At 49.5% G+C, this 143,230-nt stretch overlaps 1 protein-coding gene and 1 long non-coding RNA gene across 2 annotated transcripts; one reads left to right on the forward strand and one right to left on the reverse strand.

Annotated features, from left to right (window-relative positions):
- Positions 1–41,189: 41,189 nt before the first annotated feature.
- Positions 41,190–54,606, reverse strand: LOC139083507 (uncharacterized). Its single transcript, XR_011540286.1, has 3 exons — positions 54,494–54,606; positions 42,649–42,819; positions 41,190–41,322 (listed from the first exon to the last, which is right to left on the reverse strand). It is a non-coding gene; the product is annotated as an uncharacterized lncRNA (long non-coding RNA).
- On the forward strand, positions 49,699–105,136 carry KLF13 (KLF transcription factor 13). Its single transcript, XM_070620560.1, has 2 exons — positions 49,699–54,370; positions 99,007–105,136. Exons 1-2 carry the CDS (start codon positions 53,785–53,787, stop codon positions 99,294–99,296), a joined length of 876 nt encoding a protein of 291 aa, XP_070476661.1. The 5' UTR covers positions 49,699–53,784; the 3' UTR covers positions 99,297–105,136.
- Positions 105,137–143,230: the final 38,094 nt, after the last annotated feature.

The raw sequence follows: 143,230 nt of genomic DNA on the forward strand, positions 1-143,230 counted from the left end.
CTGGCCTGAGAGCAAGTGGCATGACAGGCCACTCACCTGCTCCAGGCCACCAGGAAGGTCCTGGGTTGCCCAGGTTTCAATCGCAGCTCCAGACTTACCAGCTCTTTGGCTTTGGCTTCAGAAACCCCAGCTGCAGAATGGAGCTAATAATAATGCCAAGCCCAGTTTGGAGGACGAGATGGCGTTCAAGTCCTGGCGGGGACTCCACAAGTGCCGGGCTTGGCTTGATAGGCTTGAGCTGTATCAGCCTTTTCTCTTTGAAGGAGCCTCGTATTTACTGAAGTTCTGGAACCACTGGGCCTGGAGGTGTGGAAGCAAGTGCACTTCCCGGTGCAGAGACCAGCCAGCACGAAGGGAAGGTGAGGGGAGGCAGAGGAGCTACAGGGGCTCGGTTTCACAGAGCCAGGCAGGCCCAGGTGGTAAGGGACCTGGCTGCCAGGCCAAGGAGTTTGGACTTTGGCCTTGGAGATGTAAAGGTGGGCTTCAGGAAGCCTCTGCAGAAGGCTGCCCTGTTATTGGTGATTCAAAGAAAAAAATAAACCACACTGCTAGGGAAGGGCTGGCCTTTGGTAGAGGTCTGGGCAGCAGCCAGGCACGAGGGCCGCCTGCCTGGGTGTGGCTGGGCACCAGGAGTCCCGTGCTTCCTGCCCAGAGGCCTCCTCCCTCCTTAGCCCTTGACACCCAGCTCACTCTGGTAGTTTCCAGAGAAGCCCCAAGGCCTCTCCTACCCCCACGGGCGGAGACGCTGGGAGCTGCATGCATAGGAGGAGCCTTGCCTTGGTCTAGGAGTCTGCGTCATGCAGAGGGGCCGCCATGCTCCTCCTGTCCCAAGGGAGGGAGACTGTTTTGGGTTCAGAACCAGGCTGGATGGATTCCTTTTCCAGAGGAGCTTCTGTCGGCCGCCCTGCGGCTCCTCTGCTCCGGGGAGGCCACGCGGGCCCTAACCTGCCTCCTCACCACAAGCTACAAGCCTCATCAGATGGTCCCTTCAAGGCCAAGTGCTCTGTTGCTCTGCGCAGGCCTGCCTGGGCCTGCACACTCTGACCACCGCCTCCAGCTGGGCTTGGAGACCCTGCCTCTTACGGGCTGGCAGCTCCACTGAAGCCAGCCTCTGGTGCAGCAGCTGGCTTTACCTTCATTCTCCTCCTTCCTCCTCACAAAACCCTTGGGGAGGTATGTGCAATTTTAATCCCGTTTTCTAAATCCGGAAGCTTCGGTTTACAGAAGTTACCCAACCTTCTCACGTGATGAGGCCAGCAAGCCGAGGAACAGAGATTTAAATCCAGGCCATCCCTCCCCAGACCCCACTCAGTTGACTAGGCTGCCATCCTGAGTTTCCACAGGGCCAGAACTGCCTTCCAGGCCTGATTGGATCCAAAATACCTCAGAGAAGTGAGTGAGGTGGTCCCACAACCCTGAAAATATGCTCTCAGAGCGAGAAGAGGACCCTCCACTGACACCCCAATCACCGGGCTGAGGGGCCTGTGCAGGTCACCCCCCTCTACTGCGAGTCCTGCCCTACTCTCACAGCTATGGACCACAGTTCTGTCCTTTGTGCAGACTCTAGGGCCTTGCAACTCGCCCCAAAGACCCTGATTCTGTCCCCAGTGTCGCTGGGGCCAAGGGAGCTGCTCCCTTGAAAACCTTGGATGGGTGACTCTTCCTCCATCCCTCCAGCTGCTGGTTCCAGGGCTGCTCAGGCCTTGTGGTTCATCCACCCTGGGGATCTGGGATGTTCTCTCCAGGATACTGCCACTCTGAGCCTTAAGAGTCCAGGACACTGCTGAGAAAATACTCGGCATAGCTTCTTGAATCTTTTGGACAAATGAACTTTATACTAAGGTGTAAAAGCAAAAGCTGATATTAAGGAAACATGCCTCTATTCATTCTCTTAATCTTCACTCAAAGTTTCAAAAGACGTCCTTCTAAAACAATAACCAACAGAAAGGTGTGCTGGATGATGGCATGGTGAAGCCCTGGAGCCCTGCACTTACAGAGCAGCTAGCTGTTAAGGCTTTGCAGAACCGCCCTTGATCAGCCCCTGCCAGTCTCTCCAGACCCCTCCAGTGCCTCCAGGGCCAGCTGTGCGAGGGCTGGATGCTTTCCGCCCCTGATACTCACTGCTCTTTACAAGGTGGGCCTCCAGCCAGAGGCCTGGCAGGAAGCAGGTGGGCATACTCAGGAGGGGTGCCTCAAGAGCGGGTGAGATGCAGGGGACCAAAGGACATGTCGCTCCAGGGGCTGCCACAGCTAGCAAGTGATGTGAGCAGGCTGCACCCTCCTCTTCCCTAGGCGCCTCCTGTCAGTGAAAGGCCCTTTGGGGAGGTCCCAGAGCTGGTGCAGAAGGGGCAGGTAGAGGAGCTCCTCCATAGTTGGCCTCATCACTCCCACTTAGAATCATGGGGCCTGGAGGATGGGGACTGGCCTGTTGATGCAGAGAGGGCAGGCTCCACACACGGCCGGCCACCTCACAGCACCACACCTTACTCCCACCTCCTGATCAGTTCCCAGAGGAACAGGGGGAAGCATTTGTTATCCTAATATCTGGCTCTGGAATTCCCCTTTGGAAGGTGTGATGGCTGGATGAGCCCAGGGATGCAAGGAGGGTCCCAAGGGCCTGGGTGGGGACAGACTGCTCTCTTCCCTGAGCCAGCTGCACAGTGGGAATAAAGGAGGGGCTGTTCCCCACCCCTGAGGACCACACTGCCTGTCTTGTGGGTGCAGGGAGGCCTGGGGTGGGAATGGGACAGGAGTGCTCAGCATGGGTATCTGTGGGTGTGTGAACCTCAGCCCATTTGTAAGGTCCACTCCATTTGGGGACATCATGGGAAGGTTTGTGGAGGAGAGGAGCTGCGGTCAACCACTGGACCTTTATAGGCAGCAGAGACAAAGCTGGGCTGACAGCAGAGGGGCCCATAAGAACATGAGCCCCAGGGCCTCACAAATGTCTCAGGGTCAATTGCAGGCTCCAGGCCATGTGTTCTCGGGGAGCCTGGCATGGGCCCTAGGTGTCACTAGGCTGGTTGGGCTCTGGGGCCTACAGAGGCAGGGCCCCATGACTGACTGGCACAAAATTACCACATGGTCTAGTGGGGCTCTGTCCAGGTATCACGTTCAACACGTCCTAACACAAATTTGTCCCTAAGACACTCTAGGGTTTGCCCATCTGATCTGCAAAGTGATCCCATCTCCACTAGGCCTGGGACAGCCCCTGCCCTGCTCCCCTGCGAGGCCAAGGACCCTGCCCCCAACTGCTGGTGTCCCATCCTCAGACATGCATATGGCAACCCTCTCCAGCACCGCTTCCTCTCGCCCAGCCACAGAGCTGGTTTCCTGTAGCTGCTCCAGTGAGCAGAACCCCTGGACCCCTTTACCCCAGCTGCAGCCCCAGCACCTCTCTCCCCTCTGCCAGCTCCTACATCACCTTGGCATGAGTAATTTTTATCCCATTTTTTTAGACTAACCAAAAACTGCTGTCTCCGTTTGTGGCAAGTCTGGAAGACAAGCCATTTGTAGGAGGAACTCAGTGTACATGAATTGTCCGTTCATCAAATGACCAGATGGCCCAAGCCCCTTTGGATAAATGTGTACACTTGTCCGCTCACCACAAATGCAAACTGCTTCTGATCCTTCTTCTCCTGAGGATGGAAAAGACAACATTCCTGGATGGGTGGCCAATGCCACGCCCTGAACTGTGTTAATCTGCTCTTCCCAAGATACTGCATCTGACACAACCACTGCAATTGGGGCTCTACTTGATAAAGGCTTCGTAAAGTCACTGTATGAGTCTGCTCGGGCTGCCGTAACAGGATGGCACAGACCCCTCGACTTAAACAACAGCAATGTATTTTCTCACATTCTGAACACCGGAAGTCCAAGATCAAGGTGTAGTCAGGGTCGGTTCCTGGTGAGATCTCTTTGGGTTGCTGACAGCTGCCTTCTTGCTGTCCTCACATGGACTTTCCTCTGTGCATAAGCAGAGAGAGAGAAATCTCTGGAGTCTCTTCCTCTTCTAAGAAGGACACCAGTCCTATAGGACCAGAGCCTCCCCCTTATGACCTCATTTGACCTTAAATACCTCCTTAAAGATCCCATCTCCAAATTCAGTCACATTGAGGTTAGGGTTTCAATTTATGAAGTTGTGGGGGGTGCAATTCAGTCCATAACATCCATATAACCTACCATCATATATCTAGTTTTCATGGGATCCAGACTTGTGAATTAAATGGAGATATGATAGGGACCACCACCCTTGAATTACTGGATTTTTGAGGGTGGCACTAATCTTTGCCATCCCCATTGGGATGGGGTACTATTTTTGATCTACTATTCTGGCCAGGGGAGGGGAGATTTTCAGAGGCTTCCACTTGGCTCTCCTCACTCTGATAGATGTTACCCCACAGGTTAAAGAACTCATGTGGGGGTTCTGCTGACTGCCAAGAAGCTCCATCCCGATGATCCATTCAAGAAGTGGAAAATGACCAAGGGGGCCACAGTGAGCCAGACCTGGGACCTGAGCCCATCTTCTCCTTCCCAACAGCGGGCTGTGGTGACCCCCTGTTCTCCAGTATCAATTTAGACCCTGCGTCCAGTCCTAGAAAGTTATGAATGGTCACTCAAGTAAAAGGCTGAGATTTCCTTTGGGGAGGCCAAAAGGAGTCACTAGTGCATGCACCTGCCATGGGGTTGTGGGTCCTTCTACACAGAACTGACATTTCCCTCTGTCTGGGTTCTGGGTCTGATGACTGGCTCAGGGCCGGAAGCCAACCAAGGACTCATGATTTGGCTGCTCTCAGCCTCCTGATCATCCATCCTCAGTATTATTTATCACACAAATGAAGCAGTGCCCTTCTTGACTGCCCATCCAGCCCGCCTCTGTGGATGCTGTGTTCTAGGCAACCACCTCCTTGATGTCTGCATGCAGGGCCCCCAGCAGCAGCTCTGATCTTGTCACACACTGAGATAATTGCCTTCACCTTGCTTCTGATGATTGAACGTCACCATGTGTCCTTTATTCCATCAAGACCCTGTCGTCCCCCACTGTCAACCTCCACTGTCAGCCCAGAACCCAGAGGACAGCACCACTGAGCTTCTTAGCAATTCGCCACCCCAACCCAGCGCTTTCTTTGTCATGTTGGTCAATGGGGAGGTCCTTCAGCCCCTTCTGGGTTGTCTTGCCTCACTTTGAGCCTTTGGTCCCTTCCACACAGTTCTGGCATTTCTCTTCACACAGTGTGGGCCATCTTCCCTCCCAGCCTTCTGTGAGCCATCCTGCGGCACAGGAGCACCGTCTCCTGGGGTCCTTGCCAAGATGTGAAGCTCTGCATCACAGGGAGTGTGCCCACAGTGATGGACTCTCCCTTATCCCGTATTCTTCCCTCCTTGTTCAGCACCCTCAGGACCCAGTCCAGGCACACCCCACTGGCCTGCCGGGTCCAGCCTAGGCCTGCAGCTCCTTTGTAATAACACCCCTCCCCTCCCATTCTGACACACGCTACAACATGTATGAACCCTGAGGACATTATGCTGAAGGAAGTAAGCCAGACACAAAAAGACAAACACGGTATGACTCCACTTATATGAGATATCAGGAGTCATCAAATTCATAGAGACAGAAAGTAGAATGGTGGTTACTAGGGGCTGGGAGGAGGAGGGAATAGGGAGTTATTGTTTAATGGGTGCAGAGTTTCAGTTTTGTAAGGTGGAAAGGGTTCTGGAGATGACGGCAATGATGGTTGCACAACAAGGTGCATTTACTTAACGCTACTGAATGTAAAAACAGTTAAGATGGCAACTTTTATGTTGTGTGTATATCACCACAATAAAAAGCAAAAGCCCTCCCCTCCCTTAGCAGGTCCACATCTCCCTGTAGGCTGCACTGGGATCTGACCCTGTCAGTCAGGCTGCCAGAGGGCCGCCGAGGAAGGAGCGCGGAGGAGGGAGCGTGGAGGTAGGGCCTGAGGGAGCAAGCATTGTCTTGTTAGACACCTGCCATGCTTGAGGCCATTGTGTGACCTTCAAGAAGGACAGGGAGGGTGACCTTGCAGAGGACCTGACCCGGTGAGGCTGAGAGCTCCACCATTCCTAGGAGAAACTTCTGAGCCTTGTCCTCCTCTGCACTGTCGTTCCTCTCCTTTCTCTCTCAAATCCTGACAACTGCCAGAGATTAGGGTTCCCTGGAATGCTCCGGGGAGGCCCTCTGGCTTTCACATTTTGGGTTGAATTGGTCTGTCATCCTCTCTCCTCAACAACCAGTGGTGCTCCGAGCAGCCTGGCCCCCCTGTTCCCTTGTACCTCTCCCATGCCAGCTGGCAGGTCCTGCTCCCTGGAATGTCTCAGAGCTTGCCCTCCGTGAACGGGGTATGACCCCTCTGCGGCAGCATGCTCCACCTACTGGCTGTGCTGGGGCCTCGGTGCCAGCTGTTAGCAAGTGATCCCACTTAGAATCTTCCTCCTGGGAGACACACCAGGCAAGTGCAAGGAAGTGGGGAGGGCAGGACTGGGCAGATGGGGAGAAGGACCCAGGATGCCACTGTACCTGAGGCCTCAGCAGGTCCTGCAGGAGCGCTGGGGCCTCCAGAGCCATCTCAAGTGGAGAAAGGGGGCTGACCTCTGTATCGATGACATCAGCTGGTCATTGGCCCCTCGGTGGGCATCATCTTAGGTAAGGATGATCCCATGGAGGGACTCAGCTGTAAACCATCAGCGGTCCTGTTCCCAGCAGGTGGGGTAGTCTCTGAAGAAGGAGTGTGGTCTGGGCGGAGCACTGCAGCATCCACTCTTGTTTCCAGGTCAGCCTGCTTTCCCTCTGCCTCTGAATCTGATTCTTTGCGCTGCTGTGGCTGCCTCAGGGTGAAGGCTTGACACAGACCCTCCTGTTCTGCAACAGCCCCTCAGGCAGGGCACCCTTCACTCCGTTTGTCTTAGAAAGGCAGGAGAAAGCCTTGGCAGACAGAGCCAGTTGGATGGGTGTACCACCCGCAAAGTTGCCAAAGTTGCACAAGGCCCAGCGCTCAGAAGGAGGCTGGGCTCGGAGTTCAATGCTCTGCAGTCACCATCTTGAAATTCTTAGTACTTTATCCTTGAATTTGTGTTTTGTAAGTGAAGTCAGTGGGGCAGTGGAGGGTGTGTGAGGGTCCCATCTCCACTGCTTCCCCAGTAAGGGCTCTTGGCTGACCACTCCCCTGCCCAGTGCTCAGTGACTTCAGCCGTTGGGTGGGGGCAGGGGGGCCGGGGCGTGGGCAGGTGGGTGCTGGAGGGTCAAGCACACACTCCCCACACACTGGTTTGCAGGACAGAGCCCTGGGCGCTTGGGAGGGTCTGTACTCTCCCCACAAGTATCCCTGAGCCCAAAGGAGAGCAATATTAAATTAAAAAGTTAAAGAATCATGACAGGTTGAGAGAGAGGCGGTGAAAGAAAGGAAAACAATTTTTTTCACTGCTTTTTGAACAGAGGGCTCTGCACTTTCAGGTTGCCCTGGGCCCTCCAATCACGCAGCCTGCCCTGCTCTCAGATCTGCCCCATGGTCTGCATGCCCTTTCTCACCACCATAAACCCAAGGCCAGGGTCTGCAAATCTCACTCTGTTTCCAAAGTGAGAATTACCTTCATCAGAGAAAGATCCCACCCAAAAGAAAGGTCCTTTGTGTCCCAACCTACAAATGACTCCAGGGCCCAGTCCTATTCACTTGAGGGGGCTGGGAGTTAACTTGAGCTGATCAGGGATTTCTGTGATTTTCCAAGATACTACACGTGACTGATTTGGGAAGACTTGCAGGGAGCCCAGCCACATCCTGCCCCGCCACCCCTGTTCCTGCAGTTCCAACGGTGACCAGATTGGCACTGACATCCCATGCAGCTCCTGCCGTGGCCTAGACATGCTGTCATGGCCTTGAGCGCCAGCTCAGAAGAGGTCTAATTGTTACCTGTTATCCGCTCATGGAGCTGTGTGTTTAAAGTTCATTTACTGTGTTTTTTCCCCCTCAGGGTGTGATAAATGGTCCTGGCCCCTGAGCACCAGAAATCTAAACAGGGCTGGGCTCTCTCTCATGTGCCTGGAGCTCAGGGAGTCCCCAGGATGTCCCCCGACCCTTCCCCCTATAGTCCTCCCAACCAGCACATGGAGCTCGAAGGCCCCTGGGAACCCATCTGTCCTGTTTGTTTGGGTGAAGGCTCTGTATTTATAGCAGCCTCGCAGCAGCTTTCAGCAGAGAGAAGGCGATACCAAGAGGGTATCCAGCAACAGCTGGGCACACGCTCCAGATGACACACACCACAGTGGGGAGGGGCAGGAGGCAGCCCTCCCGCACCCTGGGGGAGCCGCCTCCCCAGTAATCCCTCCCTCGGCTCCTGGGGGAGGGGTGGGAGAACACAGGACAATTGTCACTGATCATGTGCTGGGGAGAGAGCCACACAGACCTGAGGCCAGGGGAAAGGGGGCGATGAAAACAGCCCTTTGTCCAGGGCCTCGTTTGCTGCACACTGGGCTTGTGTTTCTTGCTTTATGACAATTGGGTGAAACATTAGACTGGGGCATCAATTATTCAGATTTCACTTGGAGGTCAGAACACAGCAGCCCCATCCTGCCCCCACTCAGAGAGACAAGAATAGGAAAGCTGAAGCAGTCAGTTCCAGGAGGGAGGCGGTGGGAATTCAGACAGACTCGGACTGTGTGCCTGACCCCCCTGGACCCCCAGGTCTCAGCTGCCCAACTCCCATCAGATCTAACCTTCCTCTACCAGCACCAGCCAAACTGCTGTTCAGGCTTTTCTGGGCATTTGGGTGGCATTGAACAGAAAGCATTACTCCATTTTCAGGCAGAAAGTGCAGTCGAGAGAATTCTCTGGCACTCAAGGAGCTCAGACCCCCACCTCCCACCCTCCCACAAGGCACTGACTTATTTCTCTGGCTCTGTCTACTTGCTCAGGACCCCGTGCCGGACTCCTTGCTCTGGCACTCTGCCCCTCACAAGCTGTCCTCATGTCTCCCAAAGTGTGACTTGAACACCACTATCCCCCACCTTCCTCCTTTCTAATGTAAGTATTTGAAACCATAAGTTTCCCTCTAAACACTATTTAACTATATCCTGAAATTTTTGATAGGTTGTGTTTTCGCTATCATTCCATTCAAAAGACTTTCTAATTCTCCTTGTTATTTCTTCTTTGACCCATGGAATTTTTAGGAGTATTTTGTTTAACTTCCAAATATGTGGGGAATATCCAGACACCTTTGCATCGTTGGTTTCTAGTTGAATTCCACCTATGGTCAGAGAACATTCCTTGTAGTATTTCCAGCCCTTTTAAATGTATTGAGATTTGTTTCATGATCCAGCATATGGTCTGTTTTGGTGAATGCCCCACATGTGCATGAATGTAATGTGCCTTCTGCAGTTGTGGGATTAAAGGTCAATTAGGTCAAGTTGGTTGATAGTGTTGTTCAAGTCTTCTGCATCCAAAATGATTTTCTGTGTATTCTGTGTTGAAATCTCCACTATGATAATGGATTTGTCTATTTCTCTTTTCAGTTCTATCAGTTTTTGCCTCATGTATTCTGAAGCTCTGTTGTTATGTGCATATGCATGTAAGATGGTATCTTAGTCGGCTCGGGCTACCATAACAAATATTGGGTGGCTTAAACAACAGAAATTTATTCTGGAGGCTGGAAAGCCCAAGATCAAGGTCCAACTGGGTTTGGTTTCTGGTGAAGCCTCTCTCCTTGGCTTGCAGACGGCAGCCTTCTTACCGTGTTGTCTCAGTCTTACCTCTGTGCACACGATGACAGAGACAAAGAGAGTTCTGCTGTCTCTTCCTCTTCTTGTAAGGTCCAATAGGATTAAGGTCCCACCTTTATGACCTCATTTAAGCTTCATTGCCTCCTAAAGACCCTATCTCCAGATACAGCTACATTGGGGATTAGGGCTTCAACATATGTAGTTCAGGGGGAGACAATTCAGTCCATAGCAGATGATTATGTCTTTTTGATGAATGGATACTCTTAGTAATATGAAATGCTCCTCCTTATTTCTAGTAATATTCCTTTTCCTGAAGTATACTTTAGCAGATATTAATGAAGCAATTCGTATCATCTATGATTAATGTTTGCATGATACATATTTTTCCATCCTTTTACTGTTTACCTTTCTGGGATTTATATTAAAAGTGTATCTCTTGTAGGTAACATACTATTTGGATGTTTTTAAAAATTCAGTACAATGTTCTCTGCCTTTAATTTAGTTCGTTTATTTTGTAAAAATTATTGATATGGTTGGCTTAAAACTTGCCGTCTTGCTATTTATCTTCTTTTTGTCCATTTGTTCTTTTTTTCTTTTTTCCGATCTTTTTTTGCATTGCATTTTTTTTAAGATTGGCACCTGAGCTAACATCTACTGCCAATCTTCTTCTTTTTTTCTCTTTCTTCTTCTTCTCCCCAAAGCCCCCCAGTAGGTCCTTCTGGTTGTACCATATGGGATGCCGCCTCAGCATGGCCTCATGAGCGATGCCATGTCTACACCCAGGATCTGAACCAGCAAAATCCTGGGCCACCAAAGCAGAGTGAGCAAACCTAACCACTTGGCCTCGGGGCTGTCCCAGAATTGCATATTTTCAAATATTCCACTTTTATCCCCTCTGTTGGCTTACTAGCTCTATCTATTATCTTTATCCTTTTACTAGTTGCTTTAGATTTACAGTACTCATCATTAACTCATCAAATAATAGTATACTTGCTCACATAGATGTAAACCTTAACATCGTGTACTTTCATTTCCCACTCTGTCTATTGTTACCTTTCCATCCAATTATTATCTGTTATATTTCTTCTATATAAGTTACAAATCCCATAAGACGTCGATATCACTGTTATTGTAAACAGTCAACTTTCTTCTGAAGAAATTTTTTGAATGCCAAGTCATTAACAGCTCCCCCACACCTCCAGCACTTTAAAGACATCCTTTTGACCATCTTCTGCCCTGAACTGTTTCCGATGGTCATTGTTACCTTTGTTCTCCATATATAATATGTCTTTCATTGCTGACTGATTTTAAGATTTTTCTCAACACAGGTTTTTAGGCAGTTGAATAAAATAATCTTTGCTGTGATTTTCTTTGTGTGGATTCTACTTAGGTTTCCTTGCAATCTTTAGATTTGGTTGTTTATATTTTTCATCAAATTGGGAATGTCTTCAGTCACTATTTCTTCATATCTTTTATCTGCCATCGCCTCTTTAAGGACTCCTGTTAGAGATATTTCACCCCTTGATGTTGTCCCACAGGTCAGTGAGGCTGTGTTCATTTTCTTCAGTCATTTTCCTCTCTGTGTTCTTGCTTGGGTAGTTCTAGTACCTTATCTTCATGTTAACTGCCTTTTCTTCTGCTGTGACTCTTCTGTTAAGCACATCCAGTATTTGCTTTCCAAATTTATATATGTATTTTAAATTAACATACAGTAAAACGGGCTTCTCTCTCTCTCTCTCTCTTTTGGTGTACAGTCCTATGAGTTTTAATACATGTATAGATTCACATAAATGCCACCTCAATCAGGATACAGAACAGTTCCATCTCCCCCAAAACTGCCTTGTGCCGCCTTTTGTAGTGAAACTCTTCACGCCACAGGTAGCCCAGGGAAACCCCTGATCTGTTCTCTTTCCCCATAGTTTTGTCATTTCTAGGATGTCATATAAATAGAATCACACATTATGTAACTTTTTGACACTGGATTCTTTCACCCAGCATAATGCCTTTGAGCATTATATTCATCAGTGCTGTTGCATGTGTCAGTAATTCGACCTTTTCATTGCTGAGAAGTATTCCCTCGAATGGATGCTTATCCATTCATCCATTGAAGGACATTTGGTTGTTTATAATTTGGGGTGATTATGAAAAGAGCTGCTATAAGCATTCATGTGCAGATATAAACATAAGTTTTTACTTTTCTAGGGAAAATACCTAGGAGTGATATTGCTGTGTCATATAGTAAATGTAAATACTTAAATTTATATGAACCTGCTAGACTATTTTTCATAGAGTCTGAGCCACTTTACATTCCCACCAACAATAAATGAAAGTTCCCATTGCTCTGCATCCTCACCAACACTTGGTATTGCCCATTTTTATTCATTTATTTATTTATTTAGCTACTTACCTACTTATTTATTTATTTTTTTGAGGAATATTAGCCCTGAGCTAACGTCCACTGCCAATCTTCCTCTTTTTTGCTGGGGAAGTTTGGCCCTGAGCTAACATCTGTGCCCATCTTCCTCTACTTTGTATGTGTGATGCCTGTCACAGCATGGCTTGATAAGTGGTGCGTAGGTCCACGCCTAGGATCCAAACCGGTGAACCCCGGGCGGCTGAACAGAGCATGTGAACTTAACCACTACACAACCAAGCTGGCCCCAGTATTGCCCATTTAAAACAATCTAATTGTTGGTCTCTTAATGTTGAGTTTTGAGTGTTCTTTGTATATTCTGAGTATATGTCATACATGTCATTTGCAACATTTTCTCTCAATCTGTAGCTTGTCTTTTCATTCTCTTAATAGCGCCTTACATAGAGTAAAAGTTTTAAATTTTGGTGAACTCCAATTTACTTTTTTTAAATAGATTATGCTTTTGATGTCAAATCTAAGAACTTTCTACCTAAACTGTGGATCATGAATATTTTCTCCTATGTTTACATCTAAAAAGCTTATAGTTTTACATTTAGATCTATGATCAATTTTGAATAAATTTTTTATGACATGTAAGAGTTACATTGAGGTTTGTTTTTGTGCATATGAATGTCCAATTGTCACATCACCGTTTGTTGAAAAGGCTATTCTTTCTTCACTGAATTGCCTTTGCAAATTTGTCAAAAATCATTTAGAAAAAATTTGACAAATTCACAAATATATGGAAACAAAACAAAACACTCCTAAATAACCAAAGGGTCAAAAAAATCATATAGGATATCAGAAAATACTTTGAGATGAATCAAGTGAAAGTAAATTATACCAAAACTTATGGATGCAACAAAATCAGAGCTTAGAAGGAAATTTATAGCTATAAATACCTATATTTAAAAAGAAGATCTCAAGTAAAAAACCTAGACTCCCACATTAAGAAACTAGAAAAAGTAGAGAAAACTAAAGACAAATCAAGCAGAGGAAGGAAATAATAAAGATTAGAGCTAAAAATAAATGAAATAGAGAATAGAAAACCAATAGAGAAAACTGTAGGTTAAGTCTTTGAAAAGACCAACAAAATCAACACACTTTTAGATAGGCTGACCACAAAAAAAAAAAAAAAAAGGAAGAAAAAGAAAAAGAAAATAAAAGAAAAAAGAAAGAAAGAAAAGGAAAAGGACTCAAAGGACTAGATCAGGAATGAAAGAGGAGACATTACTACCAACCTTATGGGAATAGAAAAGAATATAAGGGAATACTGTGAACAATTGAGTGCCAACAAATTAAATAATCTAGATGAAATAGCTAAGCTTCTAGAAAGACACAAACTATTGAAACTGATGCAGGAAGAAATAGAAAATCTGTATAGACTTACCTATAACAAGTGAAGAAATTGAGTTACTAATCAAAATACTTCCCACAAAGAAAAGACCAGATGACTTTACTGGTGAATTCTATCAAACATTTAAAGAGAATTAATATGGACTGGCCTGGTGGCATAGTGGTTAAGTTTGCATGCTCCACTTTAGCGGCCCAGGCTTCACGGGTTCAGATCCCAGGAGTGGACCTACATATCACTTGTAAATCTATGCTATGGCGGCATCCTGCATATAAAATGGAGGAAAACTGACACAGATGTTAACTCAGGGACAATCATCCTCAAGCAAAAGAGGAAGATTGGTACGAAATGTTAGCTTAGGGATAATCTTCCTCACCAAAAAAATAAATAAACAAATAAAGAGAATTAATAGCAATCCTTCACAAAGTTGTCTGAAAAATAGAAAGGACAGGAGCACTTCCCAACTCATTCTGTGAGGCCAGGATTACTCTGATTCCAATACCAAAGACATCACAAGAAAAGAAAAGTATAGACCAATACCCCTTATGAATATAGATGCAAAAATTCTTAACAATATACTAATAAACCAACTGTAACAACAAGTAAAAAGAATTTTGTACCATCACAAAGTGGGGTTTATCCCAGGAATGCAAGGTTGGTTCAAGATATGAAAATCAATTAATGTAATATACTATATTAATAGAATAAAGGACAAAAACACCTTAATAGAATAAAAAGAATTTGATGAAATCCAACACCCTTTCGTGATTAAAAAAAAAAAGATCAACAAACTAAAAATGTAAGGAACTTCCTCAGCTGATAAAGAGCATCTAGGAAAAACTCATAGCTAACATCACACTTAATGGTAAAAGACTGCATTCTTTCCTTCTAAGATGAGGAACAAAACAACCACTTCTATTCAACATTATACTGGAGATTCTAGCCAGGGAAATTAAACAAGAAAAAGAAATAAAAGACCTCCAGATTGAACCGGAAGAAGTAAAAGTATCTCTATTTGTATATGGCATGACTTTGTATATAGAAAATTATAAGAAATTCATTTGAAAGACTATTACAACAAATAAATGAGCTCAGCAAGGTTGTAGGATACAAGATCGACATACAAGATCAATTGTATTAATATACATTATCAATGTGCAATCTGAAAAAGAAACTAATAAAACAATTCACTTTATGATTGCATCAAAAAGAATAAAATACTTAGGAATAAATTTAACAATGGAAGTCCAACACTTGTTCACTGAAAACTAGAAAACATCATTGAAAGAAATTAAAGAAGATCTAAATAAGTGAAAAGACATTGCATGTTCATCCATTAGAAAATTTAATATTATTGAAATAGCAATACTTCCCCAGTTGGCCTGCAGATTCATCACAATCCCTATCAAAATACCAGCTTGCTTTTCTGCAAAAATTGGCAAACTGGTCCTAAAATTCATAGGGAAATACAAGATACCTAAAATAGGCAAAATAATCTTGATGAAGAAGAACAAAGTCAGGGGAATTCACAATTTCAAAACTTACTATTAAGCTATAGTAACCAACACTATGTGGGGATGAAATAATGATAAATATATAAATCAATGTAATAGAACTGATAGTCCGGAAATAAACCCATACATTTATGGGCAATTCATTTTCAACAAAAATGCCAAGACAATTCAACAGAGAAATAATTTCTTTTTCAATAAATATGCTGAGACAATTGGATATTCACATGCATAAGAATGAATTTGCGCCCCTGTCTTATATCACTTAAAAAAATTAACTAAAAATGTATCAAAGATCAAAATGTCAGAGCTAAAACTATAAAACTCTTAGAAGAAGACATAGAAGTAAATCTCAATCACCTTGAATTAGACAATGTTTTCTTAGATGTGACACCTACAGCACAAGTGACAAAAATAAAAATAGATAAATTGGACTTCATCAAAATTAAAAACTTTTGTGTTTCATTATAACACTATACAAAGTGAAAAGACAGCCCACAGAATGTGAGAAAAATTTGCACATCATATATTTGGTGTGTCAAGTATCCAGAATATATATATATACACACACACATATGCACACTCTTACAATTCAACAATTAAAAAAATCTCATTTAATTAAGTTGTGATCAAAGGATTTGAACAGACATTTCTCCAAATATACAAATATACAAAACATACACAACTGATCATGGGCTGGCCTGGTGGTGCAGCAGTTAAGTGTGCACGTTTGCTTTGGTGGCCCAGGGCTCACCAGCTCGGGTCCCGGGTGCAGACATGGCACCACTTGGCAAGCCATGCTGTGGTAGGCATCCCATATATAAAGTAGAGGAAGATGGGCATGGATGTTAGCTCAGGGCCAGTCTTCCTCAGCAAAAAAGAGGAGGATTGGCAGCAGATGTTAGCTCAGGGCTAATCTTCCTCAAAAAAAAAAAAAACAATAAAGAAAACATACACAACTGATCGACAAGAAGAAGGAAGAGTGCTCAACATCATTAGCCATCAGGGAAATGCAAATCAAGACCACAATGAGATACCACTTCACATCCACTTGTGTGGCTGCAATAAAATATCTCAGACAAATAAGAACAAGTCATGGCAAGGATTTGGAGATATTAGAACATCCATACACCACTAGTGGGAGTGTTAAATGGCGCAAAAACCAGTTGGGCAGTTCCTGAAACAGTTAAATATGGGGTTACCGTATGACGCAGTAATTCCACTCCTAAGTATAGTCCCAAGCAAAATGAAAACATATGTCTACACAAAAACTTGTACACTAATGTTCATAGCAGCGTTATTCATATAGCCAAAAGTGGAAAAAATGACATTTGATGAATGGATAAACAAAATGTGGTATATCTATACAATAAATTGTTATTCAACCATAAAAGGGAAAGAAGTACTGATTCATGCAACAAGGTGGGTGAACCTCAAAAAAATTTAGCTAAGTGAAAAAAACAGACACAAAAGGCCTTGTATTATATGTTTACATTTACATAAATGTCCAGAAGAGGCAAATTTATAGAGACAGAAGTAAATTAGTGGTTTCCATGAGTGGTGGACAGGGAAATGAGGAGACACTTCTAATGGGTACAGGTTTTTGTAGGGATGATGAAAACGTGTGGGAACTAGATAGCAGTGTTTGTACAAACTTGTTAATACACTAAAAACAACTGAATTGTACACTTTAAAATGTAGATTTTATGATATTTTCTGGTAAAAGGTGGATTTTATGGTATGTGAATTATATCTCAATTTTTTAAATGTTTTAGAAAATTAATTGGCCGTATTTATATGGGTGTATCTCTAGACTCCCCGATCTATTCCACTGATTTACGTGTCTATCCCTTCAGCAATACTATGCCATCTTGACTGCTGTCACTACATAGTAAGTCTTAAAACTGAGTAGTGTGAATCCATTTCTTTATCAAAATTCTTTTTGGTAGTCTATCTTCTTTTCATTTCCATATAAATTGTATAATTAGCTTGTCTATGTATACAAAAATGAAGTCTTTCTGGGGTTTTTATTGGAATGATATTGAATCTGGGGGTCAATCTGGAGAAACTTAACATGTCAACTAGACTGAGTCTTCCAATCCATGAGCATGGTGGATCACTATATTTATTTAGGTCTTGTTTTATCTCTTTCTTCAATGTTTTGTAGTTTTCAGTATATAGATCTTGAACATGTTTTATTACATTTATAGTTAATATTTCATTTTTTGAAAGATATAAATGGTATTTTTTTAATTTTGGTTTGTAATTTTTCATTCATAGCGTATAGATACAATTGATTTTCACATGTTAATCTTTTATCCTGAAACCCTGAAAAGCTACTTTATTAATTCTAAGATCTCTATTGTAACTTCATGAGAATTTTCCACATAGACAAAAATGCTGCCTGTAAATAGGGACAGTTTTATTCCTTCTTATAAAATCTGTATGCTTTTATTTCCTTTTCTTGCCTAATTGCACTGGCCACTACTTCCAATAGAATGTTGAATAGGAGTGGGTGAGAGCAGACATCTTTGCCTTGTTGCTGATCTTAGGGGTGTGCATTCAGTCTTTTACCATTAAGTATGATGTTAGTGTAGGTTTTTTATAGATGCCTTTAGGCAAATTAAGGAAGTTCTCTTCTATTCCTAGTTTGTGGGAGCTTTTTTTCCCTGAGGAAGATTAGCCCTGAGCTAACATCTTTGCCAATCTTCCTCTATTTTGAATGTGTGTTGCCACAACAGCATAGCTGACAAGTGGTGTAGGTCTGCGCTTGGGATCCAAACCCATGAACCCTGGCTGCCGAAGTGGAGCATGCTGAACTCAACCACTACACCATGGGGCTGGTCCCCAGAAGTTTTTCCTTTTAATCATAAAGGGATGTTTGAAATTTTTAAATATTTTTTGCAACAACTGATGTGATCATATAGTTTTTCTTCTTTAGTATGTTAACATGATAAATTATATTGATTGATTTTCAAATATTGAATCAGTTTTGCACTCCTGGGATAAGCCCCTCTTAGGCATGATGTAATTTAAAAAATATATTACTGGATTCTATTTGTTAATATTTAGTTGAGATTATTTGTGTCTATATTTATGAGGAATATTGGTATATAGTTTTCTTTTCCTGTACTGTTGTCTGGTTTTAGTATCAGGGTAATACTGGCCTCATAAATTAAGTTGAGAAAATTTCCTCCTATTTTATTAATTTTTAAATAGGAGAGTGTGCAGAATTGGTGTTATTTCTTCAGTAAATGTTTAATAGAATTCACCAACACAAGCTTCTGGATCTGAAGATTTATTTTCCAAAAATTTTTTTAATGCAAATTCAATTTCTTCAAGTAACATAGAACTATTCAGGTTGTCTGTTTCCTCTTGGGTAGTTTTTGATAGTTTGTAGCTTTCAAAGAGTTGGTTCAATTCATTTTAAGTTATCAAATGTATGTGCATAGAGTTGTTCATAGAGTTCCATCATTATCCACTTAATGTCTGTGGGATATTAGTGATATCCCCTCTTAAATACTGATATAGGTATAGGTTATTTGTACTTTCTGTCTTTTTTTTTTGTCAGTCTGGCTAGAGGCTTATTAATTTTATCAACCTTTTCAAAGAACCATCTTCCCATTCATTGATTTTCTCTATAATTTTTCTGTTTTATTGATTTATCCTCTTATCTTTATTATTTCTTTTATTCTGCTCACTTTAGGTGTATTTTTCTCTCCTTCGTCTACTTTATTGAGCTTAGATTTTTGATGTGAATCTTTCTTCTTTTCTAATAAAAGCATTAAGTGCTAAAAGATTTCCTCTAATCAGTGCTTTAGCTGCATCCCCCAAATTTGGATATACTATATTTTCAATTTCACTTACAGTCATCATCACATAATGACATTTTAGTCAACAATGGACTACACATACAATAGTGGTCCTATAAGATTATAATGGAGCTGAAGAATTCCCATCCCCTAGTGATGCTGTAGCCAATTGTAACACCATAGTACAATTCATTACTTATGTGTTTGTGATGGTCTGTGTAAACAAACCTACTGTACTATCATTCATATAAAAGTATAGTACATACAATTATGTACAGTACATAATACTTGGTAACGATAATTAACAAGTATGTTACTTGTTTATGTATTTACTATACTATACTTTCTTTTTGGTGAGTAAGATTGTCCCTGAGCTAACATCTGTTGCCAATCTTCCTCTGTTTTGTATGTGGGACGCCACCCCAGCATGGCTTGATGAGTGGTATATAAGTCTGCATCTGGGATCTGAACCCATGAACCCCAGGCTGCCAAAGCTTTCATGTGCACTTAACCACTATGCCATTGGATTGGCCTCACTATGCTATACTTTTTATCATTCTTTCAACTATACCTTTTTACTTATTAAGAAAAGTTCACTGTAAAACAGTATGCCGTGTTACACTGTCAGTGGCCTCACACATCTCATATTTACTGCAGCCATTGATTGCATCACTTTCTCATGCTCTTGATTCAATCTTGTGTTATTTTTTTTCATCATGGCTGTTAAGTGTACAAAATCCACTGCTAATGTTGCCAGTCAGAGACCACATTCAGTGATTGACCTGGAAATGAAATTAAAAGTGACTAAAGACTACAAAGATGGAAAATCAGTGATGCTTACTGCTCGCCAGTCAGGTATGCCCCATTCCACCATAGCTATGAGCCTGAAGAACAACAAAGTGATGGAAGCTGTTAAAGGGTCTGCTTCATCGAAGGCAAGAAGACTAACAAAAATTTCAGAAGGGCCCATGTCAGACACAGAGAAGCTTCTAATGACCTGGATTAAAGACCAGATATAGAAGTGTATCTCTCTCAATACCATGACCATTCATGGCCAAAGCAGAAAGTTTGTTCGCAGTGTTGAAAGAAAAGGCTGGACCCAACTACAATGTTGAATTTGTTTCTAGCTCTGGTGGTTTAAAGATTCAGGAATCATTATTCACTACATAATGTAAAAGTGAGTGGCGAGTCTACAATGCTGATGTGAAGTCAGTTGAAGAATTTTTGGAAACTCTAGATAAGCTGACTGTGGAGGAAAATTACTTGCCAGAATAAATATTCATTATGAATGAAATCTCCCTATCCTGGAAACACATGCCTGAAAGGACTTTTATGCATAAGGAGGTCAGGTTTCAAGGCTTTTAAGGATAAGATAACAGTCTTGCTTGGGGACAATGTTGCAGGCTACAAATTGAAACTCTTTGTGATCTGGCGCAGTGGGAACCCCAGGGCCTTCAAGTATATCAGTAAGTACACACTGCCAATGTACTACGCAAGCAATAAAAAGTCATGGATGATCCAACTCCTCTTCCAAGATGCCCTCCTGAATTGCTATGCCAGCCAAATGGAGAAGCAGTGTTTGTAGAATAACATACATTTCAAGATTTTGCTTATTGTTGATAATGCTCCCAGACATCCCCCTTTTATTGGTGGTCTTTATTCCATTACCAAAGCAATGTTTCTCCCTCTAAATACCACCTCTTTGATCCGACCAGTGGATAAGGATTTATAGCAGCTTTTAAGGCATACTATATGGGGAGGACTTTTGTCCAAGCTATTGCTGCAACTGAGGAACACACTGATGCAATTCTGGAAGGATTACAACATCTGTAACTGCATCAAGAACCTTTCTCAGGCTTGGGGTGATTTCACCAAGGAGTGTATGAACAGCATCTGAAAGAAGACACTTAAGTTCCTCCGTGACTTCAAAGGATTTGCCAAGGATGAGAAATTGGCAAAAATCAACAGGGCTGTGGTTGAGGTGGCAAACAATTTTAACCTGAGTGTGGATGAAGCTGATGTTGAGAAGCTCCTAGAGGTTATTCCTGAGGAATTGACTAATGAAGAATTGTTGGATCTGGAGCAGGAACACATATTTGAAGAATAGGCAAGAGAAAAGGAAATTGCAGGAGAAGAAAAAAAAGAAGAACCCCCCCAAAAAATTCACAGTGAAGAGTCTAGCAGAAGCTTTTGCAGACCCCAGCAAGCTCCTTAAAAAGTCTGAAAACATGGATCCCAACACTGAAATGTTTTCATTAATAGAGAAGAATGTTCATGGTGCATTATCTGCTTGCAAGCAAATCTGTGATGAAGAAAAGAAACAAACCAAGCAAATCACCACTGAAAAGAGTGACATCTCTCCAGGAAAAGCCTCAGGCAGTCCTTCAGGAGTTATTTCAGAAGAAGGCATTGTTATCATAGGAGATGACAGCTCCACGCATGTTGTTGCCTGAAGACCTTCCAGTTGGACAAGATGTAAAGGTAGAAGAGAGCAGGGGCTGGCCCAGTGGCACAGGGGTTAAGTTCACATGTTCCACTTCTCAGCGGCCCAGGGTTCGCCAGTTCGAATCCCGGGTGCAGACATGGTACCACTTGGCACGCCATGCTGTGGTAGGTGTCCCACATATAAAGTAGAGGAAGATGGGCATGGATGTTAGCTCAGGGCCAGGCTTCCTCAGCAAAAAGAGGAGGACTGGCAGTAGTTAGCTCAGGGCTAGTCTTCCTCAAAAAAAAGAAAACAAAAAGACCAGTAATATTGATGATCCTGATCTTGTGTGGGCCTAGACTAATGTGTGTGTTTGTGTCTTAGTTTTAAAAAAAAAGTTTAAAAAGTCAAAAAAAAGATTTTAATAGAAAAATAGCTTATAGAGTAAGGATATAAAGAAAATAGTTTTGAACAGCTGTACAATATGTTTGTGTTTTAAGCTAAGTATTATACAAAAGTTAAAGAAAAGTTTGTTTATAAGGTAAAAAACTTACAGCAAGCTAAGGTTAATTTATTACTGAAGAAAGAAAAATATCTTTTTGTAAACTAATGTAGCCTAAATGTACAGTATTCGTAAAGCCTACAGTAGTTCAGTAACGTCCTAGGCTTCACATTCACTCACCACTCACTCACTGAGTCACCCAGAGCAACCACCAGTCCTGCAAGCTCCATTCATGGTAAGTGTCCTATACAAGTGCACCATTTTTTAAATCTTTTATGCCGTATTTTTATTGCGCCTTCTCTGTGTCTAGGTATATTTAGATACACAAATATTTACTATTGTGTTACAATTGCCTACAGTATTCAGTACAATAACATGCTGTACAGGTTTGTAGCCTAGGAGCAATAGGCTGTCCCATATAACCTAGGTGTGTGGTAGACTGTTCTATCTAGATTTGTGTAAGTACACTCTATGATGCGCACACAATGACGAAATTGCCTAACAACGCATTTCTCAGAATACATCCTCATCGTTAAGAGATGCATGACTGAAGTTAAAAGTATTTTCTAATTTCCCTTGAGGCTTCTTCTTGTCCATGGATTATTTAGAACTGTTACAAGTGTTTGTTGATTTTCCAGATACTTTTAAGTTAATGATTTTTAGTTTAACTTCATTATACTCAGAGCACATGCTTTGAATTATTTAAATTATTTTAAATTTGCTAAGGTTGTCTTGTGACACAGAAGACGGTCTATCTTAGTGAATGTTCCACATGCACTCGAAAAAAAAGAATTTGTGTTCTGATATCGTTGGATGGAGTATTCTATAAATGTCATTTATATCCCTTTGGTAGATGATGGTGTTCATTTCTTGTAAATACCAATTTTCTGTCTACTTGTTCTATTGATTACTGAGAGAAGAGTGTTGAATTCTCAAGTTACAATTGTGCGTGTCCATTTCTTCTTTCAGTTTTAATCAACTTTTGCTTTGTTTATTTAAAGCTCTCTTGTTAGATGCATACACAGTCAGGACTCATGTCTTCTTGGTGAATTGACCTTTCATTGTTGCTGTGAAGTCTACTTTTTCTGATATCTATATGTCCACTCCAATTAATTTTATTAGTGTTTGCTTGGTATATCACTTTGCACCCTTGTGCTCTTATCCCATCTATATCATCATATTTAAAGTGGGTTTCATACCTACAGCATATAGTTGGTTGTTTTTTTAATTCCATTATGATAGTCCCCCTCTTTTCATTTGTGTGTTTAGATCACTTACATTTAATGGAACTTTTGAAAAGTTTGGATTGAGGTCTACTATTTCATTATTTATTTTCTGTTTGCTCCCTTTGTTTTTGTTCTGGTATTTCTCCTTTTCTCTTTCATTTGGAGTATTTGAATATATTTTAGTATTTCATTTTAACTTAACTCGAATTTTTTACTCTATCTTTTTGGACTTTTTTTAAAGTGGTTGTACTATGTATTACAATACATACTCAACTTTTCAAAATCTACATAGAATTAATATTTTACCACTTTGAATGGAATTTAAAAATCTTACCATTGTGTGGGTCTCTTTAATCTCCTCTCTGTATGCTGTAATTGTCATACATGTTACATCTACATGCATTGAAAATCTCATCAAATAGTGTTACACTTTGTACATTTAGTGATCATACCTATTTTAAAGAATTTAAGGAGATAAAAGTACTCTGTTATATTTACTCAGATACTTGCCACTTCTGTTGTTCTGCCTTAATTCCTGATCATCTATGTTTCCCCTGGCATCATTTCCCTCCCAGCTACAAAACTTCCTTTAGAACTTTTTTTAGGGCAAGTCTACTGGCAACCAACTTTCTTATTTTCCCTTATCTTACAATGTCTTTATTTCACCTTCATTCTTGAAGAATATTTTCACTGGGTGTAGAATTCTGGGTGAACAGTGTTTTATTTTTTCCTTTTATTACTGTAAAAATATTGTGCCGTGTCCTTCTATCCTTGCTGGTTTCTAATGAGAAATCCACTGTCGTTCAAATTCTTGCCCTTATTTAAGGTGTCATTTTTCTCTGGCTGCTTTCAACATTTTTTCTTTGTCTATATTTAGTAGTTTGAATATGATGTTTTGGTCATGGATTTGTTTGAGTTTATCTGCTTGGAGTTCACTGACTTTCTTGAATCTGTATGTTTATATCTCATACCAAATTTGGGAAGTTTTCAGGCAGTATTTCTTCAAATATTATTTTGGCACCACAGTCTTTCTCTTATCCTTCTGGGACTCCAATGGTACAAATGTTAGATCTTTTGGTATTATCCCACATACTCTTGATGCTCTGTTCATTAATTTTTCTCCCTGTTGTTCAGATCAGATTATTTGTATTGCTCTATCTTCTTGCTCACTGACTCATTCCTCTGTTCTACATTCTGATATTGAGCCCACCCAGTGAATTTTTGATTTCACTTATTGTAGCTTTCAGTTCTAAAATTTTCATTTGGTTCTTGTTTATATTTTCTATTTCTTTGCTAAAATTTTCTGTCTTCCCTTTCATCTCAAGGGAGTTTCCCCTTGCTTATTAAAGCATGGTTATAACAGCTGCTTTAAGTCTTTGGTCATTCCAACATCTGTTTCTTTTCAGGATTGGTGTCTTTTGATTGTCTTTTTCCTTTCAGGTTGACAATTTTTTGGTTCTTCAAATACAAGGCATTTTGTATTATATCTTAGATAGTTTGAATATTATGTTATGAGACTCTGTGTTTTGTTTACATTCTAAAGAGAATGTTGATATTTTTGTCTTAGCAGACCATTGACCTGGTTAGGTTCAGTAAGTTCTGACCCACCTTCTGTGAGCTGCGGTTCCAAAGTCAATTCAGAGTTCAAAGGCTTTGCAGTGCTATTTAGATTTGCTCTGCCTATGCATCCTCCACGAGTCTAGGATCTGGATAGTAGTCTTTTAGCTCAATTCTCAAGCCTGCAGTGTGCTATTTAAGGACAGATCCATGCATGTGAAGCCCAGAGGTGAACCCAGAAATTCATACATAGCTCTTTGGGATTACTCTCTTGAGCTCCTACCTCTCCATTATTTCCAGCCCCCTAGAGCCTCTCTTCCTCCTCCAGTGGCCAGAAAGCCAGGGCTTTGGCTTCCCCCTCTGCTGCCCACTTCCCGTAACCGCAATAGCATCTAGGACCCATCTACGGGATGGCACAGGGAGAGAAAAGGCAGTTAGACTTTGTCTCACACTCTTGGTGCCACAGCTGTTTTGGTCAGAGAGAAAGTTTCCTCTGTGTTAGAGCTTTAGGCACCCTCCTAACAGCCACTTCCATTGTTGTCACCACTGTCACCATCACTCCTGTGGGATTGTTTGGTGTTGAGGAGACAGAGACCAGGAAAATGACCAGGGTATCCTCCTCACCTCTCTGGCCCTTAGGAGTCTCCTTTCCTGCTCCTCAGACCAGGAGGAGAGGGCTTTTCTTGGAACTCTCTTTTATTGCAAGGAAGAATTTGCCCTGAGCTAACATCTATTGCCAACATTACTCTTTTTTTTTCCTTCTTCTCCCCAAAGTCCCAGTGCATGGCTGTATATCCTAGTTGTAAGTTATTCTAGTTCTTCTATGTGAGCCACCACCACACCATGGCAACCCAAAGATGGGTGGTGTGGTTTCATGACTGGGAAGTGAACCCCAGGCTGCCAAAGCGGTGATAGCACCAAAACTTAACCACTAAACCATCAGGGATGGCTCTTTTGGAGCTCTTTTTGTTTATACCCATGATGCCCCTCCAGGTTTTGAGGTGCCTTTGAGTCCAGGCTGGGCAATAATGGAGGAAAAGTAAATGGGCAACCTACCACCAATACGATGGCACTTCAAATTCTGGCCTCACTCCCCATCTGCCTACCATTCCCTTTTCAGGGTCCCCAGATAGCCTCTCCACATATTCTGTCCAGGAAGCATGTCAGTGGAGAGACAATGTGACACGTGCTTACTCCATCTGGCTCAGATCAGGAACCTCTATCCAGTGTATTCTCCATTTCAGATATTGTATTTTTACAGCTCTTGAGTTTCCATTTGTTTCTGTATTTTTGTGGTTTCAATTTCTCCACTCATTATGTTTTTGTTTTTCTTTAAGTATTTGAATATATTTATAACAGCTGTTTTAAAATCTCTGAAGTCTAATTCTATCATCTCTGTTATTTCTTATTACGTCACTATTGATTCATTTTTCTTTTCATTATGGGTTACATTTTCCCACCTTTTTGCATGTCTATAAATTTTTATTGAATGCTGGACTTGAGAATATTATGTTGTTGAATGTCTGGATTTTGCTGTCTTCCTTTACAGAATGTTGCATTTTGTTCTGACAGGCACCTACTTATTTTGTGCATCAACTTGAACCTCTCAAGACTTGTTTTTAAACTTTGTTGAGCCTTTATCTAGTGTCAGTGCAGCCCTATGCTTAAGATGTGGACTCTCTGGAGTCTCTATGGAATGAATTTGGTGTTCAATGGGGACTCCCCACTCTGACTGGTCAGAATTAGAGTGCCTCCCATCCCTGTATGAGTGCTGGGAACTGCAATACTTACAGCAACCTGTACTTGTTCTTTGTCCAGCCCCACCTCACCTTATGCGAGTAGACAGTAGTGTTCATCTAAAGACTCAAAGGAACCCTATGCAGATCTCTGAACCCCTTTTCTGGCTGGAAAGCTCTCCTATTCAGTTCTCTACCTCACAAATTCCAGCTTCCTCAGCCTTCTCAAACTCCAGGCTTTGTCTCCTTAGCTCAACGAGATGGCTGTTATCTGCTGGGGTCCCCTCTCTGCGCTAGGGTCCAGCAAATGTCTGCAGTCAAGAGGCCAGGTAAATTATAGGGCTTATGTTATGTGTTTAGTTCTTCCGAGGGATCACTTTCCTGTACTGCCTATTGTCGAGTGTCTGCAAATAGTCACTTCATGGTTTTTTTCCAGATTTTGACTTGTTTGCAGCCGGAGGGCTAGTCTGCTGCCAGTTGCTCTGTCATATCTAGAAATGAAAGTCTGCCAATTTCCATTGGAATTATTGAATTATCTGACTGTTTTGACGTCATGTATCAAAGCTCTAAACAGCTCTTTTAAACATTACCTGACAGAGGAGACAGCCTCAGAAAGTTACCTGCAGTAATTTTTGCACAATTGGATTGTATTTTAAGATACATTTCTGACACATCCACTTGAAAGTGTCTTATGAAGATCCAGTGAAGCTTTTGATTAGAAAAAGGCTGCCATGCCCTAAGAACCTGCTCTGTAATAGTATTTGCCAAAGGATTAAAAACAAACTTGTATTCCTCATTGTTATTACAAAAGTGATAATTACTCATCATTGAAAAATTAAATATAATGACATATCAGGAAAAAAAATAAAAGAATCACTCCAATCCCCACCATTTAGCAATTGTCACCCTTATTAAAGTGGTGCATAAGCATGTGTGCTCTATCATCTGTATATTCACACATGTGATTTTATATGAAAATTGACTCCTAATGTACGACTTGTGCAAACATTATTTTCGAGGCTCCCTAGCAGGTTTCTTCTGATGGTAGAGTTAGGGAGAAGCTTGTCAACAGTGCACACCTGCAAGCAAGCAATGTGCGGCCCTGACCTGAGAGGGCTGTCCGTGCATCTGGGTGGTGACTAGAAGTATGTCAAGAGTGGATGAATTGACTGAGAAGCCGGCGAGGCAGGCGGGTCACCAGGAATGGCAGGGGAGTGTCTCTGGTTTCCCCTGGGTGTGTGTGAGGCACAGGGAGAATCAATCCATAATCCTGTCAGCCCTACCCCCAACCCTACACCCCAGGAGGCAGGATGGCAGACAGGGACACTTTGGGGCCATCTGTCCCAATAGTCCACAGAATCCTCTGAATTCACTCATTTGCAATGTTTATGGTCATTTTGCTTAAAAAATAATAATGTAAAGCAGGTTAAAATAAAAGACAAATTCAAGAAAGCTGTATTGCACAGGTAATTTTTAAAAGGCAAGTTACAAAACACAGGATAATTGTACTAAGAAACTTTAGACAAAGGCTAGTTTCTGTAAGATTAATTATTTTAATTTGAACTTCTTGGCAGCCAGGGCAAAAAAAGAAAAATAAAGCAATTTCAAAGCTCTTGCTATCCAACACAGTCCCACCACTTCTTATCAGAAATCCTTGGGGGAGGATGTTTTTCTGAATTCACATTTGCATTTTAGACCAGTAATAATGTGCATATACTGCATATTAAGTAACACTCTAACAGGATCTGGGGCAGCAACCCATATTAAGTGCATTCATATTTCCTCAGTGAAATATGCAAATATTCATTCTGGGGCTTTGTCTTTTTTTTTTTGAAGATTGGCACCTGAGCTAACATCTGTTGCCAATCTTTTTTTTTCCTTCTTCTTCTTCCCAAAGCCCCACAGTACATAGTGGTGTATTCTAGTTACAGGTCCTTCTGGTTCTGCTATGTGGGAGGCCACCTCAGCATGGCTTGATCAGCGGTGCCATGTCTGCACCCAGGATCCGAGCTGGCAATACCCCTGGCTGCCGAAGCGGAGCGCGTGCGTGAGCTCAACCACTCGGCCATGGGGCGGGCCCCTTTTAACCATCCTTTTATCTGACCAGGTCAGGTTTTGCCACCTATCAAGTTTACTGCTAACTTATGAGAAAAGTCTTGGTTTTCAGAAATATTTAGATTTCGGAACTGTGCATGAGAGACTGTGGGCCTGCAAGAGAAGCTGTTAATTAATCTCGAGAGACAGAAATGTTTTCCCAGTTCAGAAATCTAATACCACGTGGACCTTAAGGATATTGCACAACAAAGCAGGCAGGTTCACCCGTGGACGTTTCTCAAGAAATGCATTGTTTCAGCAAACTCTGTTGAACGCCAGTGGATGCATCTGGCCTGCAGCTGGAACGTGAGGTCGGGAGGGCAGGGCATGGCAATGGGCAAGAGATGACCTCCACCCTTCAGGGATGCATCGTGGGGGGCTGAGTGCGACATGGGGAAGTGATCCTGGGAAGGCCCAGGAGGCTTTGCATGGGGCAGGGCTGGGTGCAGGATGTGTTTGGCTACAGGCGACAAAGACCCAGGCTCAAGCTGGATGGAGCAGCTGGAAGCGGGCCGTCTCATGGCAAGAAGTGGAGAGAGAGTCAAGGGCAGCATATGCCAGGCTCGGCCCTCCTCAGGGTGTGGCTTCCCTCTCAGCTGGTAAATGACATGACATCCTGACACAGCAAAGTTCCGAGGAACATACTAGACTGTTTCTTCCTGTAAGTCTACTTTATCAGAGAGGAAACCTTTCCCAGGGTCTCCTGGCAGACTTTTGCTCACCTCTCATCAGCAGGACAGGTCACCTACAGCCCCCCTGCAAGGGGGTGAGGGTAGAATGGCTGACCACGACGCATCAGGACTGATCCTCAGGTCACAGGTGGGAGAGGGGGACCTGAATCACAGCAGGTCTCAAACAGCAAGGAAGCGGGGAATGGCCAGTGGGCTCGCAACCTACTGTGCTCTCTGGGGAGGGGACCGGGGGGGAGGTTTTGAGGGGATAATGGAGTGGTGGGGACAAAGAGGGAGGGGCGTGCAAGGCAGAGGGTGATGACAACCAAGAGAAGGTAAAAGCCTTGAGAACATGGGGAAGGGGCGGGGGGGGGGGGGTGCAGGGGCGAGGTCCAGGCCTGAGGTTCTGCACTGGAGCTGTCACTTCAGCATGCTGAGCCTCTGGGAAGGAGCATGGTCTGACCTCTGTGTTAGCAGAAGGGGAAGAAGTGGGTGAGGCGCGCTGCCCCCAGCTCAGGCAGGATGCTGACGGAGGGGACAGATCTGAAACCTACTAGCCAAAGCATTCTTCAGGCCTGCAGGGCAGAGCACCAGGGAAAGCTGACCTGGTCTACATCCTAATGTGGGAAAGTGACAGGTCAAGCCAGATACACCATTGATGATAAACCTTCTCTTTACTCACCTTGACACACTACTACCTAGAAGGCCAGGTGCAGATGCAGCATCCTGGACTTGTTGATGGCAGCCCAGGGAAGCAGCACTGGCCCCGGCTCCACCTGCCCCCTGTGCTCCCATGCCCTTCTCAGCGCATAGGTGTGCACACCTATGGGGAAGACACCCTGGAGGGGTCCATGAAGGCCCAGGAAGCAGGTGGGGGGGTTTGGCGGGGAAATTCCGGGCCCCTGGTACCTGCTGCATGGCCTAGGAGGGGTATAGGCTCTGAGTGGACACGTGCCCTGGGCCGGCAGACCCCTCGCCCATGGGGAGGAGGCACAGCTGGAGGAAGGCTCTGCAACAGAGTTCCTTTTGAGGGCTCTGAGGGTGGCACTGGCCTCCATACAGTGTGTGACAGAGGGATGCAGGGAATGAGGGGAAGGAGGACTCTAGGGGGACATGACAGAGGGATGCAGGGAACGAGGGGAAGGAGGACTCTAGGGGGACACCTTGGGGTCTGGTCAGGGCTGAGAGGAAGATGGTGGCACCCTCACCAAGATGAGGCCTTCCAGGAAAACGGCTGGGGGTGCGTTCTTTTTGTATTCATCTGGGGTCTCCATAAATATTTTTATTTATTTACTTTTTTTTTTGCTGAGGAAGATTAGCACTGAGCTAACATCTGTGCCAATCTTCCTCGTTTTGTTTTTTTGGTGAGGAAGATTGGTCCTAAGCTGACATCTGTTGCCAATCTTTCTCTTTTTGTTTGAGGAACATTGGCCCTGAGCTAACATCTGTTGCCAGTCTTCCTCTTTTTGCTTAAAGAGGATTGTCCCTGGGCTAAATCTGTGCCAGTATTCCTCTATTTTGTATGTGGGAAACTGCCACAGCATGGCTTGATCAGCAGTGTGTAGGTCAGCACCTGGGATTGGAACCTGTGAACCCTAGGCCACTGAAGCAGAGTGCACCAAACTTAACCGCTAGGCCACTGGGCCGGCCTCTTGTATTTTTCAGATGGCAGGATATTGCATTGTGTAGAAGATGCCTTGTAATACGGTCACGCATCACTTAACAATGAGGATATGTGCTGAGAAATGTGTCGTTAGGTGATTTCCTTGTAGAGTGCACTGAAGAGGAACAAAATTTGTCACCCCAAAATGTGTCTCTTTAACACGAGGATTATTTTAGGCTGATTGTTTTTAAGAAACAAAAGACTCTTTTCCTTGTTACCTCCCCCTTAACGGCCTAAAAGAATTCGGATTAAAAAAATATGTCTCAGGAAGGGAGCTGTCACCTTAGCATCACATGAACTAGCTGCTGACAGTTCCTGAACCTAAAAAAGCCTGTTTGTTGGCCCCCCTCGGTGTTCTTCTGTTTTTGTGCGGCCAAACACCTGTTTTCCAGACCTTTGCTCCTTTCCACCTACCTGTGCATTGCCTGCCTTCCCTTTGAAGTCCCTGACTCTCCTTACCCCGCAGCATCTTCCATTGTCTTTAGCTGAGGATGATATTTAAAGTGAGGGCTTCAGTCATTTTGGCGAGTTACTCAGTTTTCCTGGGATTCCTCCACATATACATGTTAATAAACTTTTGTTTGTTCTTCTGTTAATCTGTCTCACGTCAATTTAATTCTAGCCAGAAGAACCTAGAAGGGTAGAAGAAAATTTCTTCCTCCCCTACAGTACTTACACAACCCTAGACGGTATAGCCCACCACACACCTAGGTCTTTTGGGACCATTGTCATATATGTGGTCTGTCATTGACTGAAATGTCATTATGTGGCACGTGACTGTACACCAACCATTCCTCCATCATTCCCGCGTCTGGGAAGGAGAGGAATACAGTGGTGGATGTGCACATACCGGGTCTGGGGAAGACCTTCGGCTATTTTTTTTTTTAAAGATTGGCACCTGAGCTAACGACTGCTGCCAATCTTCTTTTTTAATTTTTCTGCTTTTTCTCCCTAGTTGTGGCATGTGGCAACTGATGAATGGTGCCATGTCCGTGCCCAGGATCCGAACCCGTGCAACCTTGGGCCGCCAAAGCCAGGGGCGTGAACTTAACCACTCGGCCAAGGGGCCAGCCTCCCTCTGCTTTTTCGTTTGGGTATTTTTATTTTTTCAGTTTGTGAGAGCCTTGAGCAGGTCTGTGGGCTCACAGAGGAGTCAGTGGACATGGGCAGAGTGTTCTTGCTATTTTCTTTTATGTGTGAAACCTGTGCTCCTGGGGATCAAACCTCTGGGCAGCTGGAGCCCTGTGTTCAGGGCTCCCTTTTGCTCCTTGCAGCTGAGTGTAGCCCAGGCTGAAGGCCCTGCGTCAGAACCACCCATGGACTCGGAGGGGAAAGGGAGCCCTGAGCTCAGCAGGTACTGCCTGGCTCTTCCCCACAGCATGCCCTTGGCCTGGGCAACCCCACAGCCCCGCTCTGTGCCTCCGGGCCAAGGCTCTGAGAACACTGGACTCAGAGGCCCTCTCATGGAGAAGGGCCAGTAACAGAGACAGAAGGACGAGGCTCAGGTGAAGTCGGGGTGCTGGGCCAACCCAGAAGGGGCCCAGTTCGAGCACCCTAGACAGGAGGCCTCCCCCAGGGTATTACACCTCTGTGTTTTCTTCTGCCCCCTGGTCCCCTTAAATCCCATCCAGGCTGGCTCCTGCTGCATGGGGTCAGATGCAAGGATGCAGAGTCCTGACCAGGAGGAAGGCAGTGGGGCACACCCGTCCGGCCAGCCGCCCACCCTCTGCTGTCACGTGCTTGCCTGCCAGGCGCAGGCCGACAATGCAGCTTTGTGCAGCAGCTGGCTCAGGCGGAGCACAGCCGCGTGTCTGGGACAGCCCTGGCCAGCCGGTGGTGCCAGCCTGGGAGGCCAGAGATGCCAGGCTGAGGAGGGAGGATGCACCCTGCCCAACCCTCCAGGGCCCTGGGCCATGTGCTCTCCAGGAAATACCTAGGGGCTGCGTCTGGGGAGCGGGCAACCTTCAGCAGAGGCCTGGCCATCAGTCTCCCAACTAGCAGGACCTAGAGGGAGCCCTGGCACCACCAGGCCACTCAGCTGGGCCAACTCAGCCTCCCTCCAGGGTTCCCCACAGAGCCCCCTGGTCTCAGGTAGAATGAGAAAACAAGGGCAGCCTGGTCAATTTTTATAAAGCTGAATGTATATACAGTTTTTAAATACAAGATTTTTTTAGACGTTAAAACATCGTTTTATAATGAAATGATTATGGTAAATAGAGATTGTTTTTGTGACAACACCCTTAATTGGCAAAATTAAAACTTGGCAACTTATTTTCATCCCCTTTTAAAACAAAGTTAGTTCATGAAGCCCCCCAAACGCTGGCACCCCCGCTTTGGCTGGGTCCTCAGTGGGCTGAGCAGTGGGGCAGCGGGAGGCCTGTCCAGAGGCCCCTGGGTGTGAGAGGCTCCAGAGTTTCCAGAAGCGGGCACTGGGGGAGGGGAAGGGGGCTCTCCTCGGCCGGGAGCCTTCTCCCCTCTGGACCAGGGAGAGCACTGGCTATTGGAGTTCCTTGCTTAGCCTGAATCTCCGAGCCCCAGAAGTGTGTGCCTCCTGCCCCTGCCCTTGTCAGCCTTCAGAACGCACACCCTCTGCACAGCCTGCTCCCCTCCAGCCGTGTGAGGCAGGGTCTGGGAGTGGGGCCAGAGTCAGGGGCCTGGTATCCAGCCAGGCTCTCAGGAACACCCTCTGCGACTGTGGTGGGAAGACCCTTCCTCAGTTCTTCCCTTGGAGGATGAGGGTGGTACTGGTGGACTCTCCAGGCTGCCTGAGCATCCTCTTTAAGTAGAGCATCTGGGAGGAAGGGAGATGTTTCTTTCCTGAGGAACTTAGCCTGGATTTGAGAAAAACCACCATCACTTAGCCAGCAGGCACCAATCGTCCCTTGCCTGGTGGAAGTGGCTGCTCTTCTTGGGCAGAAAGGGACAGCCCATCTGCCACTGCCACCCAGCTGTGGGATCCCTCTGGGGCCCTGCAGCCATGTGGGTCCACAGGGCCTTAACTGACCTCCAATCCTGCCTGGAGATCTTACCAGGCTTGACGCTGGTCCCCACAGGATTGGGCCGTCTGGAGGGAGGCTCCAGAGTTAGGGGTGCTCCCTAAAAAGGCCTGGCAGGGAAAATTGCTTTTCATTCACTGCAATGTTTAGGAACCAAATGAAGGGTCTGTTTTGGTTCTTCCTTTTGAATGACATAGTAATGGGTCAAACTTCAGCAGTGATACCCTCAGATACGTTTATTTCCCTTTTGTGTTGGATTTGCATTAAGCTTTTAAGAAAATGCAAAAAGGCCTTTCTACCTGGGCCTGGTCTCCCAGGGTTTTTAACCTATTTTGGTTCTGTGGATAATTAGGTGGGATTGTTTGCTGAGACAGACATTCTCAGACCAGGGGAGGAAGGCCCCCAACACGGAGAGGCCCTGGATATTCAGTGCCTCGCTGCTCCAAAAGACAATCACAGTGGTGATTTTCACCAATCAGGGAGATGTAAGTGAAGAGATGCTTCTGGGCCTGGAAAATCCACTCCCAACCCCATACCCGACTCTGGGCCTTTCTGCGTGTGTGGTGGGGGGTGCCCTGTGGGGCAGAGGGAATTGGCACACCCTCTCCAGATGCTGTGAGCCCCGTGCCAGGACCCTCTTGCCCAGCTTGGCCCCCAAGAAGTTCAAAACCTAGTAGCAAGCCCAGTGGGCAAATGAACAGAGTCAGCGGTAAATGACGGCCCAGTGCACAGGCTGGGAGATTGGGTGGGCAGAGAAGGCACCCAGAGCAGGAAAAGGATGCCCAGGGAGTGTTGTCTGGCTGGGACAGGGAACAGCATGTGTGAGGGCCTGGAGGAATGGCACATTCTGCAAAGTACAACATGCTGACTTGCTGGAGGTTCCCTTAGCACTCTCCACCCCAGCCTGGAGGCCAGCTCACCAGGGATGAGCTCCTGAAGAGCATGATTCCTGGCTCTTCCCTAGACAGGGGAAGTCATGACCCCTGGTGTGGGGAAGCAAGTGAGGGCAGTAGGTGGGAGGTGGCCAGGGGAGGCATATGTCACTTCTCTGAGCCAGTGTTGTCATCTGTGCAGTGGAGACCACAGGGCAGAAAGACAAAGGCATGCCTGAAGCACTTAAAGTGCAGATGTCCCTGCGGAAACAGTTCCTGGGTTCTCCCCTGGGAGAGTGAGGCAGCCAGGCCACTGGGGGTGGGGAGGGCCCAGGGAGCAGAGCGGGGCAGTGTGCTGGGCACTGAGTGGGCAGGGGTAAGCTGGAGGAGGCTCTGAACCAGCCTCCTGGTGGCTGGGCCATGTGCCTGGTGGCCTCGGCCTCTTCAGCTGCTCTGGTTGGGGGCACCTCCCTGCTTGGTCCCCAGCCCAGGGTCAGGCCAGGGACTGTACTGCTGTGGGTCCCAGGGCCCTGCCTGTCAGACATGAGTGGGGAAACTCCGGCACTCCGCTCCCTTCACAGGGCCCTGTGTCAGGGCAAAGTCAGAAGGCACTGGGCGTCTCCTGCCCTCAGGACCTGGCGGGGGAGATGGGGACTGGGGAGAGCAGGAAAGAGACCGTGGAGAAATGGAGGAAATTCTCCTAGACTGCTGGACGTGCTGAGCTGTGAGCATCTAGCTGAGCAAGGCTCTGTGCCCCGACCCTGGAATGTCAGCCAGGGGCACCGAGGCCTGAGAGGTCCAACACTTGTCCCCAAAGCCACAAAGTGCCCCAGGAATGTGCTGCGAGGTGGTGTTTAGGATGAAAGAAACATAATCTCTAAACAGGTTCAACCTAAAATAGAGTCTAATATCTAAATGGCAGATGCTTAATTTCTCACAATATTTCTGTCATTAGGCTGGGGCAGACGCTCTTGGTTTGTTCAAGACCATGGGGGATTTTTTTGGAGTTGTTGTGCAGCATAAAGAGACTACCCCCAACGCACGACCACGACTTGCAGCTCAAGACCACGCCACCCACCCTGAAGTCCCTCCGCAGTAGACAGAACTGTTCCTGTAGTGACGGGCGGTCACTCGCTAGCACTGGTGTCTGTGAAAGGCATAGGGACACCAGGTCAGACCATAAGGGAGTCTCAGACTTTTCTCCAAACCCGCCCCCAACAACCGAGAGTGAATAAGACACAAGAGAGCATTCTACAAAGCCGCCTGAACTACACGTGGTTTTACCTAGCACCTCACGTTGATTCCCTGCTGTTCATAATACTACTGTTTGTTATTTTTTTTTAAAGATTTTTTTAAAAATTTTTTTTTCTTTTTCTCCCCAAAGCCCCCCAGTACATAGTTGTATATTCTTCGTTGTGAGTCCTTCTAGTTGTGGCATGTGGGACGCTGCCTCAGCATGGTTTGATGAGCAGTGCCATGTCCACACCCAGGATTCAAACCAACGAAATACTGGGCCACCTGCAGCGGAGTGCGCGAACTTGACCACTCAGCCACAGGGCCAGCCCCTACTACTGTTTGTTCTTAAAAGGTGCTTGAGAGTGGTCACTCTTGCCCGCTGAGTGTGGCTCACCCTCCCTGTCCGCCCCAGACTGTGGTTTGAGAACTAAGCTATTGAGAACTAAGACAACCCCCAAGGTCAACCCCTCCTAATTCCAGCGAGGTGGGGAGGGTGGGGCCCTGAAGAGATGGGGGACAAGTGCAGAGGCCCTGACAAGGCTGATGAGCGGGCTGTGGGGTGTCGGTGAGACAGCAGTGGGGAAGGGGGAACAGGGAGGCTGCTGCCTGGAGCCAGCCTGGCCAGCGCCCCAACCGGGCCCTGGCGGAGGGGGTGGGCACCACCTAAAAAACCTGGAGAGAAGCGCAGTCCGTGGCCCTTCCAGGCTCCTCGCCTCCATGAGGCCCCCTATAGCCTTCCCTACTCTTATCCTCTGTGTTGATCTACAAGGTCAGTCTCAAGAGGGGACATGAGGCCTTGTGCGTCCCAGGCCCATGTGGACAGAGGAGGGGCTGCGTGCTGGGCTGGGGTTGCCACATCCAGAGGTCAGAGATCATTTGCTCCCTTTCGCAGCAGGGTCAGGCCTGGGAGGTGCTGAGCACCACCATCATAGCCCAACCCCCATAGCTATCCATGTTCCACGGGAGTTTGGCTTCATGCCACGGGGCAAGGCCAGTGGTCTGGGTGGTGTTTCCTAGGGAGATGGGAATGGTAGAATTACTTTTCAAAGCTGAAAGGGCTGGGGGTGGTGTTGCCGGGGGGTGGGGCAAGCTTCTTGGAAAGCGGGTGGATAGCACCAGGCAGGGACTCACACCTGGGTTCATACAGATGGCCCCTGTGGGCAGCATGGCTGGGTAGCCACCTCCCAAAAGGAAATGCAATCTGCCTTCTTCCTCTTCTCTAGTCAATATTTATTTATCCAGAAGAAGCTTTGGTGACAGAAGTTCAGAGCTGCGCGTAGCTGTCTCTAATGAGGGCAATAGGGAATAGAAGTGGGACGAAGCCATCCCTCTGGGCCTGCCTTGGGAGGCTAACAGCCTTTGCGTCTGCAGAGTCCCATGCCTGTTCTAAAGTATGCTCTCGTCTTTTCTCTCAGTCTCTCCTTCCGGTGCCATGGTGGAGAGGTGTCCCCAGTCAGATCCTCATTTTACAGATGGGGAGACTGAGGCCCAGGACACTGCTGTGCCACACGCACACCCAGGGTTACAGAGGTGCTGCCTGGAGGCAACCCTGCCGGGAGCCTGCAGCCTCTTCCTGTGTTCTGGGCACTGCCCACTTTCTGAAAATTACAACTGCCAGTTGTTGCCATGGTGACTGATTGTATTATTCCATCACTGCAGAGCTGTGTGTGCCACCTCGTCCCAAGACAGTCTGTCTCTGCAGGAGACAATCTCTACCTCCAGGTGTGTATATGTAACAGCTGCAACCCTGGCCCTGCACACCACTCTTCCTGGCACACCCTCCCTCTTCCCTGGGTCCAGTGTATCCTAGGCCCCTGTGATGCTCGGCCCCATTCTTTTCATAGGGCACTGACTTCGCTGTGCAGGGGGCTGGTTTACCCCTCCAGCTCCTGTGCAGTCAGTTCCTCTATATGGGTACACAAGACAACTTCCTTCTTGTTTTGGCTGAAGAGTACTAAATGAGTGGACAACCATAATCCATTTAACCAACCCCTATAGATGGACAGTTGGGCCATTTCCAATCTCCAGCTGCTACAAAGAAATCTGTGAAGAACAACCTTGAACATATGTCATTTTGTACATGCAAGAATATTTGTAGGAAAAATTCCTAGAGTTAGCATTATTGGGAAATGAGTGGATACTTCCAAGTTTGGTAAATATTGCCAAATTGCTGTCCATTATCATCAGACATTGCATGCCTGTTATGTGCCAGGCGCTGAACTCAATATTTTATCTGGATTATCTCATTTCATCTCACCACAACCCTATGATAGAGGCTATTCCTATCCATGTTTTACAGATGAAGAAACCAAGGCTCAGAGAAATTTGGAAATTTGCCAAATCACCATCCAGGCTGGTGTGCCGTGGATTGGAAGGGCACCTGAGTGTGTTGGTCTGGGGCTCAGGCCCTTCCCTTTGGCCATGCAGGCCCAGGAGACCATGGATGGGCCCTCCTCCCACCAGCCAGTCTTGCCCTGGAACTGGCTGTCCCACCCTGGGGCCTCGGCACTCGCAGTCCCTCTGCCTACTAGGCTGTCTACCCCATACGCTGTTCCCAGCCAGCTCAGCCTAAGCCTGCTCAGAGGGGCCTCTCCTAGCTGCCTGGTCTAGTTCTTCCCTGCTGGTTGCACAATTTGAGGTGATGTCCTCCTGCCTCTGCTTCTTTTCTCTGGGCCTGTCACCTCCTGCTGAACAGAGGAGTCCTCGAGAGCCAGGTCCTGAGGCCAGCATGGTGCCCAGAGGTGCTCACTAAGCCTGGCTGGGGAGGATCTTGGGGGTGAGCAGAGCAAGCTCCAAGGCCTAGGGCAGAGGCCTTACTGGATCTGCATCACAAAATAGCTAGTGTGCTGAGGGGAGAGTGAGCTGGGAACCGCCCCCTATATTTGCATAACAAAAGCATTGCCCAAAGCCTTGCAGCAACTGCTCTCCCATGCTTTGTTGAGAGCTCACGGCAACGCTCTGGAAAGCCTAGGGAATTGTTCCCCAGCACAGGTCATTCTGGGCTGGACAGCCAACCCAGCTGACAAAAGCCACATTGTAGGGCCAGCAGCAGCTGCCAGCATCTGCTCCCTGTGCCACCACCCAGGGACCTCAAGGGTCCATGGTGAGAATACTGCCTTTGCTAGGGACATGGCCATGGTAAGACCCAGAGGCCCAGGACCTCACCTAGAACAGGGCCAGGGGAGGGGACCTGACCTTGCCTGATGAAACGGGGTCTCCAGGTCACTTGGTGACTAATGGTGACACTAGACTTGAAGGAGAGAAGAAAACTGCTGTGGTACACGCACCTGCCACATACTGGGCACCATACCCATGCCTCCCAGCATTACGTTATTTGATGCTTCTCTCACAAGGGTGTTTTCCACAGTTTTCCGATGGGGAAGCAGGCTCAGAGAGGTTCTCTAGTCAGCCCAGCGTGGCACAGCAGAGCCAAGGTTTGAAGGACCCAGCCCTTCAGGGTATGTTCCTCTCAGCCATCCCTGAGGCTCCCCGGCCCCTCCTTCCCTTTCCCTTTCTGAACTTCTCAACCTTCTCTCTGCCTTCCTATGGCATCCAGCCACCTGGGCCAGGATGTCAACTCTCCTGGGATCCCCAACTCAGGCTCCTACCTATGTCAGGGACACCCCCAGCACATGACCCTCTGCCCTTGCCAAGCTTCTTGGGGCCCCTGTACCAGCAGGTGTCACCTGCCTCCTAGAGCACTGTCCTCCAGCCAGGCGGAACTTCCTGGCCCCTGAACACACTTCTCTGGTCCTGGGTTACTTCTGCCATCACACCTGAATAACTTCCTGTCTCACAGACTTCCATTACCCGACCCAGCCCCTACACACACCTCACCTTCCCGGAAGTCCCTCCTGGCTCTGGCCAGCTCTGTTCCCTTCTCTCTGCAGAGGGTCCCGTGTCCTGGCTGTGAGCTTCTTCTGCATTTTGGCACCCTTAGTACTTAGCCCAGAAGCCATACCTCAATGCCTATACCCAGCCAACATTCATGGAACTAAATTAACTTTATGATAATATTCCAAATAAGAATGTTGTGGCTACTCTGGCTTTCGGGAGAAACGTTGAACTCTGTGTGTGTCGCCAGCTAACCTGAAGGAGCAAGGGTCCTGCTGGCCACAGTTGCAAATGCACCCACATACCCCGGGGAGTGGCTCTTGAGGCCTTGAGAACAGTGAGCAGTGTAGGGAAACCACAGGGCAGGGGATCCCCTCAGGATGGTGAGAGCAGATGAAAGGCAGGTTACCACTGGGTGTCCCCATGGGGCGGGTGGGCAGTGCCTCGAACCAGGAAACAGCTGTGTGGAAAGGGCTTCCCTCAAAGCTGTGGTCTGCATTAGGGTGACCCTGTGCAGCACCATTCATCTTAGTGGAAGAAGACAGAGGCACACTGCATAGCTGGAGGAAGAAAGACTGGAGGACGCATTCCCTTTAGATCCAGGGGACCCCCCCATCCCACCTGGGAGGAGGCTCCGTGGGGTCACAGCCACTTCGACCATGCTCACCATGACCCTGAAAATCCCATGCCCATGCTAGCCCTCCAACAAACCAGCCAGCAACCCTCATCAGAAAACCCTGGAATATCTCAGAGGCAGGTCAGAGGTATGGAATTAGGAACACTTCATCTCCTGTTCCGCCCCCCTAGGAAAATAATACTTACACATCAGAGCATGCTCATTTGCTAAGTATCCACCTAAAACTTACAGGGCAGGGCAGTGAGAATTTGAATGAGTCCCTTGAACTGTCCCTGGTTAGCAAACACCCTGAATCAGAAAGCAGGATCTGTAAGGAGATGCTGGGGGTGGCCGACACGGGATGTGCCCAGCCCCTGTCCCATGCTGCCTCCCACAAGGGCTGGGAAGTCAGGGACTCGCTTCCTCAGTCTCCTGTCACTGCTGTGGCTGGGCCAGGTGAAGCTGAAGTCTTCTGGGAAAGGTGCTGCTTTCTCACAGCGGGTGGAGGTCATGTGTGTCTACCATCCCCTGAATCCCTGTTTCTAACCCTAACTGTGGACCTGGAGCTGTGGCCAGTGTCTCTAGCGCAGAACATCAACACCTTAAAGATAGTGGAGGGGCAGGGAGAAGGAGATGAGTCCCTGTGGGCACACTTGAGCCACTTCTTCAGTCCTGAGAAGGCCCACCTCCTGACATCTTATTAAGGGAGACCTCTATTTATTTAAATGACTATTAACTGGGTTCTGTTACTTGTAGCCCAAAGCATTTCTAACTGACAAACTGGGCTTGGAATCTGAACAGGGGTCCAACCCCAGCCCTGGGTGTGGCCTTAGTGTGGCCTGCTGTGCCTCAGAGGTGGTTTCCCCCTGTGCAAGGGGATAATGATTCTTGTATCAGGGTGTCTCTGTCAGCTCAGGCTGCTATAACAAAATATCACAGGCTGGATGGCTCAACAACAGACATTTACTGCTCACAGTTCTGGAGGATGGAAGCCCAAGATCAAGGTGTCGGCAGATTCAGCATCTGGTGAGAATTCTCTTCCTGGTTTGAAGATGGCCACCTTCTTGCTGTGTTCTCATATGGTGCAAAAGAGAGAGAGAGAGCTCTCTTGTGTCTCTTCCACATCTCATAAGGATGTTAATCCCATCATGGGGCCCCTACTCTCATGACCTCTTCTAAACCTAATTTCTTCCCAAAGGCCCCTCCTCCTAATTCCATCACTTGGGGTTTAGGGCTCCAACATACAGATTTGGGGGGACACACACATCAGTCTGTATCATGGGCCATTGTGGGGGCCAGATAAGAGCCTGAGCAGCCTGGGTGCTGCTGTCATCAGTGGGTGGGTAAAAGCAGGTTGTGTGCTGGTGACCCCCGACTCTTCTCGACATGATCCCCTTCCTTCTCGAGGGTAGTTCTAGGGAGAAGAAGGGTGCACTTTTCTGTCTTTATAAGAAGGAATGAGATGGTGACAAGGCGGGGACAGGCTATAGATGGCCTGTGGTTTGAGGCAGCTGAGGGTGAGGCTCGAGGGCTGTGGTCTTGGGACCAAACCTCTTAAAGGCAAGAAAATCCCTGGTGCCTTTGTCAGGGCTCAGCTCAGTCCCTTTAGGTCCAGACAAGGATGGCAGGGGGACAGTGAGATATTCTGGGCCCTGGTGACCCCCTCATTGTCCCCCAACCCATAATATTCATAAATTAATGATAAAGTTCTTAAGCACAATAATGGCTTTGTGGCTTCTCAGGGAGCAAGTCCTTATTTTTGGAAGTATGTAGGGGTGAAATGTCATGGTGTTAGCAAAGTAGTTTCAAATGGTTCAGGAAAAAAACAGATATAGATATCTGAGAGAGAAATAAAATTAAATAAAATATAATACACAAAATACAATGCGGCAAACACTCACCAACTGGTGAATTTGCGTAAAGGTGTTCTTTGTACTCCTCTTTCAGTTTTTCAATATGGTTGAAAACTTTCAAAATAAAATGTTGGGGAGAAAAGTAGGAGCTGTTTGGCCCTCTGCTGCGCCCCATGAGTTTGAGGACGTCCTGGCATTCTGAGCACTGCCCTGCCCACAGTACCCTTTTGCCCCTTCTGCTACCACTGGTGGGCATCTCCCTCAGACCGAGCACTGCGAAGCCTTTTGTCGCACCGAGGTGTTCAACAGTGCGTTGGCCCAGCATGAGAGGGAGGAGGATGCTTTTGATTTTAGGATGAGGACTCCAGGTTGTAGAAGTGGTCCAGCTGGGACTCCAACTCAGACACACCTCCCCCTCCTCTGCACGGCCCTTCTAGGAAGCTCCCTGGCTCCAGCGCCATGCAGCAGAGCGGATCTGAGAGCTTCACCAGGGCAGTCTCTCCACTGTCCCGGGCCCACACGGAGGTCAGCTGTGAGAACCACTTACCACAGGGCTGTCCATTCGTCGACCAGATTTCCTCCTAGGGGTCTGTCCCTGGAGACTCAGAGGGTCAGCAGAGGGTGCAGAAACTGAGCCACATGGGAACCACTGTGCGAGGAAGCCTCGAGGTGGGGAGAGCCCAAGTGCAAAGCAAGTAGAGAGGAGTAGCGGCAGCATCTGCAGAAGAAAGGAGAGGTGGCTGCTGTGCTGTTTCCGCCAGGGCACCCAGCAGACAGCCAGCCAGTTCTCCCGTCCAAACATCAGACTGTCCTCCTTCTCCAGGCCTTCTCCCTCCAGGCCCTCCCACAGGGAGCCCTCAAGGCCCTAAGGGCTCTGCGTGTTGCATTTTTTGCAGAGGGACATGCCGGCTCCAGGCATCCCACTGGAGAGAGGCTGTGTGCTCCAGAAAACCCAGCACAGCCTGCTTCAGGAAGAGAGGAGCTCCTTCTTTTCTCTCATGAAAGCACACCAAAGGTCGCAGCAGGCTAAGGATAGCAGCTCCTCAGCCCTCAAGGCAGCTCCTGGAGCTCCAGCAAGGCTCTGGGTCCCGGGCTGTGGGGGCAGGGAGAGCGGACGGCATCAAGGGTTCCCCTCTCCCTGTACGGGGGTTCCTGGAAATCATGTCTCCATGGGCCGTCTTAGATCCTGTTGGTCCAAATGGAGTCACGAGGCACGCCCAGCTCCAAGGGAGAAAGGGGAAGTCAGGGATTTCAGGGTTGTTTTCCTTGTCTCTGCTGCAGAGATCCTTCTGAGACATATGTGGGGTACACAAGGCTCTGAGGGGGTCACTCTCAGTGCTTACATCTTGCTAACCTCCACTTGCTTCTGCTTTCCTTTTCCTTGGGGGAAAACATTTCTGTTTTCCTGGAATATCAACAGTCCTGGTTGTGTAGCTCTCTGCTTTACATATGAAAGAAGTTTCATACCAAATACCAAATCCCAAGTCAAATACTCCAGTTCAAAGAGGCTCGAGTAGACAGAACCAACCCACACTACATTTTGAAAATATTTTAAGTCAACTAGTTTAACTATAAAATCAGGTTTAATGGCTATTGACTCTCTCAATATACTGTCCTACATAAGGAGCCCAAACCCTAGGAAAACAGCTGACCATGTGGAGGATGTGAATGATGGTTAGATGTCCCCCAAAGGTGACAACAGACCCGTGTGCCCATACTGAAGAACTCACCTGCCCAGGAGAGGTGTGACCCAGCACATCATTTCCGGCCCCACTCTGTGACTTTATGATGCCCACATAATACCATCTGGTACTCCCTTCAGCACTAACAAAAAACAAAACACTGCTTCATTTGTAGCCTATCAGCTAACCCTCGCCATCCTTCAGTTCTTCACTAAGTCTTACACACAAACAGCCAAGAATTAGAGTCTTATCCTACATCGTTCATGGCAAATCCTCCCAATCCCATCAATGGGAATACTTATTAAACAGGCTTCCCATGAGAGCCCAGAATGGACCAACTTGCTCTTATTTAATTGACTTGATAAATCCCCACATTATTTAGCTAGCTTCCCGTAGGCTAGGGGTGGAGACAGCGCTGTGAGGTGAAGGACCTCGGAGCTGAGACTCCAGGCTCTGCATCTTGCTATGCGTAGCCTCAGTCTCTCAGCCTGACTGAGGCTCAGCTTTCTCACATGTAAAAAGGAAAGGAATGGCACCTTCCATGTAGCATTCCCATGTGTGTCAATGTGTCAGGGGAGCTCTGAAGTGTTCCTGAAGGTTGGGGCTTATTGTTATTGACCGGGGCTTGGCAGGAATCTGAGTCAAGTCAAAAGGATGAAATGCAGCATTTGACCCTGAGCACCCACCCAGGGAGAGGATTACAAGCTATGAATGGCAGACGACCAAGGAGTGAGAGTGGGGGGATGAACAGAAGAATGGACAATTATCATCGAGACCATAGACCCTCCTGGATCATTGTGAAGGAGGGCGGGATCCCATGTCAGTTGTCGTATTTATGAGTGGTAGCCATCTGCTCCAGCAAGTCTGGAAGGGACCATCCATCATTTTAACGTGCTTTCCTCCTACATTTGTACAGACACTGTAAATGTCTCTCCAGTCTTTTGATGGCTTAGCCTCAGAAGCATTTCTGGTTTTAATCTTTCCTCATGTAGAAGTGCACCAGATGTGAAGTTGGCTTTCATCATTTACAACCTGGTGAATTATTTTGCACTCCAGGACCACTGGGAAACAGGACATGAAAAGAGTGTTCTACCCCATCCCCATGTCACACAACAGAGAATGGCTTGTTTTCCTCCTTTTCACGTGTCAAGACATCAATGACTGTGATAAGGGCTTCGATCAGAAGTTCCTCATCCAACCACCCACTTCTGAAATGGTCAGACTTGAGGGTTGCAAAAGCTCTGGGGTCAAAGTCCTCTGTGGAGTGAAAGATTCTTCAGGATATTGTGAGAGTAAGTGAAGAGACAGGTAGAAACAGGTGAGCGAGTGTGTGGGAGGCTCTCTCGCACAGTGACCCGTGGGCTGGGTGAAGAGGACACTGCTTGCCCTCTGTAAGTGGGAGGCACTGAGCATCAGGACATCACAGGATGGTCTTGGATAAACCCCAGCCACCCTCAGCCCAGCTCCAGGCCATGGCTTGTGAGCAGATGCAGGACTAACAGGCAGCAGTTGCCCTGGGAAGGAGGGAGGAAGATGCCTAGAGCTGGTAACCCACAGCCTGGCTGCCAGAAGCCAACCCCAGAGAAGAACACTATAGAACAAGGCATAGCTCTCACTCTGCCTGGCACCAAGCCCTCTCTTCGTATACCTTCTTCCGTTGTTCTTCTCTAGTTATTTCTGTCTCCTTTCACCTTTATATTAGGGTAGGCTAAGCTCCAGTAACAGGTAGGCTCTGAATTATTATGGCTCAAACACAGTGACCATCTGGGAGAGTGTTCTTGGCCAGATTTCTGGGTCCCAGGCTCTTCTATTTGGTGGCTCCATCATCCCCTAGGGCTTTGTTGTCATAAGCATCAGGCTGGCAGAAAGGGAAAGAGAACATGCAGGAAGGAGACCCACTCTCTTAAAAGCCCCAGTGCAGAAGCAGTCCATAGGCCCTCCACTCAGATTCCACACTGGGAACGTAGTCACCTGGTCACGCCTAACTGCACAGGAGTGTGGGAAGTGTGGTCAGTCACTGCTACGGAAAGAGAGGATGGATTTAGTTGGTGTCTTAGTCCATCTGTGCTGCTATAACAGAATACCATAGACTGGGCAGCTTATAAAAGACAGACGTTTATTTCTCACAGTTCTGGAGGCTGGAAGTCCAAGATCAAGGTGCTGGCAGATTTGGTGTCTGGTGAGGACCCACTTTCTGGTTCATAGACAGCCGTCTTCTTGCTGTGTCCTCATATGGCGCAGGGGGCAAGGGAGCTCTGTGGGGGTCTCCTTTTATAAGGGCACTAATCCCATTCATGAGGCCTCCACCCTCATGATGTAATCACCTCCCAAAGGCCCCATCTCCTAATACCATCACATTCGTTAAGCTTCAGCATACAAATTTTGGGGGACACATTCAGTCTATAGCAGTTGGGTGGCTGATAGTCTCTGACACAATCTTTTAATTTTAATTTTTCTTTACATCAAAGTTATACATGCAGATCACTTAGAGCTACAAGGTTATGAATCACCGGAGTCCTTCACCCCACCCACTCCCCAGACACAATCCCTCTTGCCTCTTTTACCTGATTATTTCCATGACTCAAACAGCATGTGCGTTGGTTTTCTATTGCTGTGTAACAAATCACTACAAGCTTAGCAGCTTAAAACGATACCCGTTAGTGATCTTGAGGTTCTGTAGGTCAGAAGTCTGGGCTTGGTGCAGCTGGGTTTTCTGCTCAGGGTCTCACAGGGCTAAAATCAAGGTATTGCCTGGGTCATGGTCTCTTCTGGAGCCCGGGGCCCTCTTCCAAGCTCATGTGGTTGTGGCAGGATTCTGTTCTTTGTGATTGTAGGGCTGAGGTCCCCAGTTCCAGTTGGCTGTCAGCTGGGGGTTACTCTCAGCTAGCAGAGGCCACCAGGGTTCCTTGCTATGTGGCCTTCTCCATTTTGAAAGCCAGCAACAAAAAATCTCCCCTACCTCAATTCCCACTGATGCCTCCAATCTCTCTGACTGCCCTATCTCTGACCACTAGACTCACTCAGATAATCTCCCCATTTTAAGGTCAACTGATTTGGGACCTTAATCACATCTGCAAAATCTCTTCACAGAAACACCTAGATTAGTGTTTGACTGACTAGGAGAACGTGGGTGGACCAGGCGCTGGAATGTTGGGGTCATCTTAGAATCCTGCTTACCACAGCATGGCCACATTGCTCCCTCTTGGGTCTTCAGTTTGAGGAGCTGTCAGCTGATCTCTGGGTATGTAGATGTGGACTTAGCTCCCCTTCCTCCCACCTCCTCTGCCCACGCACACACCTCAGATGGCCCCATTCCTTCATGAGAGTGACACGGCACAGTTAATTATGCCAATGCTCCACATTTGTTATTACCATTATGAAAACACTCTGTGCAACTGAGCCAAATGGTCAACTACTATGGACCGTCCTTTTGTTTTCTTTGGAGATCTTTCTTGATTGTCTTCTTCTCTGTTCACATAGTTAGCTGTCTTACCATTAATTCAACCCCAAACTCTTTGCCAGTTTTCTTGATATCATCTCAAGTCACACCAGGTTTTGTGGAAACCATTAACACCTCACTGAACAGCTCAGCTCCTTGCTCCCTGGGGATATCATGGGTCTGCATCCGTAGGTTGGTCCATGTGACCAGCTGTGAGAAGAAGTGATGTGTGGCGCTTCTGGGCCAAGCATTTAGTTGCCAGTGCAAGACAGTCCAGAAAGTATTTTTTCCCTCTGCCATGGTGACTGTCAATGTTCCAGAGTGGCTGCCTCATTGATCTGGGTGCTAGTGTGAGGGTGATCATGCCACAGAGCAGTCCCTAGCCAACCCTCAATGTACGAAACTTTTGGTATTTGAAGCCACTGAACTTTTGGAACTATTTGTTACTGTAGCATAACTTAGCTGCTCATGACTGATACAGAGAATGGTAACCAGGAGTAGGGCGTTGCTGCAAGAGAAAGCAAGATAATGTGGTATAGTTTTAAAGCTGACCAATCAGGCAGTGAGAAAACTGATTGTAGGGGCTAGAAGGATGGCCATCATGTATCCAGAGGTAGAACATTTGGTAAACTGTCACCTGGGATAACTTAGAAGTTTCAGAGAAAAGAGACTTAGGGGTGTTACTCTACCATCAAAGACCAAGAGGCTCAAAGAACCTGCAATTAAGTTGAGAGAGAAGAATGTCTTGAAAAGCACTGTGAGTGGCTATTGACAATGAAGATAACTGGAATCAAACAAATTAGATAAGAAATTAACTAAATTTTTGAGAAACCAATAGTGCCAAAGAAACCTTGTACAAGGACTAATAGGGTTTGTGGCTGGAATTTAAGATAATGCTTGGTTTTCAACTGTCTACAGGCAGGATGTGGGCCGAGAAAACTGCTCAGCCCCCAAGGAGGGCATCTTCCCCAGTGCTCCCCGCCACTCCCGCCCCAGTGCAGCCAAGGAGGATGATGGCAAAGGAAGAACCCCCCACCAAGGGTAGGAGCAGGGCCCCATAGAACAGTGGACTAGCCAGGGCTTCCCAGGGAGCAGGACTGGGACTATTCAAGAAACATTTTCACTCCAGGATGGGGCAATATCTGCACAGCAGGATATCAGGATTGCTATGGACACTGTTTGCTGGGTATCTCCCACCCCTCCCCTTTCTGAATTGAGATGTTGTGTTCTTCTGTCCCTTTCCACCACTGGGCATCGGGATTGTGTATTGGGGCTGGGGGTGGGATGGGGCTGAAGATAACTTATCTTCAGGTCATAGGTCTCTAGACTGCAGGTCTCTAGGCTGCAATTTATCTTTAGGTCATAGGTCTCTAGACCAAGAAGAACCACATGAGCTAGCCACAGGCATCACCACAAGAAACCGCTGAGCCTCTTAGAGAGGTCCTGGACCTGGAGCTGGACGCTGCAGAATCTCCCTCACCTCGAATTCCTGTCATCCTTCTAATCTCTTAGTTCCCTGTCTCTGGCCTCTAGATCCAGATTTAAAAGGTTCATGAGAGTGAATCAGACCCACTCGGGAAGGGGGAAAGTGTACTTTGTGTGTGGGAAAGAAGGCATGAGTGACACCTCTGGGTCGATGCTCTCCCTGTCCCTCTGTCATGACGACCAGCATGTTCTAGATAGAGGCGCTCCAGTAACCCAGGTGTCCTCTGGAGCCACGATGGACACAGAGCATGGCCAGAAATAACCCATTGAGATTTGCAGGTTGCTTGTACTGCAGCATGGTCCAGCCTCTCCTGACTGAGAGAGGGATTCTATCTATTTCACCTCCTGGAGAAGTGTCCCAGAGCTTCTGACCTGCTCCAGCCTGGCCTGGAGGCCCTCTGTCTCTCCCCCCCTCACTCCTATGTTGAATGACTGCTTTCTGGATCAGATGCTTCTCTCTTGGTTAACACTAAAACTAACATTTTAGTGAAGCATTATTTCTAGTAGCTTCCTACCATGAGAAAGGATGCACAGAAGGTCAATTTTCTGAGACCTTGTGCATCTAAAAATACTTGGTTTATACTTTGGCTGGGTAAAGACTAGAAAATAATTTTCCTTAAATTTTCCAAGGCTTTGCCCCTCGCCTTCTAACTTCTACTTGTTGCTGTGGAGAAGTTCACAGCCACTGTGACTCCTGACTGTCTATGTGAACTGCTTCTAATGTCAGGACACTTTTTGTCCCCATTATTCTGAACTTCAACAGTGGCATGCCTTGGGGAGGGCTATTTTTTCCCATTGTGCTAGCCTCCCTGTGGGCCTTTTCAACACATGGCCTTCGGTTGTGGAGACTTTTCTTGCATTAATTCATTGATGATTCCCCGCTGTGTTTTCTCTGACCACTTTTTTTGGGTTCCTATTATTTGATCAATGGACTTTTGGATAGTCCTTTTTTATTTTTTCTCTCTTCTTTCCCGTTTTTGGGTTCTTTTTTCCTGCTTTCATAGAGATTTCCTCAACTTTATTTTCCAATCCCTCTCTTGAAGGTTTTTCCATTTCTGTTACCTTATTCTAAATTTCCAAGAAGTCTCTTTGTCTGTTCTCTAAACATATGAAGATATTTAATCTCTTCATATGTGTTGCAATGTTTTCTTTAATTTCTCTGATGACGTTATTGGTAGTGATGTTGACTTGTACTTCTCTCTGCTTAGTCTCTGTTTCCTCTAAATTGCTTTAAAAAAATCTACTGGGGATTTAGATTTCATGACATGGGTTTTCCTGAGATGCCAGCTCAGCTTCGGCTCCCTGTGAAAGACTGATGAGAAGCTCTGTACACGTGCATGGGGTTCGTTAACTGTGTCAGGGTGATCTGGCTGTTTAGTTGGGCAATGGCAGATGTCAGAAAGTTCAGGTGTTCTCCTTGGCCTGGGATGATGCCCCTGGGAAGACCCTTCTAGTCTCCTGGCTGCCTGCATTCTGAAATCCCCAAAAGGGAGCTGGGAGGTGGTCTCAGCATCCTATATCTGTACATTCATTTCATCCCCCTCTTCCTGTAATGGCACCTCTGCCCTTAATTGTGCTTGGTGTTTCCCAGCCCAAGATGCGCCCTTTTACCTTCTTCAGATAATAAACATCCAGTCTTTTGTCAGGATGGGGAAGGCTCTACAGAATTGAGGGGGGTGGGTGGGGGAGCTAGGGATCTCAGTGCTTCTTAAGCAGACTTTTAGCCAATTATTTTTATGTTAGCCCCCCATTCACAAGAACGTCCAGAGGTACCTCGTGCCATCCATTTGTGAACCTTCTGGAGACTCTGCAGAGTTTGTTCTTGGCTTTCCTTCCTAGCTACATATCAGGGTTTCATTTCCTCAGGTCTGCAAAGGATCTTAGCTTCAAAAATTGTGTTGCTGTTACTTTGTGCCTTGCTTGCCCCATCCTTGCCAATTTCTGCCTGACAACAAACAAACTTTCTGTTGTTTCAGGAGGCTCCAGAAGTTAGAGTCAACACATGCTATCAACCCACTACCTTTTCCAGAGGCAGCCACCTCTTCAGTCTTTGCCTCTTTACTCCACAGACACATCTCCACCCACTTGCTCTGGTCTGATCATCCCTACTCTGCTTTTCTTTATTCTGTTCCTTCCATCTGACACTTGATCCCCATCCATCCTCTTACATACATAAGCCACCTGTGTCAAAATCTTATTTAGCAAGGAAAACATGGACCCACTAGGGGGAGATTTTCTCCGGGGAGAGAACTGTGTCTATCTGGAAGATACTTCTGCATGGGGCTGGGATAAAAGATGCTAGGCCTGAGATTTCCTCCAGTGAACAGTCATCAAATGCTTGAGAAACCAGGCAAGGGACTGAGTTTTGTATTCAGAATGCCACCGAGCACAGCTGAAACCCGTGGGGAGGCCACACTCATGGGGAGGCCTGTGGACTGTATTGTACTGTGGATGGGGTAGGGTGCGTGTCAGAGCAGAGGACCCTTGACCAGGCTCACCTGCTCTCATCCAGGGCAGGTGTCTTGTCCATAGGCATCACCCAATGCCTAGAACAGTGCACACTGGTACGAGGCCCACCATGTGTGTGCAGGCTGGGGTGTCCCAGCAGGGGCCGTGAAAAAAGAAAGCGGAAAGATGTATTACCTTGAAGACTGGGCAGAATCCTGCTGGCTGGAGATGGACAGGGAGGGGATGTACGGCTGGTAAGTTAGTGTACACCCAGCTCCATTCTTAACAAAGTGAGTGATTGTGACATGTGGTGGGCCTGGAGGAACATTCTGAATCATTATTTAGTCAGAACACAAATCTCTTAAATGTCATCAACACAATCTGCCTGGGAGAATGGTAACTTCCTGCCAAGAAGAGACCCTCTTAGAGGAACCTGACCCAGCTGGCCATACAGAGCCCATCCCAGCACAGTGCGCTGTGTAGTCCTCCGGAGGGTACAGCTCCACAGTGAGGGAACTTGAGGGTTTGAGTTAAGACACCCGGGGTACTCGAACGTCCACGCTACTTCACAGTTCACCATAACTAGTGACCCAGAATACCTGGTTCCTTTTCTCTTAGTTATCTGGAAAGAGAAGTTTTTTCTACCCAGGCTCCAAATTAATTCGGTGAGAAATGACTGCTCTTAACGGCCTGCGCAGCACAACTTTGCCCCATCGACCTCTCTTCAGTTCACAGAGGTCGAATGCCCAGGCTGCCTTCACTCTCTAGGCTCCCCGGGAGGGCAGTTGACACGTTCGAACCTCCATTGAGGCAAATGAACCAGTGGCTGCAGACTCGGGCGTCAGTCTCCCCAGGTCAGGGGATGCTGGCGAAGGCCCAGAGAGGGGCTTGCTGCGCTCGATTCCGAGGCAGTAGGAAGTCACGCACCGGCCTCTCTGGCGATGGCCTAGGCCTGGAGAAGAATGGCGGGGGCCGTGGGGTGAGCGAGGGTGGGGGCACCAGTGAGAGTCAAGAGCAAGCTGGCAGGCCGGGGCGGGGAGACCGCGCCGGGCGCGGCCGGGAATTTCCTTCAAGAAGCTCAGACAGTGCGGTGGGTGGGGCGCGGTGGGCGGGGTCCTCGCTGCTGGAGGCTTTTGAAGCCTCCCCGACCGCGGTGGGAGAGGGGCAGCCTGGAAGTTGGCAGCAGGCCTGGGGCGGGGAAGGGGAGGAAGGGGCCCACGTTCCCCGGGCGCGGGGCCGGCCGCCCGCAGCACGTAGTTCGCTCCTGCAAGCTCAGGACGTGGTGGGCACGTCACCCATGCTGCCAGGTTAACCACTGGTCTGGCGCCAGTCCAGCTCTGGCTGACCCGGGCTCAAGGGCAGCGCGGCCCGCCTCGGGTTCCCGGCCGCCCGGACCAGCCGGGGGAGGTGCCGATCCCTCTTGCGGGAGCAGCCCCGCCCCACCCGTCACCCCGTTCCCTGCCGGGCCGCGCCGAAGGCCTGGAGCTCAGCAGGGGAAGAGCGTGGAGGGGGCGAGCGGCCTGAGCCTCGGGCACGGCCACCCAGGAGCCCGGCCACGGTGGAGTGCGCAGGAGTCGCTCCGCCCGCAGGCGAAGCCGGCAGCCCCGCGCCTGGCCAGAGGGGACACGCCTCCTCGCCGCGCAAACCTCGCTCTGGAGGAGAGAAGCGGAGGCGAGCCCCGGGGAGGCGCACCCACCCACGCGCCCCTCACGGGCGGGGACTGGCGGGACAAAAGGGCGCCCTCCCAAGCGCTCGCCCCAACGCTGGGGTTCAAGGCTGTCACAGTACAAAAGCTCTGGCAGGAAAATACCCGGCGGAGACCCAGATGCGAGGGGGGCGGGGGAGGAAGAGCCCGCGCAGCCACGCCCCGGCCCACCGCCCTCGGACGTCGTACGTCAGCGTGCCGGCTCCCTGCTCCATTCCGCCCCTCCTCCCGCCGGCCAAGGGGGCACGCCTATTGGGGCGCGCAAGCCCTGAGGCCGGGTAGGCCCCACTTGGCGTCCCGGATTGGCCTTGCAGCATATCCACGGGCCAATGGTGCCCGCCCCTGTCCTCGGCCACGCCCCCTGGCCAGGCGCGGGCGCGCGACCGCTCTATCCCGCCGGTGCGCGCTCCGGGATCCCCGCCCCCTCCGCGCGCGCAGCTCCCGGCGGCGGCCGCCGCCTGTAACCTGCGCCGCCAGGATGTGGCTGGGGGCTGACGTCGGGTCCAGATGTGGCCCCGGCCCCGCCTACCCCCGGGGCCGGGCCGCCCACACCGAGCCGCGGCGCGCACGGCGGCTGTCTCGCCTGCCACAATGAGTGGTGAGGCTGCGGCCGCGACTTGGCGCGGTTGTCCCTAACGTCGCCGCTCGGCATCCTTAGGATAGGCCGCCCCTGACGCCGCGCGGGTCCCAACTCTCCTGCGCCCCCCATGCACTCACTCTTTCGTGCTCGGCTGGGCGGGCGACTCGCGGACGCGGAGCCGCGCTGGTGACGGCAGAGGCGGCTGCGCGCCCAGCCCAGCCCGCGGAGAGGGCGCGCCGCGCCCCCGCCCCCAGCCCGCTCTCCGGAGGCCGTGGGTGCGGATGCGCCGCTGACGACTCGCAGCGACAAGCAGTGCCGCCGGTCCGCCGGCCGGAGCCCGCAGCATGGCAGCCGCCGCCTATGTGGACCACTTCGCCGCCGAGTGCCTCGTTTCCATGTCGAGTCGCGCGGTCGTGCACGGGCCGCGGGAGGGGCCTGAGCCCGGACCCGAGGGCGCGGCCGCCGCTGTCGCCGCCACGCTGCCCCGCGTCGAGGAGCGCCGCGACGGCAAGGACAGTGCCTCGCTCTTCGTGGTGGCGCGGATCCTGGCGGACCTCAACCAGCAGGCGCCGGCGCCCGCACCGGCGGAGCGCAGAGAAGGCGCCGCGGCCCGGAAGGCGAGGACCCCCTGCCGCCTGCCGCCCGCGCCGCCACCCGCCCCCGAGCCTGCCTCCCCTGGCGGCGAAGGCGCAGCGACCGCGCCCCTCAGCCCGGCGTGGAGCGAGCCCGAGCCCGAGGCGGGGCTGGAGGCCGAGCGGGAGCCGGGGCCCGCGGGGAGCAGCGAGCCCGGCCTCAGACAAAGGGGCCGGCGGGGCCGAAGTCGCGCCGACCTGGAGTCCCCGCAGAGAAAGCACAAGTGCCACTACGCTGGCTGCGAGAAAGTTTACGGGAAATCCTCGCACCTCAAGGCGCACCTGAGAACTCACACAGGTCAGTGGGGCGCCCCGAGCGCGCGGACCCCGGCCAACGCGAGCCGCCCGGACACGCCCCCGGAGCCGCCGGCCAGGCTCAGGGGGCGGTCAGGCTAGGAACCGCTGGGACCTTGCCCCTTACCCCGCGGCTGGGTCCTGCGATCGGCCCAGCGCGCCGCGTGAGGCGGGTGCGGGCGCTCGGAGCCGGCGCCCGCCCGGCGACCGCGCCCCCGCCGGGCACGCCCCCTCTCCCGGCGCGCTCGGGTGGGGCCGCGGGGGCGGATGTCGTCATCTGGGCTGGGGGCGGGGACCCCGCCCAGACCGGGGGGCGGCGGGCAGGTGCGGGCGAGCTGGGTGGGGGCGGCGGTGCCGCTCAGGGAGATGGGTGGCCGGCGCCTCCGGGAGCCGCAGGGTAGGGGGTGCCCTCGTCCGCCCCTCCCCCGTGGGCCGGGCGCGCGCTCGGAAGGGGAGGGGCCGGCTCGGCCCAGGCGCGCGGCGGGCGAAGTTCAAGCGGGGACAGGGTTCCCTCCAGCCACTCGGCACATTCTTCGCTCTCCTTTTCCTGTAATTTTTCCAGCGCCCTAAGGTTTAATTTGTCGAAACCAGAGCCAGCGACGGCCGACGAGGGGGGCGGTCCCGGTTCCCTGTCCGCAGCCCATTGTGGGAGCCCCGCCCATCCGGCCGGCGGGGGCGCGCCCGACCCCAGGGGCTCCTCGGCCTGGCGGCGCTTTCTCCCGAAAGGAGTGCCCTGCCCACTGACAGTCGGTCTGCGCCGCCCTGTTCCCGGCCCCGCTCTCACCTGCCGGGGCCGGATGCGTGCGGGCGGCACCTGTACGGGGCGGATGGCAGGAGCCGGCAGCCTGGGGGCCGCGGACCGCCGCCCGCCCTCTACTCCAGGGCAGCACTTTCCATCGCGCAGGCTCAGGATCTTGTATTTGATTCATTGTGGTTGTTTTTTGTTTTTAAAACACCAAGGTGGAAACGTGTTAATAGATGGCAACCTTCTTCTCCCAGTTTGGTTTAAAGAACTGTATATTTCCTCTGGGCTCACGCGAACTCTTTTGTGACACACTTAACTTTTCCACATTTGGGGCAGGTTCAAAACCCGTATATGTACTTATGTACCTGTACTGTTTCCTTGTAACCTAAGGTTGAGCCTTCTCCATTGTAAGATAGTTCACAAACTGACTTAAAACCGCAGCTTTCACGACCCTAGAGCTGAAAGGCCCCTTTTTCTCGGTAAATTTGGACTTGAGCGGTCCTAGGAATGCCGGTGTCAAAAACAACGGATATCGGAGGAACAGTCCCTTCGGAGGCTGCCCTTGCGTTTCTGGTCCCCTGGTGTGGCTGGCCCCAGCCACGTGGCAGGTGGTGGGGTCAGGGGTGAAGGCGAGGCCATTTCTAGGCTTTGCGAGTCAGAATTAAGGGTGTGTGAACTCAGATCGGGTGTGGGGTTAGGGTAGGAGTGTTGGTTCAGCTTGGCAACGTACCTGCAAGGGTGGGTGTGACTGTGGGGGAGGGGCCAACCTTGGTTCGGAACCAGGTGCGTCCTGAGTACTAGGGCGGGGGTGAGCGCTTGGGGCGTGGCTGGGGTTGAGGGCCGCGGTCCAGGGCAAGGCCGGTAGTTGGCGGCAACCGTAATGTTGGAAAATGTTTCTGCAGCCAGTTTCACTTTGGTCTCCCACCCGGCAGCACCCACTAGCTGAGTTCGCGAGTCGCGGAGGGGCTGGCCGAGAGGCGGGGCTCCCTATCCTGGGCGGGGCCGTCTCTGTCCCGGGATGGCTTCCGGATTCGCTTGCCCGCTGGTTCACGCGCTATGGGCCCTAAGCGGGCCCCTTTGCTAGAGGATTGAGGCAGGGGCTCTGGGAACCCGCGTCTCCCGCAGTGGGGTGAAAGCCAGTCTCTGCGGGGTGCCTGGAAAACCTAGGCGGGCAGAAGAGGATGGAAACAACACTCCGCTTGCAGTGTGCTGTGTCTGTTGTTAGAGCATGGAGCCGGCCCTCCAGGTGTGCAGAAACTGGAAGCCTACCTCCAGAGCGGATGCCGACCTCCAAGTCAGAAGAGCACAGATTCCCCTTGGGCCCTTGGAAATGCAGATTTCCAGGTCCCGGATGCTGACCTGCAGCTGAGCTCTGCGGTTTAAGTTGTCCCCTAGGTGAATCTGATTATGAACCAAGAACCGGCCTCTGGCCAAGAGCAGCTCTAGGAAGCGCATTTCCAGCCCAAGCCCAGGTGTGCAAAGTATAAGTAACTGGTGCTCACAGAAGAGACAGAGGCAGCCCACAGAAGGGAGAGGCTGCAGAGGGTGACAGAAAGGCCAAGGCACCCTGAGAAGACCCGCAGCAGACCCTGGCCCTGAGGTGTATGCGGTTTGCTTTGTGGGCTCCCAGCAGTGTATTCCGGTTGTCTGCAGGCCGTGGCTCAGGTCATGCCAGGCCTTCTACTCCACTAGGGATCCCCTCCCCTCATAGCGATTTCATGGCAAGGGGTGAATATCTAATCTACTTTAGCGAGAAGGCAGTTGGCACCTTGCTCTGTCTAGCTCTGTGACCAGGGACGGGTCCTCAGACCTCCCTGCAACTTGGTGATGTCTCCCCTGACCTGGAAGGCTGTGTTTGTGAAAACCTTTGGGAAGTGCAAGGGTCAGCTTTGACTCTGGGGGGAACTTGGCCTTCCCTGGCGCTGCTCTGATCTCCCACCCCCACCCTGACCAACTGCACGCCAGGAGCTTCCTGTCCTGGTTAACTGTATGGCAGCGTGGTCCCCCACTTCCGTTCCCCAGTAGTAATCCTGGGGGCTGATTACCCCCTGCCACAGTTAGGTAATTGTTGATGTTATAGCAAATGCGTGATAAAGCAAAACAAAGACACAAATGTCTTTACGACAACTCAAGCCACGTATTATTTGTTGGATCAGAACTTCGCAGCCCAGACCTGGGAAGTGTACTAAGACTCTCTTTGGGGAGTAGCAAGACTAGGAGCAGATTTTTTTGGAGTCTGAAGGGCTTTAATGTGAAAATTGGAGGACTTGCCTAAGGAAAGGTCTGGGGCCCTCTGAGGGCAGACCCCTCTCCCCCCCGCCGCTCCCCCCCACCCCAGGTGGCCCGGTCCTGCCTCTGGAGATTCCTGTTTGTTGTCCAGAGTGGTGGGGCTTGGCAGGCCCCCAGCAGAATGGTCGCTCAGTCTTTCTTGGCTGAGATGCCCTAAATACGTTCCTACTTATTTGTTCCCACAAAGAATTGTTTTCAGAATGCCTCTGTGCTCTGTTTTCCCTCCATCGCCAGGAGCCAGAACATCTCCTTGCACACTGCTGGGGCTTGGCCCATTTCAGCAGCTCTAGGGGCCTGGCCAGAAAAGTGGGCACTGTGCAGTGCATGGCCCCTCCCTCCTGAGAGCCTGTGAGATGTTCCTGGTCACCTGGCCCTGTTTGGGGTTGGGGGCGGGAAGTAGAGTAAGATTGCATTCTCTCAACCATTTCCTGTGATAATTTGGGCAAGGTTGGTCTGAAATTTATCTTTACCCACTGCACAGGGGATTGGATCATGAGTGAGATTATTGGGGCAGGGTTTTTAGGTCCCCTCCCCGAACACAAACTCTGGATTGTTTCCAAGCCCGCTGCTTGTGGGGACCCCTCGCAGGTGCTTCCTGGTGCAGCTGCCCTGGGAAGGCAGCCTGTCAGAGTGCAGGGTGAGTGGCTAGGAACCCTTCCTCCCAGGGCAGAGCCAGGCTGGCAGAGGACCAGCACTTTGGCTGCTCCCCCTGAGTCCCAGGCAGCCAGTGGGCCTAGTTATGAAACTCTTCACACAATGCAGAAGTGTGTGGACAGAATATGCAAGCCTTCCCCTCCCCCAGCTAACCGCTGTTGCCCTGTGTTGGTGTGTCTTTTTCCAGACCCTTTCAATGATTTGCATGTATGCGTGCGTGTGTGCATCCACATAGACATTTACAAAATACAAATATAGGATCCTACGAAACACATTCTACCTCAGGCTTTTGTTCTGTGTGTTTGCTTAACAAGGCGTCTTCATTCTTTTTCCTGGCTGCATGGTATTCCAAGGTGTGGTCAGCTATGGCACCTTTCTTTTAGCAGCTGTGCAGCAGTGGACTCTGGTGTATGTCTTGGTGCAGAGGAGCTGGCATTTCTGTAGGATTGGGACCTGGTGGTGTTATTGATGGTAGTGTAGGCAACCTTTAAATTTGTTGTGGAGTTATTATGTTGCTTAAAAGACATATTATGTTTTTAAAGGAAATAGATGGATGTTCATTCTTGGTCTCCCCAGTACTGAGGTTCCTGCTGTCTGAGGTTCCTGCTGTGTTGCTGTCCTGACCTTTTTTACTTCTCCCAGTTCTCCTTTTGCATGTGTGAGAGCTTCATTCTGAGAACATTTAAAACACCACCAGCAGAACCACTGTTACTCTCTCAGGATTCACACCCACTCTCCTGCCGTCTTTACTTGCTTACCCTGCAGCTCAGCCCCTGCAGCAGTTGGGCGAGGCCCCCCCACCCCTGCCTGGCACTGGGTGGGGGCCCTGATGTGAGGCCATTTACACCCCTCCCTCCCTCCCTAGCTGAAAGAGGGCTGGAGGCCCTCCTGTGAGCAAGCTGATAGGACCACACTTCACTAAGCAGCAGCCCTGTGTGTGGTGCTCAACTCTCTGGAGCTTTCAGAGGCGGGGCCCTGCCCCTTCAGAGCAGGTGCTGCGCAGTCCACTCATACTCTTGGGCCTGCTTGCTCTGATTTTACACGGATCCAGGTGGTTGTCGGATTGCCAGACGTAGCCTACAAATCTAAAGGGAACGGTGAGGTACCTTGGTGGCCGGCTAAAAGGGAGGAAACAAAGAAACAAGCTAGTGACCTGTACCCAATGCATGTGCATGTGTATTTAGATATATAACTCAAGAAACCCTGCAGAGCCAAACAGCTCCAGGACAAACATGGGGACATTTGTGGAGGGGCATATTGTCCTCCCAGTGGTCTCTGAGGCCTGCACGCTCTAACAATTGACATTGGTAACAGTGATCTTGAGGAATCAGGGCACCGTCAAAGGGTGTCTGGTTTGTGCTTTCAGAAGGCAGTTATAATAGTTTTTAAAATAAAAACTCCTGGAATGAGGCACTCAGCTCTCACAGTTGTATCTAATCCTTCTGCACTGCTGCTAGGGGCCAGGCATTGTTCTGTTTGCATTAGTTTATAGGAAGCTATTCAGTCTTCACAAGTACCCCATGAAATAGGCACTATTATTATTACTAGTTTTCAAGTAAGGGCGCTAAGGCTCAGAGGGGTTAAGAAATATGCCCAAGGCCATACAGCAGATGAGGGGGAGCTGGGTGTGTGCTCGGGCAGCCACGATTCTGAGTTTGGGTACACTCGTGTGTGGACCTGCATACCAGGTGATGACCGGGGAGGGCAGCAGGGCCTCATGGTATTCGAAGCCTGGGTGTTCCCAGCACACTGCTCCCCCTACAAATCTTTATTACATCTCAAATGTTAAGGGAATAACGCAGTGAACACTCGTATGCTCTTCTCCTAGATTAGTCAGTTAATATTGTCACTTTTTTGTCTTTTCCTCCTTCCTTCCTTCTCTCTCTAAATACTATATTTTCTCCCTTCCCTTCCTCTCTTCTCCATTTCAGTATTACATATTATCTAATACACAGTCCATTTTTAGTTTCCCTGATGATCCCTAAAGTGTCCTGTATAAGATCCAGGATCCAGTTGATCACACATTGCATTTGATTGTCCTGTCTCTTTTGTTTCCTTTAATCTGGAAGAGTCCCCCATCTTTTGGCCTTTTGTTGCATGGGCATTTTAGGGATCTAGGCCGGTTGTCTTATAGAACATCCCACAGTCTGGGTTGTTTCCTCATGATTAGGTCCAGCTTCAACTGTTTCTGGTCAGAAATATGACACGGGTGATGCTGGCACTTTCATGCACCACACTGGGGACACGTGGTGTCAGGTTGTCTTGTTGCTGGGGCACGTGGTTAGGGTGGTGTCTGCCAGATTTCTCCACTATAGAGGGACATTCTCCCCTTGATAATTAATAAGTAACCTGTGAGGTGACCCTGTGAGGTAACACTGTGAGACTGTGGCTTTTTGGAGGGCCAGGGTGCTCCTTGTCCTGCACATGGCCAGATGTCCAAGGGGGCAGTATCTGTTCTTTAGATATTCAACCGCCTTGTGTCCAGTCCACCTGGTAGTATCTGCTTCATCTTCCAACCGCACTGACTGACAGTGCCAGATTTTCTGGGTTCTGCTGTTGGAAGTCTTTTTAAAGTCAAAGGGCAACTCAGCTGAGTTTTAGGTGTTCCCTTCCCCAAATAAACAAGACCCCTAATTTTACATGGAATGAAAATGTTTCTGGGTGGTATTTATAGCCAGCTCAGAAGGTGGTTGTGGGCGTGACCTTGGCTAGCCCACCTGCACCGTGGCTCTATGGCCACAGGTGACCTGTCTCCCAGGCTTGGGTGGGACCTGCAGCTGGCGGTACTCTTAAGTCCTGGTGGGTCTCTACATGCTTTCCAGAAAAAAAACAAATATTGATCTAAGTTCACACACCTGAGCCTGTTTTTCTTCCCTTTCACATCCCTAAGAGGGATTATTTTCTTGAGAAGTCAACTTCTCATCAAGATGGGACTGAAATTCAGTGTTCTCTCCAGCTTGGCAGTTCAGAAGCAGCTGCTGGGGTGGGACTGGGATGGGGTGGTGGGGAGGGCCGCCAAGTCCTGGGTGGGAGCGCTGAGCTCAGAAGGCCTCAGCTATCGCTCTGGGTCAATATAATGGAGATGCAAATGCTAACTTTTTACTCTGTTGGCAGTAATTTGACACTCGTCACTTAATGTAAGACAGAGAAATTCTCACCCAACCAAAAGCTCTGCCATTTGGCTGTGCGTGCGCACAGGCTCGCTCACATAAACGTGATATCCTGTTTGTTGTTGTGGCTGAACTGAGCATCTAAGCCTGAAACATGTTTATGTGGAACCTGTGATTTCTGGTTCATTTGTTCAGTTTTAGGTCTTAGGGTCCACCCTCATGCCCCCCGACCGCCCCGCCCCAGCAGCTGTGGATTAGCTGTGTGCAAGCCAGGCTTCTCAGGGGAGGCATGGAGTTCCCTCACTGAAACTAGGCCATGGTAAAGAGCCGATCATGTGCCCCGCCAGCCCCCTGCCCTTGCAGTGTCCTGGCTGTGGTGTGCCTTCCACCCTGCTCCTGTTCCCTCCGGACCCAGGGCTGGGCTGTATCACCATTTGCTGTTGGGCATTGTGTGCCTGGTCGGGGACAGCTCTGACAGGTCCATCGTTTTAACTGACATCATTCTGTACAAACAGAACAGAGGGCATGCTTCCATGGGTTTTTGTTTTGGGGTGTGTGTGGAGGGGGGATCTGTTTATTGTTCTCCTTTTTTGAAGTTCATCACACAAAAACACACGCTAACCAGGAACTTGGCTGCGCTCCGTGGCCGTTGGCCAGTCTGTCCCAAGGTGACCTGTTTGGAAAAGCGCTGAGGCTTGATGCCTCAGATCAAATGTCCCTGTGCTGCTGCCACAGGGGCGTGGCCTCCCCTGCATGGGTCAGTGACCCGTGATCCCTGAGCGCTGGGCACAGGCTTGTCTCCTTGGAGCAAGAGCCCAGGGTCTATCATGGGAGAGCTTTGCAAGAAATGGGGCCCAAATTAAAAACCACTCCCCAGAGAGCACATGGCTGAGTGCCTGCACTGGGCTACCATCTCAGAAGGAGCTTCTAAAGGTGGAGTTCTGGTGTGTGCCTGTCTCCTGCAAACACGGGTCAGCTGGAAGGAAGCTTGGGCATGGGAGAGGGCCAAGAGTGCTCAGAGGAGCTCAGGGGGCTTCCTGCCCCCCACCCAGGCCCACCGCACAGACATGGAGCGGGTCAGTAAGGTGATGGCTGGCCAGCCTGGCAGGTGGTCTAGGGCCTGGGATGGGGCCTCTCTCATGCCCTCAGGTTAAGTAGACCTGAGGTCATTCTCCTCCAGTATGTGCAGGATCTGTGATATAGCCAGGAATTTCCACCACTTGTAAATTCCTTCTCTGAGCCTTTTTGCTTGTCTTTACCTCTCTCCTGTTGTATAAACGCTTACTTAAAAAAGAAGGATAAAGAATTTGGTTTGGACCTAGAGGTAGAAGCTAGAGTTAATGGCAGATCAAGAATAGAAATTTTTGCCAGGAAGTGTTGGGAAAGAGAGGAAACAGAAAAGGCATGCGTGCACCTCAGAACTCAGCCCTTTCAGTGGGGAGGAGCGGAGACCAGGGCCCAGGCATGGCCTTGGCACTGAGTGATGATTTGCTTGGCTGGGCGAGTTGCTCAAAACCATGTCTGGGATCAGGGAGAGGGTCTGGGAGCTAGGATTTGGTATCACTGGTGTACCCTAGGCATCTTACCAGTAAAAAACCTCAAAATATTTTCAGTTGAAGGAGGGATGATCAATGGGAATGAATTACAAAGTTGCCGCTGATACTGATCTAAGCTGCATAATGAGTGATGAACAGGCTGGTTCTCCATTGTCTGAGTTGACACTCTGGCTCATCTGCTTCCCTGACTTACTGCCCGTTGTCCTCATTGCCCCGACCAGTCACATCTGTTTTGCCCATTGGTCATTGGTGGCTACCCTGTCTCCACTCAAGGTCCTTTCCCACAGCTAAGTGACTGGTGGTGGGGTGGCTAGGGACGCAGGCCACGTAGATGCCATCCACAGGTCCCCTCCATCCGTCACTGAGGCCTTGCCCACTTTCTTGGCGGCCTCACACTCTGGATTGCCCTATGCTTGTTCATCAGTTGCCATTTTGTCTCCAGCACACATGGCATGGTGGGAGGACGAGGCCCCTGTGCGAGGACCCACAGGGACCCTGGCTCCCTGCAGCCCTGCATGCTACAGCTTCCATCTTTTCCAGAGTGTCCTTTTGTGTCTGCTTGCATGGCAAATCCTGTTTTCTAAAATTATTTTGTCACTTGGCTATAAGCACTAGGGGATTCTCTGGGAGGGTCTGAAGGGCTTTGCAGGATGCTCTATTTTATGATGACGAAATGTAGTTTTAGCATTTTATACCATGCCCTCTTGGTGGCAGGGTCCAACTGACAAGTGTCTGCTGTCATAGGTGTTGTGCTGCTGTGTTGGTGAGCATATATGTGATTCTCCTGAGTTAGTATCAGGCCTTACGGTCTTGCAGGAAATTCAGCCTTGGCTTCTTATAGATTCTGATTTGAAGCTGCCCTTCCCTAATAGTGGGCTGGGTATTACGTATTAGCATTTTGCTTGGGACAAGTTGCATCATTCTTAAGTTCACTCACTTTAGGCTTTGAAAAACTTCAACCTTTCCCTGATCTTTCTCATCTCCCTGAATTATGAGCCGAGCGTTTAAAACTCTTTCCCATATTCAGCCCTTCCTTTCGCACATTCAGTACTGTTCATGGCCTCCGAAGGCAGATATTGATGTGTGTGCCCGTATATGTGTGTGCATGTGCACGTGGTCAGCCCCCGCCAAAGCTCAGGATGATTGTTCCTTTGGAAGGAAGCCAGTCACCAGGCATCTGCCCAGGTGGCGCAGGCTTTGGCAGGGATGTTTGTTTCTGTACGACCCCTGATGGGGCTGTATCACATTGAGGCTAATGAAGGAAGGAGCAGTGTGTGCCCAGCTGTGGCTGCTCAGGCAGGGCTGGCCTTCAGGTTAGAGCTGGGAGCCTGGAGCTGAGCTGGAGTGTGTGAGTTCCTGGTCCCCACTGGGGGCACTCCTTCTCAGGCCATTCTGTCTTGGACTGGGGCCAGCAGCCTGGTGTGGGAGTCTGGCCATGGCTGGGTGAACCCTCCAGCTGAGGGTTCAGCCTGGTGTGCCCTCACTTCTCCTCCCCCTCTCCCCCTACCTCTTCTCCTCCTCCTCCTCCTCTACCTTCTCCCTCCCTTCTTCCTTCTCTTACCCCTCCCCCTCTCCCTCCCCTCCCCCTCCTCCCTCACTCTCTCCCCTCCCTTCCCCTTCCCTCCCCTCCTCCTCCTCTTCCTCCTTATCCCCTCCTCCTGTCCCTCCTCCCTGACCCCTCCTCCTCTCTGTCCTCCCCATTCCCTCTTCCTCTCCCTCCTCCCCTCTCTTCTCCTCTCCTCTTCTTCCTTTCTTCCTCCTCTTTGAACTGAACCCTGGGATCCAAGCATGTTTTTTAACCTGGCTTCAGGAGTTTACAGCCCTCAGGACTAGCAGAGGGTGGATGTGCCAGAGAGCAGGGCCCCAGGGGCCTGAGGAGGGCAGGTGAAGACACCTCTCCTTTGTGCTGTAGCCCTGGCTCAGACTAGGAGACCCGGTGGGGAGGCTGCAGCTTCCTCCTCCCACCCTCTGGGGATGCTCTGGCAGCCTTTCTCCTGGGGTGTTGGAGGAGGCAGCCTGGTGGCTGTTCCTGGTCAGTCAGCATCCTCCTACAGAGCAGAAGGAGAGGAAAACACTGTATCGCCTTGGCAACCGGCTGATCTAGGGCTCAAAGTGCTTGTGGCAAGAGAAGTTCTCATTGTCTCAAGTTTCTAGGATGGGCTTCTATTTTGATTTTTTCCCTTTAATTAGCAGGAGTGACTAAGATAGCAAAATCCCTGACCTGGTTCCTATAATTTCTTTTCTTTCCTTTTTTTTGCTGAGGAAGATTCACCCTAAGCTAACATCTGCTGCAAATCTTCTTTTTGTATGTGAGCCACCACCACAGCATGGCCACTGACAGACAAGTGGAGTAGGTCCATGCTTGGGAACCAAGCCTGGTCTACCCAAGGGGAGCGCGCCAAACTCCAAACACTAGACCATCAAGGCTGGCCCTCTAATTTCTTCTTCTTCTTCTTCTTTTTTTTTTTAAAGATTGGCACCTGGGCTAACAACTGATGCCAATCTTTTTTTTTTTTTTTTTCTGCTTTGGCTCCCCAAAACCCCCTGGACACAGTTGTATATCTTAGTTGCAGGTCCTTCTAGTTGTGGGATGTGGGATGCCGCCTCCACGTAGCCTGACGAGCGGTGCCATGTCCGCGCCCAGGATCCAAACCCTGGGCGGCCACAGCGGAGCGCACGAACTGAACCACTAGGCCACGGAGCTGGCCCCTCTAATTTCTTAATAAACATTTATATTCCCTTTATAGGAGGAACATTTCTTCTGGTGATTCATTGACTTTTTCTTTTAAACTGTGCAAAGCAGGGTGAGAGCAGCACAAAAAGCCCCTACTGCCCACAGCTGCAGGCCAGCTGCAGGCGGGGTGCACTGCAAGGGCCCATGCACCGGGAGCTGTTAAATACCATGCCAGGACTGTAGTGGCATTGAGGTTGATAAGTTGCATGGGAAATTTGGGGGAGATGCCTCTCAAATCTCAGGGTGTTCAGATCCCCATAACTTGAGTTTCTGGAAGTCGTCTGATAGACCAGTAAGTCTTTCTGAGCTCAAGCAGTGCTCTCCCCACCCTTGAGGTCGCATTCTCTGGGAAGGCCAAAGTGTGAACTAGTTTTATACCTCGGTACAAGGTGACACTGTGGTGTTAAACCATAACTGCTCATGTAGGTAGCTTGGGCTGCATGTGCCCATTGGGTGTCTTCCTGTCCACCGTCTCAGTGGGAGCACCCTGAGAGAAGTCCGGGCCAGGTGGGGACCTGGGGGGCTTTGCCCGTTACCTGGGCATCCCTGGGCGTCCCTGCTTCATCTACCTGCAAATTACCTTGAACAGAGTCACCTGCCACCAGGTAGGAAGAACCAGGTGAGTATACAAGAAATCTGACTTCATTCATGCTATCATCAGTAGGGCTGACCCTGGTCTCTGGACAGGTGGTGTGTCCTCGAAGCCTCTGTGGAGTTATAGCTAGGCCTGTATCCAGGGTCCTGTCTTTGTTGTGGGTCCCTTCCCTCGACACAGGCTGAAGGTGTGCAGGTTGGGAAGGCCTACCTTGTGGGCCCTCCTTCCTCTGGCCTCACTGCCAGCCCCACAGGTGTACCTGTTTGGAAAGCGTCTCCCTGCAGCAGGGGCTGTTGTGAGTGCTGTGGGGGCTGGACCCACCAACCCAAGCCTGAAGGAAATGCCCAGATCTGCTGCATTTATTTTGGAGCGAGTCCCTGGTGTTACTTGGTCACATGCTGAACCTCCCAGGTTTTCCCATCAAGCGCTGGGCACCCTCCTTACCTGGGCACCAAGCAGCCTTCTTGTCATCCTTTCTCCCTTCGTAAGGAACCCCTTTCAAGGATGGATGCAGAATTTGACTTTTTTTGTGAAGAATTTACTTTTTATGGTGTTTGAGAGAAAACTCCAATTAAAAGTATTGAAATGATATTGAAAAGTATTGAAGTGCAAAGCACTAACACATTGGAGAGTTTCGTCCAATACCCAGCACCTCTGTGCCCTTCATCAGACCTAACAATTTGGACTTTGAGCCGCACGTCATTGCTGCGTCTCTCGTCCTGGCTACATGGAAGTTTAACTCCATCTGTGTTGTGTTTTAGTAACCTTCAGAAAGGAGCCTCTCAATGTTTTGTTTTTGTCAGAGAAAGGCCTTTTTGTCTGATTATGCACTGTCATTTAAACAGAGAGACCAAGTGGAATGTTGATGGGGATGCTGGCTTTGGAGTGAGAACAGGTTGAGCCTGGCTCCAGGTTCTCGTCTGTAAAGCAGGTCAGGGTGTGCTGACCTCTGAGGACAGAAGGAGAGTGTGTGTGAAGCACCCAGTAGGAGGGGTGTGTGTGTATTATATGTAGTGTGTGTTATGTGCATGTGTTGTATGCGTGTGTGTGGCACATGAGCATGTGTGTTCGTGTGTGTGGTATGTGTGTGTGTATGTGGTGTGTGTGTGTTTAACCTGTAGGAGCAGAATTTCACCCACTGCTCTGAATGAACAGATGTATTTGCTGCCCTCTCTTTTGAAAAGAAATAGACAATTTAGAACTACTTTTTTGAAGCAAGTGCCAGCTCATGCCCCAGGGCCCTCCCAGAGCTGCCCTGTGTCACCACGTGTGTGTTGAGCTTCACAAGCAGTGTGGCCCCAGCTGTGTCTCAGCCTCAGCTCCTGAGTCTGTAAAATGCTCCTCTTGGGCTGTGGGAGGATGAACTAGGAGCCGCCAGCAGAAAGGCAGAGCAGACAGCGAGGTGCCATGAGCATCTTGTTGCTATGGAGACTTACTGCCTGGGCCGCTGTGCTCACATTAGGGAGTGGCAGCCCCATCTCAGGTGAGCCTCATTTGTTACCAGGTAACCGAGCCCTCCCAGGTACCAGCCGGTTGTACCTGGCTAGGCTAAAGAGCAGAAGCAGCTGAACTAGAAGTTTGAGGTGAAAGACACGGTCACTGGTCATCAGAGCAGTTCTGGAGGTGCCTGCCTGCCTGAGATGGGCACAGGGTTGGGCCTTACCCTCTCCCTCCTCTGGATGTCAGTACCCTTGGACAATCTCATAGTGACAAGTGGCTGTGCTAGTCCTGCCAGGTGACTCCACCCAAATGGAAGGACTTTCTGAGTCCAGGTGTGCTCTGGGCAAGACTTCCAGAAGCATGCAGTCTCTGGGGGAGGATGCGCACCCCTCAGGGAGGCCCGGGCCATGACGGGTTTCATAACTGGCAGCCTCTTCAATCTAAGAACAACAGAATCCTGTTTGCCGTGAGACTCGCTTCCCCAGACCACTCGTAGTGGCTCCTTCAAGTGGAGAGTGCTTGTCTCTGCTGTCAGAGCATCTTAGACAGACACAGCCAGGGAATCCCACTGAGGACCTACGTTTGCTATTTTTATAACTTTCCTGGGCTTCTCTGGTTTCAGCACACATTCCACTTGTGTTTATAGGAGTAATTGCTTTCTTGAGCTTTGGGCCATCTGCGGATATTTTTTTTCCTTTCTTTTCTCTTTCTTGGGGGGCAACAATTCTATGTTTGCAGATATGAGAATTGTTTCCCAAATGGAAGTATGAAAGTGTTCTTGGGGCTGGCTTTTCAGTCATCCAACCATGATTTTGTCCCCTTTTCTGCCTGTTTTTCATCTTTCTATAAGTGTGTTTGGCATCAGGATGCTTCCTGTGTGGTCTGAGGTGACCATTTTGAATGAATATAAGAGCTGAGGGCATCTGTTCTGAGTTAACACCTGGGTGCTGGCATAGCCTTCCTTTCTCTCTCCTGGCATCTGACTGTTCCAGAGGATATTTGTGAATGTCTGGGTTGGGGCAGGGGCTGTTCTAGGGGTGTGAGATCTCTGAGTCCTCCCATGGACCAGCTCCTTTGCTCAGATGGAGGACCCTGAGGACCTGTGCTGTTGCCATGCCCTGCTCATGGGGTCTTGAGCATGTCTTCTCCCTTTTCTGTTTCAAATGACTTGGGTTTGGAGAGGCCCCTGAGCTGGGTGCACCCTGCAGGTTTGCACAGGACCCATGAGTTCAGATGTGGCTGCTACAGCTCTCCTCCCAACACTACCCTGAGAGAAACAGCGGCCAGACCTGTGGTGGCTGCATTTGGATGTCCTTCATAGTAAAGAGGCTGGGGGTGGACAGGCCAGAGCTGTCTGTGCAGACAGGCTGGACAGGTGCGTCCTCCAGAAGAACCTCCTGCAAAACCGGCCTCTGCACTTGCACTGTCCCAGTCGTTGCCCTGGGCAATGAGGGGAGACCTCCTTCAGGATGCTCACCTACATGGAGAAGTCAAGGACCCGAGGGATGTCCAGCCTTCTTTGGGAACCAGAGTGGGAAGGTGCTTTAGCCAGCGGGTGGCCTGGGTGCTCCTGGGTCTTGGCAGGGCCGTGTGCCCACCTGTGCCAGCAGCACCCTGGGCCATAGTAACGCAAACTGGGTTTCATGTATTAGGGGATGATTTCCAACCACAGGAAATGGCCCGGGAAAGTTTCTACTTAAATTGCCCATTGTTGTCGAGAGCCGGCTAGCCTGGATTGTGGGCACGCTCGGTGGGATATGGATGTTCTGACTGTGGGCCACCATGACTTGGCATCTCTTGGTCCAGGTTCCTGAATCGGCTTGGGAAGGTACAAGGTATCTGCCTTCTCAGTCTTCCTGGAGGGCTGAGGCTCACCCCTCTGGGATCCCCCACCTGGTCATCCTGCTTTCATGTCTCTCCCTGGGAGAAATGTCTTGCCCCCACCCACTCTGCCCTCACTTTTCTTCTGGGTGCATTTTTGTGTGATAGTTTGTTTGGTGTCTCTCCTCCCAGTGAGACAGGATGCACTGAACAGAGGGTGAGGCTCATGCCTGCTCGGTGAATACTTGTGGCACAAATGGCCAGTTCTCTAGGATGACTTTGGCCTGGGGCATGCTCCCTGCTGTAATCTGAATGTTTGTGTCTCCCAAAGTCCATGTGTTGAAATCCTAATGCCCGATGTGATGGTATTTGGAGTTGGAGCCTTTGGAAGGTGATTAGGTCATGAGCCCTCAGGAATGAGATTAGTGCCCTTATAAAAGAGACCCCGATTGCTCCCTTGCCCCTTCACCACATGAGGACACAGTGAGAAGGTGCCGGCTGTAAACCAGAAAGAGGGCCCTCACTGGAACTCGACCATTCTGGCACCTTGACCTTGGACTTCCCAAGCTCCAGAACTGTTGGTAGTAAGTTTTTGCTGTTTGTCAGCCACCCAGTTGGTGGTATTTTGTTACAGCCAGAACAGACTAAGACGCTCCCAGCCCCTTGGGTAAACACCCACCAACACCTTCTCAGCTACCTGGGGTTAGCACCTGGTGCCTGCATAGTCTAGAGTCTGTCACTCAGCTCCAGAGGCAGGACTTGCTACCCCCCTCATCCCCCCCCAGGCCAACAGGGGCGCCCCCAGGTCTATCCTGACAGCAGCCTGCACCTGGAGGGTGGCTGGCACCTGGCCTTACCCCCTCGCTCGAGCAGGGCTGGGGGTGTGGGCAGAGTGGTCTCCTGATGTCTTCCTCACAGCCTTCACCTGCATTTTTAGGCCAGGACCAACTGACAGTGGGCTGTGGCTCAGACCTCTCCGTGCATCCAGCTGACGGGGTTCTGGGGAGGGTGCTGGGGGTGCCGGGACCAAGGCTGGGAACTGACAGCAGCCTAGGTACTTGGCAAACTTGGCTCCTTGGTGCCTTGGCTAATGGCCTTTGCCTTTTGGGGGTGGCCTGCTCTTGCCCCCTGCCTGGCCCATGGCAGGGTAGGGGGCGCCCTCTTCTTAGGAGCCCGCACTGAAGGACCTGTTTCCACTGTTTCCTCTGTCATCCTACACCTCTCCCCAGGGCCAAACATGGCTGACCCAGGATGTATCCTAAGAATGTGGGCAATGAGTCCTGGTCCTTGGATTTGTAGATTTTTTTCCTAAAAGCAGTAGAACCTTTCAACAAAATCTCATAGATTCCAGTGCAGGAAAGAGCTGGGGAGGATTGCTGGCAGGGGCAGGAGTAAGGCTGGGCGGGGTTTGGGCTGTGACCCTTTCATCTCTCAGCAGTCCTGGGCACTCTCCCTGTTCTCTGAGGACAGGCCCCACTGAGACTGGCTGTATTGTCTGGAGGCTAGCACAGGGTCCTGCCTCCGCACCTTGGTGATGTGGAGGGGAGGGAAGTCAGATGAGTGAGGTTCAGCCGCCAAGGCTGCAGGCTATGTGCAGGCTGACGCTTGGAGCTGGGCCTGGGAGTGTGGGCCCTCGAGGTCTGGGGTAGGTGCTTCTGGGGCTGTGGGTTGGTGTCCTCTCTGGCCTTTCAGTGGGGTGCCACCCTGACTGCCCAGGCTTTGAGAATGGTGATTGGGTCGGGGCTCTGTGGGGTCCAGCAGGAGGAGGCAGTGATGAGAGCTTGGCCAGAACAAAGGGCAGAGTGGAGCAGAGAGGAGGCATGTAAGGTCACAAGCCAGCAGGAAGTAGGTTCCCAACCCATCCTGCAGCCTGGCTAAGAAGCACTGGGCTCTCAAGAGGGGAGAGAAGGTGGCCAGGGGTCAAGGCAACAGGGCTACATGTGGAGGCTGAGGCCAGGCCCAGGGCAGTGTAAAGCTGCATTTGTGGGGTGTCAGCAGATGGTGCCAGGGGCAGGGGGACATGGGGTTCTTCATTAGCTCCCTGAGTGCCGTGAGGGCGCCGGCTCTGGATGGTGCTTCTGTCCCTTGAGGACATGGTATCTGTGAGGCCAGTACCATGTGGCCCTGTCTGCGTATGCTGCTCTGGGCCTGGGGAGCCTGTGTCCCTCACCCCAACCCCCCAGCTTCACCCTGCTTAATTAAGGCATGGCAGGTGCTCCTACCTGACTCCACCTGACTACGGCAGGGAAGGTACACTCGGATAGCAAAAGGAAGCACTTCAGTGAGTGTGAGGAGTGGAGGGAGTCCTGAAAGCCAGAGAGGTGAGCTAGTCTTCAAGTGATTTCAGCCACATGAAATTGTATTCACACCACCCATTTACAATGGGCAGGCCTCCTGGGGGGGCTCCAGCTGCCCCCCAGCTCCCATTAGCTCCTTGCCTTTGCTGTCCCACAAGTAAAGTTTTTGGCCACTGACAAGGAATAAATGTGCTCTGACCTCGGCTCTAGAGGAAGAATATCACAGGGCAGATTTTTCTTGTGATGTCCTCAGAGCTCAGATGGGGCCTGTGTGCAGAGGGAGCATGACACCCGAGTGCCCGTCTCTGCCCAGCATGAACCCCAATGCCCCACTTCCCAGTGCCCCTCATGAGCCTCCAGCCTGTCCTAGCGGAAGTCCAGGCCTGCTCTGCACAGAACACCAGGTCGATGCTCTTGACTCTGTTGTTTCTGGGAAGATCACTCATCTGTGGTTCCAGGATGCACCATCTTCCTTTTTCTGAAACCCACAGCCTTCTCTGTCCCTCCCTGGTCTGGAAGTCAGGAGTGGGGCTGTCCCCAGCGGCCGTCTCACAGAGCCCAGCCCTGAGCTCTCCACAGCAGCCCACTGCCTTCCCTCCTGGTTTGGTTCCCTCTAACGTTGACCCGTCCTGTTGGTGAGAAGTAAGATGGATGTGCTCAGGATCCCTCCTCGTGTTACCTCATCACTGTTGGGTCATCCTCAGAGGCTCAGGCTTGGGCCATCCCACATGGCTGTGGGAAGCCCACGCACCTAGCCCTGCTCTTGGTCTTCCTCTTGGCCACAGTGTGGCTCTGTTTTCTCATCTCCATCAGGCCCTGGTGCCCCCACACCCCAGGCCTACTGCTGCTGCCACTGCCACCTCCTCTCTCTCCTCACATCCTACCTGGACTCAGGGACTTGGGGGTTCCAGACCAGGGGCCCAAAGCCTCCTGCTTTTGCCCCTATGACCTCAGCCTCTGCTCTGGGGTGGCCCTCCCATAAGGTCATGACCCACTTTGTCACAGTGGTTCACTTCTGTACATTGTTTTCTCTTTCAAAAGCATCACCTTCAGCTGGAAGAAGAAATGAAAACACCAGCTGTGCCTCAAAGCCTTTCAGTTTCTACATAGGGACTAGCGTGTCTCAGGCACTCAGTAGTTAGGCCTGGACTCCTGCTGACCTTGTATGGGTCAGTACCTGGGTGGGCTGGTGGCCCTGCAGGGCTGGCTCACCCCTCGCCCACCACTCTGTAACCCCCATACCATCAGGGTTAAGGGTCAGCAGCCAGGCTGCTGAGATCAGGGAGGTGTAGACCGGAATGGCAGATTGGGTGGGCTGGCAAGGGAGAGGTGCAGCCTCAGTGCTGGGCAGCACAGCAGGCGCTCTGGGTGGGAATCTAAGGTTCCCCTGCCCACTGGCCTTCAGCCGGAGCCGTGGTGGGCTTCGGTCTGTGACAGGGCGCCAAGCTCAGTAGGTAGGAGTATTGAGGGCTCAAGAAACTAAGTTAGTTAGGCAAGGAATTGGGGTTTGGATGCTCTCCCGGCATCAACAGGTGTCCCCCCGGAGCTTGATTGGCAGCACCAAGCCTTCCAAGGAGAAGGCTTCTGCAGCTGAGCTTGGGAACAGCCTGGGAGACCAGGGCCATCAGAGCAACCGGCTTCTTTCCCGAGACTGTGCTGGACTGAACAGTGGTTTGGGAAGTGCCGTTCTTGGTGTTTGTGGGTGGCGAGAGGGGACGGGGGTCTTTCCAAAACTGTGAGCAATGTTCATGTAAGGGAGGGGGTGGCTTGGAGGTAGACTGCGGAGTGCGTGGGAGCAGAGAGGAGCAGCCCCAGTCATTGAGGGGGAGGATGTGACAGGCTGGATAGCAAAGGAGGCAGGGCTGGGGCTGGAGGGGGTGTCACCCTGGTGATGAGAGACCGGGCACTAGGGTGTAGAGATCCACGGGGTGGTTGTGCTGGTCCTCGGAGGTGGTGGGAAGAAACGTCCTCTGGCAGCCTTTCACCAGCCGGATCTGGATGGGGGGACCCAAGGGAGGGGAGAGAGAGAGAGGGAGGCAGCATGACTTGGGAAACCAAGGGAAGAAGAAAGGAGAAGTGGGTGTCATGGTGGCTGGGCCTAAAGGAAGCCATCGTGCCCTTCCGTGTCCCTGGCCTTGGGGCCCCAAGGCTGCGTGCATGCCCCCTCCTTGGGCATCTTTGGTAGAACACTCAGGCATTTTGTTGGCTTCTCACAGATAGCATACCCCTCCGGGCAGCACATACCCACCTCCCATGAGGATGGTGCCAGGCCATATGTGAGGAGGGAAGTTGTGTTTCCAAAAGTCGGGTCTGTGCCTCATACTTGAGTGTTTCCAGCCTGGCCTTCCTGAACACTGCTTGAGGATCTGCTTCAATCTCAGTGGCTTCTTCCTGCTCTTTTGGGGCACCTCTTGTCTATTTCTGGAGACAAGATCCAAACCTCAGGTTTTCCTGCTGGTGGAGGAAAGTGGAAGACACACAGGACTTGGTGGGATGGGAGCATACCATCCCTCTGCCCAGGGATCCAGCCTGGTGCGTGGGACATGCTGCTCATCCCTGGTCAGGAAGACCACAGGAGGGGTCAAGTCTAGAAAAGAGAAGAGTATGCAGCAGAAGCAAATGGTGGTAGCAGGTGGCTCCTGCGCTTCTCTTTCATTTGGTCTTGCACTAAAGTGACAGTGGAAGCCAAGGGTATGGCTGTGTCAGCCCAGCTTTAGTGCTTTCTGGGAGGAAGACCGCCACGCGTGGCACACGCAAGTACACATGCACACACGTTTTTATTGAAAATGATACATTAACTGCAAACAATTTGGAAAATATGGAAAAGCTCACAGAAGAGATTAAGTGGCACATGCAGTTTTACCTCCCAGAGAGCACTGTTGCTTGGCCCTGTTCTCACCTCAGTGAACTTTCATTTACCAACTTACAGCCCCAGGAAGAAGCCCTCCTGGTGCCCCTGGCATGGCCAGTCATGACTGCAGATGTGCAACTGCCTACACAGGCACTGACAGCATTGTTTTTGTGAGCCCGGGGCTCGGCCTGCACGCCAGGCCTCTGTGTCTTGGGCTTTGGTGTGCAGCCTCAGCTGCTGCCATTGACTTTAGCATCATTCAGGGCCGTTTGTGGAGGCCTGGCATCCTCTCCAGAACCGCAGGGTGCAGATGTCGAGTGGGTGGGGTGGTGTATCCCCTGCAGACCTACTCCCCCAACTCGCAGGGGCTTTTTGTCATCTGACTTTGCAGGGTCATGGTCTGTGACTGTCATTTCATCTGGTGGATTCCCAGGACCTATGGAAATGCTGCTGCCCAGTTCCTTCCAGCGACCCACCTGTGTGGGTCCTGAATTGGGTACTAATTTCCCAGACCCGGGGATGGACCAACAGCTACTGTCCCACCCTCTGGCCTGGCCCACGTGGGAAGAGTGTGCCCTGTCGGGCTGCAGTGGGAGTAGCAGCCCTCTCATGGGTTGAATGGCAGCCAGCCAGGGGACCGGGGTTTGAGAGTGTGCTTGCCTCCTGCTGTGCCTCATCCTGGACCTGAGTCTCTGGGCCCCGGCTGGGTGTCAGCACTGCCGGCCTCTAGTCAGCCACCTCATCTCTGACACTCCATGGGCCTCATGCTCTGTGAGTGTGTGGCTGATGCCATCTTCTTAGCACCTGGCAGGTGGTGGGGAGGAAATGGGTGCAGCCAGGCCCCTGGTGGTCGGGTATGGGAGGACTGGAGTCAGGAGCAGAGGGCTTCAGGTCCTCAAGGCTGCTTTGGACCCCTCTCTCTTGGGCCTCAAGGGCTCCCTGGGGGTCACAGCTTCCAGTGCCCCCCCACCAGTGGGGAGTTGGACGTGAATTAACAAAAAGCAGATGAGTTGAAATGTCTCTGGAATTCCACATAAAGCGAGACAGTAGAACAAGTGATTAGCCATGTGTCCTGGGCTGAACCAGGAGTGCTCAGAGAGTTGCTGAAACTGCCAAGTCCTCAGAGAAGCCCTGTAGTATTTGTGAATGTTTCTTGGGATGCTGTGGTTCTTCTCTACCAAGCGAAGCCCTGTGGAGAATTCCCCTGACCTCCCAGAACTTGAAGAGTGGTGCGACATGCGGTCTCTGTTTTTAAGCCAGTGTGCAAATTCCAGGCTAGGAAGGGGAAGGGTCTGCCCGGGTCAGAGTGGGGATCCTGGCTGGGAAGGGGAGGGGAGGGTAGAATCTGTCCCTAGACACCCATCTGCTCATCCCACAGGTCACGCAGGTCCGTTGTTCAGAACCGTCCTGGGCTCCTCCGCTTGGGTCACACGTGGACGACTGGCCGGCCAGGTGGACGTCTGTGAACTTTATCTCGTTGTAGATCTCAAGGGGAAGTGTGTGAGGCTCCAGGCGAGGATGCTCCCTTAGGTTCTGTCGACATTGGATGCTCATGCTCAGGGTGTAGGGAACTGTGTCCCCAGGGTGTGGGGTAGAGGAAACGAGGCCCAGGGCTTGGTATTTGCACCTGTTTCGCCTACCCAGTGTTTACAGAAAGTGGTTTGGTGTGTAAAGCAGTCTCTGGTCTGACTTCAAAGGATCACACTATGGCTCTGGTCGGGGCACAGCCATCTAGGGGGCTTTAGAGGAGGCCCAGGCCAGTGGAGAAGGCAAGGCCCATGGAACTCTGAGATGCCCCATGGCCAGGCCAGAACCCAGGCTGGCACCCCCTGCCCAGGGGGCTTTTGGGGCTACAGCAGTTTTGAAGAGGTGAGGAGCCTAGATTTTACTGGCCTTTCTGTATGAACATGATAGTGATGGCGAGAATAGGGATGCTCGGCAGGAACGTTGGAGGACATCCAAGTAGAGAATCCATGGCATCTTCAGGAATGACTTGCCTTTTCAGATGACCCAAATCCGCCATCCCTGGACCTAGTGGCAGCTTCTGAGTTGGGTCCAGTCAATGGTCAGAAGATGTTTGCTCACCTGTATTTTGGACTAGCTCTTGGTGCTCTGGGATGGGGCTAGATGTGCATGTGTTCCTGTTTCTTGGGAGAAGTTGCCTTGCCCAGGGACTGTGATTTGAGTGTATTGCATTTGTTTTTATTTCTGATTGTCAAGGTTACGCATGTTCGTGAAAGAGGATTTGGGAAACAGAAAAGTATTGAGAGAAATTAACAAGGGTGAAAATCAATACCTTTAATCCTGCCACCCACAGGTCACCACTGTCAGCATTTTTGCCTTAGTGTATTTTAATATAAAACTTGAGATTGTCTCACACATTTTATGTTCTGCCCTTTCCCACTTTGACATTCTGTCCTGCTCATGTCCCCAAGGTGCTGACTGGCTTTCCGACCTGGCCTTTCGTGGTTGCCCAGTGCATCCTCATCTCTTGGTCTCCGGTGTCCTAAATGGGCCTTGGGGTGGTAGCTGTGCCACTTCCAGTGACTTGCTCTTCTGGAACAGCATGTGACCGACAGCCTGTCCATGGTGGGCTCGTCCTCGTTATTTTCACAGCACGAATGCCTGGGAGCCAGCAAGGGAACGTGCATTTAGGGGCAAATTGCCTTCTAGAAAGGGAGAATGAGTCTAACATCCACCAGCAATGCATGAGAGCGTCCAGTCTGGCACCTGTCAGGGAGCGTGTTATTAAATGTCCAGAAGGGTTTGCAGTGAATGAGATAAACAGAGGTCTTTACCCCACAAGCCTCAGAATCTCCTGTTGTGCGCCCCACCTCTGGACCCTCAGGGTCGGAGGCTGTGTGGTCTGGCCTCGGACATCCAGGGTGCCGAAATCTCCTGGTCCAGGGAAAGGTGAGTTTTTCTTGCAGCAGCGCCTGGCCTTGGAAGGCAGCCATGGGAGCTTTTCTCACCTTTGGGGCTCAGGCCACACCTAGGGGTTTTCATCCCTCTTGTCAGCCCCAGGGTCCACAGGGCACACCCTCTGAGGGACGAGGACAGGAAACAGCAGCCCTGGACTCACTGATTCTGTCAGCCCCTGCGGTAGAATGTCATTCTGATCCTGCCAGCAAGGAAGGCCTGGGCAGACCCAAGCTGGGTGAGTTCTGCCTGGCCTGGCTGTGGCAGCTTCAGCAACTGCTGAGGTTAGCACATGTGTGTGGTGGTGTCACTTGGTATGGTTCCAGCTCCTCTGGGCACTTGCTCTGTCCTGGGGACAGGAGCCCTGTCCTTGGGTCTGGGGCCTTTTTAAAGGGCCTGTACTTCCAGGCTCCTCTGTGCTTTAGAAAGAGGCTGTATTAAGTCCTGCGTGTCATCACGTCGAGCTGAGTGCCCTGAGTGGTGAAGGGAGGACATTGTTTCCAGGTTCAAAGTTATGGGTATCAAGAAAGAACCCGCAGACCACTGGGCAGTGGGACCTCCAGGGTGGCTACTTGGAGTTCTTCAGGGATGGCAGCTGCCTGACCGTGGAGCAGTGATGAGGCCAGGCCATCCTCCCCTTGTCTTGTCTGTAGCCATTGTGCAGCCAGCCCACCTTGTGGCAGTCAGGAGCCAGAACTCCTGCCTCCCTCAGGCCTGGGGCCGTGGCCCTTGCCTCCCAGCCATGCCTTGCTGTGGTTGAGCCCTGTGGCCCGGGCTGCAGGCTCTGCTGGCACCTCCTCTGAGTGTGTGGTGGGCCTTCAGGAGTAGGGGAGGCTGCATAGGGTGGTGGCAGGGGCCCTGGGCAGGGAGCCAGGCTCAGGCAGCCAGGCTCAGGGTGGCTCCACCGTTTGCTGGCTGTGTGACCCCACCTGCCGCAGACCCTTATTGGGCCTCATTTCCTGGTCTGTGACTTAGGCAGTTTTACTGGGTTGTGTTAAAAGGCGAGTACCTGTGGAATCAGAGAGGGGCTGGTAGTCCTGGTTTTACAGCACAGTTACTGGGGGTTTTACAGCCACTGATGCTGGCCCTCCCAGGAAGGGAAGTCAGAACCAGGCTGGTGCCTGGACAACCCCTCCGAGCCCTCTGTAACCTGGAGCTGTAGGTGTTCTTCCCGCTGTAGAAAGCCAGCTCCAAGGGAAACAGCAGGAGGCCCCCTTGGGAGGAGGGGAGCCCTGGGAGGGTCTTGGGCTGGGCAAAGTACCTACCATCTGGCCTGGCTGTCCCAGTGTCTGGCCTGGTCCTGGCAGGGTCTTGGCTGTTTCCAGATTTGTTTTCATTTTCAATTCCCTTTATTGCTCAAACCACCTCAGGGCCGCAGAAAACAAACCGTTATCCTCAGCTGACCTCGGATTCCTGGCCTCAATTGTTTGCCGTTTGCTAATTTTAGCTTCTGATCATTTCCACCCTTATCCTCCCCCCCAAAGGGAGACACAGACCAAGAATAGCTGCCGGGAAGGGGGGCTGTGGCGTTTGTGGCCAGAGTTCCCACAGTGATCTGGCAGGGTACGTGGGGCAGCTCCCTACAACCGGCCTTCCCCACGCTGGGTGGGGTGGGTGGGCCTGGGCTGTGGGGATGTCCCCCAGCGGGCGGGGACCCACCAATCCCTCTCTTACCGAGAACTCTGCACCCACAGGGCACTGATGTGCAGAAGAGAAGAGGGACTCCTTGTCGAGTCTCTGTTTCTCCTTTTAAACGGGAAGCAGGCTGCTTCTGGGAAAAAGCACCCCCGTGACTCTGCCTAGCTCACAGGGTGCTGGGAGTCAGGAACTCTCTGGAGTACCAAGACACCAGGACCAAACAGACATGCGTAGTCTCGGGTCAGATGTGGCGCTTGGCCACAGCGAGACTTAGGAGACAGCCTCCGGCTGGATGGCCGGGGCCAGGCCCAGTCCCCGTCCAGCGCACTCTGCTCTCCCAACCATGGGAGTGAGTGCAGGGCCTGCATGGACCAACTGTGATGGCGAGTCCAGGGCACTGGCCCAGGCCTGCAGGGCCTCACCCTGCCCATGGGAGGGCGGGCAGAGGAGCAGCCGACCAAACCCAACCTCGGGTGCCGTGAGTGGGCCTTGGGAGAGCCAGAGGAGGGATGAAATACAGGGAGCAGTGTGGCCTCCAGGCTGGGCCTGAGGCATGCGCTTATACCCCACATCTGTAGAGTCATTAGCTTCTGTCAGGGAAAACATCAGACAGACACCTCGGCTGAGAGGAGCATGTAACTAATGCCCACACCCCAGCCTCCCCTTCACACTGCCCTCAGTTGTTTTCTAGGAAATCCTGGACACTGTATCATTTTATCCATTAATATTTCAGTGCTGCACATTTTTAAATGAAAGCCCAGTGTGTCTAATGCTAGAATAACACTAATTAAACGTGGAATAAAGAAAGCCAAAGCCTGAAGTCACCCCAGGTGACTCATTAGAGTTGGGAAGTGATGTGGCTCCCATCTCACCATCCCTTCCCCTCACATCAGAGCTTCATTGCAGGTAAGAAGGCACCCAGGAAACAACCATTCTGTCAGTGTTGAGCTGTCTGCACACAGAAGTTTATGAAGTCAAAAGCAATGACAACAAAGACAATAGAAGTGCTACTGGGGTGACATGAGGAGGCAGGGAGGGTGCCCAGCTGCCCAACAAGGGCTTTCCTCTGGCTAGGAGGACAGGGAGGAGCAAGACAGGTGCTCCATTCACACCTTGGTGCAGGCAGGGCCCACACTTCGCACAGCTTCCAAAGAGGGGTGACAAGGATGGCAAGGTGATTCTCTAAGGAACGCCTTGGCTGCTGAAGATGTTTTGTAGAAAACATCCCATTTTGTAAATTTTTACCAGAGTATACATGTAACCTAAGGCCCCAATCGTCCTGCGCGTTTTGTTATGATAAACAGGTACCTGGCTGTGTCCCTTCCCTCCTCATCCCTCCCCGAGAGGCAGCCTGTGCTGGCTTCTTCAGCTGCCTCTTGGTAGTTACCATCCTAGCTCTCCATGGCGTGCTCACAGGGCCTCTTCTCCATATCTGTTGACTTTCCACCATGGCAGAGGAGACAGGCTCCCTGTCACCCTCCCCCTGCCCCCCATTATGACAGCAGGATATTTTGGATGAGGTCAGCATTCAGGATTTAGTAACGATCGGGACTAAGTGAATGCTGGTTGCGGGTGACCCAGGTATTACACACATTTCTTTTCCTTGGAATTAATAGTTACCTTTTTTGCTTGATTTACCCAGTGCTGTTGTCACTGACTTGTCCCCTGCCCCCTGGCCATGTGGCCCTTACAGCATTGTCCTCTGGGGGTCTTCCTTCAGACCTCTGACAACCCCTGGCTTGGTCATCTTCATCGTCCTGAGACATCCCTGCTGTGTGGGTTCCATTTCCTTGAGCCCACACCTCTGATTTTTTGTGGAGCCTGGAAAGGGGGCATGGGAGGCTGTTTTTTGGAGACTTGAGTGTCTGGAAAAGTCTTGTTCCTGATCTAACACTGGATTCATGATGGGCCGGGTGTCCAGTCATGGCTCCTGGTTTGCTCTCAGGTTTGGAAGGCCTCACTGTGCCGTGTTGACCTCAGATGCTGCTGTTGAGAAGGCTGAAGCCATTCTGATTCCTGAACCTCTCTTTCCTTCTCTGGAACTTCTGGCTTTGGGTCTTTATCCCAGGTTCCTAGGTGCAGCCGATGCCTCGCCCCAGCTCTGTTTCCTGCTGCATGCCCTTTGGTGTGGCTGCCGGTACCCACGGCTGCTGGAACTCATCCTTGCACGTGCTCTGGTTGATAGCCCATCTTCCTTGTTCTCAGGGCTCTCTGGGTTCCTTTTATCTGAGTTGGAACTGTTGGGCTGACCCTTCCATTTTCTTACCTTTTTCTTCCTATCATCCATGTAGCTGTCTTTTGCTCTGTTTTCTTTGAGACTTTCTCAATGTTCTCTTCCAACTCTGAAATTGAGATTTTATTCTCTGCAGTATTCTCCTCCTGTGCCTTTACTTTCAGACTGAGGTTTTGGGATCTCCTTTTTTGTTTTTAATTACACTTTTTAATTTTTATTTATTTATTTTGCTAAGGAAGATTCACCCTGAGCTAACATCTGGTGCCAATCTTCTTTTTTTTGCTTGAGGAAGATTTGCTGTGAGCTAACATCTGTGCTAATCTTCCTCTGCTTTGCACGTGGGATCCCTCCACACCATGGCTGATGAATGGAGTAGGTCTTCATCCAGGATCTGAACCTGTAAAGCCACCGAAGTGGAGAGTGGAACTTTAACCACTAAGCCATGGGACCAGCCCCCTCAGGATCTCATTTTTTTAAGGAGCATCCTGTTCTTGCTTCCCAGATGCCGTATCTCACCACTGAGGATGAGTGGCAGCTCTGGAAGTTTTCTTCTCTCCAGATTGCGTGGCCTCTGCATTATCTGGGGTTGCCTTGTTCTGCTTGGCAGGTGGGATCTCTTGCCCACCTTCTGTGTCGGAGGCTCTTCTCAGATATCTGGCGATCTTTGGTGTCTGGGGATGCTGCCCAGAGGCCAGGACCTGGTTGGGGGTCCGGGTGCACAAGTGGGTTCAGTGACTCCCTATCCCTGCCCAGGGATATAGTCCTGACTGCAGCTCTTGGAAGCCGGGTGGGGAGAGGACTGGGAGTGGCAACATGGAGTAGGTGAGCTGTTCCTCAAGCTCCCGTCCAGGAGGCTGGCCTGCCCTGAGCCATGTCTAGGGTCCCCAGCCCAGAGCCCCTACCTCCACTGAACTGCTCAGACAGTAAACTGGTCTTTGGCAGGTACTAGAAAGGTAGGCAGCCGTCTGTGAGGCAGGGGGAGGACTGTGGTGTGTCCATTGCTTCTTTAACTAACATTCAGGGGTCCCCTCTTTCAGCCCCACTGCACACCCACTGCCAGGGGCTCCTGAGCCTTTGGGGGACATGGTGTACAGGGTTATGTGGGTCGCTTCTTTGTTTTCTCTGCCATCGTTCTAATTTCCAGCTTCCAAATTATTGTTATCTCCTTTTCCTTTCCCTTTGTTCTTTAAATAAAATCTCTCTTTTTTTTCATTTTAGAGGCACTGGGGATGGGAAGGTGGTGATCTGCCATCTTTATCCAGAGTCCCTGTTTGGCTTTAGGTTCAGTGCAGGGAGGTCTGGGAGAGATGAGAGGATACTGTGGGGACCTGCCCTGATCAGCAGGAGAACTCCTTCCCATCGCAGACTCCCACCACCCACTGTCATGGGCTGCACCTTGCAGCCCCAGTTTGCCTGTGTCCTCTTTTTGTTCTTGTCCAACCGTATTTGCTAGGAATTACACCCAGAGCTGCAGCAAACAGTATTCTCAAAGGCAGCGCACAAGAAGACAGTTGTATGCAGAAAGGAGATGGTCTAAACCTAAGGATGGCAGGTTTAGGTTTCTTTTTCTCTGATTACATGTCCTGACATGGATAGTCCAGGGCTAGTGTAGCAGCTCCAGGATGCCACCAGAGAGGGGGGCTCCTTCTTTCTTTCTCTTCAGTCGTTGTTGGCATGTGGATTTAGTCATACTTGCCACCCCATGATCATGCAACCGCTGAGCTCCTACAATGTTAGAACATCCTACAGGCAAGAAGAAGGGCAAAGGTGAAGGGCTGAGGGAATATGGCTCTCTTTATCATGAAAACACATCAGTGGCTTATCCCCAACTCATTGGCCAGAATCAGTTCACAAAGCCAGTTCTAGCTGCAAGGGAGTCAGGAAGGAGGCATTTTTACCTGGTACATTGCTATTGCAAACTAAAGTTGTGTTCTCTGGGGAAAGAAGACAGAGAGAATGGCTGCTGGACCAGTAGGTGCTTAGCTGTCGCTGCCATAGTCATCAGGCAGCTCCCATGCGTTAGTCCTCAAGGTGGGTAATCACTGATCAGGGAAGTGTCCAGTTGGCAAAGGTGACCACTGCTTGAGCCAGAGCTCCCAAAGCATTTGAGGAGCCAGTACTTTTGGGCAGTACTGGCCAAATATTTTGTAGAACGTCCCTCAATTTGCGTTTGTCTGATGCTTTTCTCCTGGTTAGATTGGGTTTATGGCTTTTTGGGGAAAATACCACAGAAGTGAAGTGCCCTTCTCAACACATCACATAGCTGGGAGAATGATATCCACATGACTTACCACTGTCATTTATTTTGTTGCTCAAATATTCCAGCCTTGGCTAGGACCTCTGTCAGGTTGGTTCCTTTGTCCCTCTGACACACCCCCATCAATTTGGATTTTTGTGCATTTCCTAATTTTTGGCATTATGAGATGTTTCAGGCTCATCTTGTATTTTTCCTGCTGTAGTTCTAGAATCAGCCATTTCTCCAAGCATCCTTGTTTCCTTTTATTGGAAAACGGTATTTAGAAACCAAGATCTGGGTGCTTGACATACTCCTTTGTCCTGGAGTGTCACTGTTCCTGGCCCCTCTCAGTGGACAGAGCCCAGAAACCTGTATGTGTCCTAGCCTGTTTATACACACATACCTTTAGTCATTTATCTCTCATAACCTCCCTCTCCAGCCGTGAGACACTGGCTCCACCATCAGAGAATCTTGTATCTACCACCTGAGTACCAGACACAACAGTTTCATCACCCTAAGAACTCCTTTTTGTGGTCAGCCACCTGATTCCCCAACCCCTACAGCCTCTGATGTATTTTCCATTCTTGTAGTTTTGCCTCTGGCAGAGTGTCATATGAATAGTGTCATATAGTATATAGACTTTTGGGTCTAGATTCTTTGACTTAGCAAAATGCATTTAGGATTCATCCTTTTTGTGTATGTGAATCAATAGCTCCTTCCTTTTTTATCATTGAGTAGTATTCCATTGCATGGATATATCACAATTTGTTTATCCATTCACCTGTAGAAAGCTCTTACTTCCAGTTTTTGCTGGTTATGAATAAAGCTTCTATAAACATTTGTGGATGGGTTTTCAGTTTACCTGATGAATGCATAGTGAGTCCACGTTTAAACTTTATAAGAAACTGCCAAACTATCTTGTAAAATGACTATTGCTCCCTCACCTGCAATGAACAAGAGTTCCAGTTGCTCCACTGACATTTAGCATTGTCAGGTTTTTTTGATTTTAGCCATTCTCCTAAGTGTATAGTGCCATCTCCTTGCTTTACTTTGCATTTCCTTAATGACAAATGATATTGAGCACCTTTTCACATAGTTGTTTGCCATCTGTATATTGTCTTTGGTTGAGTTTAGATCTTTTGTTTATTTTTAAAATCAAGTGTTTGCTTATAATTGAGATTTAAGAGTTCTTTATGTATTCTGGACATGAGTTGCCTTTACTTTTGATCAGCCTCAAATGGAGAACATTTTTATCAAGTGAATAAACCTGGGTCTTTAAGTGTGAATTCCATACTCATGTCCTTGCCTTTCCTTGTTTGAGAAATCCCTGAAAAGACTGACTGCAATGTCATTCCTGGGCTGTCAGCGGCTGTCAGTGCTGGGTGGGCAGTAGATCGCAGGTTCCCAGAAGTGGCTGTTGACAGCACGCTGGCTCCTGAAGCCGAGGATGCTCCCTTCGAGACTGCAAAGGAGAGGGGAGTTGGGGGCTTGGTGTAAGTCGCTCTGCTCAGTTCAGGGAAGATGCTCCTGGCTTCCCTTTGGAGGCAGTTAGTCATGTGACCATCAGAATAGAGAGGAAAGAAATGGAAACATCTATATCTGTTCTTTGGGTGCAGCTCACATGAGTGCCCTCACAGCATTCGATCACCTGAAGAAGGACCCTTGCATGAAGCAGTCTAGGATTGGGAAAGTTTTGAGGGTGGGAGCCAATGTCCCTCTCCCTGCATGTCCCTTTAGGAGAAATAAGGAGTGTGTGTGAGAGAGGGAGAGACTCCAGATCCCTTGCCTGGGGTGGCTTCTGGCTACTTGCTGGCAGAAACCACTAGTATTTTATTATTGCTGTTTAGAAGAGACCTTGGGAATGGAAATTTTCAAATGTGTTTTGTAACCCTTAGCAAAAAGGGGAGAAAACACCTTCTTGAAATTCCTGGCATGTGGTCCTTTTGACCTTTCCAGACACGTGCACCAGTGCATGTAAATTAGTGCTACTCTCTCATCAGAGGTTAGAGGTCCTGGGTTCTGTGGAAGCAGGCCAGTTATGAGCTGGAGTTGGGATGAAACCATTATTATTTTGTAATAGAAATTTGTAATATATATATATATGAATGTATATATAAATATCTTTACATACAACTCTGTGAAATAATGCATTGCATTCTTTCTGACTGCTAAAAGCAGTTCAGTTGAAAAGTATAGGAATGCAGAGAGAACAAACGTGCATGAATCCTGTCTTCCCAAAATAAACGGCTGTGTTTTCTTCCTGCAGACATAGCTCCACAGCATGTGCATTTCCTGTAGGCATTGGGACAGTGGGGCTCAGCTACTCTGGGGTCTGTTTTCTTGGTTGGCCCACATGAATGGGACTGCTTATAAGTGGGCCTGTCTGTGGCTTATGAGGACATTAGAGAGAGACAGCCGGGCGAACTCCATATTCACCTTCCCCTTGTCCACCCACCCCATTCAACACATGAAGCCTTGGGGGTGACACCAAGGAGCACCAGGTCCCCCACATCCCACCTTGAGATCCTGGGGAAGGAGGCAGGGTACAGGACTGGATTCCTGCCCTGGCAGCCTGTCCCAGGTTTCCCCAGTCCTCACTTGGCTCAGGCAGACCCAGGTAGCATCCGGTCATAGAATCTCCTGCAAAGCTTTTGAGGAAGGGGACACTCCAGCCGTGGGGCTTCTAGGGGGCTGTGGATGGGCGGTGCAGAGCGGCACCTGCTTTTCTTCCTGGCCAGTGTCCCCAGGGTCAGCTCCCTTTGAGACCTGTTCCAGGCTAAGCCAGAGAAGGGCACAGGAACAGGGTGGAGGGCTAGGCAGGATGTGAGGAGGAAGGGATGGGCTTGGAGAAGCGGTGGACAGGCCCTGGCCAGGCCTGTGACTGGGAAGGGGCTGGCCTTTGTCTCCTGAGCCTTGAAGGCCCCCTGGGAGTGCTCTTCTGCCCCATATCAGAATGGCACCCATGCTTCTACACAGCAGCGTGCATTTCTTCAGCAGGGGAAGGTGGCGGCGGCCTCCTCCTCTCTGGCACGTGCGTAGGCTGGGATGCACCTGAACAGAACTCAGGTTTGCTGAGGGGTGAGGCCTCTGGCTTACTGCTCCAGTAGCCTGTTCTCTGCAGATGGTTTTTTGAACCCAGAACACACTGGGTACAAATTGCTCCAAGTGGCTGAGGCTAGCCAGCAACTGGGGGGGTTCTAGTGACTTGGGCTGCTGTAGGAGAGGCCCTGGGAGCTTTCTCGGGCTCCTCCCTGGGTGTCTGGAGCAGTTGCCCAGCACTCTTCCACTGTTCTAGAAAAGGTTGGTCAGTGACTGAGTTTTCTTTTGTATCAGCTCCCTCAAATCCAAAGGCATTTTTGGAGTATAGTAAAACAACTTACTCATTTTTACTCTGATTTATTTGCTTTACGAAGCCAACCCTGAAAAGTAGGTTGTGTTGCTATGTTCTCTTTGAAAGCTTGTGACTTTTTTCCTGAGGGAAACGGGGTCTGCTTCTTGCGCCTGGCGCAGGCCAGGTGTGGGTGCTGGGCTACTTCTTAGCCCCACTGTTTGGAGTATGCTGCCGGGGGGGAGCTCAGCCCTCCTCAAACAGGCAGGGCCTCCTGGAAAAGAGCTGCCCAGCTCCTTCCACTCTTAGGTGCAGCCATATGCTACAGAGGGACTGGGGACTGCTGGCCTTTCCCTGGGAAACTGGAGCCCCCAGGGTGCCAACAGTGGGACCTTATGGGGTATGTGTCAGGAGGGTCGCCTCAGCCTGGAGTGTGCTGGGCCTAAGTGCCCTGTCTGTGAGATGGGGCATCAGCCTCCATGGTTCCTCTTCTGGTTTCACCTCCTGGGACATTAATGGCCAAGGTCAGCTTGGGCAGCTTGCACAGCAGATTCTATTCCACGGTGGGGAGGGGCTGTAAGGATGTCTTCCTTCTAGGTGAAATCTAGACTCTGAGGCCTGGCCATTCTGGGTGTGTGACCTTGGTGAGGTCATTTTGACTGTCCTTTTACTTCAGTTCCCATCTCTGAGATGGGTTTCATCTCGACACCCTCCTGTCTCTCAGGGTTGGTAGAGTCACATGAGCTTGCTCATGTCAAAAGTAAAAGCTGCGCACCTGCGAAGCTGTGTGCTTGCAGATGTCTGTGCTGTGGATTGGATCAGCCAGCTGGAGCGGGCGGGTCCCTCTGCAAGACCCATCAGGAGGCATAGGGGAGAAGACAGGAGTAAAGACATGAAGACTGGGGGAAGGGGAAACACAGGAAGAGGAAGTGGGACAGAATGTTGCCAAAGGTTCTGCAGAGAGGGGCCCCTCCCTTGGTTGCCCAGAGTCCGGGGTGTGGGCATGGGGCCCTGGGGTGCAGAGCAGGGTGGCTGGCTGTGCACACTGGCAGATGGCAGCAGGAAGGGGATCCATTTGCTCTGTGCTAGGCCCTCCTCTCCGAGGGGGCCTGGCTGACCTTGAAGAGTTTTGTTTCTTTGGGGAGGGGTGGTGTGGGCAGCCTGGGTCGCCTGAAGGCTTGTCCCATCAAGGAGCAGTTTGGCTCCTCTGTGAGTCTCTGCAGACCTCCCCAGGTGGCCACCAGTGACTGGGGCCACCCCAGACGTCACAGCTTAGCACAGCTCGCCAGAGGCCTTTCAGTACTGTGCCCGCTTCCCCCACCCACACACACTCTGCCCTCTCTCTTCCCTCCCATCCTCCCTCCCTTTTCCTTTTTTTGGTCTCAAGAGAAAACCTTCTCCCAGAAGCCTGCACAGGTTCCTGCCCCCTCACCAGTCCTTGGCAGAGGGGACCAAGTCTCCTGCGTTGAACTTGGGGTCTGTGTCCGGACAGCTGGACAAACTTGCCTGGGCTGTGAAGGGACGAAGGGCAGGCAGCCAACGCCTGCTCCATCCACCCTGGCTGGTTCTCAATGGTCAGTCCAGTGAGGAAGGATAAAATGATTTTTATGACAGGAACATGGTATTCAGGAGCCTGGAGGGGCCTCTGGAACATAATTACAACCCTAGGTCTGCTGCCGTTCAAATTCTTCACTGTCGTCTTTAAGTCAGGCTGTGTCTGCCAGACCATTTATCAGGGAATGTCCTCCACCAAAACAATTTGAGGTGTGACCCAGGGGCTCTTGAACCCTGGATTCCTGCCATGGGAACACCTTCTAGAAAGATAGATTGGACTTTATTACCATATTTTAGTTTCTCATACTCCAAGGAGCTCCCCCCACCCCACCCCTGCCATGTTCTGAGGAGAACCTAGCTGAAGGGGAGCTCTGGGGGCCCTGTTCTGAATGTGCTGAGGAAAATGTGAGGCCGCACGCGGCCTGAATGGGCCTGGCCCGGAATGTGCGAAGTGTTGTTCCTTTAACACTTGTTTTTAAATTTGCATTATTTGTGGCTAGCATTTCCTAGTTTGTTAATGAATTTTTGTTTTTAATTTTTTGAATAGATAAATACATTTGTGTGTTTCAAAATCCAAGGAGTTTAATTAGTTTTCCAAGGAAAATTCTCCCAACGCCCCTTGTCCTCCTCTACCCAGCTGTCTGTCCCCAGGTCATCTCTGCTATTACTCTCTCAGGCGTCCTCCCAGAGGACCTTTCTGCATAGACACACACAAGCACACAGGTGTACTCACAGTTTACCCTCCTGTCTCGCACACTGAGCTCTAACTTTGCTTTTGTCACTCAATAGTATCCCTTAGAGATCTTTCCATGTCAGTTCGGGAAGAACTCATTCTGCTTCTTTTTCATAGTATTCCATCATATGAGTGTTCCATAATCTATTTAACGGGCCCCAGTCGAAGGACACAAGTTGTTTTGAGGCTTTTGCTGCACTGAATAATCTGGCACATATCCCATTTTTGTAGGTGTGCAGGTATATTTGTAGAATAGTTTCCTAAAAGTTGAGCTGTGGGGTCAAAGGGTGCCCACATTTGTAATTTTCATAGGTCTGCCCGCCAGGTCACCCTGGAAAGAAACTGTGGTAATTTGTACTTCCATTGGCAAAGAGCGAGAGGGCCTGTTCCCACAGCCTCACCCTTCTGAGAGGTAAAAAGGAGGATTTCAGTGGTGTCGTTCGCATTTGTCTCCTGATGGGTGAGGTTGAGCATCTTTTCAGATGTTTGAGGGTCATTTGTGGTTCCTTTTTATGAACTGTCAGTTATAGCCTTTGCCCATTCTTCGATTGGGTATTTATTTTTCCTTTTAATTTCTGTGAGCTTTTTCTATATTGGAGATTAGCCCTTTGTGATATGAACATCAAGTATTTTTTTCTCAGTTTGTCATTTATCTTTTTTGCCTTTGCTTATGGTGACTTTGTCCATGGAGAAGTATTTTATACTTTTGTAGTCAAATTTATCAATCTTTTCATTTATGGCTTCTGGACTTTGATTCATAGAAAGAATTTCTATCCTAGCATTAGAAAGGAATGTTCTTATGTTTTCTCCTAGAACATCTGTGGTTTCATTTTTCACATTTAAATCTTTGGCCCATTGAGAATTTATCCTGGTGTAGGGTGTGAAGCGTGAACCTTACTTTCTTTCCATATGCTACCTAGTTGTCCTAACACATTTTTTAGACCTTCTCCCCCACCCCATCTGAGATGTTACGTTATGCTAAGCAGAGTTCCCCCTGTCTTAGGGTCTAGTTCTGGCATCCCACTCAGCTACACTGGCTAGTTATCAGCCTATGGGAGAGTATGTTGAATATCTGATAGTCCAGTACCCCCACACATCATTCTTCTTTTTCAGAGTTTTTCTGGCTATTTCTTTCGGTTTATTTTTCTGGATGACTTTTAGGATCAAGTTATCCTGTGCCAAAACAAAGCAAAGCAACAACAAAAATGCCTACTTTATGACTACACTTGCATCCATTGTAGAAATGTCGAGACACACACATCTGCGGAAGGCAGATTTTCCTGTTTAAACTGCGCTCCTGAGGCTGTGTGTAGCAGTCTCCAGCCAGGCACTGCCTCCCTTTATGTCCTGCCAGCTCTAGCATGTGCAGGAGTGTAAAGGAGCATGTGATCGGCAACGCTGGAGCACCGCAGCAGCGCTAGACCAGAGCGCCCTGGGGCAGGGCCAGGGCCCAGGTCACACTGCCTGGCGTGGGGCTTAAACATGCAGCCAACAGTTTGCTATGGGCTCACTGAGGCACACGCTGCCCAGGAGACCCACCGGTGATAACAGCATATCTCGTATGTACAAGCATGTGTGCACTCCCACTTAACCCTCATAGTAACTGTGAGATGAGGCCATTAACAAACGAGTAGGAGTGTTGTGGTGGGGGTGGGGCCGGTGCTGACCACTGCGAGGGTTGCTTCCATGCAGAAAGCTCCTCGCCTGCTTCAGGCCGAGCCCTAGGTGAGAAGGGTGTCAGCTGAGTGGCAGCTCTCTCTCCAGGGCCTCACCTCCCTCATCTCTCCCATGGTGGGGAACAACTTCCCATCTGGACTTCCCAGGAGACGGGGCATCTGTGTATCAGCTCTGTGTGGGTCTATAAACCACCAGCATTTTAAGTGACCGGTAGAACAGCCAAATGGCCTCCTAAACAAAGTAGGAAAGTCCACTCCCCACCACAGAGGACAGGCCTTTCTGCTGACCCTGGGGCTGCTGTGGGCCTGGGTTTCCTTGGAGGCTGGGAGTTGATCAGCCCCAGTGGTTGGCCGTCTGCCAAGCTGACCCAGAGGAGGAGAATGAGCAGGACTCCCTGGAGTGAAGAACACCGGCAATCTTGAGGTTGGGAGCTGGAAGTGGCCCCATGCCAGCAGCCACAGATCAGACCTGTTGATGAATGACAGCCCACTCACTGGTGGTGAATAGCTGGAGACTGGGGCCTGGGGCCTGGGGCCTGGGAGCCCGGGAAAAGCTTTTTCTCTGTGGAGCCTTCTCCCTGAGTCTCTCTCTGACCCTCTGACTCTGCCCCTGCCTCTCACCATCACCCCCCAGACACACACCCATGTGAATTCCTAGTGCTTACTGCGATCTGCTCTTGTGATCCTGGGCACCCCTGTTAAGCTGATGGACTCATGTGCCTGTCTCTCTCGGTGTGCCTGGTAGAGATGCATCTCTTCCCTTCTCCCTTCCACAGAGCGGAGCTCAGCCAGGCTTTCCAGAGCCCTGGCTGGTACAGCCAGCCTGAACTGAAAAGACCCAGCAGGAGGCCAGGGGTCGGGACAGGCACTCACTGCCCACAGGCACAAAAGGCCCTGGTCTGCAGATGCTGCTCTGGTCCCGGCTCAGCGCGAGGCACTGTGGAGACAGCAAAAAAATGCCCTCTCAGAGGGCCCACAAGAGGCTTACAGACAGAAAAGAACCAAGGTGGTGGTTTGTGCAGGTGCTGTTGGGGCCAGGAGGAGCCCACTCACCTTGTGGGGGCTGGCAGTTTGGCCAACACTGGATTGAGCTAGCGAGATAATTGGGAGCACGCCCTTTGGACAGGAGGGCGGAGCGGGAGGGAGTCTCACCTCCGCCCCAGTCTGAGCTCAAGGTTTGAGCTGGAAGATGGGCGTGAGCCCGGCTGCACTTGCAGGGGCGCGGCAGAGGGGGACAAGGGGGCAGGGCCCCGGGGTGGGCGCTGAGTCGGGGGCTAGGTGGAAGGAGTGCCCCTGCACTCCCCACACGGCCACTCATGGCTTCTCGGAGGGAACACGCTGTCCCGCCCCGGCCTGGAGATTGGGCAAGAGCAGCGTGTGGGACGCCCTGTTCCTTGATAAGATGAGGCAATCGCTCTCGGCCGCCTCGCTGCGGCGCCAGGGAACATTTATGTAACCTGCGCCCCGCGCGCCCTAGGCCCTGGCGCCCCCGCTGCCTGGCTACCCTCACGGCGCGCCATCGCCCCCAGCCACCTCCCCTCGTTGCGCACCCGTGCCCCGTACCCCCAGCCCCCCACACGCGCGCCTGCGCCCCGTACCCCCAGCCCTCCCCTCACGCGCCTGCGCCCCATACCCCCAGCCACCTTCCCTCGCTGCGAGCCCCACGCCCCGTACCCTCAGGCCCCGATTCGCGCACCCGCGCCCCGTACCCTCAGCCACTTCCCCTTGCTGCGCGCCGGTGCCCCGTACCCCTAGCCCCCGCCTCGCTGTGCGCCCCCGCCCCCGTACTCCCAGCCACCAACCTGCAGCCCTCACCCCTTCGGCCCAACACCGGCAGGCCCCATGCCAGCCCACCCCGCGCAAGGGCTAGCCCCTCCCCAGCTCCCCACTGTGACCCTGGCCCTCCCTCAGCCTCCCCCTTCCCCCGCCCCCTACGCCTAGCACCCTGCAAGACTTGACCTCAACCCCTTCCCTCTCACCCTGCCTCCCCGTCTCAAGGCCCTCTCACCATCCTGTCCCACACCCCCTCCTGCACACACCCAGCCACAGCCCCCTGCAGCCCTCCCTCCTCCTGAAAGTGGGGCAGCCCAACCAGAGTGGGCCCATCCCAGGCTTAGGCTTCAGAATGCTGCAGGAGAGCTGAGCTCCCTTCAGGGTTCTGGAATCTGGAATCAGGTTTCCCCTCCTGAGAGGGCCAGTGTCTCTGCTGAGCTGGACTGAGCACACTCTCCTTGTAGCTGCCCTGTGGTACTATTGCAGTATCCTTGTCACATGCCCAGGAGGAGGCAGATGCAGAATTTGAGCCCAGCAAGAAGGAAACTCAGATTTGTTTAGTCCAGTGGGCTGACTCTGTAGGGTCCAGAGCTGCTAGCCTCCCCACCCCACTGTGGGTGCATGCCCCATGTACTCCCTCAGCCCCACACCACCCTGGGGTCAGTCCCTAGAAGAGCAGTTTTCAAAGTGAGGCCCAGGGACACCTGTAGGTACCTGAGACCCTTCCAGGGGGCCAAGAGGTTAAAACTATTTCATAATAATAACATTATTTGTCCCTCATTCTCTCAAAAGAGTACAATGGAGCATTCCAGAGGCTACATGATGTGTGTTGACATGACACCCTCTGACAGCTATTGGGATGTGTGCTTGAGTTTCAGTTGTTTTCACTTTTAACTTCTAATATGACAAATATCAATGGACATGACGCATATAAACAAATGGTCTTTGGGTTCCTCACTACAAGCGTGAGAGGTGCTGTCCCAGAGGACTCTTTCCCTCACCTGTTCTCCATTCTTTTTTTGGAGGAAAACTAGCCCTGAGCTAACTACTGCCAATCCTCCTCTTTTTGCTGAGGAAGCCTGGCCCTGAGCTAACATCCGTGCCCATCTCCTTCTACTTTATATGTGAGACTCCTGCCACAGCATGGCGTGCCAAGCAGTGCCATGTCCGCAGCTGGGATCTGAACTGGCGAACCCTGGGCAGCCGAGAAGCCGAACGTGTGAACTTAACCCCTGCACCACCAGGCCAGCCTCTGTTCTCCATTCTTCTGGCTGCTCCTGGTCAGCTTCCTGGGTGTGCTTGAATGTCACCACCCAGAGGCCAGCCCAGCCAGACCACGGTTCTGCTCTTTGCCAGCATGAATCATAACTTTTAAATATTTTATCTATTGTGGGCCACGGCTGTCTGCTCTCCTGGAAAAGGCTGACAGAGATATAGAGAATGAAGCAGGGAGGACCCTATCTGTCTGCGTCACAACTGTGTCCCCAGGCCCAGGCACTGGGTTTGTGCTCAATGAAAGCGTCGAGCTTATGATGCCCAGACAGGCCAAGAGCTGTGTGCTAACTGAGTCATGATGCTAGACTTTACCCCCTTTGGTCACTCCAGGCTGCTGAGTGCCAGTGTTCCATCCCATTCATGTTGCAGTTCTCTGTGGTCCCACATCACATAGCCCATCTATAATTACACCCACTTCACGTGCCTCTCAGAATTGCAAGTCCCCACCGAGGGCCCAGGGCTTATTAAAAAGCAAGGGTGAGGGGCTGGCCCTGTGGCCGTGTGGTTAAGTTCGCACACTCTGCTGCAGGCAGCCCAGTGTTTCGTTGGTTCGGATCCTGGGCTCGGACGTGGCACTGCTCATCAAGCCACGCTGAGGCGGGATCCCGTGTGCCACAACTAGAGGGACCCACAACGAAGAATGTACACCTATGTGCTGGGGGGCTTTGGGGAGAAAAATGAAAATAAAATTAAATTAAAAAAAATTTAAATAAAGCAAGGGTGAATCTGAATTTAGGTTTGTTTTTTTCCCCCCTCACAGACCCAGATCTGAGAAGACCTGGTTCATAAGAATAATGGATCAGCACAACAATAATAGCTAACATTTCAGGAGTAAGCATTTGGCATGTGCCAGGCACAATGCCAGTGGTTGTGTGTGACCCTATGGAATCAGCATGTGGACCCCACTATGAGAATAGGACAGTGTGTTCATTTCCAGTGGCTTTTGTAACAAATTCCCACAAACTGAGTGGCTTAAAACAACATAAATGTACTCTCTCACTGTTTTGGAGGGCACAAGGCAGAGGTGTTGGCACAACAAGGTGTTGGCAGCTTTAGTTCCTTCTAGAGCCTCGGGGAGAATCCATTTCATGCTTCTCTCCAAGCTTCTGGTGTCTGCCTGCAAGCCTTAGAGTTCCTTGGCTTGTAGACATACCACTCCAGTCTCTTCCTTGGTTGTCACATGACCTTCTCTTATCTGTGACGTTTCTCCTTTTCTTCTCAAGATCCTTACCTTAATTACAACTGAAAAGACCCTTTTTTCAAATAAGGTCACATTCACAGGTTCCAGGGATCAGGACTGAGACATATCTTTTCTTTCTTTCTTTCTTTTTTTTTTTTTTGGTGAGGAAGGTTCGCCCTGAGCTAAAATCTGTTGCCAGTATTCCTCTTTTTCTTGAAGAAGATGTCCTGAGCTAACATCTGTGCCAGTCTTCCTCTATTTTATATGTCGGACACTGCCACGGCATGGCTTGATGAGCAGTGTAGGTCTGTGCCCAAGATCCAAACCTGCGAACCCTGGGCCGCTGAAGCGGGGAGCGCAAACTTAACCACTGTGCCACGGGGCTGGCCCCATGGACATATCTTCTGAGGGGCCACTATTTACGTTATTACGGACAATGAGTCTTTTCTTCTTTGAGGCCACACCATCAGTACACCAAGGAGACTGGATCTGAGCCTCATCCATCAGCCTTGATGCACCAAGTTCTTGAGCTCAGCAGCCAGTCACACAAAATAATACCATTCTCTTTCATGCTGGACCTTTCTAGGCATTTAATGACAAATGTGGGTGTGAATCTCCTAGCGTGGAATTAGCATGCTGTGTTTCTCAAACTTTTTTGTTGACAAGATTTTTTTCCCTGGAACTGATTATCAATTTATTCAGTTATAACATTGCTTTGAATATGGTTTGGGAAATGTTGGACTAGATATTTAAAGAATTATACTTAAACATTTCCTTTTATCATTGTCAAATAAATAAATGCATATTATTTTTTAAAAAGACACGTAACACAGAAGAGCTTATCACAAAAAAAATTCTCTTCCCAAGCCAGCCTCACTCCCCAGAGACCAACACTCCTCTGATTTTAGTTATGTTGGTGGTTGCTACCATAAACGATATGATTTTATTGCTCTTTCTTGATTTATCAAATTTAGATACTATCTGTTAAATCCCTGCCATGAAATTTAAGGATTTACCTATTTCCATCCCTCTGCTAACCTCTACCTGAATTGATGGATATATTCATAAATTTTTAAAAATTATCCTTATAACTTTAATCTCATTTAGAGATTTCGTTTGCATGTATGTGTTCCTTTCTCTTAAATCCACATTCTCTACTGGGGCCGTGAGTCACTTGTATGGGCTCGGTCTATAAGATTGATTCTCAATGCTGACAGCTAGTGCTAGGGTTCACACGATCATGATTGTGTTAAGATTGCTTCCCTGTGTGAGGGCCTGTGCTGGGATTTCATTCCCTTTTGCCGCCTGATGGGGTTGTTGTGAAGGATAAATAATATACCACAGAAAAAGCCTCTACAACAGTGCTTGGCTCAGAGCTCTTCCCTGATTGCTCATAATCATGTGGCATTTTAGTTTGGTTCTAATTTAGATCACAGTTTTCTTGCATGTCTACTATTTTTCCTGGAGTTTCTAATTGCCTCGCCTTTTTTTTTTTAACCCAAGAATAGTATGTGCCTTCACCGTGTCCTGAAGTTTATTCACCCTCTTGATCATACTCTCTGATGCATAGAACTCTTTTTCTTCTTGGAAGTATCCCCTGTGAGTCCTGGCCCACTGCTCCCATGGCCCCCCAGGTCTCTGCCTCACTTTTGTCTTGAAACGCCCCTTCATTGTCCACTCACTTCCCTGACTTCTCAGTTTTTTCTTGTTCTTGCTGGAATGTGAGAGGTAAACTTGGAAGGCCCTGTTCCTCTGTTGTCTAGCATCCACTGTGACTTAGGAGAAATCTGGTGTCTGTCCCAGCCTTGTTCCCTCATGGATGGCCTGGTGTTTGTTTCTCCTCTCTCTCCCTCTCTCTCCCTCGATTAAGTTTTGTGATCTCCTCTTTTTACCCAGTGTTCTGACATTGCAGAAATTCTCGCAGCAGGAGCCTTCACTCACTACCCTGTCCCGCTCTGTGCCACTCCTTTCCATGTTAGTCTCCTGTCTCCTCCTTCTTCCTTTTTAACTCTGTCAGATACTATTCTATTGTTTCTTTGGTAATTTCCTCTCCTCTATTTTTTCTGTTGTTTTACTCATTGCCTTCTGTTAGTTAGATGTTGCACCCCCAGAATTGATTCCCTGAGACTCTGAACTTTTAGCTCCTACTGTTTGTAACTATTAGATAGGTTTGGGAAATGACAGTTTGCTGTCCTATTTGATTTCAAATACCCACGCACACACCCGCTTCTCCCCAAAACATAAAATCAATAAGGAGAGCAAATACAGCCACACACAGCCCTCAGCTGCAGCATTACTAGGAGACCGAGAACGCTGTGACATTCACGTATTTTCTAGAGCTGTTTTTTTGTTCTATTTTTCTGGGTTATTTCCTTGAGGATATTTCCAGCTTGTCTATGGAATTTTTATTTGAGCAATACTACTCTCGATTTTTTTTTTTTTTAAGATTTTATTTTTTCCTTTTTCTCCCCAAAGCCCCCTGGTACATAGTTGTGTATTCTTTGTTGTGGGTTCTTCTAGTTGTGGCATGTGGGACGCCGCCTCAGCGTGGTCTGATGAGCAGTGCCATGTCCGCGCCCAGGATTCGAACTAACGAAACACTGGGTCGCCTGCAGCGGAGTGCGCGAACTTAACCACTCGGCCACGGGGCCAGCCCCTACTCTCGATTTTTAAGGACTATTTTTTGTTTTCTGAACTTTCTTTTTGTGGTATCCTGTTTACTTTATACATAAAATTTTGTCTAAAATATCTCTGAGAATACTAATGAGAATTTTTAGGTTAGCATTCTCTTCTGTTTTCTGGCTTTGCTCTTTTTCCTCTGGGGTCGGTGGTTTCGTTGCTCTTGGCCTTTCCCTTTCATGCCACTTGTTTCCTGGGCCATCTGGCCTTCTTTGGGTGTCTGTTTATATTTAAAGTTGATGAGGTCATTTGGGGTGGGTAGTGTGGTTGTCCTCTGCTAGGCACTGGTGGGCCAGCTTCAAGGACTGGCTCTCTGTTTTGGGGCCCGAGTAGGGGAGGGAAAGGGAGACACAGGGCAAGAGGAGTACCTGTGTGGCCACCCCCCAGTGCCAGAAGGACTGCATTCTGGGGTGCTAGAACCCTCTGCTGTTTCTTCTTGAGCAGTGGATGTCATTTTCTGTGGTTCAGTTTGTCTGGGTAAATGCTGGCCTGCCCCTTGCTCTGAGCAGGAGATGGAAGAGATGGAGCAGGGTCTGGACTGTAGCTGACCTTCATTACCTCCCTCTCACAGGGTGTTCTGGGCAGGCACCCTTGTCTGTCACCATGCTTGGGTCTTCAGGAGCCTGTTGCTGTCTGACAGCTGCTGGCTGTCACCGGTTTGCCACATTGGAACTTCTCTGTGAGAAGGAGCAGCAGACTCTAGATGGAGCCTGCCGAGGTGAACCAGACATCTCGGTCATAGACTCTGAGGGCCTGGAAATTGCCCGGTCTGACCCCCTCATGTTATAGATGAGGAGACCGAGGAGGGTCAGAATGGTGGCAGGGCGCTCTGTTTGGGGAACTGTCTCAGGGCCCTGCAGGGGTGCAGGGCTCTGGAGTGTGGCTCCATTGGGGTTCGCATGAGGCGCCTGGACTCCCTCCACCCCTTCTTCCTGGCTTGCCATCTTAGAGCCTGAGCACAGGCCTGTGCTCCTCAGAGCCCTGGAGAAGGTGGCCCTGCACAGGCTGTTGGGTGGCACGCTCTGCTGTGTATTTAGGGGAGCCACTGCCAGGGGCCCCGGGCCGTGCTGCCATGCCACAGCACCTGAGATGCTGCCATTTCATCCTGGGAGATGCCTGCTTACCTCCCAGGGTGCGGGCGGGAGGGCACTGGCACGCGCACCTTTGCCCTGATGGATTTGTGGAAGAGGCTGGTGGAGGCAGGGCCGGAGGGAGGGGATGCACCCAGGGGTGGGAATGGCGAGGCTGCGGAGGAGCAGGTCTGGGGACACAGGAGAGGCTGTGGGCTGCCCTGAGACTGACGCTCCATCCATGTCGCCCGCAGGTGAGCGACCATTCGCCTGCAGCTGGCAGGACTGCAACAAGAAGTTCGCGCGTTCCGACGAGCTGGCGCGGCACTACCGCACGCACACGGGCGAGAAGAAGTTCAGCTGCCCCATCTGCGAGAAGCGCTTCATGCGCAGCGACCACCTGACGAAGCACGCGCGCCGCCACGCCAACTTCCACCCGGGCATGCTGCAGCGGCGCGGCGGGGGCTCGCGGACCGGCTCGCTCAGCGACTACAGCCGCTCCGACGCCAGCAGCCCCACCATCAGCCCGGCCAGCTCGCCCTGAGCGGGGCCGCCGCCGGGCCTGCGCAGCAGCCCAGCCCGCCCGGCCCGCGAGCCGGCCCGGCCCACGACAGCCATGAGCAGATGCTCTCACTCCCTCTGTGATTCCGTGTCTTTTCCTTTTGTAATAAGAAAGAAGAGAGAACTTTATGAAGTCAACAAAAAAACAAAATTTTCTTCACCTCAGGTGTTAAAGTTAATTTGTAAAAAAAAAACAAAAAAAATTTCAAAAAACACCATCCACAGATTGCACAATAGACATGCCCACGAAGGTGAGATTCGCGGTGTTGAACCCCCTTTCTCAGGGATGGACATGTTCCACGAGGTCAGTGAGGACACCCCTTTCTTCCTGCCGCCTTACTCTGTACATAGATTTGCACTCTGGAGGTTTCTGGTAGGTTCTAGAACACACTGGGACAAAGCAGGCAGAGCAGCGCAGGCGGAGCGCAGCACTTGGCAGGCCTGTGGGGCGGCCCCTCATCACTTGGGAGCAGGCATGTCACTGACATTTGCTTCCAGGGCCTGTTCCTAAGCAGGGGCCCCCCGTCACCCTCATCCTGCCCACCCACCCAGCCTGCAGCCCCTGCCCCGCAGCCCAGCCGGGCCGAGGACACCAGTGTTCAGGGGGCTGCCTTAAGCCATGTGGGGCAAAGGGGCATTCCACCCCAGGGCTGTCCGCTGTCTCCCTGCCTCCAGGAGCCTCTCCCTGGGCGTCCCAAAGCACTGGGAGCAGAGGGGCAGGCCCTGGTGGGCAGAATACTGCACAGCCCACAGGGCCCGGCCACGCCCGCTGGCCTGGGACCTGCCCGAGGTCTGTGCCCTGTACAGGGATGCCTCTACCCTGGGTCCCTGCAGAAGGCACATGGGACCTTTCACTATTTCACCATGTTCTCTGACTGGAAAACGAGCCTGAGAAGTCTGATCTTCTGCAAAAAAGTCTGCAAGTGTCGCTGGTGCGTTCAGTTCCCGAGTTCTCCTGGCGGCCCTGCCCTGAGACTCCTCTGTTTGAAGTGGTGGGGGAGGTTGTGGGCTGCCTTGCTAGAGCTCTGTGTATGGGGCCCTGCATGTGGCCGCAGTCGGTACTTCGCAGAGACTGTTCTGTAGCCAGAGGGCAGAGCATTGTGACTTGGAACTTTTGGGAGTGGTGAGGCAGATGGTATGGGAAATGCCGTCGGAGAACGTGCGTTCTGCTTTCTCCCCAGGGAACACCAGACGGAGAGTTTTGGGAAATGCTGTTCTCAGACCCATCGTGTGCCCAGCTCAGAATTAGCGAACCTCCAGCTTCTCTGCAAGCTTTGCATCCCTGACTCCTCCCTTTCCCTCCTGTTTCTCCCCTCCTGCCCACCCCGGAAGGCCCCAGCCCACACCCTGCCTGTGCAGTGCTGGGGCTGCGGGGCCCCACCACCAGCCTGCTTCTGCTAGGAGAGAAGTAGCAGAGGGCTGGGCATCTTCTCCCAGAGCAGTTTCTCCTGGAGCCCCAACCTGAGCTGGGTTGGGGTTCGAGCCCTGGTGGGTCCCTCAGGCTGGGCTCCAATGCTCTCCTCCTCTGCATCCAGCTGGAGCATCCATCCCAGCACTGTTGCCCAAGCACTGCCCTTCCCTTCCTCCCGAGAATTAGGGCCTGTAAATACAGCCCAGGACAGAGTGTGTGTGTGTGTGTGTGTGTGTGTGTGTGTGTGTGTTGGGGCGGGGGTGTGAGTTTGGGGCAAATGTGGGATATCTTTCAGAGACCTCTGCTCATTTTGACGAGGAGGAACGACCCTTGGGACCTCAGAGGGCTGTAGATGAGCTTCCTGGGCCCAGAGTGCCTTGGTGGTGGCCATTCTGCTTCCACCCCCGCCTTTCCATGGTGTGGGGTGCAGCACAGAGAAACCCAGAGACCTAGGCCTGGCTGGTGCCCCCAGCCCCTGGCTGCTGCTTTGGGCTGACTCCAGAGTGGACAGGAGCCCTCTGTCCACAGTGACCACAAGGGTGGCAGTCTGCCGTCTGCAACACTCTGGGTGCCCACTTCTAACTCTACTGCATGTCAGCTGGAATTGGCCAATGGTGTGCTGGTAGCTTCTGAGCAGCATGCTAGGTACCAAGTTGGGCAGTAGTCTTGTTCTTGCTGTGGGTGGGAGCTGGGTGGGGACCAGTGGGGAGGGCGGCCTTTCTCTTTTCAGGTGCAGGGCTGGCTGCCTCTGCTGCCATGCTCCATTTGGGCTGCATGACAGCCCTGCTTGCATTGGTTCAGGAGAAAGAGCAGAATACGCTGTGGAGCCTTGGGATGAAGAGCACCCTGAGTGCCTGGGGTGAGAGACCTTCATGCCCAGTTCCAGAGCGAGGCCCAGTGGGCCTCAGAGCTCCCTCCCAAAGCCGTGTCTGTGTGAGGTGGAGAAAGCCACACTCTGAATACATTTCATGTCTCAGGAACTCACATTCCAGGTTCGGGAATTTTATTCCAAAGTCCTTTGGTGTGCTCACCGTCCACAGGTCCCCGAAGGCAGGGAGAGGGAGCTGCATGTCTCTCGGAGGCCACACAGTGCTGTCCCTGGAGGAGGCAGGGTCTCCTTGTGATCTGCCCACGGCATCTCGGAAGGAGGGTTTGCAGCCCCACGTCTATCTGCACATAGGAAGGGGGAAAAGGACTCTAAACCCAGTTGTCTTGGAATAAAAGAAGAGCCGGTTTGTTTTAGAGGTGGGATGGGGGGGTGGGGGAGGGAAAGCGGGCGTTTGCTGTTTCCAAAGAGAGCACTTAATTTAATTTTTCCTCTAAATGACCCAGGGCTGTTCCATCTGATAGATGGAAGGGTAACATTGCCTTAAAACAGAAATATGCAGGCATTGGCTATTTTTGGCAAACGAGTGTGTCTTCATTCCCAAAGTAGTTCTTGTCTAATGGTAGGGTGTGGCCCTTCCGCCATGGGCCTGGCCTGTGAGGTGGGACACTGCTTTTCTGACTTAGGGCACCTGGAGGGAATTCCTGCTCCGACTTCTGGACACTCAGCCTGGGGCTCCAGGCAGCGGACTGTCCAGACCCATCTAGGGCTAAAATTCATCTCACCTGAAGGGCAGGAAAGATCTCTGACTCTCAGGCTGGGTTCAAATGGGCTCTCACTAGCATCTCATCATCATGAAATGTGGAATGCACTTGGAAGAGGGTGGTGGGCCTCGGAAAGACGCCCTCACTCAGGCCCCACGGAAAGCAGTTACACGGGAGGACCCTCCTGAAACAGCCTGCATTTTCTTCTAAGATATAGAATGTCTTCCCAGCCTGGGTCTATTTCAGGGTCTTTCATTTTTCTGGTTTATGGCCATGCTTGCTGGCTTCCGTGTGACTGAGGAACCAACCCATAGGACTCCTAGAAATCATAGTGAAAACTCAAACCTTTATTTTGTAGCAGACTTCAGTTCTCGCAGGCTAAGGGGGCAGAGGTCTTAAAGCAAAGGTTACCTGAGTGAAGGGAGAGTTCCCCTCCAATAAAGCCTAAAAGTATCCCTGGACTCAACCATCAGGAGGCTGGTGTTCGGCTCACATCCCAACCAAGAAATCCCCTCTTTGTGTCAGCCATATTAGGGGAACAGTTCTCAGCTCCCCAAATGCCTACTGAATCTTACAGCCATCCAGAAAGACAGATGGACACAGTCCCTTCCACAAAGGGTCCCGGGGTCCTTTCCTGTCAGGTGCTATGTAGGAACGGGCAGTGATGCCCTTGATGGGAACATGGTCCTGGAGGTAGCCTACCTGTATCCCGCACCCCCACCCAAGGCACTCAAGGTTTGGGACACACACCCTCTTTATTCTGAGGCTATGCATCGGGCCGGTGCAGGATTCGCCACGGTGCAGCCTCCAGGTGCAAACATCAGTGGCACTGGCGTCCCCAGACCTCACCATGCCCTGGGTCACAGTTCAGATCAGTGAAGGGTGATTCAGAGGTAGGGCAGATAGCCAGGCCATAGGCAGCCCCCAGCCCACTTGTTGAGACGTGCAGAGAGGGCTCATGGCTTTCTGTGGTCCCAAGTGAAGTGTGGCAGAACTGAGGTCTCCATTCAAGTCTTCTGCCACCCAGCCCAGAGCCTCCAGGAGACCCAGCCTCCTTTCTTGACAGAAGTAGGTGCTAAGGTGGACTGCACAGGGTCATGGCACTCTCCGGGGACTTCATCCTTGATCTCAGCGAGCAGGAGTGCCACCTAACAGGAAAACATGATCTGAGCAATAGCATCCCCTCATTCTTGACTCCTGGTTTTGGCTGTGTTTACGAGGCTACATGATTATTTTGACTTCTGACAGGTATCACTGATTGTTTTTTCTTTTTTAGCCCATTTTTAAAAGGTCATTCAGTCAAAGGCACAGTGCTAGAAGGTAAGGGTCTGATATATTAGTCACATCACAAGCAGTAAAAAATGCTTTTTGGGTCACCCACATCATTTGCCATCCAAAGATTCCATATGCAATTCTGGTGACCATATTTTCCAAAGCTAAAATTGAGGGTGTGGGCCAATGCTTTTTTAATTGAGGATCACCCTGGGAAGAGCCAGTTCCTATGACTGGTTTTCCTGATTCTGAAGCTAGGTTTCAAAGATTCATCCTAGACACATTCCACAGAATTTTGTACCAGAATTTGGATGCCCAATCCAGCTTACTACTGATAAATACCTGAACATCATTTAGGGAGAAGGCCTTCCTCCACCGGCGGTTCCATCCCTCGTTGGTTAGGAGAGTTGAATTTGGTGGGAGGTGTGAGCTCAGGGTTCACAAGGGCAGAGGGGCCACACTTGGTTTCTGCTGACCCCTCCCGCGATGTCAGACTTGCAGTGCAGCCCCCTGGCCCTGCCCATCTTCTCCCCTTCTCATGCAGCTTTAAAACCTTACTACTTTTATTTAAAGATGAACAGGATGGAAGAGAAGTAGCGTCCCCTACGCCGTGCATCATACATTGCCTGTGGGGGACACAGGAAGCATGGGGTGGACCGCACGATCAGCTTTCTCCCAGGCCTCAGGGATGTCATCCTATGACCAGTGGACAGGCTGCTACACACTTTCATTTGGAAAGCAAGTATATGAACTGAATGCCTGCAAGGTGACCACATCTGGTTGAAGGCTGTTCCTCTCACTCAGAGCCCAGGGTGGCTCCCTCCCCAGCCCACCCTCCATGTGGAGGGAGTCGGCCACCTCCCAGTATGGCTCAGACACTGCTGGGGTCAGGGGCATCCATTTCCGGGTCAGGGTGCCTGTTCTCTGGGAGTGTGGGTGAGAGATGTCACTCCCCTGGCTTCACCTTCTAGGGTCCCAGTGTGGTGAGGACCCCAGGGCTTGAAGGCCATGGCAGGAGGTTCTCCTGAGCAGCTATACATTGTCAGATGTCGGGCTTGCTGTGGCTCCCACGTGATTGGGAATTGCTTGTGTGGGTGTGTTGGGTGCATGCACTGGGGTCTCAGTCACCCCCAGACCCTCACAAATGACCCCTTCCCCATCCAAAGCCTTTGATGGAGCTTCTCTGGAATCATTTGCCAAAATCCCAAGGCAGAATCCAAGGGTCCAAGACCATTTCCATCAAGCACACATTTTTCCTTTTCTGTAGGAACTTTTTTTTTTAAACCAGCACCACACCATGCTTCTGAAAGCCACATTTCATCTTTCCTGGATCACTACAGTGAAGTATTACAGTTGTACAGTTCCCAACCTGGCCTTGGCTTGCTCGGATAAAACTTTGTATGTATTTTGTATGGCATAGATTCTATATTGTAATGATGTCCTATGCAAAAAGAAAAAAATTAACTAAATTGTAAATTTTATTGTTTTAACGTGTATGCATGTTTAGTGACGTTTACATTTTGAAATAAAATTTATGATTCATTATTTTATTTGCCGAGCTGGTTCCTGTGAAGGGCATGCTTTGGGGAGGATCTGGGAGGGGAGGGGAACCAAAAGGGACAAACTCAAGCAGTTGTATGAAACTGGCTGATGGGCAGAAAACAACCTGGAACTTTGCAGGCCCCACAGAGGGAAAGGAGGCTTTGCAGAAGAGCCGTTTGCAGAGAGTGAAGGCTCTTTGGGCTGTCCCCTCCCGCCTAGCCCCGCCCATTTCAGCTTATCACATTCCCACCTCTGGGCCCAAACGTTCTGGCCCTTGCAAAAAGCTCAGCCTCACAGTTCCATCTCCAAGAGCACTAAGGAGAAAGCTGGATTCACGGGGAGGCAGCAATGGTAGGTTCCCACCCGGCAGTGCTTCTCCCTAGGACTCCCCACAGACACCTGTGCTTCCTCTCCCTAGCAGCAGCCACATCTCTCAACCCCAGGCCGCCTCGGAGGTTCTGAAAGTTAGTGCAACCACACTGTCACTCAGCCAGATGTCTGCTCCCCTGCCCTTCTGCCTAGAGTCCAGAAAGCACCCTGTTTGCAGCCACTGAAGTTCCTAAGGTTGCCATGGGAACTGATCTCAAAGCTTGCTGCCGCATGGGCCAGCCCTGCGCTCGGAGGGTCCTGGGGTCTGGCCAGCAGAACTGTTTGTGTTGATACCAGAGCTCATTTAAGCCTCCTGTGATCATCAAGCACCCCTGGCTGTCCCCAAAACAGGGCATACCCACACGGGCAGCGGAAAGCCCACAGCCGGCGGAGAAGGTGGGGACGAAAACCAGTCCATGCCCTGTGCCAGCCACAGCACGTGGAAGGAAGGTGCGGTGCCGCCCCTCGTTCACAGCCCCAGCCAGGTGCAGACCCAGGACTGCGTGGGGACTGTACACGATCCTTAGATTACCACCTATTGTTTATAGGGTACATGAAAACCACGAAGAAATGTTAAATAGTAATAACGAAAGGTATTGCTGGTGGTCAAAGACTTTGCCTAAAGAGACATCTACACCGGCAGGCATTTCCTGATAAAAACTTGTTTTCTGTATCAGATTAGGAGCAGGGGGTGTGAAGTGAACACACCCAAGTACATGCTGAACCCTCATGATAACAAGCATGTGTTTTCAAACAAAAGTCTTGTTGGTGCCGAGACATTTGGAGCCCAGTCTTGGTTGGAGTGTTTTCCCAGGACAGCCGTTGTTCTGCCTTCTCGGAAATGGTGCCTTGTCGCTCAGGAACTCCCCAGATAGCGGCGACGCGGATGGATCCGCTTCCATAAATAGTTGTGTTGAGAGAAGCCCGAATGCTTTAAAAATATTGACGGGAAAGAAGCAGGCCCTCGGTGTGAGGTCACTGCTGGGGTTTACAAGAAGCTGCAAGCTCCTGTTGGGGTTCCTTTGCAGAAGCTGGGGGCCCGACATTCAGGGACCCCTCATCTCAGGCGCCAGAGGTCTCCTGAGACCTTGAGAGGCCCCCGGGAGTGTAGAAGGAAGAAAATACTCAAGCAATAGGTTTTTCTGGTGTTTAAGAAACAAACTTAATAGTGTGTGTGGCACAAACACAGCACATAAGCAGAGTTGGGGGAGGGTCTGTGGTGACAGGACCTCGGGGCTATATCAGGCTCCCTGTCTGGTAGGGGGCAGCGTCAGGACACTCGTGGGCCCCACCCCCTCTGCGTTTTATTAGGACTTGGATTAAAAGGTCCCACTTGTGGCAGTTAGGTGAAGTGCTGTGAGTGTGAGGGAAGGTTGCACATAGGTGGGAATGTCGTAGTTAATATGCTGGTTAGGAGAGTGAGAATTCAAAAGGCCAACAGACCAGCGGATGATGGTAAGTCCCTGACCAAAGCCCGCAAAAGGTAGCTGCAAATACTGGCTGAGACAGACCCATCTTACAGGATCGAATCTGGAGGAGACCCCGGCTGTGCCAGCCTGGGCTGCAGCAGGTCTCCAGTGAACACAGGACCTGGGGTAACCAGAGAGCTGTCTTTGAATAGGTGAGGAGTGGCATCTGGTGGAGGGAGTGTCGTCCTAGGGGACAGAAGCTGGCCAAGGCTCACAAAATACAAGAATTTACCATTACTTGGTACTGGCCTGCAGGCAGTGAGCCCTCCAGTGCTGGAGGTATTCAAGCAGAAGCTGAAACACTGCCTGCCAGGACTGCCACACAGGGATTTACATTCTGCAAGGTAGCCTGGTTAGTATGCAAAGGTATTTTCCAGGGCGACCAACTTGGGCACAATCATCAAGACATTTTGAAACTATCTCCTTATGGCCTCGTCTGGCATGTTGGCTTGTGGGCTGGCCTTGGATAGGTTGGGCTCGACAGCAGAGGGCCTTGAATACAGGTTAGACTGTAACTTATTCTGGGGACATGGGTAGCTCAGTCCCGCCAGTCAGGCCTCCTCTATCCCATGATAAAGTTCCTGCCATTAGCACCACTCCTAAGGCCTTCCAGGTGGAAAGCAGTTTCACCCAGCAACAGCATCCAGCTACTCCTGGCAGGGCTGCTGTCTCTGCACTGACTTGACTCCACCATGATGGATCAGAGTTCCATAGCAGTGGTACACAGGACAGGCACATTCTGATGGAGGTGGTGTTGGAAGCATAGGGCCTGTATTAGTTTCCTATTGCTGTGACAGATGACCACAATTGCAGTGGTTTAAAGCTACACACGTTTATTTTCTTACACCTCTGCATGTCAGAAGTCTGAAATGAGGCTTACATTGCTAGACTCAAGGTGTCAGCAGGGCTGGTTCCTTCTGGAGTTTCCAGAGGAGAATCTGTTTCTTGCCCTTCCCAGCTTGTAGAAGCTGCCTGCATTCCTTGGTTCCTAGCTCCTTCCTCCATCTTCAGATCCTGCAAATTCTCCCCTCTCTGACCTCCTGCCTCCCTCTTATAAGAGCCTTTGTGATTATATCAGGACCACCTGGATAACCCAGGGTAGTCTCTCCTCTTGTCCCTCATGTCCTTCCTGCACCTCTCTGAGCCGGGGAGAGCAAAGCAGCAGCTCAGGCTGCAGTTGGAGAAATGCAGGGTTGACCAACTCCTGCGTGGCTGGGAGAACCCTGCAGTCCCCCTGAAGGGCAGGATAAACGTGGTAAATGAAATTGGACTGAGCTTCTTCCACCTGTATTTTGTGGTCCTTCATAGTATTTCCCTTCAGTTGCTCAGCTCTGAAAAGTAAAAATAACAAGGAAAATATTAGTCACTGCACTATAGTTCTAAGAAAGTCATTGGTCCTCTAAGAGCTGCCGCCCAGTGGACCCGGGGCTGCCTGCATTGCCCTCCCTCATGGCGAGGTTGGGTCCTGGCGCCAGACACAGCCGGACCAGGCTTTCAGCTCGGAACATGCTACCCTCACAGCCATAGAGAGGTCATTCTCCGAGCCTCACCTCCTCACGGGGAAAATGGGCTTGGTTGGGACCTGTGTAGGGTCACAAGGAGGCACAAGGTGCCAGGTGCCATGTCCACTGGAATTGTGTCTGCACCCAAACCCCAAGGCCCTCAGGGCCAGCCTCCCCTCCAGTGAACGTCCTCTCAGACTACTTAGTCCCAGGCAGTTCGGAGGCTCCTGCCCCTCTTTAGGGACCTCCTGGATGGGCCACCTCCCTGTCCCCCAGGGACCTCCCTGTGACCCCAGTGTGGGAAGTGCTCTTGAATAACTCTTCTTATCTGGAATGACTTGGGGATGAGTGGCTTAGTGAAAAGAGCAAAACTTTGCATGCCAAAAAACATGTCTCTTATTTTCCAAAATTGGGCTTCAGATTTACTACAGCGCTTTCCTCAGAAGGCCACCTGCAGGCGTCAATAAGGTGATGGCAACTCCGCACTGCCAGGTGCTTAGGCTCGGATCTCATAGCCAACTCATCTTCACTCTTTCTCCCACATGGCACATCCACCAAATCCAGCTATTGGTCCCTTCATGGGGTGGTCGACATCCCACCACTGTCACACACACCATGCACCCTGCTCCAGGAACCCTTCACCTCCTGCCTGGTCTCCCTGCTCCCTCCCCAACAACCCTGCCATTCTCCACACAGCAGAGGGACACAGTTAAAACCCAGCTGGCCTCCTGGTCAGTTCTGGGCTCAGCTTGTGCTGAGGAACCCCTTGATGCTCTCCTCCTGCTGCTGCAGTTTGTATCTCTAACCCATCAAATGTCTTTCAGCCTTCTGGTTCTGAGACTGCGTTGAATCCACTCTAGACGCACACACACACAGACATACTCACTGCTTATACGATAGAAAAATGATGCCGCGGTCTTGGGTAATAATGATAACAATCATCTCTTGCATTATTCTTTGCACTTTGTAATTTTAAGGGGCTTTTATTCACGTGAGCCCAATTGATGCTGACGATGATCTCCAGAGAGAGGGAGGGGAGACTCCATCTTTCTCATTTACAGGGGGCCTCCGAGGCTCAGCAAGCCATGGCTGTGGCCACAGCCAGTGAGGGGCTGAACCTGGAGCTGCCACAAGTGGCCCTGCACCCTCTCCCCTGACCCTCACCAGTGTCCTTATAACTGGGATCCTCCAGGTTCCTCTGTTGCATGACCACATGTCCTATGTCCTCCACCTGCTCAAGTGGGCGTCCAGCTCCCTGCAGAGGCCTGCAAGGGTGTTCCAGAGGCACAGCCACTTCCATCCCCTCATGCCTGTCCTTTGGGGCCACTGCTGCTCTGCTTCATCCCATGTGGTTGCTGCTTCTGTGTTCTGGAGCCCTTAGGGCCACAGTGTCCAGAGGACCCCTGGGGATATCTTGGGTTGGATCATACAAGGGCCACAAAGCAGAGTGACTTGGGCAGGTGACGTTTTGGAAGTTCTGGTCATATTATTTTAATAATGTGGGCTCTGCACTGGCCCCAGACGTGGGTCAGGTGGGGAGTGGGCCTAGAGACCCATCTGGGGACCCACAGTCATTTTTTTTCCTCAACTGCTTTTCTCACCCCGCCCCCCACACATACACCCTAGAAGCTTCTAGAAGGTCTCTGCAGCAGCTATAGGCCTGTTGCTCACAGCTCTGGATGCACACCCAGGCTCCAGCTAGGCCCTGCTGCACATGGAGATGGATAGATGCAAATTCTGTTGGCCTTCCTTCAAGGCAGATCCCACTCTGAAAGCTTTGTAGCACCTCCACGGCTGCCACTCTGGGTCCAGACCCATCCTCTTGTGCCTGGGCTGAGAGGCTGCATGCAACCTATTCCCAGCCCACACCCTCAGGGAGCCTTTCAAATGCAGAGGCAGACAGACAAGTCCTTTTCTGGTGAGAACTGAAGAAGGCATTCCTTCCTGATCACAGTGGCGCTGGACCCTACCTCACCTGGCACCTGCCTTTCTCTCAGAGCTCTGCTGTCCCCCACCTTCCTGCCAGCCCCCACCCTACTGGAGCCATGGACCTCCCTGCAGCTTCTGGCACACAGCAAGTGGGCCCTGACTGGACCTCTGCACTTTCTGACCCAGATATCAAGGTTTGCTCCTCACTCCGTGCAGGCCTCTGCTCAAATGCTCCTCGTGAGAAGGGCTTTCTCAAGCCCACTGTCCTCTGGGGTGAAGCCACAGCTGTTTCCGCCTTCAAAGAGCAAAGAGGAGGCTGTGTGCCAGGCGGTGGGCAGAGCTTCCCAGCCAGACAGTGGCTGGCTCGGCCTTGAAGGTGAGGGTAATGATAATAAGAGTTCCCACTTAAATCATGCTCATTATGTCCCAGACACTGTTCTCCGTCCTTGACCTGTACTGACTCGCTTGATTCCTACAACAGCCGGTTTATAGATGAGAACGCAGAGGCGTCTGTGGACAATCAGGGGCCAACTACCTGGCGGCAGGGAGACACAGCGGCTCCACTGCTACGGAGGGGAGTGTGCAACATCGCCAGGCCCGCACTCACCTGCCCTGGGATCCAGGAACCTCCCCAGGGAGCCAGCTGGACAGAGATGAAGCAGCAGGCGGCGCGGGTGTCCCTGGTGGTGCGTGGCGCTTCCACCAGCAAGTGCTGTCAACCATCAGAAAGGAGAGAGACGGAAGCAGCATTAGGGTGCACTAAGTTAAAAAAAAAAAAAGGTAAGGTGTCAGATACTACATACAAGGCACTACTACTTGTGTAAGAAAGTAGAGGACATTAAAAAATTATATATATGTGTGTGTGCATATATACGCTTTGCTTATTTTTGCACAAAGTCCTGTGGCTGTGGGCAGAGGGGATAAGAGTGGAAGCAGGGCCTCCCTGGGTGCGCCTTTTTCCTAAAACAGCTTTATTGAGATATAGTTCACATTATCATTCAATTCACCCATTTAAGGTATACAATTCAATGGATTTTGGTGTGTTCACAGACGTGTGACCATCACCACCGTCAATTTTAGAACATTTTCATCACCTCGAAAACATTCCCTTTAGCTCTCACCCCGCTATTCCCCCATACCCCAGCCCTAAGCAGCCACTAATCCACTGTCTGTCTCTAGACTTGCCTATTATGAATATCTCATAGAAATGAAACCATACAATATTCAGCCTTTTGTGTCTGGCTTCTTTCACTTAACGCAAGGTTTTCAAGGTTCGTCCACATCATAGCATGTGTCAGTACTCATTCTATTTATGGCTGAATAATTACCCATTATATGGATATACCACTTTGCTTTTTATCCGTTCATCAATTGACAGACATTTGGGGTGTTTCCGTTTTTCGACTATTATGAATGATACTTCTATCAACACTCTTGTATAAGTTTTTTCATGGACATATGTTCATGTCTTTTGGGTCTATACCTAGGAGTGGAATTGCTGAGTCATATGGTAACCCTGTGTTTATCCATTTGAGGAATTACCAGACTGTTTTCCATGTGCACCATTTTACATTCCCACCAGTAGTGTATGAGAGTTTCAGTTACTCCACATTCTTACCAACACTTGCTATTGCCCATCTCTGAACACTCTGGGGTGGATGGGTGGGTAGGCTTGTTGTTGGGAGGCTGGCTCTGGGAGGGTGCCCATGGCTGGCGGGTGGGGCTTGCTCCCCACACCGATTGGCACTCAGGACCCATGGAGGGGCTAAGACACCCCTGTCATCCTGTCCATGCTGTTGGACATCTGGCTGGGGTAGGCTGCGGCCACCAGATAGCACAATCCACCAGGCCAATACAGCCTGGTTAGAGAGAGATGATCGGGGCACAGGGACCACATTACCAGGTAGTCCCAGTGAGGTGTCACAGAGTTGGGGGAGAGTCAGCCAGATGTCATTTGCTGGCTCTGCTAATAGGAAGATGTGGAAAAGAATCCATAGCTGAATGAAGCCATAAATAGATTAGTTAAGAATGGAGCCACCAGGGCGGGAACTGCAAGTGTTTGTGACTAGAGACAAGAATTAGGTGTTGGGTGACAGATGTCCAGAGACTTGACTGGGAAGACTTGCCCTCTACGGGATTGGAGAGGGACTGGCAGAGCAACGTGCCACAGGCGCAGCCCACCAGGCTGGGTGGGCACCAGGCGGGGCGTCTCCAGACATGAAATGCTCTGCCAGGCGAGACTGCGACCCGACATTCCTCGGAAAGGTAACTCTGATATTGTTTTGGATGACAAAACTGTAGAATTGTCCATCCAAATGTCCTCAAGAAGCAAACCCATAATTTTAACATTCTTAAACCTGCGCATCTGGTCTTTTCAGCATTTGTTATGTTTAAAATAATCTGGGCTGTTAGAGTTACAGGCCAGCCTTGTGATTAGAATTTAAAGTCATAACCGAGTAATTAATTTAGACTTGAGATTTTTAACTTGAAATCTAAGTTCTTATACAATATTGGAACACTCGAGAATGTGAGTCGCCATATTTTAATGTATTAGGTTTATAAAATAGTACTTAAGTATTTGGGAAGGGCTTGGGTTTTTTTGTCATTGAGACTATAGACGTACTTAAAAAGCAAATTAAAAATTAAATGTACAAGTGTAGTTTAATATGTTTAAAGGGGTTTAAGGAACAAAATATGAGAATGGGCAAAACATTAATCAAAGTCCCCACCTCATCATGGTGATGGTTCAAATTTGCTAGGTTTATGTATAAAATAGGAATGTTGGTGAGTTGAATTTAAAAGCTTAAGGGAGCACTAGGACTTTAGATTTGTGACTTTGATAAATTGAATATTAATTTTTAATATTGTTTACAATATTAAATTTTAAATACAAAATTTTGTTTACAAAACATGTCCTTTGAGGATACAAAAACATCTCCCATTGTGTTGGAGTGGGGTAAAGGGCTGTAGGGTTTTAGGGAATTCCATTCACTGCTCTGGTACACAGGGCCAGAGGAGGGTCCCCAGGCTGACAGGTGACCCCTCGTGGCAGTGGCCTGCAGCAGTCTGTCCTAGTCTATCTCCACCGCAGCCAGAGGGGCCACTTAAAAGTGTCACCCCTGATTAATCCCAACGATGTGTTCCCATACTTTCAGAATAAAACCTAGCTCTGCGCAGTGGCTCTGCCGCCCACTCTGGCCATCTGTCCACACTTCCCCTCTCCCACTGCCACCCAGCATCCCCGGCCTTCCAGGTCTGTCCCTCTAATGGCTGAGGGGCTCCTGTCTGGAGACTGACTGGTTGCTCTCTCCTGCCAGGGCCCTCCTCGCAACCTGCGCCCACCCCCTCCTTCTCACTTCTCCTCTCCTCTGCAGAGGCCCCTGGCCACCCAGTCTAAATGAGGAGCCACCTGTCCTGGTTGTTGCTGTGGCCTCTTTTCCTTCTCCCTTCACTGTCTGCCATTTCTTATCACTTTGACATTCGTTGTCTCCCCCATCAGAAGGTGAAATGTGTACAGATGACTCCTGGTGCCTGAAGCAGCGTAGAGGGACATTGGTGGGAGGGACATTCAGACAGATGATGAGTTCCGGGCGTCAACCTGGATGTGGTTTTTACACAAAAGGAGCTGGCAGGAGCCCTGGAGAGAACTCCTGGTTGGGAGGAACTAGTGGAGGGAATCCAGGGTGGTGGTCACGTCTGAGGGTGGGAGAGAAGCTATAAGCCAGGAGGTCTCGCACTGTGGCAGCATCAGACTCCCCTGGAGGGCGTGTTACAGAGTACTGGCCCTGCCTGCAGAGTTTCTGATCTGGGAGGTCTGGGGAGGGCCTGGGCATTTCCACCAGTTCCCAGGTGCTGCTGCCCACAGGTGCCAGCCACACTCTGAGAACCACTGCTATAGAGCAAGGCTGCACCCTTTCACTCTTTCCACTTAATGAAGAGAGAAGGAATGAGAGGAGATGGGCAAGGCCAGGTAAGCCCATTAGATCCAGTTAGAAGGTGATGTGCCCCTTCCTTTTCTAGAAGGACCCCAGGTCTGGAGTGGTGGTGCCAGAGATGCAGGGACCTTGGGGAAGGACTTGGAGTTTCTGAGTGACTCCTGGCGGCCCCCAAAGGAGGGGCCTTTTGTCTTGTCCTGCATTTGGCCTTGTCTCAGCCTGGCAGGGCCCTCCTGGAGGCATGGATGAGTCTGCATCCTTGTCCTCCCAGTTTCCCAGCCCATGTGGAGCACACAGGCATCGAGGGAGCGTTTGGCCCCGGGAGGGTCCGAGCCAGCCGGGACTGTGAGGGTGACCTGTTGTGCACAGAGAGGACAGGGATCAGGTGACTGGATGTGGCAGGCTTTCTGTGCACATGGACAGGCAGAGTCTTGGTGGGGTGGGAAGGGCCTCATTTGGAAACCTTGGGCTGTGCTAGGGAAATCGTGGCTCCTGGGGGAGAGGGTGGCTCTTGGGGAAGAGAGTGGCACAGAGGTCCCTCCCAGACCCCATGAGCCCAATGGGCATCGTCCTTCCTCCAGTCCTTGTTTTTCCTTTGACACTATAGGTACAGGCCAGGGATCATTTCCCACCGGATTGGAAATTGACAAATTGATGGGGGTGGGGAAAGATGATGAAGGAGGCACTCGAAGGCCAGGAGGGAGGCCAGGGTAGGCCTCCCCGCACTTGATCCAGCCCATGCCCAGCCGTGGAGCCTAAATGCCAGACCTGGGAGCCCCTGAGCCGACCTTGCCCACCAGCCTGCCTTGTGCTCTGATGTGCTGGGGCCTGGGGCATTGGAACCCTCCCCTGCCCCATGACACACCGCCATGGCTGCCAGCCAAAAGGCCCAGCCATCCTCCCAGCCTAGAAGCCTTTGGAGGACCAGCCCTCGAGGAAGGGACGCTGGGGGTCTCTGTGTGCTACATCCCACAAGCTTGTCTGTTCTGGGAGGTTCTGAGCCTGGTTCCCCTTTAGGGCCAGGGCTTCTTCTTAGTTCCAGGCTCTGACAGCCTCTAGCAAGTCACTTAACATCCCTGGGCCTTAGTTCCCCTATCTGTGAAAAGAGGTTGGTTTGTTGGGTGGATTAAATGAGCTAATCTATGTACAGTGCGAAGCCAATTTTATTAGTAACATCATTATTCTTATCAACCAAACCTAGTGGCCAGCAGTTTTGGGCACATCATATATGTCAAGGGATTAACTTTACAAATGAGGAAGGTAGGGGGTAGAGTTTGGGGGCTGGTGTGGGTCTGCAGACTCCTGGCTTTTTCTGAGGTCCCCCCAACCCCATGGCTTCTGCTGTCTTTCTCCCCCTGCCTCACCTGGCCATCTTTGGCAAGCATTCCTCCCAAGGAAAACACCACCTTCGAGCTGCTCTCTCGGCCAACCCTGAGTTTATCTTACGTTTGACACAGTATCGGTGGGCGGAGGAGCCCATAATTAGCCTAATAAGGTGCCCGCTGCACACACAGCTGTGCTCAGGCTCTGCTCGGATGGCTACCCAGTAATTTGCCAGATCTCTCAGATAAAGCTTTTGCCTGGACAGGTTCCCACCACAAAGCAAACTGTGCTCGGGGTGGGGCAGTAATTGGTGGTGTTTTCCATGCTTACCCCTGTCCTCATTAGCTGTGGAAGCCCAGTCCTCAGAGGCACGACTATCTCCCTGAGTGAACAAATGTCAGGGGACAGGGCCGCACGGGGACTGAACAGGCCAAACATGGGCTGCACTGACAGATGTTACAAGGAGAGGGGGAAGAAATCCCCAAAGCAAAGCCAGCTGCTGGCATTTGTGTGCAGTGGCTGGGAGATGTCATGGACAACAGGGAGCTACTCAGCTGGGGGGCCAACCCCACAGCCCACACCCAGGGCCCCCTCCAGCGCCTGTTCCAGGGACATGCTGGGAGCTGCTGTCCTCCCTCCCCACAAAGGTGCCCCTCTGCGGGCCAGCGATGCTCCTGAAGCAAAGTCACACTGGCTCCTGGGCTCCACACAGGAGGGAGCCACCCCTCATCCTCAGGGCTCAGTACCAGGCCCCGTGAGCCACCTTTGCCCCAGGGCTGTAGTGCCACATTAATAGCCAGGAGTCGCTTGCGGCTGTCTGTGGGGCAGGTCCCCAGGCCCCTGAGGGACCAGTCAGAAGGCCAAGGCCACAGGAACCTCGAAGCTGGAGGAGTGGACCTTGCAAGGTACTCATCTCTCCTCTTGCTCAGGGCAGCCACAGGCGCCTGGTGGGCAGAAGGGCTGGGCAGCCAGGCCCAGAAGTGCTGGGCCAGTCCTGCTGAAACTAAACACTCGCCCACACGCTCTTTGATCCGCCCCGCTGGGCAGGGCTGCCTTCTCAGGGAGGTTTTCCCAGAGATTTTCCGAGGAGACTGTGTCTGGGGAGGCTCAGCCTCCCCCTGGCCTGAGCATCCTGTGTCCTTGGCAAAGTCCAGGCTCCCCGTCACTGCCTTCCTGGAGAGGATGGTGCAGGCTTCCCTGGAGGAGGTTGTCACTGGTCTGAGAGGAGGAGCCCAGCCCACCTCAGCCATGCTACCCCATCCTCCTCAAGGGGAGCTGGGCTCCCAAGGGAAGGGGCCCCTTAGCCCTGCAGCTCTGCAGCAGCAGGCATGAGGGGGGAAATCACCCGGCAGGGTATCTGCACCCCTGAGTTTTCTGGGATCTATTGTGCCAAACCACCAGATAATCCTCTTAGCTTCCCAGAGCCATCTGGCCCACGCAAGTGCTAGGCTAGCCTGGGGGGATGGGAAGGTTCCCTGACACCCCCTCTCCAGGGCCAGGCCCAGGCCTGCCCCTTCTATTCCCAGACCCATTCCAAGGGTGCTGAAAACCGTGCTAACCACCATCCATGGGCTGGGTACAGGACAATGGGTGTGGTTTGAGTCAGAGCTGGCTCACCTTGGATGGGTGTGCCAGGGCGGGGTCGCTGCAGAGCTAAGGGGCACAAACCACTGCAAGGCAAGGTCCTGCAGCCCAGCGTCTCTTTGTGCACATTTGGGCCTCAGGCCTGTCCTGTCCCATGCATTTCCTGCCCCAGGCTACCAGCTAGGGAGGAGCTGAGAACCTGGCTCTGGAGCCCAAGCCTTCTGCCACATTGGTCCCACACCTCAGTGCCTCGTCCTCTCAAAGACCCCTTTGCTGGATGACCCTTCACAGCTTTAGCCTTTCCCTTTGGCCTTTACTTCTGCCCTTCAACCAGGGGCTTCCCACTGCCCTGCCCACAGGCAGGGTGACTCAGGCCACTGGTTTCTATCAGTGCTGCTTGGACCCACAGCCACGGCAAGTGGTTCTCAACTGTCTGCCCCGTGCTGGGTCCTACTCTCGCATGCCATCCTCACCCTCTCCCTCCACCTGGTGTTCCTCCGTGGGAGAGGGACATTCCCCGCCTCCATGTTCGTGCTTGTATTTTAATTGGGGAGGGGCAATAAACACCTCAGCACTGTGTCAGGTGACATTGTGATGGATAGAAAGCAGTGGTGAAGGGAAAGGGACCCCAAGTGGAGGGGTGGTCTGCAGCTCTAAATAGGTTGATCAGGGCAGACCTTGAGTAGGTCACATTTAAATAAAGACCTGAAAAAGGTGCGTTAATGAGCCAGGCAGATATCTGGGCAAAGAGCTTCAGGCAGTTGTTAGTGCTGTCTAGTAGATTCCCACCCCTAGTGACGCCGTGGACAACAGGAGGAAACCCTGCCCAATCTTTTTGCGCCATCCTCTCACCTCCTGGCGCTCTATCACACAATGCTCTGCTGTCATTCATAGGGTTTTCCTGGCTAGTTTCTTTGGAAGTGGGTGGCCAGGTCATTCTTCCTAGTCTGTCTTAGTCTGGAAGCTCTGCTGAAACCTGTCCACTGTGGGAGACCCTGATGGTATTTGAAATCCCAGTGCCTTAGCTTTCAGCATCACAGCAACACGTGTGGTTCCCTGACAGGGGACGGGACGTGGGCTGAGGCAATGAAAGTGCCAAATCTTAACCACTAGACCACCAGGGCTGGCAGAGAGAAGAGCACAGGCAAGGTCCTGAGATGGAGGTACCTGGTGTGTGGGTGGAACAGCTTCTAGGCAGGGGGCCAGGCGAGGTGTGGGTGTGGCATATTGTAGCCCCAGGGGCTTCTGGTAGAGAGGTGACTGCACTGTGTTATAATAAGAAATGTGTTTGGTCTTTGTCTCTCCTCCCTGGCACAAAGCTCCTAAAACCTTTGTAATATCCTAAGTGAGAGGAGGGCCTTTTGCTATTCATAAGGAGCCCCTTTTGAGCCAACTTGAGTTTATGCTAATGAGGTGACTCAGGGTGAGGCACCTAGACAGCCTCAAGATGGGGCTGGTCACCAGCAAAGACCAAGCTATTAGCTGGTTGGAAGTTTCAGCCCCACCCTCTAACCTCTGGGAAGGAGAAGGAGTGGGGACCTGCAGATTAAGCTCTGTAAAAACTCTTGAACAAGATGTGATGAGCTTCCATGTTGATGAATGCACTCACATGCCAGGAGGGTGGTGCACCCCAGCTCCATGGGGACAGAAGCTCCTACACTCGGGACCCTGCCAGACCTTGCCATATGCACCTCTTCATCTGGCTTTTCATCTGCATCCTTTATAGTAAACTAGTACTTGTAAGTAAGTGTTTCTCTGAGTTCTGGGAGCTGCTCTAGCAAATTAATCAAACCTGAGGAGGGGGTTGTGGGAAACGCTAGTTTATAGCCCACGGGTCAGAAACACAGATGACAACTTGGGATTGCAATTGGTGACTGAAGTGGGGGGCAGTCTTGTGAGACTGAACCCCTAACCTGTGGGATCTGACGCTATCTCCAGATAGATAGTGTCAAAATTGAATTAGATTTGTAGGACACCCAGCCGGTGTCTGCTGAGATCGGAGACTTGCCTGGTGGTGGAAGACAGGCTTGCGCCCCCAGCTGGGTTTTAACTGTGTCCCTCTGCTGTGTGGAGAATGGCAGGGTTATGGGGAGGGAGCAAGGAGATGAGGCAGGAGGTGAAGGGTTCCTGGAGCAGAGTGCATGGTGTGTGTGACAGTGGTGGGATGTCGACCACCCCATGAAGGGACCAATAGCTGGATTTGGTGGATGGGGCATGTGGGAGAAGGAGTGAAGATGAGTTGGCTTGAGATCTGAGCCTGAGCACCTGGCAGTGCGGAGTTGCCATCACCTTATCGGCGCCTGCAGGCGGCCTTCTGAGGGAAGCGCTGTAGTAAATCTGAAGCCCAATTTTGGAAAATAAGAGACATGTTTTTTGGCATGCAAAGTTTTGCTCTTTTCACTAAGCCACTCATCCCCAAGTCATTCCAGATAAGAAGAGTTATTCAAGAGCGCTTCCCACACTGGGGTCATGGGAAGGTCCCTGGGGGACAGTGAGGTGGCCCTTCCAAGCTGGCTTGAGTGAGGCAGGGCATGGGTCTAGTGAGGTGAAGGAGGTAATGGGCTGTCTGCGCTGAGGGGAGTGGGGATGACCGTGTGGGTGGGGCCCACACCTCTTCCTCTGGATGTGAGAGCCTGTGAATTATGTAGGAGCAAGTGCTTAGGAGCAGGGACCAGCACTGAATGGGTGCCACCCTGTGCTGTGGGCCTGGGTGGGGCCCTTCCCATGGGAATTTGATCCTCCTAATAACCCTGCAATGGAAAGACTATATGCGGTAGACTGCATGTTTTTGTCTTCCTCAAATTCATGTTAGAATCCTAACCCCTAAAGTGATGATTTTAGGAGGTGGGGACCCTAGGAGGTGTTTAGGTTATGAGGGTGAAGCCCTAATGAATGGAACTAGTGCCCTTATACAGGAGACCCCACAGAGCTCCCTCAGCCCTTCCACCTTGTGAGGACACAGCAAGAAGACACTCATCTATGAACCAGAAAGAGGGCTCTCAGCAGACACCGAATCTGCCGGCATCTTGATCTTGGACTTCTAGTCTCCAGAACTGTGAGAAATAAATGCTCTTGTTTCTACGTCATCCAGTCCATGGTATTCTCTTCTAGCAGCCCAAACAGACTAAGATACTCATGTTATGATGCCCATTTTACAAATGAGGAGATTGAGGTTTGGAGGTGGAAGACTTGCCCGCAGCTACGCCACTGAAAGGCAATGCAGGGACCTGAACTCGGCTGTCTAGCTCCCAGGTTCTTATCCTGCCTCTGGCTGCATGGCCAACTCTGTCTGCTCCCCTGAACCCAGATGGCCCCTGTGCCTGAGACTAGTGCCTTCAGGGGCTGGGCCAGGGCAGAAATGAGCCCAGTTTGTCCTGGGGTCTGATCAGCAGCATGTTCTACTCACACTGAAGAGCTTCTGGAAAAGGGAAAATGGGCAAGCCATGCATCAAGAGTGGTTTCCCTAAGTCTGATGTGAAAGCCATAAGGTTGGAGAAGTAGAGGACAAGGACACTGGACACTCCTGTCCTCATGCGGGTGTTCAGTCCATTATCAGTGACCTCCTCTGAAACAGGCTCTGTGTTTGGAACGGTGCTTGTGTCAGTCAGGACACAGCTGATGTAGTGACAAATGACCCCCAAATCTTAGCAGTTGAAAACAAAAGGCTTGTTTTTTTGCTCCCACCAATAAATAATTATACATGTATGATTGTACGTGACCAACAGAGACGGCATTTCCACACATGCTTCCAGAAGAGCAGATAGAGAATTGAGTGCTGCAATTAAATGCTGTCACACATCATTTCCTCTTAGGACGCATTGCCCAAAGCAAGTCACATGGCCACGTGTGATTTTGAGGGGGCAGGAAAATGTGACTGGAGATGTAGGAAGGGTGATGTTTCTGTAAGAGAGAGGATGCCATTTCTGTTACTGTTGCTGATAACGAGTCACCCCAAACATAGCAGCTTAGGTCATTTGATTATGCTCCGGGAGGTTGTGGGTCAGGATGAGCACAGCAAGGAAGACTAAAGTTTGCCTATGGTGTTCGGGGCCTCACTGGGAGGACTCCATGGCTGAGAGGACCCCTGGGCTTGGGGCTGGAGTCATCTCAAGAGTCACCTCCTCTCATGCCAGCTGGGACTGTAATGAAAACCTCTGTGCAGCCTCTGTTCAGCTTTGGCTTCCTTACAGCATGGTGGCTGCATTTCAAAGGGGACTGTCCCAAGAAAGCCAGACAGAAACTGTCTCATTGTTTGTGATCTAGCCTCAGAAGTCAAATAGCATCACTTGTCCCAGAGTGGCACCTTGACTGGATACAGGAGGAGGGACCATGGCCCCCACCTCTCCACAGGAGGATGGTCAGAGCTGGTTGTAAGAAGGGCACGTTTGGTGGGAGATCCTGTTGTCACCAACTTTGGAAAATGCAGTTTGCCCCAGAGGAGAAGCAGAAGATGGGCGAGCAACACCGTCTACCACAGCAGGGAACAAGCAGTATGTCCAGGACTCAACCTCTGACTCAACCTCTGTGTGGGCAGTTTCTTTGAGGTGCCCTCAGGACGATCATGCTTGGAGCCGTCCGTCAGGGCAGAGAAAGGCCGAGACGGCCAGGCCATGAGCTGGAGATATGTGGGTTCCACTCCTGGCTCTGCTGCTTGCCAGCCTCTCAACCCTGGGTGGGTACTTGGCTTCCCTGTAGGAGAGACCCCAGTGTGGGGAGACGAACCTCTGCCAGGCTCTGAAACGATGAGGTTTACATGAGGAGGGGGGATTGGTTGAGACCTGCCCCATAGAAACACTACTTAAAGGGAGGTAGAGGGGCAAAACCAATGCCTTGGGACCCCTCATTCACCATGGAGATGAGGCTGGGCCGACACTTCAGGCCCAGGTTCCCAGGTGGCCCCAGAGGACAAAGGCCCTGGAAAGGCAGTTCCAGTCAAGGAGGAGTGAATGCTTAATGCAGAGGAAGAGGGGACGGAGCACAAATGTCCCCCTCTGGAGCAGGACCCTGTGCTCACCTTCCTGCTGACTGTTAGCAGGCACCAGACCCAAGCCTGCTGCACTTTCCCAACTGCCAATGTGGCTGGAGAGCTGTGTCCCCAGCAGCAGCGCCTGCTGGAAGCCCAGGGTGGAGCTTGGGAAGGCAGGCCCGGCATTCTCCGCATGCACGTCCCCAAACTCTCGTTTCTTCAGCTCGTTTAGTCTGGAATTCTCTCTATCAGGACAGGCCCTCCCCTGGGATGTGGAGACTGTTCTGGCTCAGCCAACAGCAGTAAACGGGGCCTTATCCAAACAGGAGATGTGAAAATGTGGAAAAAAATACTTTGGAAAATGTTTGCATTGGAGGGACAGGCAAGGGTGCTGGTGAACTCTTTTCTTTCACGGCAGCCCTGCTGGCATAGCTCTTCCAGAAGAACTGGTGCGTGGGGCACAGGCCCCTTGGGACACAGCAGGAAACACCACAGAGGAGAGGAAGGGCGGGCTATGCAAAGGCCTTGGGAAACAAGTGGTTTTCCATTTACTTTCGCTCCAGAGCTCTTTGCCAATTCAGACGGACAGCCTCTCTCAACGCCATAACATGTGAGGACAGATATGTTCACCGATTTCCTTGATTCTTTTTCCGTGTTTTTCTACTCTGAACCACTTTGGGGCAAGAGCTTTTGCTCTGGTCTGGGTAAGGCTAGATGATGTGTTGAAAACCAAAGGCTAGGGCCTGGCCCTGTGGTGTAGCGGCTTAAGTGTGTGCACTCTGCTTTGGTGGCCTGGGGTTCACTGGTTTGGATCCTGGGCACGGACCTAAGCACTGCTCATTAAGCCATGCTGTGGTGGCATCCCACGTACGAAATAGAGGAAGATTGGCACAGATGTTAGCTCAGGGCCAATCTTCCTCATTCAAGAAAAAGAAAACCAACAAAAAACCAAAGGCTACCATGAAACTGCACATCAAGCAAATAATTAATGGAACATTATCTCGGGCCCCAGAGTTCTTTTCTCCAGACAGAGAAAATGTTGCACAGTCCTTGAAGGCCCTAAAAGTGTATCTTAGTGCATTCTGGCTGCTCTAAAAAAATAGCATAGACTGAGGGGCTTCTGAACAACAGAAATTTATTTCTCACAGTCCTAGAGGCTGGAAGTCTGAGATCAGGGTCTGAGGGTGCCAGCATGGTCGGGTGAGGGCCCTCTTCTGGATTGCAGACTTCTCCTTGTATCTTTGCATGGCAGAAGGGGTAAGGGAATTCTGTGGGGGCATCTTTTTTAAGACCACAAATCCCATTCCCGAGGGCTCTACTCATGACCTAAGCCCCTCCCAGAGGCCCCACCTTCTAACATCATCATACTGGGAGTAAGGATTCCAATATGTGAATTTCAGGGGCACACAAACATTCAGACCATAGCAAAGGGGGTGAGGAATAATGGGCAGTCTGTGCTGAGCCATGGGCAGTCAGCTGGCTTTCTTCCTGAGGGCCCATGACATGCAGGCCACTGTGGGGAGTAATATCATGAAGGGGACACAGCTTGCCTGGGATCCCTCAGGCCCACCTCACATATCCCTTCCTTAATAATGGAACCCTTGATTTTGAGCTTGACACATGACAATCTGGACCAATTCTGGCCAATGGGATGTGAGTGGCAGCATCACGAGTCACTCCATTTTAGGAAGCAGCTTTAAAAGGAGCAGGCAAGCCCTTTCTCTCTCTTTCTCCTTCAGTAGCTGGAATGTGGACGTGATGACTGGAGCTGGAACAGTCATCTTGGACCATGAAGTAATCTTGGGAATGGAAGCCATACACAGCCCAGCACGGGATAGATGGAGCCTGAACCCCAACATACTGCAGCCTCCCAGCAGACCTGGACTTCCTATCGCCCACACTGAGTAAACTCCTGTCTTGTTTAAGCCACTGTTGTTTTAGGATATCTTTCACCCACAGCCAAAGATAGTCCTAACCAATATTCCACTCTTAGAGTGTTTACAGTGGATTATGTTTCTCACGCAAAAGTTAGCCAATGGTTGGGGCCAGCCTGGTGGCATAATGGTTAAGTTCGCACTCTCCACTTTGGTGGTCTGGGGTTTGCAGGTTCGCATCCTGGGTGTGGACCTACACACCACTCAACAAGCCATGTTGTGATGGTGTCCCACATTCAAAAATAGAGGAAGACTGGCATGGATGTTAGTTCAGGGACGATCTTCCTCAAGCAAAAAGAGGAAGATTGGCAACAGATGTTAGCTCAGGGCCAGTCTTCCTCACACACACACACACACACAAAGTTAGCTAGTGGTTATAAGTAATCTCATGGGGTAGAGCACCTGGCTAAGTTAAGACAGTTCATCGAAGGGATGAGCTTGGCCTTGTCAGGGAAGAGGCCTCCGACACATAGACATGCTACCACCAGTGTGGTGACACTGTGTGTGTCTGGGACTTCCAGAGGTACCTGAGAACTGTAGCCCCCTAGGTGCCCAGAGGGCAGATGGAGACCCTTTCTACTTCTCTCCCTTTTCCAAACCCCCTGGAAATGGCAATAGTAGCGTAATCCCCAGCAGGCCTGAGATGAGGGTGGAGGCATAGGCGTGGTCAGTGGAATGTGACTTTCATAGACTTCCAGAAAATGAAAACAAGTGTGCTCATGTTGATTTATAAGCCAAAGCAGAGGAGCCTACAGCCTAGCACATGTGCAGGAGGCAGCTTGAGTAAAGGTCTAGCCTCCCTGAGCACTTGGACAGGCTGCAAGCTCAGAATTGGAAGTTTGAGAATAGGAGTAGGCCAGGGGCTTTCCTGGGGGTGGGGTGGGGGGAGTGTCCACAGAACAGTGGGGTGAGTGCTCCGCTTGCCTCTGACCCCAGGGTCCACCACGAGGCCGAGGCCAGCAGTGCTGTGTTTGCACATGGAAGTCACCTTCGGAGGAGGCTTGGTCCCCACCCGAGGAAAGCCCTCATTTGTTGGGTCTTTGGTGGGGTGAGGAGGCCCGGCACCCTCTAGTGAAGGCTGTCGGTTACTGTGAGTCACCCTGTGTGCAGAACTCAGGCCAGCCTTCTGGGAGCGGGAGGCCTGCGGAGTAAACAGACCTGGGAACCGCAGAGGGAACCCTCGCCAGCTGTCTCGATGCATCCGCCTTGTATGTGTGAACACATGACCAAGGAAAACAGTCTCCACAAGAGAGAAGGACCTAGATGAACAAAAATAACCACTGCCCCAGGAAGATATAGATAATAAAGGCAATGAGAGAACCTAAAAACCATCATTACCATCTCAGAGATGTATGAGGAGGCATTGCATTCACAAAGCAAGAACAGGAAGCTAGAGAAAGGAAAAATCAGGGAACAAGGGAAAGTTCAGAGGTTAAAAATATGGTTGTCAAAATAAAGAAAATCAGGATAAGGGTTGCAAAATATAGTCAAAGAAACTTCAACTTCAACTTACAAAAATATGTGGAACGTGAGAGGAGAGTTAAGAGCTGTGTAGCATCAGTTCATGGCGTCCAAAATGTGTCTGTGGAAGTTCAGAAAGAAGGAACAGGAAAAAAAGAAGGGTAAGTGTATTGATCCTTATTGCTGTTGAAACAAATTTAGTGGCTTAAAACAATACAGATTTAGTATCTTACAGTTATGGAGTTGAGAAGTCCTGAAATCAAGGTGTCAGCAGCACTGCATTCCCTCTGGAGGCCCTAGGAGACAGTCGGTTTCCTGGCCTTTTCCAGCTTCTAGAGGCAGCGTGCATTCCTTGGCTTGTGGCTCCTTCCTTCATCTTCAAGGCCAGCCATGTAGCATCTTCCGGTCTCTCTCTCTGACTATGACACCTGCTCTCATCATGGCATCACACCCTCTTTCCTTCTGCTTCCACTTCCACCTCACCTTCCCTGCCTTTGACCCTTTTGAGGATCCTTGTGACTACATTGGGATCACTCTATAATCCAGGAAAATCTCCTCATCTGAAGATCCTTAACTTAATCACATCTGTAAAGTCCCTTTTTCCATGAAAGACAACATATTCACAGGCTTCAGGGATTAGGACATGGACATCTTTTGGGGGGCATTATTCTGTTGAAATAAAGAAATGATGGGGGAAAACTTCCCAGAGCTTAAAAAAGGGAATAATATTTTAAAATTAAAAACTCCCCTGAATTACTTAGTAGGATGATTGAGGAAAGGTCAACACCTGGGCACTGTGTCATGAATATTTAGAAAAATAAGGAGAAAATCCTAAAGGCTGCCTGGAGTGGGAGGGGGCACAGGGCATGGGCAGAGGAAGCAGATTAGCATCATGGTGTGCTAACAGGAAATTGAAGACTTCCTTCAAGGCTTGAGAGAAAATTATCTTGACTCTCAATGAAGAGAAAATATTTTTTTTTGTTTTGATAAGGAAAATTCACTCTGAGCTAACATCCATTGCCAATTTTCCTCTTTTTCTTGCTTGAGGAAGACTAGCCCTGAGCTAACATGTGTGCCCATCTTCCTCTATTTTGTATGCAGGTTGCAACCACAGCATGGCTGATGAGTGGTGTAGGCATGCACCGGTTTGGGATCCAAACTCATAAACCCGAGCTGCTGAAGCAGAGTGCACCAAACTCAACCACTACACATGGGGCAGGCCTAATTTTTTTCTTTTTATACAAGAATATATTTTGAAAGTTAACCTCTCATGGACTGATTCTGAGAAAGTATACTTTGAGATATACTCCAGCCACAAGATAATGGAAATCAAGAAAAAAGAAAATAAAGACTTTCTCAAACTGTAGAGCTAAGTGCAGTGAAAACAAATTCCATAGCAGGAATGCAAAGATGACCCAATATTAGGAAATCTACTATTAAAATTGACCACATTAATAAGTTGAAGGAGAAAATAATTATATGATTATCTCCATAGATGTTGAGACAGTCTTTGAAAAAACTTAACGCCCATTTGTACTTAAAGTCTTGAAAAAAGTGAATGCAATGTTTCCTTACCACAGTGAGATATATGCACTTCAGTCCTAAAAGCAGTGGTTTACTTGATGGGGAAACAGTAGAAACATCATACTAAGGTCAGGAACAAAGCAAGAATACTTTGTACTTCTAATATTGCTTAACGTGTTGCGCATGCAATCAGATAAGAGAAAACAGTTGGAGGGATAAGAATTGGAAAGGGAGTAGAATATCTGTTTGCAGATGACAAGACAGTACACCTAGTAAGCTGTTGGTAAAACAGCTGAAAGAATAAAAGAATTCCACGAGACAGTAGGTTATAAAATTAGAGTATAGCAATTAATAGACTTCCTATGTCATATATCACATATAATTTGTGCATATAAAGTTAAAAGACAAAGTAGGTACTCACAGGGAAGACGGAGGAGGCTCCTGAGAACTCTTCCTAGTGATGCAGGCCACTTCTCCCCCATCCTCCTAACTCATTTTGTGAGTCCAGTGTTACAGCAGTACCAAATGGAGACAGGATGGTATAAGAAAAGAAAACCACAGGCTGATGTCCCTCATGATTATAGACATGACAGTCAATAAAATATTAACAAATTGTTGTAAAGGAAGAATTTGCCTTTATTTGCAGATGACATGATTGTATATATAGAAAAGTCCAAAGAATCTATTTAAAAAACCCTTCCAGAACTGATACAGGAATTTAGCTAGGGTACAAAATAAAAGTTCAGTATATAAAAAAATCTATTCTATTTCTGTATATTCGCACTCTACAATTGGACTTTCAAAAAGTCTTAAATTGTCATTTAAAAAAGCACAAAACAATGAAGTACTCAGGTCTAAATGTACCTAAATATGTACACAATTTGAATATTGAAAATTATAGAATATTGATGAAATAAATCAATAAAGACCTAAACGGAGAGTTATACCATGTCCATAGATTGGAAACCTCAATAATGTTAAGCTTTCAATTTTCAACAAATCTACTTATAAGTTCAATGAAACCCCACTTAAACTGCTAGCAGGCTTTATTATAGATATTGACAAACTGATTCTAAAATTAAATGTAAATGTAAAGGAACTAGATTCAGCAACACAGCTTTGCAAAATAGGAGAAAGTCTGAAGAATTACATTACATGAATTCAAGACTTATTTTAATGACTTTAAGATAAAGTGGTATTGGAATAAACATAGAAAAGTAGGTCAATATAACAGAATAGATGGTCCCAAAGTAAACTCATACATCTAGGGTCGCTTTGTCAGTTGACAAAGTTAGAAAGACCACTCAGTAGAGAATGGATAGTCTTAATAGTGTTGGAATAATCAAATATATGTATGCAAAAATAAAAAAAGAACTTTGATACATATACTGTGCCTTATAGACCAAAAATTCAAGATGGATTATAGACCTAAATATGAAACCAAAAACTTTAAAGCTTGCAGAAGAAAACATAGGAGTAAATCTTTGTTGCCTTGGGTCAAAGATTTCCCAGACATGACACCAAAAGCGTGATTCATAAAAGAACAAGTTGAGAAGATCTGCTTCCAGCATGGCAGCCGGAGGAGCTCCAGACTCACTCCTCAGTGAAAGAGTCAAACATTATTTAAAGAGCAGTCATTCAAAGCCTCTGGAAATGGTCCTAAGGGCAAACAGCAAAGAAAGAAACATCTGGTCAAGAAAATGTGATAAGAAAGGTGAGAGTTAAAAAGCGGTATTTGGACTAAGATGACTCCCTTTATCTCTCCTCTGGAGACTCCATTCCACACTGCTGCAGTCGAGAACATGGCTTCATGGTCCCCCAGCTCCCAGCTGGTGGGTTTTCTTCCAGGAGGGACAAGAAGTCTGCATTTCTCATCCTGCTCCAGCTACCTGTTGCTGAAGATAGGTCACAGGCAAGTATGTACAAGAAATGGGGGCTCCCTTCTTTTACCAAGCTCCCACTCACGGTGTGGAGACTCCCCCTAGGCTGTGGCATGCTGAGAATACTGACACCCTTTCCCTAGTTTGTAAGGTAGTAGTTCTGAGAGGCAAGCCAAGAGTACCACAGGTTGGTGCCTCCTCCCTTTACCAAATCCTTAGCTCCTAGAGTAGGGGTGTCACTCAAAGAGAAGCTCATCATTTACCCCACCTCCAGCTACAGAGCCATGCTCAGAAATTTTAAAACGAGTAGCTCCTAATCTTTCCCCAAAGGAACTGACTTCATTTGGAACCAAGTGAAAACCTAAGGGGACTTCCAAGAACGCTGGAGGTTGTGGTGAAAGGCTATTGAGAGGAGATTCACAGATTTGACGAAGATATAGCCTAGACTGTAGGCTGGCTAGTTTGCAGGAGAGAACTGGGTAATCAGACAGGAGGCCCGGTGGTGCAGTGGTTAAGTTCACACATTCTGCTTCGGCAGCCTGGGGTTTACTGGTTCGGATCCCGGGTGCGGACACGGCACAGCTTGGCCAGCCATGATGTGGCAGGCGTCCCACATATAAAGTAGAGGAAGATGGGCACGGCTGTTAGGTGAGGGCCAGTCTTCCTCAGCAAAATGAGGAGGATTGGCAGCAGGTGTTAGCTCAGGGCTAATCTTCCTCGGAAAAAATAAATAAATAAATAAACTAAACACAGCAGGGAGGAACCTTCCTGGATTCAGAAGAAAACATATCAAACACGGACCTCAGAAACTCTTCCTACAAAGGAAACATAACTTGATTGGATTAGTTTGTAGAGCCATTAATGTACCAGGGCATTCTTGAAAACAGCACAGCAACCATCCGGCAATTAGTGTAATTTCACAGCTGGGTGTGGTCAGAGCCAGAGAAAGAGAAAGCTACTGTCAACCCAGAATGACTGTGGCATTGCCTGAGGGGCAGCGTCAGAGGCTTAACAATGTGAAGGTGGGGTAGGCTGGGACAGAATTCACCAAACTAATCCAGCCAGTCACTAAAAAGGAAGTAAGCAAGTAACTATAACAAACCTGAGGAAGGGGAGTAGTACCCAGAGTTGCTACAATATCTAAAATGTCAACTTTCCAACAAAAAATTTTGAGGCATACAAAGAAACAGAAAACTATGACCTTGCATCAGAAAAAAGCAGGCAACAGAAACTGCCTGTGAGAATGACCAGATGTCATTTTAATGAAAAAAGTCTTCAAAATAGCCATTATAAGTATGTATAAGTAGTCACAGGGTTAGAGGAAAGCATAATTAAAGTAATGGAGCCTAAGTAAACAAATTTGATGATGACAATATCACTCAAATAGAAAATATCAATAAAGGGATAGAAATTATAACAAAGAACCAAATGGAAACTCTGGAATTGAAAAGTACAATAACTAAAATAAAAAAATTTACTAGAAAGGCTCAACAGTAGATTTGAAGAGGCAGAAGAAAGAGTGAACTTGAAGATAGAGCTATGTAATCTGAAGAAAAGAGAGAAACAGAATAAAGAAAAATGAAAAGAGCTTCAGAGAGGTGTGGGACACCATTAAGCACACCAACATACACATAATGAGAGTACCAGCAGGAGAGGAGAGAAAGGAGAAGAAAAATTATCTAACGAAATGGTGGCAAAGGGCCAGCCAGGTGGTGTAGTGGTTAGGTTCCCATACTCTGCTTTGGGGGTCTGGGTTCATGGTCTTGGATCCTGGGCACAGATCTACATACCACTCATGAAGCCATGCTCTGGCGGCATCCCACATACAAAATAGAGAAATATTGGCACAGATGTTAGTTCAGGGACAATCTTCCTCAAGGAAAAAGAGGAAAATTGTCAACAAATGTTAGCTCAGGGCCAATCTTCCTCAGCAAAAAAAAAAAGAAAGAAAGAAAGATGGTAGACAACTTCCTAAATTTATTGAAAAATAATTTATTGAATCAACAATTTATTTAATCCAGGAAGTTAAATGAACTCCAAGCAGGATAATCTAAAAAGTTCCACAAACAGACACATCATGCTGAAAGCCAAAGACAAGAAGACAGCGGAAAGAGAAAAATGACTCATCCCTTACAAGGGAACCCCAATAACATCACAGCTGACTTCTCATCAGAAACAGTACAAGTCAGAAGGCAGTGGGAAAACATATTTAAAGTACTCAAATAAAAAACTATCGAGCAGGAATCCTATATCTAGCAAAGCCATCTTTCAAAATTGAAGGCAAAATAAGCATATTCTTAGGTTAAAAATGAAATAAACCAAAAAACCAGAGAATTTGTTGCTAGCAGACCTGCCTTCAGGAAATACTAAAGGAAGTTCTTTATGCTGAAAGCAAGTGACCTAGATGGTCATTCGAATCTGTGTGAACAAATAGAGCATTAGTAAAGGTAATTACCTAATTTTAAAAGACAATATAAATGCATATTCTCTTCTAACTCATTTAAAAAGCAATATGTATAAAAAGTATCATTGGGCCTATAACATATAGAAATATATTTGTCACATACTTGCCAATAACAGTACAAAGGAGGTGAGTGGGAACAAACCTGAAGTGGGCTAAAGAATGACTACAGACAGTAAAGCAATAATTACAACTCTGTATTGTTGAGATGAATGTTAATAGATGTAGCGTGTATAAAAATAATACCACAAAAAGGGAGGAGAAGGAATTGAGCTATATAGAAGTAGTATTCCAGTAGATCACTGGAATTAAACCAGTGCAAATCTGAAACTGATCATGACAAGTAAACATGAATATGGTAAACCCTAGAACAACCACTACAAAATAACTCACAAATATAGTGAAAAACTCACTAGTAAAATTGAACTACTATACTATAAAATGTTCATTTAATGCAAAAGAAAGCAGTAAAGGAGGAATAAAGGAGCAAAAAAAGACATGAGACATAGAAAAGGAAAATAAAATAGAAGGCATAGATTCTACTTTACCAATGATGATATTAAATGTGAATAGATTAAACAATTCAATCAAAAGGCAGAGATTGTCATACTGAACAAAAAAGATGATCCTATTATATGTTGTCTGCAGGAGAAACACTTTAGATTCAAAGACACAAATAGATTGTTAGTATAAGGATGGAGAAAATATATCATGCAAACAGGAACCACAGGAAAGCTGAAGTGACTACAGTAATAGCAGACAAAATAGACTTTAAAACGAAAAATGTTGCTGGAGATAAATAGGGACATTTTATAATGGTAAACGTCAATCTAACAAAAAGAATGGCAACTATAAACAAATATGCACCTAAAATAGAGTGCCAAAACACATAAAGCAAAAACTGGCAGAAATGAAGGGAGAAATAGACAATTCAACAACAATAGTTGGAGACATCAATACTCCACTTTCGATGCTGGATAAAACAACTAGGCAGAAGATCAACAAAAAAATAGGAGAAGTAGGGCTGGCCTGGTGGCATAGTGGTTAAGTTTGCATTTGGTGGCCTGGGGTTTGTGAATTTGGATTCCAGGTGTGGACATGCACATCGTTTGTCAAGGCATGCTGTGGCAGTGTCCCACATACAAAATGGAGGGAGACTGGCACAGATGTTAACTTAGTGACAATCTTCCTCAAGCAAAAAGAGGAGGATTGGCAACAGATGTTAGCTCAGGGCCAATCTTATTCACCAAAAGAAAAGAAAAGAAAAGAAAAGAAATAGAAGAGTTGCGCTGTTGGTGGGAAAGTAAATGGTGCAGCCACAGTGGAAGACAATATGGAGTTTCCTCAAAAAATTAAAAATACAACTACCATATAGTCTAGCAATTCCACTTCTAGGTATAACTTGAAGGAAATGAAAACACTAACTTGAAAAGATAACTGCACCCCATGTATACTGCAGCATTATTCACAACAGCCAAGACATGGAAATAACTAAGTGTCCACTGATGGAGGAGAGGATGAAGAAAAGGTTTATATACACAATGGAATATTACTCAGCTATAAAAATGAGGGAAATCCTGCCAGTTGCAACAACATGGATGGACCTTGAGGGCATTATGCTAAGTGAAATAAGTCAGACAGAGAAAAACAAATATCATATGATCTCACTCTTATGTGGAAACTAAAAAATAAACAACCCCCCCCCCCCCAAACTCATAGATACCGAGAACAGATTGGTGGTTGCTAGAAGAAAGGGGTGGGCAAAATAGGTGAAAGGGCCAAAAGGTTATAAAATAAGTAAGTCCTGGCGATGTAATGTATAGCATGGTAAACTATAGTTATTAACACTGTATTGCATATTCGAAGGTTGCTAAGAGAGTAGATCTTAAAAGTTTTCATCACAAGAAAATAATTTGTAACTATGTGCGGTGATCAGTTTAATATATATATATCTCAAATCCTTATACTGTACACCTGAAACTAGTATAATGTTATGTGTGAATTACATTTCTAAAAAAAAGACTGAAAAAAGACTTGAGCAACTCTATAAACCAACTATACATAACAGACATCTACAAAACATTCCACCCAATCACTACAGAATACATACTCTTCTCAAGTGCACATGGAACATTCTCCAGGATTGACCATCTGCTAGGTCATAAAACATATCTGAATAAATTTAAAAGGATTGATATCATACAAAGCATGTTCTCTGACCACAATGGAATAAAATTAGAAATCAATACCATGACAAAAATTTGGGAAACTCACAAATATATGAAAATTCTACAACACATTCCTGAATAACCAATGAATCAAAAAGAGAAGTCAAAAGGGAAATCAGAAAGTACTTTGAGATGAACGAAAGTGAAGACGCAACATCCCAAAACCAATAGGATGCAGATTAAGCCATGCTTAGAGGGAAATATATAGCTGTAACTGCCTGTATTAAGAAAGAAGAAAGATCTTACATCAATAATCTAACCTTCCACCTAAAGGAAGAGCAAAGGAAGAGCAAAATAAACCTAAAGCAAGCAGAAGGAAGGAAATAATAAAGATCAGAACAGAAATTAGTGACACAGAGAATGTAAAAACAATAGAGAAATTTGGTGAAACCAAAAGCTATTTCTTTGAAAAGATCAACAAAATTGGCAAACATATAGCTGGATTGACTAAGAAAAAAAGAAGACTCAAATTACTAGAATCAGAAATGAAAGAGGAGATGTTACTACTGACTTTGAATACTGTAAATAATTGTTTCTAATATGTCAACAAATTCGATAACTTGGATGAAATTGACGAATTCCTAAAAAGATACCAATTGCCCAAACTGACTCAAGAAGAATTAAGCAATCTGAATACACCTATAACAAACAGAGATTGAATTAGTAATAAAAGAACTATCCAAAAAGAAAATCGCAGGCCCAGACTGCTTCAGCTCTCAATTTTACTCTGTTAGTCTGTTCAGGCTGCTATAACAAAATACCACAGATTGAGTGGCTTATAAACAACAGAAATTTATTTACCACAGTTCTGAAGGCTGGAAGTCTGAGATCAGAGTGCCAGCATGGTTTAGTGAGGACCCGCTTCTGGGTTGCAGACTTCTCATTGTATCCTCAGATGGTGGAAAGGGCAAGGGAGCTCTGTGGGGCCTCTTTTATAAGGGCACTAATCCCATTCATGAGGGCTGCACTCTCATGGCGTAAGCATCTCCCAAAAGCCCCATATTCTAACATCATCACTTTGAGAGTAAGGATTCCAACATGTGACTTTTGGGGAGACACAAATATTCAGACCACAGCATCTACCAAATGTTTAAAGGAGAATTAATACCATATCTTCGCAAACTCAAAAAACGGAAGAGGAGGGAACACTTTCTAATTCATTAGGAGCTCAGCATTATCCTTATACCAAAACCAGACAAGACATCACAAGAAAACTATAGACCAATATCTCTTATGAATGTGGATGCAAAAATCCTCAGGAAAGTAGTAGCAAACCAAATCCAGCAACATATAAAGAGAATTATATATCATGACCAAGAGAGATTATCCCAGGAATGCAAAGTTAGTTTAACATCTGAAAATTAATATAATACATCTGGTTAGTAGAATAAAAAACAAAAATCAAACTAAAATCTCAAAAATCCTTTGCCAAAATCCCAAACCCCTTCATGACAAAAACATTTGACAAAGTAGGAACAGAAAGGAATTTCCTCCACCTGATAAAGTTGTGATGAAAAACCCAGAGCTGGCATCATACTTCACAGTGAAAGACTGGATGCTTTCCCCCCGAGATCAGGAACGAGACAAGGATATCTGCTTTTGCCACTTCCATTCAACATTGTACTAGAGGTTCTACCTGGGGAAACTAGGCAAGAAAAAGAAATAAAAGACATCGAAATTGGAAAGGAAGAAGTAAAATTGTCTCTGCAGATGACATGATCTTATATGTAGAAAATCCTAAACTAAACACACTACCAAAAAAACCCCTGCTAGAACTAATAAATAAATTCAGCAAAGTGGCAGAATATAAAACCTAAATGCACAAATCAATTGTGTTTCTGTATACTAATAATGAGCAATTTGAAAAGGAAATTAAGAAAACAATCCCATTTACACTAGCATGAAAAATAATAAAATATTTACGAATAAACTTAACCAAGGAGATGAAAGACTCTTACAGTGAAAACCAAAAAAAATTTGCTAAAAGAAAGAACATATAAATCAATGGAAAGACATCCTAAGTTTATAGATTAGAAGACTTAATATTGTTAAAATGTCCCTACTACCCAAAACAATCTACAGATTCAATGCAATAACTACCAAATCTGAATGGCATTTTTCTAGAAATAGATAAAAACATCCTAAAATTCATATGGAATCTCTAAGGACTCTGAGTAGCTGAAACACTGTTGAGAAAGAAACACAAAGCTGGAGGCCTTACACTTCCTGATTTCAAACATATTACAATGTCTCAGTAATCAAAACAGTGTGGTACTGTCATAAGGCGAAACATATAGACCAACAGAACAGAACAGAAAGCCCAGAAATAAACCCTCAAGCATATGGTCCAGTCCTCTTTGACAACTGTGCCAAGAACACAATGGGGAAAGGACAGTCTCTTCAACAAACGGCGCTGGGAAAACTAGATATCCACATGCAAAAGAATGAAGTCGGACCCGTACCTTATACCATATATAAAAATTAACTCAAAGTGCATTAAAGAACTAAAGATAAGAACTGAAACTATAAAACTCCTAGAAAACAACATGGAGGGAAAGCTTCATGACATTGGATTTGGCAATGATTTCTTAAGAGGATATGACACCAAGAGCATAGGAAACAAAACCAAAAGTAGACAAATGGGACTACACCAAACTTAAAAACCTCTGCATAGTTAAAGAAACAATCAACAGAGTGAAAAGGCAACCTATGTAATTGGAGAAAATATTTGCAAGCCATATCTCTGATAAGGGATTAATATCCGGAATATATAAATATCTCTGACAGCTCGACAACAAAACAATGAATAACCTGAGTAAAAATGGGCAAAGGACTTGAATAGACAGTTTTCCGAAGAAGATACACAAATGACCAATAAGCACATGAAAAGATACTCCACATCACTAATCATCAGAAAAATGCAAATCAAAACCACAATGAAATATCACCTCACACCTGTTAGGATGGCCACTACCAAAAAAACAGAAAATAATAAGTGTTAGCGAAGATGTGGAGAAAATGGAACTCTGTGCACTATTGGTGGGAAAGCAAAGCAGTGCAGCCACTACAGAAGGCAGTGTGGCAGTTTCTCAAAACATTAAAAATAGAATTACCATATGGTCCAGCAATTCCATTTCTGGGTTTATATCCTAAGGAAATAAAATCGTTATCTCAAAGAGGTGGCTGTACTCTCATGTTCATTGCAGCGTTATTCACTGTAGCCGAGGGTTGGAAGCAACATAAAAGGCCATTGACAGACGAATGGATAAAAAAATGTGGTATGTACATACGGAATATTATTCAGTCTTAAAAAAAAACAAGCAAATCCTGTCATATACCATAGCATGGATAAACCTTGAGGACGTTACGCTAAGTGAAATAAGCCAGTCACAGAAAGACAAATACTGTATTAGTCCACTTATGTAAGGGATCTAAAGTGGTCAGACTCTTAGAAACAGGAAGTAGAATGCTGGTTTCCAGGGGTTAGGGGGAGCGGGGAGCAAGAGGTTGTTCAATGGGTACAGAATTGCAAGATGAAAAAGTTCTAGAGGTCTCTTGCACAATAATGTGCATATAATTAACAATACTATACTATACACTTAAAAATGGTTAGGATAGTAGGTCTTATGTTGTGTGTCTTTTATCAAAATAAAAAAAGTCAAGTCCCTTGGATACTTGTACAACATGTGCAGGGATGAAAGTATAAATTTTTTTTAAATGTTAAGAGATGTAAGTATTTGGAGGAATTAACTATGTTTGTGGATTGGAAGTCTCAGTATTCTAAAGGTCAATTCCTCATAAATTGATGTATAGATTTAAAGTAAACTTAATCAAGACCCCAAGAGGATTTTTTGGTGAAACTTGAGAAACTCAGTCTCTGAGGAGGACAGGAGTGAGGAGTTATTATTTAACAGGTTCAAAGTTTCAGTTTGAGGATGTGAAAAAGTTCTGGAAATGGATGGTGGTGATGGTTGCAGAATAATGTGAACGAACTTAATGCCACTGAAATGCACACTTAAAAATGATTTAGATGGTAAATTTTATGCTATGTGTATTTTAACACAATTAAAAAGAAAGATGAAAAACAAACAAGAAAGCCGTAGAAGAAATATAGAAGAATCAGTTCGCGATCTTAGCCTAGAGAAAGATCTCTTGTACAAGATCCAGAAGCACTAATGATAAAGGAAATGTTTGATCATTTTGATTCCTTTTCCTTATCAAATGATACTATTAAGAGAGTGAAACATTAAGTCACAGAGTGGAAGAAGATGTTTGCAATACAGGTGACTGGAAAAGGGCTCATATCCAGAATATAAAAGGTACACTTAAAAACCAATAAGAAAACTATGGTAGAGTGAGTAAAACAGAAAAATAGGCAAAAAGTTTCAACAGGCTTTTCCAAAGAGAAAATATCCAAACAAACACTAAAATTATATACAAATGTTCTTTAACCACGCAAATTAAAATCACAATGAGCTAGCTCCATACTCCAGCAAGACTGACAATACCAGGTGTTGGAAAGTATGTGAAGCGGCAGGAATGCATAACACTGCTGGTGGTATAATCACTTTGGAGAATGGGGTGGCACTGTCTTCTAAAGCTGAAGACTTGCAAACTCATGAGCCTGGCGTTCCACGAGGAGCTACATACCTACTAGTGTGTAGTACTAGTATACATTTGCAAGTGTATGCTTAGCAGTCTGTTGATCACAGCCTCTGCCACGCACTGAATGTCTGTGCCCCTCCAAATTCATGTGTTGAAACCCCAATCCCCAATGTGATGGTATTAGGAGGGGGCCTTTGGAAGGTGATTAGGTCATGAGGGTGGAGCCCAGATGTGGGATTAGTGACTTCATGACAAGAGACAGGAGAGAGCTTGCTTCCTCTCTCTCTCTCTCTCTCTCTGCCATGTGAGGACACAAGGATAAGACAGCCAGCCATAAATCTGGAAGAGTCGCTTCACCAGAACCCGACCATGCTGGCTCCCTGATCTGGGATTTCCTGCTTCCTGAACTGTGAGGAATAACCGTTTGTTGTTTAAGCCACCCAGCCCATGGTATTTTTGTTATAGCAGATGAACTAAGTCTCCAAACAGAACAACAGAAATGTCCGTCCACAATGTAGTGGACTGAAAAATGTGTGTTCATACAATGGATTCTGTACAGCAGCAGAAACGAATGAAGTGCAGAAGCATACAGCAATGTGGTTGAATCTTAAAAACAGATAACGTTGAGAAGGAAGTGAAATCTAAAGCCATGCGTACACTTGGTGATTCCTCTGATAGACGTTATACACACATGCAGACCTCGCCCTTGTCCTGGCAGGACGCTTGCTTACGTGGTGTGATATAAAGCAGTTTAAGGAAGTGCTTCCTGGGAATGCCAGAGGGCAGAAATCCTCGGAGCGGACAGAGAGGGTGGGGGGACAATTGGGAGTCACCCGAGTGGTGGCCATACAGGGGTTTGCTTCACAATAACTCACTACACCAAATATTTATATTTTAAACATTTTTCTGGAAGTATATTATATTTCAGAATAAAGAGGAAGAATAGAGAGAAAGGAAGAGAGAGATTAGAGTAAGTTTGGAAACCCTTTTATGTAATTTTGCTGAAGAAGGCAGTTTACTGGAGGAGGAAGTGGAGCTGAGATTTTTGTCCAGGTTCTTTTGTGCATTGATGACCTCCTCCTGGCCCCCACTGCTTGTCCTCATGCTCTTAGGAAGAGCTCCAGGCTGGAAGAGGTCTCTCATCGCTGCTTCCCAGGCAGACGTGGCCTCTGACATACACAAAGGCTCCATGCTGGCCAGCTGGACCAGACCCAGTTCTCTACATCGGGGGACCTGTTTTCCTGCTTATTCATCTGCAAGGTCATTTGAATTGGCTGCCACGTGTTGTGAATTTTACCTTGTTGGATGCTTGATATTTCTGTATGCTTGTTAATATTCTCAAGCTTGTTTCTAAGATGCAGTTAAGTTGCTTAGAGGTCATATGGTCTTTTGGGGTCTTGCTTTTATGATTTGTCAGGTGGGTTTGGAGTTGTGCCTGGCCAGGGCTCAGAGTCAGGCTAATCACTGGCAGCTCTGCCGATATCCAGTGAATCCTGAGGTTCCACTCTGGCCAGGGGGAGCCCTGTTCTTGACTCCATCTGGGTGGTCTTCATAGGCGTGTGCTAAATTCTTGAGGGGAACTTTGCAGATTGCCAGGGCTCTCTCTTGGCAGCAATCTCCTTCTTGGTCCTCTGTTCTGAGAATTCTTGCTGCCTTGGTCTCCCTGGACCTCCAGTTGCGTCTCCTGAACTCAGGCAGTCCTCTCTATGTCACCAGGTTCCCCCATCTGCTCTGCAGCCTGCAAATGCTCCCGGCAGTGAGTGGACCTCCCGTGAGGCAGTCATTGGGCTCACTCATCCATTTCCCATCTCTCAGGGACCACTGTTCTTCCTTGCCTGATGTCCTGTTGTCCACTTAGCTCATGAGAGAAGGTAAATCTGGTCCCTGCTACTCCATCGTGCATGGAAGGGAGAGGCAGAGAGGGTTGGTTTTAAAGTGGAGTGATGACAACACGGTCTACCACCAGCGATCTGGTACGGATGAAACACTGATGATACAGAGTAGGGAGAACCAAGGAGCGATATCCTCGAGTGGATGGTGTGGGGTACACCAGCGAAGGGTGGGCTGTACTGTGGGTGGGACCTCTGACTCCCAGGACAGGAGAGAGGGCTCTGGGCATAGGGCAGGCAGGCATAGGTCTCAGAATTTCTCTCTGCTGCATCTCTTTTCTCAGGGAAGAGGAGGAGAGGGAAGAGGCCTGAGGAGGAAGAAGATGGCAAAGGAGAATGGAGATCCAGCAGACCAGGGGATCATGTGATGCCCAGCAGTGCAGGGGCCAAGGAGGCCAGGGTTGGAGGGCCAGGTGAGCCCCAGCATGGCTCTGTGTTTCAGGCCTCAGGCAGCTGTGCACACCTAGGAGGGGTGATCAGCTCCTGCACTTTTGGTGACCGTAGAAACATGACCCCCGGGGTTCACTCCACCAAGATTCACCTTCATAACACTTCTGCCAAAGGCACCTCTTTTCTCAGGCCCAATGCTGGGCAATCTGTCCAAGGCTAGTTTTGCTGGTCTGCTCAGGGCCTGGCACCCTCAGGGCCTTGGTCCTGCCGGCCTCTCTCTTTAACAGGCTTAACAACAGCCCATTTGTTTGGGAAAAGGCAGAAACCCTCAGTGAATCTCCGTCCCCCATTCTCAAGAACCATGTGTCTGTTTTGACTGAGGAGCATGAGCCTCTGCCTGGAAAGTCTAAGTGAGCTCAGCTGCCATGCCGTTGGCACCACCAGACTATTCAAATGACCAGCGTGGACCGCCTACCTCTCTCACCTTTCTCTCTGTGCTCCATCAGGATGAGCAGGGCTGTTTGTGTAGAAGGCAGGGGACAGGCCCACAGGGGTGTCTGGCCTCACTACTGGTGGTCCAGTAGTGGCTTCTTGTGACTCAGTGCCTCCATGATATAGGACAGGGCTTGGCCTGTGTCCCAGCCCCACCACCCCCTGGACTGATATGTCCAGGCCACCTGTCTCCTTAGATCACATGGGAGGCCCACTCACCCCACTCCAGGCCGAGACCACTGGCCTCTCAGGGTCTCCTTCTGCCTGAGCACAATGCAGGCCTGTGGAATGTCAGCCTTTCCTTCTTCCCTCGCTGGCTTCTGCAGGAGGAAGAGAAGAAGCATTCAGCTTCATCTGCCCCTCTTGGCTGCCCTGTAGGCAGAAGCAGCCCAGACAGCAGGGCTTTGACAGCAAAGTCCCCGGGTCAGTCCTGGCCTCTGTGGGCAAGTGCGTTTGGCTCCTTACTTCTGAAGGTCGAGAACTGGGATGCTCTTCCAGCCAGCCGGCTCAGATCACAGAGCCTTTAGGGCCACAGGGAATGTCATCTTGAAGACACACCCGCATTGGGCACTCAGCCTGCAAGGTCTTCCTGAGCTCTTGGTCTGGACGCAGCCCCGTCCCTGCCTGGTTGGAGGAGGGCCGACACTGACTGACGTTTCGGGCTCTGTGCAGTGGACGTCAGCCCCAGGCCAGTCCCTGGCAGTGGAGGCACCATTGACCCCAGCTGCTTCTGCCCCTCCTGCAGGGGGTGCTGTTTGTCATGCTCTGGCTCTTAGCTGCCCTCCACCTCCACCATACAGTCTCCAGGCTCCAGACTACCAGGAGACACAGCCCCTCACATTTCTTTTGTGAGTACCTGTTGTATGCATGGGAGATTCTATAGGCACTGAAGGAAGATGGAGGAAGGACTGACTGGTCCTACTCCAGAAAGATTACCACCAAGCAGAGGATGAAAGGCCTGATATCATCGTGACCATTGATGGAGCCGGTGGTACTGTGGTGCTTTGCAACAGCTATCTAATCTCAGCCAGTAACTCTGATCATCCCCATTCTACAGATGGGGAAAGGAGGCTCAGAGAGTTAATCGACTTGCTAGGCTCACATAGCTGGACATGCAGCCACTGACATGGTAAAATGCTGGAGCAGTGACAGCAAGGGAGAGGCAAGGAAGGGGCACAGAGGAGGTGGCCTTGAGCTAGGCTCTGGGGATGGGCAGGACTTAGATGGAGGCCAGGGAGGAAGGGGAGAGAACAAACAGCACAGACCAAAGAAGGTACAAATCAGGATGCTTGCCACCTGTTGAACCTGGACTTGGGGGGTGGAGGGGTTGGAAGCAGGGGAGGCTGCTGGCAGACACAGGACAGGCTCAGAACTGGGTCCTGCAGGTCAGCCATCACGGGTCACAGGGGTGTGGAAGGGATTCTCAGCTGGAGAGTGACATGCTCAGAGCCTCCCCGGTTCCATTGGGCTGGACCTGCCTGGGCCTGAAGCTGACCAGAAATCAAAAACAGGTTTGCTAATGAATCAGTAGCTGGGAACACACAGAGAAACAGGCTTCTTGGAGGCTGTTTCTTTCCTCAGCCCTGCAGCCTGGGCAGCCGCCCACGCCTCCCGCCCCCGACCGCAGCTCCAGCCACATGGGCTATTACAGCATCTGCTCAGCCTGCCTGGTTCCAGCCCAAATGCCACTGAGTGGCATCCCGCTGGGTGCCTTCCTGCTGGGGTCCACCCTCACTGTTGTGTCTAGACAGCAGACACTATAAGTGCTGGCGGGGGGTCCTGCTAGGGGGGACCGGCCAAAGCTACGTCTGAAATCTTGTTCAAAACCACAGTCAGGGCCGCCTTGTCGGAAAATATTCCTTTCCCGGAGATGTCGCAGCTCGGCTCCTTTGAATCAGCCGGCCACTTCCTTCCTGTGTGTATCTTACACACACTGAGGGATGGGGTGGGTTCAGTGTGTGTGTTGTTGCTTCTTTTAAGTTTTTGGCTATGTTTTGTTCCTTTGCAACTTGTGGGCTAGAGGGTGGGGCTTGTCCTAAGGGGCCTTTGTCACTGTGAAGGATATTGGGGAGGACTAGGATTTTCCCTGCAAGTTAAAAGCCTCTGGTTGTGAGAATGAGAAGGAAGAAGGGGCTCCTTAGGGCCACATGTGGACCCCTCA

This window comes from Equus przewalskii, chromosome 1 (genome assembly GCF_037783145.1).
Source record: "Equus przewalskii isolate Varuska chromosome 1, EquPr2, whole genome shotgun sequence".
Lineage (NCBI taxonomy): Eukaryota > Metazoa > Chordata > Mammalia > Perissodactyla > Equidae > Equus > Equus przewalskii.

What these genes read in the sequence shown, in the direction of transcription:
- KLF13 (XM_070620560.1), top strand. Translation starts at nt 53,785, where the DNA reads ATGGCAGCCGCCGCCTATGTGGACCACTTCGCCGCCGAGTGCCTCGTT. An exon ending in GCACCTGAGAACTCACACAG is followed by an intron (nt 54,371 to 99,006) that starts GTCAGTGGGGCG and finishes TGTCGCCCGCAG; the next exon opens with GTGAGCGACCATTCGCCTGC.